The following is a 144179-nucleotide window of genomic DNA, read 5'->3' on the forward strand; positions in this document are numbered from 1 at the left end:
GCTCTTACTGAAAAGTAAGAGAGATCCAGTGTCAAATCCCTGCTCTGAATCAGGCCAAATCCTCAGAGAGTGCCCTCTCCAGTGGGATCTCTCTCTGGCCAGAAGTGCCACCCAAGAAACATTCCCAAATAATTTAATAGAAACTCATACATTTCCATTAAAAGTTTTGGTTTCAACAAATTGGAGATAGCCCACTGAAACAGCCCCTCAACCTGAGCCTCTTGAACCTAAGTCAGCTGGCACAGGCCAGCCACAGGTTTTTCCTTTGCTGTGCTGTGTTTCAGAAAAATTTCACCCAAAATAAACTGGCTACACAGTTTGAAGAGGGGTAGGGCTACAGCGGTTGGCTGGCAGTTGCTTGCTGGATTTCTTGTACTCTTAAACAACTTGCAGGAGCAAATCTGTTCAGGTCCAAGTTTATATTAATGTGAACATCTCCTTCCACACTGTGGGATTTCTACCTCTTAAGTGTTCTGGGACACCAGAACACAGAAAAGCTCCTAATTGGATCCAGGGTCTTGGGAGAACCTTACACCTATTCCCTGGGAGGAAGGAACAGAGATTCTACTCCTTGTCTTTGTGCAATTACAAGTTTAATTCTTTAATTACTTCAATGGTCCATGGATATACAAGGTGTGGGGCATCTGTGAGGGATGCAGGGAATAAAATGTATCTGAGAGAAACAGTGAGTTAAAAAATTTAAAGAAAAATCTTTCATTTGGATGTGAGAGTACTTATAACTGCCAAATTTCTACAAAAGCAACATACCATAGCAAGAACGAAGTTCCATCTCATGTAAATTGCCTGCCTCTAGTTCTCAAGAACTATTTTGTTTCTATCATTTTAATCTGTTCAATTAAGGTGGCTATCTCAATGATTATAGTATGCAGGTATGTATCATTGCAAGGATGTTCTAAAATGCAATGGGAATACACATTAATATGTATATTAGAGTTGGTTGGAAATACTTTGATAGATCCACTTTCCTCTGAAATAGAAATGCTTTGCATGTTGATTATCACAGAAATTTTGTTTTGGAAAGATGTTACCATCACGTTAAAATGGGATGATGTTTTGATTTTTTGTTTTGAAATGACTTTTCATTTTGAAAACATAAAATAAAGTTGAAATTGATCCAAATCGATTTTTTTCCTGAATTTTATTTTGCAGAGAACTCAGAAATGTTTGTGTTTGTTCTGATTCTAATGTGATAAATTGCCTCTTCTCTTCCTAGAGATAGAGATTACAAAATACTGGCTTGTATTATTGTTACACTTGTTTCTTCCTACTATGTCCCTGGACTGTATTACTGTTCTTTGAAATTTTATTGCATGTCCGATAGGTCTTCCAAACCAAGGGAATAAATCCTCCAGAACTGTCTCAAATTGTCTAACTTTTTAAAGTGCTAAAATATTTTAAATAGTTTTCTATATCCTGTGCCCCACCATTTTTATTTTATATCTGTGTCTGGTGCTAATTCTGACCTTCCCCCTCTTTCTTCACATTTGTAGATTTCACATTTAAAGTCTCCCTCTCTCTCCAAGACCTTTCTTTGTTCCATAATTATTGATTTTAATGTTATTCAGATTAATTTGACTACATACCTTTTTCCCCTTCTAGCAGAGGCCTGCGTTTTTTCTTAGCAAGACTATGAACGGATACTAGTTTAAATTTAGACAGACATTTGCTTTATTTGCTTGGCCCATAAATGTTGTTTTAAGATGTATTTCAATTATAGCTTCCTTTTTGGAGCACTTTTTTCTTCAAATATTTATGAACATAACTTCATTTTGAGGAACAAAATGTGCTCAAGAAACCTGGTCACGACTGGCTTCTTTTAAATAAAATCCTTTAAGTTGTCTATATTTTTCTAATATAACATTTCAATGAAAGTGCAGTTAGGAACGTATTTTAGTTATTGTATATGAAAGAAATTAAAAGTGAACAGCATGAAAAGTTAACAAAACATCCCTTGACAATGCATTTCTTTGAAGGAATTCAGGACACTAACAATTTTGCTTCACCTAATTAACATTCCAGAGAATGCCCTTGTACATGACAGACGTATAAAGAAGCAATGTCCATTGAACAATCCTTCTCTACTGTTATGCTGACTTAATGTACTCCATCCAGTATATCATTGCTTTTTTTTTTTCTATGATGCAGGATCCACAAAGGGCTACTGTCCACAGAAGCCCTGCTCCTTTGGCAAAAGCTACACAAACATGAAAATATACAGTGGCATGCAGCTGACAGCACACATTGGATGTGTACTCAAAATGTACCACAAACAAGTCAATTCTCTGAATGAACAAATGTCAATGTGTTCGAAACTAAGAAAACCCCCTCATCATTCCCCATGAGGATTTTTTTTTAAAACCCATGTCTTGTAAATAAATGATGCTTCAATACATGATCGCTGCTTGAGCGCTTTGACTTTGCATTGTTTTTGACACCCAAACCAAAATAGTGGGATCTTCCAGCTCCTCTACCATCTCCCTGCCCCATAGCAGGAATTCTGATGGTTGGGGGAACAAAGATCCATATGATTAAAACAGATTCTTAGAAATAAAAAGAAGGATTAAATTGTAACAAAAAACCAAACAGCATATTATTTATTTATTTTAGAGTGTTCTTCATTCTTGTGCTTGAAAACCTGTCTGGATATTTATCTTGGTTCAAATTCTTCTTTACACTGTCTAGTACAGGTTGGCTGACTAACGGTCTGTAGCTCTGCCTCTTACAAGAGCTATACTCTAACTAGGGCAGTGGAAAGATGCTTAAGAATATTTTGTGTTAAAAAGCTTCATTCAGTCCTTCATTCAATTTGCTTATGTTACTTAAATAGTTTTAGGGCCCAGGAGATCAAAGCTGCTAATGTGTTGTGTTTCTGAGTGACAAATAGAACACACCAAAAACAGCATTACGCTGTTTTTCTAAGAAAGTTTTAGGGAAATTCATGCTGTTCTAAGTGAAACTCTACCCTGCCTTCTAGCCATTCAAGTATTTCCCTCCTTGTACTGAGAGCTGAATGATTCATTGTACCTGAGATTTCTGTTGACTAGTAGGTATGAAGTTGACTGACTACAGAAAGCAGAGCCAGCAAACAGGAGCACTTCTTAGACTCTGAGAATCTGAGACACCCAGCACTGAGTCATGGAAAGGAAACATTCCTTCTGGTAATTTATCAGTAATATGAGGGCTCAAGTGCTGCCAGAAGTCATACCCATTTCTCTTAGCAAGGTGTCCTACCAGTGTTGTTCTAGTCTGAGAGTATAGCCAAGGAACTTCTACCAGGAGCTACACAATGAAAATAGATATGAAAGGTGACAGAAAATGCAAACAATTGCATGAAGCCTAGGTCAGAGAAATGATTGTTTTTTAAAGTGCTAATTCAGTTGAAAATTAGGATACTGAACAGAAAAGCTTGTTTCTTCCACCCGACGGCTATGTGCAAAGCTGACTGAAAGTATATTCTGGGTCTGTTCCTCAGCTGGCATAAATCAGAGCAACTCCATTGAAGTCAGTGATTTACACCTGTTGAGGACTTGTCCCATTGTCTCCATCTCTTCAATATGTTTTCTCTTTTACCCACTCCAGCTGCAGTTCATTCTATAGCTTCTTCTTTTATAAATAGAAAAGAATTCATAACACTTTCTCCAGCTATTCCAACACATAGAACATGCCAACATGCCACAAAGAATGACCACAAAAATAAGTGTAAGGATAAGCTTATTTCTTTGCTGGTCACTGTATCAAAGTCTGACTAATTAAAGAAAATTTTAAAAAGCTTTAATTTTTTTAAATTTTTAAGTTTTTAAACTTTAAACTCAGTACAACAAAAGCAAAAATCTACATCAAAAGAAGACTTTAGCATGGTATTATTAGAAAATAAAAAATAACAAACTAGCTGGATTATTAAGTGTTCACTTGACCTTCATGCAGTACTTATATATCAATATACAGATGGTCCTCTGAGTCAGAGCATCAGTTTACATAACAAAAAATAAGGCCATTTGGTGATCAGACACTTTCACTACCACGAAAGCTCATGCTCCAATATGTCTGTTAGTCTATAAGGTGCCACAGTACTCTTTGCTGCTTTTACAGATCCAGATTAACATGGCTACCCCTCTGATACTTTGACTATAAAATTAATTTCCCCAGAGGAATTTCTGCTACATGTCAGGCTCAAATGTATTAGTGTTGAAATAGTTCACCATTGCAGGTGAGGTTTAGTTTTCAAAGATGTAATGAAATAATGATTCCATAATATTCTGGATACAGGTGGTCCAGGTTGATAACCTAGCTCCATAGAAGTCAATGGGATCAGGATTTCACTCCATGTATTAATATTGTATCAGTTTTCAACAAGTGTCCCTGAATTTAAATAGCCATTTTTGGAAACTCCACTGTCTAGGTTCTTGTCTTTTCTGAAGTGATTGGTCAGCATTGAGGGTGGCCAGGTGATTTTAAGAAAACATAATAATGGGCCTGATTTTCCTAATTTACACCAGTTTTACTCCAGGGAAACTATAATGATTTTAATAGCTTTACCCCAATTTACAGCAGTGTTAAGTGACAATAGAATCAGGTTCAGCTCTATTTATAAAGCATCCTTCCATCACGGTGCAGTATAGAATAAATAAAAACAAAAGAAATATTAACATAAGAAGTAAAGTCAACCCGCTAAATCATAGAAAGTCATAATTAGGACTCACCATCTTAACATTCAAATGGATAAAAGCAAAAAGGCCATTGAACACTGTCATGGGTTGTTCTACTCACCACTGGTGGTGCCTCCTTCTGGAGATCCTGGGGATTAGCTCGACCCAGTACAGCACCCTCTTTCTTCTCTTGCACCATAGCAGCTCTCCTCCACTCACAAAGTCACAGTATGGCTGCTTCGTGACTCAGTCCTCCAGCCAGGTCACACTGCAGTTCCCCTTCTTGGGGAGTCTTTCAAAGTTTGTCTGCACAAGCAGTGGGTCCTCATACCCACTGCCCTATGTCACTCCCACAGTGACTCAGACAGTCTTCTCATTCATTGCTACAAGCAATATCCCTCTACAATGGATGGTGGGGAACTCAGGCCTGCTCTCAACTCTGGGTTCCAGTGTAAGGCTCTAAAGAGAGCAGTTAAGTCTGGGTCTTTGCCAGTCTTAGTGATCTCTTTCCTGGACTACGTCCTATGGTGCTTCTTTAAGCTTCTCCTTCACCAGCATTCCTAGTCAGACCCCTCTCTCTTAGGCCTACTAGATAAACCCTTCTCCATGGGTTCCTAGTCATTTCCCCAGGGGTTCCTATTTCTCCTCTTCCTTCTCCTTTACCTAGAGAGAGCTTGAAGGCTGTTATCTCGCCACCTCCCAAACTGTTGGCTTTATGGAAGCCAGGGCCAGGTCCAGCTTTTTTGCTACCCCAAGCGGCAAAGCGGGAAAAACAAACAAACAAACAAAAAGATAAACCTGATCGGTGGCAGCTCAATTGCGCCGCTTCATTCTTTGGTAGTAATTCAGTAGCGAGTCCTTCGCTGCCTCTCTTCCTCTTCAGTGGCACTTTGGCGACAGCTCAAAAAGGAAGAAAGGGACTGAGAGACCTGCTGCCAAAGACCCAGAAGTGCCGCCCTTTTCCATTGTTCGCTCCAAGCACTTGCTTCCTTCACTGGCACCTGGAGCTGGTCCTGATGGAAGCCCTATCTGTTCTCTCATAGGTGAGCTTCCTTCTAATTAGCACCCTCTACACAGCCTAAATCATCCCCATTTTCAGCTTAATTGGCTGATTGGGCCCACTTGGCCTAATTCAATTTGTCCAGGGCCAGTGTGGAAAGTACTACATGTCACAAATACATGAAAGGGGGACATGGGAAAAGGAGAAGAGAGCAGCCTACATCAGAATGTCCAAGCCTCTGAGCAACTGGAGACAGAAGAGTAGGATCAGAAGGAACAGAAAAAAGCATGTCCTGGGATCCACCCTGCTTCCCCATTGTAAACATGCTCTTGTGGCTTCAGATAATGCAGTGAGCAGTCTCATGAAAGCCACATACTCATGTGGTAATCCTTAGTGGAGCTGACCCCCCAAGAACCTGTGTATCAGAATACTGAGAACACAAGTTGAGGCAGTAGCTCATGCGGCCTGACTCCATATAGCCATCAAGAGATGCTCTCACCCATTTCAGTCAGAAAGAACAGCACATAGCCACCAGACCTCCATCCATTACCACCAACTGCTCCATTTTCTAGGTCTGAGTGAAACCATTGGAAGGCAATTCCAGACACCTCAGCAATATAACTTAACTGGAAAAGAAATAACCAAGGGTAATTTATATCAAATGTTTTGCAGCCCCAATTGACCAAAACAGCTACCAGTACTGATCTAAAACCATTTCTGGGCCTGAGAGGTATCAAAATACAGATGAAAGAGAAGAAAAGAAATTGGGAAAGCAGAGCAAAAAAATATCTATCTTTGGCTAAGGAAAGCTTAAATAATTATGATCTTCTGATATTTTTCATTCTTTAAATCTTCTTTTGAAGAGGTGTCAACACTGTTAACATAATTTTTACAAGTAACTTTGCACCAGAACATTCAAATGCACATTTCAGGTGATTACTAAATTCCCATAAGTTGATTTTTGCCTCATAAATTAACTGGACATTTTCACATAAATGGTCTAAAAGGGCTTAAAATGGAAGAACTGTGAAGGCGGCACTCCTAAGTGAGGGACAGAGCTCTGGTACCATTCCCTGCTCCTGATGTACCTTTTTCCTCTCTTCTCATCACCCTCTGCTGGATTTTCTGGTACCCTGATCAATCAGCATCAAAAGAAAGGGCAATATTTAATCCTGATATTTACCCCTTTTTCCCAGCAGCAATGTCAACTCCTGCAAGAACCCCCAGGAATCAGATTCTCCCCCCCCCCCCCCCCCAACCACTGCATGACTGGAGATCCAGTATGTTCTAAATATTTGTAACATACTCATCACAGCATTAATTAATCACCTAATAAAATCAAACTTACATTAAATGAGGTATCTATCTCTGTCCCTATTGATAGCTGTAGGACTGTCTCATTTAAGCAGAGGCTGCCCCTGAAATGGAGGCTGACACTCCAGAAAATAGCACAAGTTGCTGTGGTGGAGAAAGAGAGAGTCCGCTGAGAAAAAATTTCTTCCTGACTGAAAAACACGTGAATCAGCATTGAAATATGTGCTGCAAAGGCACAGCCACTAAAATTTCAATAGATGAGGTACCATTTGGGTTAGTTTGGGGGTTTGTGTAAAGCATCTATTATTTAAATTAGAGGTCCATGAATATCCTCAGGGGAAAGAGACTTTCCTTTAACCATATCACAGACCAACAGAGAATATATTGTTTTCAAATCAGAAGTTCAACAAATTATTACAAAGATTAGCAGTATCAGCTGAGGGAAAAGCTGTGTCTAGTTTCTCTAACATGGGACATGGCTCTGACCCTTTCCTGAAGTTGAATGTTAGCATTGTAGGATATGAGAAATTATTTCAAACCATTCAGCTTTGGCTTTTCTCAGTAAGCCACTGGCATATTCCTCTGAGGCAATCTAAGCAGGGTATAAAAGCCACCTTTTTTTAAGCATGTCTAAATAATCTCTTTTTTACTATAATCCTTTTAATAAGATCAGTTGACAACCATGTTGTCACTACAATGTAGCTATTTGGCCAAAATGCAAAGTTTCATAATCCTTAAAAAAGAAAAAGCTAAATTTAGCTCACTATTAGTGAAGGCCCAATTTAGGAAAGGTTAATAACTAAGTGTCTAGTTGGCAAGTCCTCAAACAGCCAATTTGTAGACCTCACTAAAAGGTTTAAATTTACATGTCAAGTGTATAAGAAATACAATACTTTAATGTTAATAATTGCTTAGAAGGGCATAACTATTTGGGATGACAACATTCAGGTTAGTTGAAAAACAGTTGGGTTTGATTCACCACTGTGTTACTCTAGTTTTGTGTTATTGTAAACAGGGAAATAAGATAAAGTACTGAATAAAACAAAATATTAAGAATAAGAAACATAACTAAAATAATAAAAGTAATAATATTTAGCACTAATATCTTATGTTTACATAAAGCCAAATCCTGCATTAATAGGACTTTTGCCTAAGTAAGGTAATAAATATTTGAGGCCCTGTTTCAGGAAAGCAGCTGAGCACATGCTTAATTTTAAGTATTTGAAATGATTGTGATCAGCATGATAAGCAATGGTCATAGCACACCTGCTGCCTAGGCAACTATAGCCAGGCTTTCAACATTATAACAAATGGCAAGTTCTATGTTCAACAAACCATGCTGATGCATTTTATTTTCTGTGGTATTGCAGACTGGATGCCTGGATAAGCAGATTTGGGTTTAGTGAGTTATTCCCATCTTTAATATTATAAATTAAGGTGCAATTAACTTTAGAAAGAATGGTTAGACATCCACACATTTTATCTCTCAAAGTTAATCTGGATGGCAAAGTATTTTTTCTTATATTTGGTAATAGGTGTTGTTACATATTTGTATGCTCTACTCCCTTAGCACTGGTTTAAAGGGTTCCTCGTTAAATGCCATTTTAAAATAAATTAATCAGTTCAAGCACTATTAAATATTGTCCAGTTTTCTTAGTGAAAAATGCTACATCTATTTCATAAAAGACAGAGATAGAAAAAAGAAAGAAGTCAAATATTACCAACAATAAGGTTTACAATGAGAGCCTGCAAGACCTCAGTACTTCCAACCATTTTAGTATGGATCCAGACACAAACAAATACATATTTTTTAAAAAAAATGCAGCCTGAAAAAGAAATGAAGCAAGGAGGAGGAATAGATATCCTATATACGGAACACTATTTGCTCAAGGAACATTTTAGAACAATACCAGTAAATTGGGTATATTATTAGTATTAGAATGCACAATATGCAAGAAAAATCAATATAATATTTTTCCCCTTTTGTTGGAGCAATAAAATATTATTACAAAGCGGGATTAAAACTTTTGGCTACTTCAGTTACTATATACCATACAAACGGCCTAATTCTTATCACTTACATCAAAAGACAGATGTAGACCCTTTTGTTGAATGCACAGCATTACTGGTTTGGCTCTGTATGCTTTGTTATGATCTACCTCGTAAATTTTACCTTGAAGTATGAAAATGGCAAGAAGCTTAATTAACAAAAATAAAATAAGTAATATGCACAGATTTATTATATTCCTCAGGAAATCACCACTCCGGTGACGTTAACCAAACAATTGCCTATCACTAGAAGCATGCAGCCTCCAAAGCAGTGCCTGTATTGCATTTCTGACGTCTATTGTAAGGAATATTCTGATTAGTCCTGGAAATTATGGGTGGCTTGTCTAAAATATGTGTCACCAGCTCTATCATGTGACACATAAGGGATTAAGTTGTAATAATATAGTCTGATACTTCCCTCCCCAAAGGAATAACCCAAGTAGACTGAGTGTGCAGTGGTGTGAGTTTACACCCATGGAATGTTCTCCTGATACTTCTGTCTGAGGGAGAGGTCCATTTCACACATCTGCAGCCCCTCTGAATCTATCAGGCACAAAGAGTTTCTGTACAGGCACCAACTGCCTCTGCACTGCCACCTGTGTCTTACTCCCTGCCATCTATGGAGGGAATGGTTCCTGCAACAATTAAAGTTGCCAGTAGCAATCCCAACCTGTGGCTTCTCCCAGAAGCCCCCTGTCAGCAATAACTTATGCTGGTTTCCCTCTGGGTTTGCAATGGAAAGACTCTGGTACAGACAAGCCAGATTACCAACGCCCGCCATTTCCCAAACATGCATATCTGGAACCCTGATGAGCTGCCCCAGAGGTTTAATTTTATTCATTATTCAAATTAGTAATTATCTCAACAATCTATGGGATAGATAATGCCACTGATTATCAAGGACTTTCACATGCTTCTTGAAGAGCAAATAATTAGCACTTTCCATTGAAATCTTCTTCTGCAGGTAAATATTAGTCTTCTAACTTTACATATAGTTACACTGAGATACAAAGAGGAAAGCTCCAAAGACCTCAAAGAATCTACTCATTTTGGGTACCTCAGTTTTTAGTTGCCCAATCTGAGGCAACTTGGGATTGATTTTCAGAAGTCCTCAGCAACCACAATTCTAATCCAAGTCAGTGGAAGTTGCAGATGCTCTGCACCTCTGGAGACAAGGCCTTAGTTGTATTATATTGGGCACCCAAAAAGTTAGGCATGTCAACTACTGGACATTTATGAAAATTTAACTTAAGCAAGTTGCTTAAGTCACACAATAAATCCACAAAAAGTCATAGCCAAGATATGAACCCAAAGGATTTAGTCCCTTCCAGTTATATCACCTAGGGGTGGAGGGGGAAAAAGCATTGACGGATTAGCTCTGTAGTAATTCATTTCTTGTGCAGGACAGATGCACAAGAAATGAAAATTCAGCAAATATCTACAAAGAGCAAACAGTTTATTAACACAGGGTTGAATCAGACTAGATAGTACAAACATACACACTTATTTTACAACACTGATGCTCTCCCTTCCATTTTCATAAGCAGGATCCTTATTTTGGAATCATTTAAGAGACTAATAACTTGTTTTGTCAGGTCTATAATTATTTCCAGAATTGACATAAGCCTCAATTTTAAGAAGTACTAACCAGGTACTCCCTTATATGCTCTGAACAATAGGTATCTTCTCTGAATCTTAAAACCCACCTAAGGTTCCACTTAAACTGATACATATTTTTCAACATATTAAACTTAAAGTCAGCTTATAAATAGAACCTCATTTTGGAAAGAAATGGCTAGTAACTTACTGCATCAATATGTAGAGACTTGTTCTAAAGAACAAAAAAAAAAGAGGGTTGATTCAAGATTAATAATAATCATCATCAAACTTTCCCTTAATTTTTTCTGCAGAATTCATGCTTTTCTGTATTTCTATATTTTGCAGGTTTTCACTTGCATTTGCTAGCTAGCTAAGAATTATTTTACAATTGTTCCCAAGGGTAAAAGCACCAAAACAAATATGGATACTATGGGCCTTCTTCTCCTCTCACTTTAACTGGTGAAAATCTAAATGAAGTCCACTATGTCAATGAAATTACACCAGTGTAAAATATGTGTAAGTGAGAGAAGAATCAGGTCTCTCCTTCAGAACTTTTTTTTTTTTACTTCAAAGGATTAAATATTGTACTGCATCTGGAATAGCTGGAGGTCTAATGGCATTAATGTGTATAAATTAAATACTAGTATGGAGGACTGCCAGCATTGCTACTACTTTGTAGTTTCTAGCACTGTACATAGGTTTGATTTTATTTATTGTTCAGATTAGTAATTCTCTCATCAATCTAGGGGACAGATAATGCTACTGATATCAAGCAGGATTTCTTTATGTTTTCTGTGAGGAGTCTTTGGTATTATTAGTCCTTAAGAAAAGTAAATTTCAGTGCAAACATTAGCTTCCTACAATGGATAAAAAAACCTCAAACCACACAATATGGAAAACACATTGGGACAGATTTTCAAAGGATTTAAGTAGCAAAGATGCACCTAGGTGGGATTTTCAAGATCACCTCAGTAGGTCAGGCACCCAACTCCTATTAATGGTGATTCACAACCACTATCCAACCAAGGAGTACTGTATGGAACTCTCTTTGGAAGTGATCAGCAAAAGTCTTTAACCACTGTTGAAACATTTCATACCTCTGCCAGCCCGGGGAACATGAGACCTTGACCATGAATGGAACTCATGCCTACCTTATGGTTGTGCCAAACTATGACAGGAAGTAATCAAAGCCAGGCAAAACATCTGCCTTGACTTCTTGATATTTTTGTGATAAACTGAAAATAAAATCATAGAATTCAACAACCTTTATGACTTTTTTTGCAGTGCAAGTTTTCCTCTTGTTTTACTCAAACCAGATCCACCAGAATTTTATACCTGTTTTTTGTTAACTTTTCCACTTTCAAAGTGAAAATGCTTATCCTTCCTTTCAAAGAGAGCAGAAAACTTTGATGCTGCATCAGCAAAGATAATTTTGGTCCATCATTGTGCAAAACCAGTAGGAAAACTTCGAGGTCTGTTTACACTAGCACTGCAAAGCATGTCCTATATTTATTTTCTTAAATGTCTTTGTTCAATATTTTTCTCTATAACTTTCACATAGGTGTGGCTTAATATTTTTAATGCTCTTTGTTCCTTAGCATATCTGCATAATTCCTGGCATTCCTCTAGATGACTACAAATTAAAATATAGTAGCATGAGCTGTTTGTTTCAAGCTGTATTGCTTTGCTTCTAGGGGAGTGAAATTGTGCTTCCTTTTTTTTAAAAGAAAACTGCAGAAGTAAAATGGGAACTCTGGCATTTATGACACCTGCCTCACCTGACACGATTTTACAGATTACAATGGAAACAGTGCAGAGATCATAAAATTGTAGTTGAGGTAAAATAGACTAGAAAGGCAGGAGAGATTGTAGATCTAGTGTTCAGCTGCCAAATATCTTCATTAAAATAATTTATTATCCATCATTCTTATAATTATGACCTTCCATGGGGATTTTCAGCAGAGTATATCCTACTTCCTGGCGTATTGCTCTCCCTACATGGAATTAATAATACAGAGATCTGCAGAACTAAAACCAACATTGAATTCAAAAGGCTGGGCTTGTCTACACAGTGCATTAGTCTGCACCAGAAGGGTGTACATTTAGCATGCGCCAGTGAGTCATTCACTAACTGGTCCACGTGGACCCTGCTGATGTGGATTAAAGGTTCGAGTCTGCGTCAATGTAGTCTGGTCTCAACACGTACTACGGAACTTTCATGTGCTCCAGCAGGGTCCCACATGAGCCAGTTAGTGTGTGATGCACTAGTGATCACCAGAATTTATACCCCTCTGCTACAGATTAATTCACTGTGTAGACAAGTTCTATGGTGGGTATTATAGGAGTGCTCTAAATCTATATATATGTAAACAGCTAAATAACAGAAAATGTGCTAGCTGATAGAACTCAAGAATAAGCAGCATTGTTTATTTGAGTTGTGCAGGAAGCAGAAATTCTGTTCCACAGAAAATTTCACATTTTCTGAATTGGAACAAAAAGTCAGGAATGCTAAATTTTCCATGGAACAGAAATTTATGAAAATTTCAATTTTGGAGGAACAGAAATGGAATTTTTCAAAAATTCTGGGCAGGGAGCCACCATCCAGCATGGGAAGTCTGTCTGCCAAACCAGGCAGTAAGTCATCTGTCTCCCTTGGGAGCTGTACAACTCAGTTAGCTGAGGACCAAAGCAGCCCATGAGCCTGGGAGCTAATAAAACTGACCAGCCCATCAGGCTGGCTGCCAGATCTCCATCAAAAGTTTTGAGACTCAAAATTCCTGTGGAACATTTTCATTCCATCGACTCTTCCCCTGAAAATTTTCAACCAATTCTATTGTTTATGCTTTTTGTAGGACCAATGAAGCTTGTGGGTTTCAGGAATCAGGACCTGCAACAAAGTCAGTATCCAGGCAACCAAGCAAGAGCAGCTGGCCTACAGTAAGATGCATGACTGACTACACCATCTGGTTGGTGGGAAGAGTCAGACCACCAGCTTTTAAGCCAGCAGCAGTAGTTGGGGTGACTTTGAGTTGGGCTGACCTTTAGCTTTCATTGTCAGTCTCTGACAGTGTTTGTGCACTGCAAATAGCTTTCTTCATACATAGCAGAAGTATGTATCTTGTAGGCAGCCTCAACTGATACAGGGCCTGTGGAGCCAGAGCTACAATTTAAAGATTCTCAGAGAATTTAGCAGTGAATGAACTAGTAGCATTATATAGAAAGTGAATAGGGCTATATAGACATTACTGTAAAACATATAATTTAAAAGAAAATATTATCCTTTTAATAGGTTCTTTTAAACTATCATGTAGCTTTCTACCATAAGGATTTAACTTTTTAATGAAGTCTGTAGAACAGACCAAGAACCATATGGGAAAGATTATTTTCCATTAAAGTTTTATAGAACTTTTCCATAATGGAAGTTCCAACACATCTAAGAGCCCCACATTGGGAACCTCTGTTTCTTCAGCTGGGTTCTGTTCCTCTTTTCAACTTCTTGTATTTCCTCTTCCTTCTCCTCCTATACCATCAACATCATTTTATTATATATCATACTGCAGCACTTTTCAGTTTAGCATCTTTACACCAGTGGTGGGCAACCTGCAGCCCATCAGTGTAATCTGGTGGTGTGCTGCCAGACAGTTTATTTACATTTGCACAGCCACTCGCAGCTCCCAGTGGCCACGGTTCGCTGTTTCTGGCCAATGGGAGCTGCGGGAAGCGGCGTTGGCCACAGGGACATGCTGGCTGCCGATTCCCACAACTCCCATTGGCAGGGAATGGCGAACCACAGCCACTGGGAGCTGCCATCCTCTGTGCAAATGTAAACAAACTGTCTGATGGCTTGCCAGTGGATTACCCTGACAGGCCGTGTGTGGCCTGCAGACTGCAGGTTGCCCACCACTGCTCTGGGGAGATATTAAAATTACCTGGAAAATGAGATTTATTTTATTGCTAAAGAGAAATATTGATTGAAGTTATTTGATGAGGAAGGTACACATGCAATAATTCCGCACTGTTTCCGTAGGGAGGAGATAGAATAGCATTTGCTTCTGGTCTGCAATTTCATGGCATTTTGAATATTCTGCCTAAGAATCTTGACATATATGACCCTTTTTACAGGTGCATATGAGAAAGGAGTGGAAAATCCTGACCACAACTCTTCTCCTTCTTTCTGATGTCTTTGCAGAAGTGCTAGTGTGCTGCAGGATATACTAGCTCCTCAAAGCTATGCCTTGTGTTGAACATGGTAAACCTAGGACATACCAGAAAAATACATAATTTTCCGTGTCAGTAAATAATTAAAAAAAAACAGCATTAGTCTGCTCCAGTCTAAACACTATTTAAATTCTTAAACTCAGCCTTAATTATGGACTCTGAACCATTGCCTTCATAATATAGAGAATGTGACATTCTTTATAGCAGGAGTTCTCAATCTTTTTCTTCCTGAGGCACATCCTAATAGGCTATGAAAACTCCATGGACAACCTATGCCACAACAACTGGTTTTCTGCATATAAAAGACAGGGCTGGTATTAAGGGGTACCAAGCAGGGCAATTGCCTGAGGCCTCCAATTGTCACAGAGGCCTCCATGAAGTATGTTACTCGGACTTCAGCTTCAGCCTTGTGTGGTGGGGTTCAGGGCCATGAGCTTCAGCCCCGTGTGATGGGGCTTTGGCTTTCTGCCCTGGGCCCCAGTGAGTCTAATGCTGGCTCTGCTTGGCGGACCCCATTAAACTAGATTGTGGCCCCCAGGGGTCCCCGGACCCTGGTTGAGAATCGCTCTGCTTTATAGTATTGAACACAATTGATAGGCTTTATAGTGATCATTTACCTATCTGTAGTTAAAAGCAGTGACTGTGAATGCTCCTTTAACTGTGTTAGGAATAGGCTGAAAAGTGAAAAAGAATTTTGTCCTGTGAAAAGCAATATGTGATCATGTAATTAAAGACTGCGTCATAAGGCATACACACAATGGGGACTGAATTCAGGTTGTACAAGCAGCTTTATTGCTGGCATAGCCTAACTTTTGCGTGCTTAGCTTTGCAACCTTAATGTTTTTCTTAATGTAGTCTAGAGCTAATGCATTGTGGAGAGCAAGACTTAACAGTATTTGATGTGGAGACTGCAGCAAAATGAGGACAGGCACATGAATGGAATTAAGCAGCAGGCCACCACTTTTATTAAACTTTTAACACAAGGAAGAGGTACTACCTGCCCATCACCCACACTCTGCTATACCAGGCATTTAATTGGTTCCAATGAGGAGGTTACAGAGCTCCTTACCATATAAACCTGTAACTGGAACCAGGGTTGCAAGACTCCTCACCATATAACCCATAGCGTGCGATAGGTTCTCCTCAGCCTATCCTCCCCCCAGGACTCAGCTCTCTCTGAGTCTTAGAACCCTCCGGCCCCATGAGAGAAACAGAGGGTGCAGCACGGTGGGGATCTTGGCCTGCAAAAGCCACAGGGTCTTACCCTATCCCATGAGCCCATGGCCCACCACCTAAATCCCAGGTCTCTTACCTCTGGGAACCATTATTTTATTCTCTTAACGGCACTGTAAGTCAGCTGCAAGTTGTGCTGAATAAGCAGCATCACCCCATCACCTCAGTTAGGTATCATGTACATTCCTAATAAAGCCACTGTGGAATTCAGATACAGCAGGGAAGGAAAAATCTCCCTGGTCCTCTGCCAATGTGGCCCAAGGGAGGAAAAAAAATTCTTTCCTGAATCCCAAACCGGAGGTCAGCTATACCCTCAGCATCTTTCAGGCCAGGTTCCCATTTCTAGTTTGGGTGGATAAGGTGGGGTGTCTGGAGCAGAGTCAAAATCTGTCCCCTGAGCTGGGCTAAATCCTGGGAGCCAGGAAATGCTGGCCAAAAAGCACCCCTGTCCTCTAGCTAGCCAATGGGTGCTAGAGACTCTCATGGGAGGAACTTTATCCCTTGTCACATGCCTCACTTCCTCATTACTGGGACTGTCGTCCTTTCACTGTTGACCCCATCAATTTCCCTCACCCATTAAAGTGGGTGGGTGTCACTTCTATCACTTTATTAAGCATAGCGCTAGGCTACAGGGACTCTGCCCTCAGTATATTAAAAATCCACATTGTTTTTTACTGCACCATTTTTTTTTGATTCCCAGGTGCAAAGCTTAACTACTGATGCAACTACACTTTTCCAGGGCAGAGCACACTCTCCTAGCTGACTGACTGACCATATGTCTGAATGACAGGGAAGATTGTGTCAGGGAACTCACATCTTGCTAGGCTGCAGAACCATTTCAGTGCACCGTGCCTCTGTGTTCATGTAGATGTTAAGCATAATTATATTTTTTGATACAATGGGGCTTCCTGCAGTAGCAATTAATATTACACTCCTGATCTGTGAGACGTGGTATGCACGTTACACAGAACTTTTGCTTATAGCAGGGAGCAACAGCTAACAGATGTATTATATATCCATAATGTTGCTAGGCATTCTCATATTATTTTGAGAGGCTCAGGCCATTAACATGTGTCACTCTCACGTTAATTAATCTTTTGCAAAAACATATTTTGTCTGCATTTTCAATTTGTCCTCAGCTAAGCCAATAGGAGGTTTTTGACTGAGATTTTCATGTCTTGTAGGGATTGAGAGCTTATTTTTTATCATTGTTTTATCCATTTCATCATTTAAAAATCTTTAATGGCATTATGTACTACAAGCTCATAGCAGATACAGAGCCAAATATTTTCCATTGTTAGAAAGAAACAAACAAGGAGTTTGGTAGGGAAATAAATCTCAGGCTCCAGGGTATAACCCAACCTTTAAATATTGGGGGTTGAGAGGAAGCTTCTCGGGGATCCATTTATACCATAACTGCCTCCAGCAGGGTTCCTTGCTCCTTTCTTTGAAGTCTTTGGTCCTGGCCATGGTTGTATACTAGACTATCTGGACCTTATCAGCTGGACTGATCCAGCATGTCAATCCTCGTGATTACTTTTTTCTTCCCCTTTGTTGGTTAAAGTTTGTCTGCATGGGCTACAAAGGGGAGTCATCTTCAAATCTCTAGACCATGAGAGAGAAGGAAATATGGTGGATAACTGCTCTAGTTGAATCTACATTTATTGTGTTGATCTTTTATTTTTATGTAAATGGTGATTTTTTTGATTTTTTTTCAAGCCTGCACCATTTTGCAGTTTTCTATATTTGTATCCTTTCATTTGAGTAAGATTTGTAAAGGTATGTAGGTATTACCGTGCTCAGCATTGCAACACTACCTGATTTAGCAGGCTAAATCTCATTTTCAAAAGGGATTTAGGCACTTAGGAGCATTTTCAAAATGAGACTTAGGCCAGCTGTAAACTACAGACCTATATCAGTATAACTCCAGCACTCAGAGGTGTGAAAAATCCACACCTGGGAGCGACATAGTTATACCAACCTTAGTCCTCATGTAGACAGTGCTCTGACAATAGGCGAGCTTCTCCTGCCAACACAGCTACCGCCTCTTGGGGAGGTGAATTAACTATGCTGATGGGAGAAACTGGCCCATTGGTGCAGTTGTGTCTTCACGAAATCACTACAGTAGCACAGCTACACCACTGCAGCTGATCCGCTGTAGCACGGTACATGAAGAGAAGTCCTTAGGCTCCTAAATCAGTTAGGCAGTTCAATGCTGAGTTCAGCAATGCCTAGATACCTTAGACTAGCCTTTCTCTATAAATTTTCCCTTTGTATTTCCTTACCCTTACCTTGTGCTTTATATTAAATGGCTAGAGTAATTCAGAGAGAGACAGATTTTAAGGTCAGTAGGGTCCATTAAGGACATCTAGTCTGAACTCCATAACACAATTTGGTGGCACTACATATTGAAGTTACTTTTGAACATTGTATCTTTGTGTCTTAAATTAGAACATAAGTTCTTCAAGGCAGGGTCTATGGCTTCCTCTATATTTGTATACCGCTTAGCACAATGGGACCCAGTTCTCATTGTAGCTTTAGGCCATTAGTACAGTACAAATAATACAAATACTGACTTGTCATAATGCAGTAACAAATCTGAGAAGCATTTTTCCAAACAATTTCTTTTTACCATAAGAGTGTGTGTGTGTGTATGTATACTGACCAATTTGAGCTGTGAAATAGGATTCTCATTGCAATCATGAAAATTTGCTATGAGCAGACATTTAACAACAAAGATCTAAACCAAGATGCACATTATTAAAAAGTAAAACAGAAGTCAATGGAAGTCAAGTGAGTGCATTCAACTCCAATGGCTTTGACTACCTGTGTACCAGTGCACAGAGCTCAGGTGGGGACAAGACTAGAGAATTTGCTGTTATGAGGATTCCACTCTTCCAGGTAGAGGGGACATATAAGAATTATGGAACTATTGGAAACGTGGCTGCAGCAAAAACCACAGAGCACCCCTGTAGCTGTTCAGTGGCCTAGGAGAAGAGGAAAAGATTATTTCCCTTCTCTCCCAGATCTTCTCCTTAGCAGCCTGGTTATTTGGTTTGAGCTCTTTGGGTTGGATTTGGGCCTAATTGCCAAACATGAGCTACTACTTACAGTTCCTAAACTTTAGAGAGATTAGTCACTCAAGCAACATTTTACTTGTCTTTACGTTCAGCTTGACTCAACTAAAGTAAATCTGTAATGGCTAGCAGGCCAAGCAGTAGAATTTGTGTTGCTGCTGGGACACAGGAACCACAGAAAATCAGGATAGTTCTGGGAATATCAAAACAGGGAGTAAATAATGGTGAACCTAGAGTCAGACTTGCCACTCACAACAGAGGAAAAGATATTGCCTGATTGCAGGACAGTTTCCATCTCCAGGTGAAAAGCTAGTTCAGTTACAGCTCTGCATTGTACTTAACAAGGCTGAGCTCCGGTCTGTGAAAATAATTGCTTTGATCATGTATATTTTTCCAAGCAGTTTTTTTTCTTGCATAAAATGCAGAAAACCTGAACAATAAGTTCAATAGCTTCCTTTTCATTAAAGCTTTTATACCTTGTGCACATTTTGTTAATTAACCATTGTTCTCCTAAGGGGAATGTATGTTAAAATGGAAGCAGAGGCAGCTGACAGATGTGTGCCCTACTTAAGAGCAAATCATAGCTGTGAAAGTAAAGTACCTCAATAATATTCAACAATGTCACTGCATAACTTTATGCAGTTCTTACTTGCAAGCTGCCAATTTAAATATGATTTGAAATTAACCATACTGTAGAATTGAAAAGTGCATTTGCTTTTCCTCATTGTAATATACATACTTTGTCTTAGAAATTAGAAAGTCTATTTAAATATTCTGCAGGTTTTAATTATGCACATTTTCAATGCCACAAAGCCTGCTATTTGAAACCTCACAGAAAACCTGTGGTCTCACAGACTTTAAGGCCAGAAGGTACCATTATAATCATCTAAGGGACCATCATGATTGTCTAAACTTATGACTTCTGCAAATACAGCCAGCCACATCATGGATTGGGTTTGGACATGAGAAACAAAGAATTACTCCTTGTTTTGATAAAACCAATCCCTACTTCGGACAGAAGTTAGAAAACTCCCTGCAAGAACAAGATGGTCACCCTGGTCAATTGCTCCAAATTATTCACTGTACCAAAACTTACAGCATTGTCCTCCCAACTAAAAGGGAGGCATGTGGAAGAAGCAGCATCACTGCTGGAGCTGGGCAAAGCTTTTCATCAAAAGTTTTTTTTTTTCCAGTGAAAATTAGCTTTTTTGATGCAAGTGTACTTCCAGTTTCTTGAGAAATGATAGAAACAAAAAGGAACAAAAAAGTTGATAAAAATGTTTGGATTTTGATAATGTTCATTTTTTGAAACAGAAAATTTTTACTGGACACTGAAAACATTTACCAAAAATGGGTTTAAAAATTGAAAGGTTTCAATTCTGTTTTCTGTTTCTCACTGTAAAACCTGAAAAGTTTTATGTAATTAAAAATAATGTTTGGGGAGGAAACTGCCATTTTTTTGACCAACTCTAATTACATCAGCTCTTCAGTAACTGTGGGCACGAGTACACTGCCCTGCAGTTCAGACTACGGCTGTGAAGAGTAGTGTGCACCAAAGTGCTGCACGGTAACTTCCCCCTCTGTGGATGCTGCAGCCATGAATTTAAAGGCCCCAAGTTTGCACTAATGGAATCCTCTTCAGAGACTCCTCTGGACTAAACTCAGGACCTTTTAGTTCTTGCCCATAGTATCTACACTAGGGAGTCACAGTGCAGCACTTTGCAGCACTCTCCTATTCACAACTCTTTAGTCTAACCTCGGGGGTAAGGCAGACTGGGGGGTAGGTGTGATGATTAACAGAATGGCACCAGGGTACACTCTCCTACCTAAGGCCCACATAAATCTATCTGTTTAGGTATTTACATGGCTCCCATCCTGTAATATCTGGAACTCTCAGAGACATTGATTAATTTCTCTTCAACATCTCTGTGAGGTAGGGGAGTATTTCATTATTATTATCCTGCTTTCACAGATAGAGAACTGAGGCTCAGGGAGATAAAAGAAGTCTGGCAGATTTGAATACTGAACTCAGTCCCCCTGAGTCCTGCTGACAGGACTTTACCACAGGACCAATAGCTGTGTAATAGATAAAAGAAAGGAAAGGACAAAATGTGGGCTGATGCTGATGGAAAACAAAGTTTGGTACAGACAGACTCCATCATGAGACATTTTTAAAAACCTTTGCCACTGCCATGAAGGAAGCAAAGAGAGCTCATGTCTCTTCTGCATAGGGGTAACCAAGTTATGTCCCATTGAACTTTTCCAAACTGTATATTGTTTCATAAGCCAGAAATGCCTCCAAGCTACCTGGTGTTTCCCACTACGGGGAATTATCTTGTTACTTTACAGAAAAAGTCTCTCACATCTGGTGGTAGGCCCATGATACCAAGAACAAGAAGTTGAGAGCAAGATAAAAAATATTATGCCCTCTTCCCAAGAATTTGAACAAGAAGCTAAGAACCCTGAAAGCAATAACAGTGGTCTCAGGGCCACAACCTGTGTCTCTGACCATGGTGTTTCCTGGTTGGTAAAAGTAGAGAACATCCATATCCCTACAAACATGGACTGTCAACACTCCTTTGAAAGGCAATTCTATTTCTCACTCTGAAGCACACAGGGTCTGGCCAATGCTAAAGTAGCCTCATTCAGTGCTAGTGACCTCACCAGTTACCACTTCATGCCACATCTTCCTTTTGTAAGTAAGCTAATTGAAACGCTAGGGAAAAACTGCAAAATGTAGTAAGCCTTTCCATCAACCTGGGCTAAATTCTGAGTTTGTAATGGAGTCGAATACTGATATTGGGGTTAATGTATAGAATAGATCACAAAGACTGCAAAGAAAGTGGCCTTGTGCTACCAGCCATGTATGTGAAGATAAAAAAAATTAAGATAGAAAACAGAAGATAAAAAATGTTGATTCCCCTCATTGTACTGACTCTTGACTCTTACTTCATTTTCAAAGGGGTTAGGTAAGATCAGGGATTGTATACACCAATCAGGGTTTGTTCCTTGTAAGAAATGTAAGCGCAAGTGTGAGGTGGTGGTAGTGGTGTTGTTTTAAGCACATCCTGCTCTCCCAGTCTTTGTGCATTCATGCTGAAGTTGGCCAGGATGTGTACTATAATAAAAAATATTCCAGGTGCATCCAAGAAACATAATCCTCCTAAATAACCCGACAAATAATGTTTAAATTAATTAACCAGATACTGGCCAATTTTTTTTCCTCATATTTACATCATAGCATTCAGCTTCCCCTCCAGACTGATAGCACTGATAACAAGAGGGTTCTCATGTGGATCTTAGAAGGCAAACATGTCCATTTGTAAAAAAAACTGTTGTCAAGGTAGATGATCATAAATTCACTCACTTATTGTTCCCCTCCTCCCTTCTAAGCCGTAAATTGTCTACATACACAGTCCTCAGAAAGTACAAACTACCTTCCACTCTATCAAACCAGTGCACATTGTTGCTAAGAGCCAGCTATGCAGTGCTGAATGAAAATGTCTCATTTAATGGGCTTGGACTTCAGACTGTAGAATTTATTCTAATGTACTTTATAATCCCAAACCGGCATTGCTATTTATAAACAAAGGACAAATTGCATTCCTTCATGGTCTGCAGTGGGTTTGCATCAGGGATTAATTTGACCCAGGTTTCTTAAACACTTTATAGAAGGCTGATGGACTAGATCAGAGTAGAAAAATAAGTATTTGTTTTCTCTTATTTTATTTAATATTACAACAAGTATTTTTCAATCTTTAGCACACTATGTATCTGAAAAAAAGATAATCCAGTTTTTTATAACAATAGCCTACATTTGCACACTTTAATGCACTTGGTAAAATGCACAGTACCTCTGTAACTACATAGAACAGGGGTCAGCAACCTTTCAGAAGTGGTGTGCTGAGTCTTCATTTATTCACTCTGATTTAAGGTTTCGTGTGCCAGTAATACATTTTAACATTTTCAGAAGGTCTTTTTTTTATAAATCTATAATATAGAACTAAACTATGGTTGTAAAGTAAAGTATATAAAGTAAATAAGGTTTTAAAAATGTTTAAGAAGCTTCATTTAAAATTAAATTAAAATGCAGAGTCCCCTGGACCAGTGGCCAGGACACGGGCAGTGTGAGTGCCACTGAAAATCAGCTCAAGTGCTGCCTTTGGCACGTGTGCCATAGGTTGCCTACCCCTGACATAGAATGTGCTTAGACTTCTTTTTTTTTTTTAAATACTAAATGTCACCTTTTTAAAATGCTCTTGGGAAAGAAGACAAAGGATGCCAGATGACAAATGCTAAGTGCTCACAGCTTAGCAAACATCCTGAGCAAATGTCACAAACCTGAAAAGCCATTAGGTGCAAGAACTCCACCCCCAGAAATCTGGAGGAAGAAGACAAATATAAAAGCTGGCATTACAATAATGTTAATAGAGTTTAATGCAACCAAACATGCCACTATTGAATGAGAGAGGAGTTTTTTGTAGTTAGACACCACATTACATTAGTATTTTAACTGTTGTGTTTCAAGTTTAATATGTCTCAAAGAGACTGAATGGAGATGATGCAGAATTTGAACAAGAATATATTTCCTAGAAATGCACTGTTGATCTACTGGGAAAACCAACACTTTCTCATAAAAAAGTCTCCTCTTATTTGTTCACTTTGCTCTTTACAACTAAAGTATTAGCAGTACATTCAAATAAGTGAATTAATTATCCTGTATTTTACTCAACCACTTTACAATGCCATAGGACAAGGTCAGTTAACATTGACAGCATTGTCTCCCCATACCTCTTAGTTCAGCAGCCTTTTCAAGATGTAAACAGAATGCAAGGCCACAAAGGTATGTGGAGGTTAAGAGGTAAAGACAGGATGTGCGTGTCTGGCCTTCTGCCAAAACAGATGAAGCAGACAAATCTGCTGAAGCTGAAGCATCTGACGTAATAAAGAATCAGGATGTATGCCAAGGAGTCTTGTCTTGAAGGTGGAAACTAGAAAGTAACTTTTCCCAGTAGCTCAATACTTTAAAATGATCTTAGGGACACCATGGGTATGTTTTATTTCAACATAAAACAAGCTACACCTTGTAGCAAATTTACTAGTCTTTACAAAGTGACAGGGTTTATTGACTTGATCAATAAATAGTCCCACAGGGAATCTATTGTGGAGGGTGCAATCTCATCAAGTTTGGTTTGTAAGGATATCACATCATCCAGCAAGGGGCTGGTTCCTGGTCAGTCTTAAAGCACCTAATTTGAACTCAGTTGTAGCACCTTTTAGAGACATAACAAAAATACTTTTTGTATTTCTTCAGGAAAACTTGCTCTGATATTCCAAGAGTTTGATAAAAAATAATATTCTGGCCTCCAGTTCCTTTGGGCATGGTTCATAGTGAATGAGAAATCCTGGATCTTCTGACTCAGAGAAAAGTCTGAGAACATGCCAACTATCTAATGAAGTGCACCAATAAAGCCATAAAACTACCCTGGAAAAGGGAAGCAGTGTACATGGGCCTTTTAGATTGGAGGTTATAAACAGCCAAAAGCAACCTCAATAGAGAACATAATCCCCACATCTTCTTAGGATATGTCCCAGTTGTACAAAAAAGTCACTGGAGAAGAGATTGTGATGGTGTGGCAGGCAGCATAAATTTACCATTAAATTTTAAAGGACAAAGAACAAAATGTTCTTGTGGTTCTGGAACTTTATGTAAATCAGGGACAGAGGAGAGGAACACAATGCAGGAGAGGAGCGGTGGATTGGTCTCCACATGCTTCTCTCTCCAGTCACCATAATGTAGATGTGGTTTGAACCTACACCAAAAAAGAGCAAAGTTCCATCCATATCCAGTGAGGAGGAGGGAGACGGTGTTGAGGAGGTGTTTTGAGGGGTGACAGAGGGATGAATCTAACTGGGATCAGGAAGATACGAAAATCTGATCTGGTAGGGAGGTATCAGGGAGCTGAATGGAGAAGCTGCAGTGAGCAAGCATGGAATTCTAAGGCTGGGGCAGAGGCAAGAGCTGGTTCTGTCTCTCTTAAGTGGCCATGATCTGCAGCTAGAAGGGCACGGTGATCTGCTGTTACTCTGCTAGCACCTGATGCTGATAGATTTAAACTGGGAAGCCTACAGTGAGGGATAGGGACAGAGGAGACTCTAAGGTGATGGGGTTTTGCTGCAACTGGGCCTATGAGGAGAAGTGGAATTTGGAGGAGGCCAGCCCCCAAAAGAGTAACATGCTCCGAAGTGTAGCAAAAGCATGTTACCCCAGGCCAGTCCCCATCGCTACAACACAGCAGCCCCTTCTTTGGAGACATATTTGGCCAGATTTTCAAAGATGACTGGCCTCCCCAACAACAATGTTGGAGGCTGAGCCTTTTGAAAAATCTAGGCAACAGGTTACTACAATACAAGCCACTTCTCCCTACACCTTTCTCCTCAGAAAGGAAAGGAACTGAAGAATCTTTTGTCACTCTTTAGTGGTTACAAAACATTGCTTCCATTTGGGAAAATAGTTTCCAGAGACTGAGTGTATACTTTAGCATCTCTCCCCTCTTCCTCATCCCAAAACATCACAGGGAAACCCACTTAAACTAAAAGGAGCAATACTTACATCTAAAGGAGTCAAACACGCAAAGTGGACAATAAAATCACAGAAAATGATCATTTAACCCTGAGTGGCTCCAGTTCAGAGCACCTGTCTGTGGGCTAGATTCTGTCCTGAGGTTACTGTTACAAGTGGCATGGTATTTAACAGACTCCTCTCCAGCTCAGGAGGGAAAAACTGGGTACACAAACAAGCCCTCAGGGATTACACTTGCATATTCTTTGCTAATGTTTCATTCACAGTATGCACATAGTTCCTGTTCTGTCAAACAAAGCACATCTTTGGGCAAATCTGACATAAACCCCCAAAAAACAAAAACAAACAAGCAAACAAAAAGCCTCAGGGAAGTGTTTTAAGGTTTTGCTAATTCTGGTTCTGAAATTTGAGACTAAAATGATTATGCAGAGCCTAATTTTCAGATGTTTGCTCCTCAATAGGGCAACCCAAGCTTTGGATGCAGCTCAGCAGATTAGTGTATAAAATGAACAAGTTGCATACTCAGATTTATATTTGAGTATGTCCTGTTAATGAGCCCACATTCAAACATAGTGGTTTCAAAAGCTTGGCCTTCCATGTTCAAAGGAGTAGGAGATCCCAGCGTCCTGGCTAAATTCCACCTCAAGTAGCTACATATCCGCCTATCTAAATTTGTCACTCTAATGGTAGGCGGAAGTTATTCTTCACTGCTGCATTTGTTAAATATTAGAATTTGAAAGAGATCTTGAATTTTTAGACACAACATGGCTATCTCTACTGAGAAAAAGTCTGGTGAATTTTGTATGCATGGCTGCCGTGAATGTCCTGGAAAGTGTCTCTTATTTGTCATGGACGAGCTTGCAAAAGAATATTAAGAATTTTCATATTATTATAATATACTAGAACAGCCTCTTTGTTTAGTAGCAAATATTTCATTTAGCTTTTTTTAGCTCTCATTCCTCCTAATGGGAGTAAGTGGTAGAGGCTGTGTCTCAAATGCTCTGCTTGCTTATTTGAGCATGGACTGAGCAAAGAGAAAGAATAAACTTGGGTTAATTATCAATGCTAAAAAATAATAGTATAAGTTTATATTTTTAATTTGATCCAAACACTTGTAAATGAAATAAGAGGGAAAGGGGGAGACTTTTCTGGATGTAGCAGATATATCTGAAACAGATTTTTGAGGTAAAAATATGTTTAAGAATGTGGGAGGTTTGAGGACACTAGATTAGGGACTAGAGAAACTTAATCTATGTTCTGAAGTATTTTAACATTGATGTCTTAGTGTTTTGTTTTTCCCTAACTCATTAACCTGGCTTTGTTTCATGTACTCTTTGGATCTGAATTCTCTCTTTTTTCCTAGTTATACGAGGCATTTTCCATGACAAGGGTTAGATTACTCAGTTGACAATGCCATTCAGTATTCTCCAGGAGCAAGAGGCATTTATCCGTGAGTAACACCTTAGTGTTATGCTAAAATTAAAATGTCAGGGGGGAAAAATAGTCAACCATATGTTAGTTTACATCAGAATCCCTGTAGAAATGGCAGGCACGTTAACATTTACAGCAATCCACTGTATTACTATGGAAAGATTTGAATATAGAAAGAATTAAGAAGTTAGTAGGCATGTTCTATGTGGGAAAAATTCACATATGTCTATGGCAACCAGTAAGTAAATCTACTCGTTCTGTCATTGTTTTTGTAGTTTGTTGTTTCTTTGTAGCAGATCTAGATCAGAACTTTTCAGACTGCGTCCATTTCTGATCTTTCTCTCTCTCTGTATATTTAAATCACGTCAAGTTAAGGTCAATGCAGTGTTAAGATTGAAAAATCAAGCACAAAGAGACCAAGAAATTACAAAAGTTAAAGTTTATACTTCAATACTAATCTCCCTTATAGCACATCCTATATATTTTTAAACTCTTAGGCCACTGTTTTCAATTACGAATGCCTACATACGAGAGGTCTGATTTTCAACCTGTGTATACATTTTCAGAGATGGCCAAAGATTCCTATGTTCAGATCTGGTCTCAAATGCTACCAGTTTGAATTCAGTTTGGATTTTATCCAAACTTGGATTTGAATTCATATCAGATGGCAAAATCAAAATATCAGAAATCTCAAACCAGAACACAGCTGCTATGACACACCATGGATGTTACTTTTATCAGCTTTCTTTTTGTATCCCTGGCCACACAGGCCCTGCTTCCTTATCACCTCCATTAAAAATCTTCTGTGGTGGTAGGACCCTGCCTTCTGTTCCTGAGATCTTCAGGGGACATTGGCTGGCTACTTTTGCCACACATTGGCTTCAGGAGGGAGCCAGATCAGGCTACATCATCTATTGGATCTTCTAGGGGTTGGTAACAAGTCCATAATTCTCACTCATATGGCAGAAGGGAACAGTAGTGTCCATTCCCCACTACAGGCACTACTGCCACCAGCTGCACTGCAAATCCTAATCTTTGGAATGATTCTGTCGCTATCCAACAAAACTTGGGGAAAGGAACCTGACCTGGCAGATTGTCTGGAAGATACAGGGGCATAGCATTGCCAGGCGTTTTTGACTGGAACACCTGGTCGAAAAGGAATCCTGGCAGCTCTGGTCAGCACCGCTGACCGGGCCATTAAAAGTCCGGTTGGCGTCATGGCTCCCTTCCTGCCCTGGCTCTGTGCAGCTCCCAGAAGCATCTGACACGTTCAAGTGGCCTTTAGGTCCAGGGATGGCCAGGGAGTCCCCAAGCGCTGGCTCTTCAGCTCAAATTGGCTGGGAACCACAGCCAATGGGAACTGCGGGCTGACGGCAGTGGAAAAAGGCACATGCAGCGCCTTCCTGGCTGCCCTTGTGCATAGGGACCACATGGACATGCCAGACGCTTCTAGGAGCTGCCTGAGGTAAGTGCTGTCCAGAGCCCGCATCCCTCACCCCATCTTTCACCCCAACCCTTACCCCAGTCCCGAGCCCCTCTCGCACCCAAACTCCCTCCCAAGCCAGCACCCTGCACGCCAAACCCCTTGGCCTCAGCCTGGAGCTACCGCCCTACACCCCAATCACCTACCTCAGCCCTGAGACCCCTCCTGCATCGCAAAACACTCATCCCTGCCCTCATCTCAGAGCTTGCATCCCCAGCAGGAGCCCTTCCCCCCACACATCACAATCCCCTGCCCCAGCCTCGAGCCTCCTCTCACACACTGAACCTCTCATTTCTGGCTCCACTCTGGAGCCTGCACCTCCGGCTGGTGTCCTCCCACACCCCAACACCCTGCCCTAGCCCGGTGAAAATGAGCAAGAGAGCAAGGGTGGGGGAGAGCAAGCAATGGAGGGAGGAGGGATGGAGTGAGTGGGGGCGGGGTGGGGCAAGGATGTTCGGTTTTCTGCAATCAGAAAGTTGGCAACCCTACAATGGGAACTAAGTGGCCAAACACCATCCCAAACACAGAAAAGAAAAACTTCCATTTCGGTGAGCAAGTAGAATGATTAAAGGGAGAATAACAGAATGACAGGCCAAGCAAAGTGCTAACAGAGATAAATAATTTTATTTGAAGAGGCTACATTTGCTCACCTAAATGTTGGTGTGTCCTAGATCCTGCAATGGGTTTGTCTCTTTAAACATCCTAGGTGTCTCGTTGTCCTGCCAGGAAGCCATCTGCTTGAGGTTCTAATAAACTACAATTGATATCAGTGTTACCTGCAACCTCAAACATTTAACTTTAACATATGTGCATTAAGAAAGCTTGTAAGGACTTAAGGCAACTTCAGACTAACTCCATCTCAAGAAGAACACTGCCTGGAAAGATGCCACATGGCATCTCACTAGCACAGGAAGAAGTCAGGAACCTTTCAAATTAACAAGTTAAGGTAAAGTTGGTGGTGAAGAACATATTTTCAAGGTATTCAGGATTCAAAGCACTACTCTATAGGACTGATTTCCCACTGTCTTGAACCTTGTGTAGTTCATAAACCTGTGCAATGTGAGTATTATGTATTCCAGGGTGAAATCCAGACCAGAAAGGGTCTGTGTCACCCCTACCATGCAAACTCTGTGCCTCACAATGCTTTGCTGCTGTAGCTCCCACCTAGGCTGCTCACAAACAGCATCCCAGCATGCGGGTTACACCACAAATGTCTGTGTATAGTTGCAGCCTGCCAGCCACACATCAGTCATGCCACTTGCACGGTGACCCCATCACACTGCTAGTCCTAGATTTTCTCCAAAAAGCATGTGTTCTGCACTATCCAGCCCTCTCCTGGACAATCCAAATTATTAGGTCTGTTGCCGCTCCAAGGGGTCAATATACAACAATTTGCTAATGTAAATAGAGTTACCCACACTGTTCACAACACTGTTAGTTTTGATTAAAGAATAAAATAAGTTTATCTAACTATAAGGAGATTGTAAGGAGGTTTTAAGCGAGTACGAGTATAAGGCATTAAAATTAAAAACGGTTACAAGAGAAATAAAAATAGAACACTTTCTAGTGCTAAAACAACAAATTAGACTTGATTCAAAATAAGGTTCTTACCACATGCTCCCAGCAATAGGGCTCCCCAAGTTTCAGGTCCAAATCTGCTCCCAAAGTCCAACAACTGTTTCTTTTGTCTTCTTAGGTGAAAAAGAGAGAGATAGATAGGGAGATATAATTTGGAGTGGTTTTGCTGCTCACTTTAATAGTTCACTCATCCTTTAAAATGCTTTTTCCTGAGGTTTACCTCTAGATAAAGTTCAATATCACTGTGAGGTTGGAGTCATGGAGTCTCATGGTATAAAAAGTTCCATGCTGTTGTTTGCTAAGACGCAGATCTGTTTGTTCCTGCTCCTTTCCTTGCCAAATAATGGCCACTTGGATAGGTGTTTGGCCATCAGCTATGAGGACACTTGATTAGAGGCGTCACCTTGTCCTTTGTCTTTGAAAAACTGATTTATCCAGCCTTCTCTGGTAAACACATTTCAGACCTAATTTCAGCTTATGTTCATAATTTTACATATGTAAAATTACATTTCAGACATTTACCTACATTTCATTTACATTTACATATGTTTACATATATTTCACCATGATTTTATTGACTAGTGAGTTATTAGTTTTTAAATACCTCACAAGGTATAGTTTGTACAACGATTATTACAGTAGTGTGTGGGATGTGAGTACAGGGTGCACCCTATTTCTCCATGTGTAAATGACTACATAGTGTGCAAGTCAATGGAGAATTAAGCCCACTGTAATGCTGATGACATAATTTTAGATTTCAAGCTCTTTGGAGCAGGGACTATTAGTACCATGGCAAACACACCATTAAACCTAATTTTAACTTTTTTTATCCCAGATAAAGAAAAGAAGGAATAACAGTTCAAGTATTTGAAATGTAAAGTATTAAGATAGGCTCTCTTTTTAACAACTGCATATGCCTTTTCCCTTTATCTTGAGAGAGGTTTTAGAAGGAAAATCCCCTTATTTGACAGTCTCTTAGATTATATAAAAATGGTAATAATTGTCCTTTTTGGGGAAAAGAGAAGAAGTTAGTTGAGATGAGCTGGAGCTCATATAGTTGCTGTTGTTGCTAAAGTGTGATCCTGTTTCATCCGAGGTGGTGTTTGGGATTCAGCTGGAGTAAGCAGGGGTGGCCATGTCAGCTGGATACATCTCTCTTTGGCCCATGCTGGTCAGGACATCTTTTAGGATTAGAAGTAGAAGAAGGTCCAAGGACCCAGGAGATGGTGAGCATGGCAGCCATGATGGTGAAGCTTGCTCCAATAGCCAATTTTTCTCACCACAGTCTCTCTTTAAGGATCCAAAATAGGAATGGTGGGTGGAATAGTTCACCCTGTCTATATTTTGTCCACCAATTAAGTCTAGTTTCTGACACACCAATTTTGGTTCCCTGATTTCTAGTTCCACACTTTTCTTGTTTACCGAGCATGATCTTAACACAGCCCTTGAGTTATAGCAGTAGACCTTTGGGTTTGGATGAATTTCCTTTTGGACCTTTTCTCAACAATGTTTATTATTAAAGGTTATTGTGATATGAATATGAATTTACACTCACTTCTTACAGATAAGCTCACATTTAGGTTAAATGTGTAGTCCTGATTATCACACCAATACACAGAGTGATTTTAAGACACCAATTCATAATCAACAAAACAACAGGTTCAAACAGCTTGTACCAAAAATTCCTAGCAACATTAAGAATCACTTATTAAGAAGACTTTGTGGGTTAATTCTGTTTCCAATGCTTATGAGTCAACCTAAAATCCCTGATTTATTAAATGAACTGTATAATTCATGGTATAGTTTCTGTCCTATGAAAATAAAACTTTAGTGTTGCACACAGTATGGGATGACTCATTCAGTTTATCGGGATGTAAATCAAAGGGACAATACAAAATTGTCTCAGCTTCAGGTTTCTTACTGAACAGATCATCTTTACTTGACCAATGCGTATGATATTTTATTTCCAACCTGCATTTCTTCTAATGCAGACAACTTTCAAAGTAGAAAGCATTTTTTTAAAATTGAAAAATGGCAGCAGATTAACCTCTTCATCCTTGTGTACTTCAGTTCTAGGAAAAGTGCGAGAAACCTGTGTTATTTAAACAGGAGAATCTTCCTCTTCAGTGTTATATTTCCTATTAATATTGCCCTAAAACGTATTTCCGTAGGTGCAGTTTGCAAGAAAAGAGGGAACACTTATGAATAAAATCAAGAATCTTTCTGGTCAACAGGCCATTTTGCTACATTAGCAGTGCCATAAATGTGGTTATGTAAAACAAACAAACAAAAAACCCTTAAAAACTCCATTATCTTCTTACAATTGCAGGCCTACTGTTGTTTTAGTAATGGAAATAGCAGTGCTTTTTGACCACAGTATTGCAATCTGTGATACAGCATGGCCAGAGGGCAGCAGGAGAGTGTTAGCAGGGAGCCTTATTCCCTGCAAGGGAGGAAGGTTTGCTATAGATTAACTAGAGCACCTGAAGCCAATTAGAGCATGTGATAAAAAACCCCTGCTTCAGTTAGACAGTGTGGGAGTTGGAGCAGGAAGGTTTGGTTGGAGCAGAGAGCAGTTTGAAAGAGAAGAGAAGAGGAAAGTTTGGAGGAGTGCTGCGGTGGGCTGAGAAATCCAAAAGAAACCCTAGGTAAGGGGCACCTGGCTTGTGTAGAAGGAGGGCAAGAAGCCCCTTCACAAGCTGAAGGGCAGGAGAGGGAAATAACCCAGGGAAAGGAACCGCTAGTTCAAATGGTTCACCACAAACCTCAGGGTCCCTGGGCTGGGACCTGGAGAAGAGGGTGGACCCAGGTCCCTCCCTCTCCACTCCCCTCCTCAAGGACACTAGTGGGGTAATTAAAATACTGATTCAGAGGCAAGCAATGGCGCCCTGAACCTTCCCCAAAGAAGAGAAAGCGCGAGAGACCCAGCATAACAGGACCGGCAATTTGCCACAAATCACATACACACGTAAATAACTTTACTCACATGAGCAACCTAATTGACATGACTACTATTTAAATCTCAACATAAAAGTATTTTGAGCAAAATCCAGTCAGCTAAATTTCATTTATGGCAGAGTGAAAGAAAAACATATTCATCTAAGATTAAGGATGAAATTCTATGTTTGCATAACTTAAAAATGACCAAGCTAAATATTTCAAACTGGGCTTGTTTCATACTCTTAACTGACACATGTGCAATTAGGTCCATCAATGACTGTTAGCCAAGATGGGCAGGGACAGTATCCCTAGTCTCTGTTTGCCAGAAGCTGGGAATGGGTGATAGGGATGGATCACTTGATGATTACCTATCCCATTCATTCCCTCTGGGCACCTGGCATTGGCTACTGCCAGAAGACAAGATACTGGGCTAGATGGACCTTTGGTCTGACTCAGCAGGGCCTGCTTTAGCAACTGCGGGGCCTGATTCGTCGAACTTGTACTCACCGGGCGGCATTCTGACTCTTTGGCGGCACTTCAGATTGCTGCGCTCTGACCGGTGAAGCGGGACCGCGGGGCTTGCCACGCTTTGTCCAGAAGAACAGGGCCGCAGGGACTGCCGCACTTGGGCCAGTGCTCAAGTTGCAGGCTTGCCGCGCTCTGGCTGGGTGTGGGGCCCTCTTAGGCACAAGGCCCGATTCGAGTGAATCTGGAGAAATTGGCCTAAAGCTGGCCCTGTGACCCAGTATGGCCATTTTTATGTTCTTATTAAAACTGTCTTAAGGAAAACCATTGAAGTATTTAAGTTTGAAGAAAATTATCATCCTTTTTGAAGTGACTGCTACACTCATGAGTAAAATGCCATTATTATAGAATGTAATGATGTACCACACAGCTGTTGCATGTTTGCAGCCAACAGGCTAGTTCTCCATGACTTAGGGCTTGTCTACAATGGCGCTTTACAGCACCGCAACTTTCTTGCTCGGGTGTGGAAAAACACCCCCCTGAGCGATGCAAGTTTCAGCACTGTAAAGAACCAGTGTAAACAGTTCACCAGCGCTGGTAGCTATTCTCCTCATGGAAGTGTTTTTTTTACAGTGCTGAGAGAGCTCTGTCCCAGTGCTGGTGCCATGATTACACAGCACGTTAAACCGTGCCGGCGGCAGTGCTTTAACATTGCTAGTGAAGACATGCCCTTAGATTTCTCCCCATCTAACAAGTTATAACCACATTTGCTGTCAAATGATCAAACCTTACACAGCTCATTTGTACTATATTTTGAAACCTTGTATTAAAAACAATCTAATGATTGTCTTCATTCAAGTACTGGTAGAGCTGAGGTGGTGACAGCAACATTTTATTATTATGCCACTAATCATCTTCACAAGCTCCAGTGCCCTTACTTTTGTTAAACTTTGATTACAGAAAAAGCACAGATTTACATAATCATCAGAATTTCATATGAAGAAGTGAATCTTGTTTGGTGCTGCAGATTCTGGAAAAAAAAAATTATCTTATCCTGGGGCAGATTAAGTAAATCTTTTACTTGACCACCAGAGCAATAGGTGAATGACATCATTTCAAAAGACTTTTGCTTCTCATTGTGCACTCTTGCTGAAGGATTTTCCTCTCACAGCAAAGACAACCCTTAGGGAAACAGCAGGCTGTCAAGCTACTTTCTACCCATACTAATCACCCCTGACTTATATCAGATGAAAACAGGAAAAGCACTGCACAGATGCAGTCTGCCAATTTAACTGATAGCTAGATGTATTGATATTCATGTTCTTTATTAAGTACACAGATTAAGGAGGACTTCTTCTGGGAGTACATTCGAGACAAAGTGCAGATCAGCACAAATTGATAAACAAACTAAATTATCACTAAAAGCTGACAATGTTAGTATGCTTGCACTTTACTGAAGGCTTGGATCAGACCCACAGTGTATATGGATTGGTTATTTTGCTTGTCACTAGTGATTTCCCCTTGTGTTTGCTGTTTTTGTAGCGCCAGCAAGAGATGTACTCGGGCCTGGGTGTTCTGATTACTCTGAAGAGCACTGTCAGCCTGGGTAACAATAAGAGCTTGTACTTAATGTTTAGTCATAAGAAGCAGACTTTTCCACAGTGGTATTTAAGTGAAGCATCTTTTATGGCATAACAGGGAAGCTGACAGAGTGAGGAAGTATCAGACAGAAATTGTGGTTATTTATTAATAATGCCATCATGTTGCTCCATGGATCTATTTTCAGACCATAGTTTTGAGCTTCTAGAGTAGGATGGGCTGGATCTCCTCTTAGTGTCTTAGAATATTTGCTCTTCATTATGGTCTAATGTTTGCTTGACTACAGTTAAGTACAGAGACTCCTTCCTCACCCAGAGTTTTAGGGAAAATATGTAAAAGCTGTACAAATTATATCTTTAAACCTACTACATAAAACTTTGTCGAGTACAGTGTGTATAAAAAATAACTTTGACTAGCATAGATTAGTGTTTAAAATGTACACTTTTTTATACCTTTCAAGGGTGTTTTTAAATACAGAGCTGTATTTTGCACTTTATAATAATTGTGCCTTTCTTTTTGTATCTATTTGGGGTATGTAGCCACGGAAAAGGTCACTTATGCACAAGTTTTGTATAGAAGGAATAATAAAAGCTTACACTATACTGCTAACGGCTGCTGTAAAAGCCTCCTGTTGGCCAACACTTGGTGTAAAAGCTTAGAAATCTACTTTCACAGTTAGCTTTATTTATGTTTTTTTCATTGTTAACACTAGGAATAATCTCATGCCTGATAAATGAGGGTGATCTGGACTAATGGTTCTGAGGCATTAAAGCTACAAAGACAGGAGGAATAGATAGTGGATCTCTGGCGTATGCAAGGATTTGGAACCGTGCCAACGATCTTCTCAATGCAAGTCAGTTTGGGTTTACAATTTAGGACCCATTTTCAGCAAGTCCTTTTCTCAATCTTCTTGTCTGCATTTGCGGGGCAAGCCTTTTTCCCCCCCCTGGAACTCATTTACATCATTATATGGGGCCCTCCCTTTCAGAATCCATACACACCATGGGAAAGACAGGAGGTTAATATTAACTTAATTCGCTAAGCTTAATATTGCTTAACAAAACATTAGGCTCCCTGATGGTTTTACAGCACTGGGTTTTGATATTGTACATACACTATCCAATTTGCTGCCTTTTATTTTTTTTTAGAACTGAAGTGTTCTGGAACCAGTTGATAGAGAAACACATTTTGCAAGGCCTAGTGAATAAAAAAGCTGATTGAAGAGTCCTGAGGCTGTTCTTACCCCAAATATACTTTATGCCTCAGACTAAATGTTACCTTAACACTGATTTTATATGGGTTTAATTTACTTTTTACTGTTATAACTTGCATTAAAACAGGTTCTCCATCAGCATCTTCCATCACAAAGTCAGTGCTCTTTAACTGACATTGGAATGACTATAGTACAACAACTTCCGCCTGTTTTTGCAAATCCAAGAGGGAGATATTAGAGATGTGGGGAGACTTAGTGTCACTGAGTCCATCCCTTGTCAATTAAACTTTAACTATAAATAAAATGTTTACTACTTCATCTGGTATTAAACTACTTCATCCAGTAACATTTTACAAAAAGTTTCAATGTGAATTTTGCAGTGTCAACAGATTTCCATAATATTTTGCAAATTTTCTTTTTGTTTTTCATAAAATGCCATGAATTTTTATACTTTTATCAAAATATCCAAAAAGCAATGTCGATATAACACAAAGGGTGTTTTTACTCTTTGACCAATACATCTAAATCTATGAAACCATGTAACCTGCACATACTAATCATGACTGCCATTTTGTACTGACTCTTTAGATAAAGCAAAGAGGACCCATGAACTATGTTAATCAGACACGCTGATTTTTAAACACTGAAAAGCATGCCAAGATTCACTTCAGCTGGCAATGAATTCAAAATACCATTTGGAAAATTAGGGCTCATAGAGGACTCTACAAAATTAACTGTAATTTGTTTCATGGGTTCACTACACCTTTCAAAGGACAGTACTATACAGCTTTAGGGGCTGATATTGCATTCTTATCAGGTTTGTCCCAGGCCTCCCTGACTTCACTGGGGCTCACTGAAAGCATAAGGGGTCATCTGAATGGGTCAGATTGCAGGATCAGGGTCTTAAACAGCTTTGGTGTTAAGTATGGAAGGGCAACCTGGATTAGAGGAAATAATGTTTGTTTGCCCAAAGTTCAAAATAAACTCAAACCTTTCTGGAGATTCAAAAACATTTAGGGGAAGGGTAAAGTTTTCAAAAGTGCCTAGATAGCCCACAGCCCAGATTTTTAAGGGTACCTACTGGAATTTTCAAAAGTATCTAGGCACCTCTCTCCCATTGATTTCAATGCGTGCTACGCACACAGATGCCTTTGACAATCCTAGTTGAAAATCTCTTTAAAAATCTGGCCCTAAATCCATCTTCAAGAGCAATTTAGGCCCAGATTTTTAAAGGTATTTAGGTGTTTCTGCACTAAAAGTTGCAATGCCTAAGTCCCGTTTTCAAAAGAAATGTAGGTCCTTAGGAGCCTAAATCCCATTGACTCACGTGATTTAGGCCTTCCAAGTGCCTTATTCACTTTTGAAAATGGGACTTATGTGTTGCAAGACTGAGCACAGAAATCATAGACTTTAAGGTCAGAATGGACCATTATGATAGTCTAGTCTGATCTCCTGCATAACGCAAGACACAGAATCTCACCCACTCGCTCCTGTAATAAATGCTTTATCCTATGTCTGAGCTACTGAAGTCCTCAAATCACTGCAGAGGAAGGTGAAAACCCCCCAGGGCCTCTGCCAATCTGCCCTGGAGGAAAATTCCTTCCTGACCCCAAATATGGTGATCAGCTAAACCTTGAGACATGGGCAAGACTCACCAGCCAGACACCCAGGAAAGAATTCTCTGTAGTAACTCAGATTCTACCCCATCTAACATCCCATCACAGACCATGGGGCATATTTACCCCTAATAGTCAAAGATCAATTAATTGCCAAATCAGGCTATCCCATCCCCTCCATAAACTTATCAAGCTTAGTCTTGAAGCCAGATATGTCTTTTGCCCCCGCTGCTCTCCTTGGAAGGCTGTTCCAGAACTTCACTCCTCTGATGGTTAGAAACCTTCGTCTAATTTCAAGTCTAAACTTCCTGATGGCCAGTTTATATCCATTTGTTCTTGTGTCCACATTGGTACTAAGCTTAAATAATTCCTCTCCCTCCCTGGTATTTATCCCTCTGATATATTTATAGAGAGCAATCATATCTCCCCTCAGCCTTCTTTTGGTTAGGCTAAACAAGCCAAGCTCTTTGAGTCTCCTTTCATAAGACAGGTTTTCCATTCCTCGGATCATCCTAGTAGTCCTTCTCTGTACCTGTTCCAGTTTGAATTCATCCTTTTAAAACATGGGAGATCAGAATTGCACACAGTATTCCATATGAGGTCTCACTAGTGCCTTATATAATGGAACTAACACCTTCTTATCTCTACTGGAAATACCTTGCCTGATGCATCCCAAGACCACATTAGCTTTTTTCACAGCAATATCACATTGGCGGCTCATAGTCATCCTGTGATCAACCAATACTCTGAGGTCCTTCTCCTCCTCTGGAGAAATCCCCAAATATCTTTTAAAATCTGGGTCTTAGGTACTTAAGTCACTGAGGCATTTTGAAAATTTTACCCTAAATATTTTCATATGCCCATTCACGATTCTGAGGTATTTCCTCTGGGCTAAAATAAGGAAGCACCTGTTGAATTTTCTTGAGAAAACCTAATCACTTGACATTTTCAGCACAATTTCTCTACCAAGAAAGTTCAGATAAGCTCTGGATAATCCCTGCTGTATAGTATTTATAGTGCAGTAGGCTGCAATATAAACTCCCCTACCCATAATTTGAATGTAAAAATAAATGTCATAGATGTCATATTTATTTACTGCAAATATTGCAGTGATGAGCCTGGCACCTTCACAGATATCATGCTGGCTTAAATATGAGTGTATATGTTAGAGGGAGAAGATGAGCACGGGAAAGGAGAGGATGACGAAGGGGAAACAACTAGACCCAAAAGTGCAGAGCTTCTATTAAGTTATTTGAGCCATAACCGCACAGTTTATAAAATGTACATGTTCCATATTTGTGGAGATTGTGAAATAGCATGTTTTAGGCCTTGATTCAGCAAGCTGCTTACGCATGCATCTACTTTCAAGCAGATGTGTATTTGTAAGTACCTCGCTGAATAAGGGCTCCATACTCCATGGGTGCAGATCCTCACCACCCTCCTGCATGTTGGGCTAGTGCAGTGTAAAAGCCCTGTATCCAGATGGGTGAGGATTCCCCCAGAACAGACAATGTGGAAGACTGTCAAAAGGTTCCCTTCAGAGTACACCTCGAAGCCTTCTTGGCATAGGGTGCATGCCAGGGACAAGGCTAGGAGGGAGGGATAGGTTGGGGGCTTCAGCAAATAGCGCTGCAGGAATTTCAAGTAGTACTGTTGCCCAAAGGGCAGCCCAGAGATGCTACTATATCTTAGATGGGCCTCCAAAGATGTCTACATTATGATGGGGGCAACTCCAGCCCCCAGAGTGGCTCAGAATTAGAACAGTCAGAGGTAGCTTAAAACCACCAAAGCTCGTACTCTCCCTGGACTGCAATATGTGTGCTGCCTTTGTTAGAGACATAGCATAGACTCTCACCCCATGAATGAGATTGACATCTTCCTAGTAATGATGGCTCCCTCTTGTCATGCTCTCTACTTTGATCATTCCCCCAAACTGGGCCTGAATTTTTTACCTAGAAGACCCTAGTTTAAATACGTGTGCAAACTTGTCAAAATTTCCTTTTCCTGAAATGTTAAAGGTGTTATTTAGTTTTACTTCAGGATGATGTCTCAAGGTGACAAACACTCTTCATTCCTATTGTCTTCAATGGGAACTGAGAACCCACATGAGCACCCAGGATCTGGAGTTTAAAGGAAAAGAGCACTCTGTTAAAGAGACACTCTTTTTAGGCGTCTTTCCAAGTAGGAAATGACCTTTAAAAACAATCTTTAATAAACTCTGCTCATGCACTGCTAACTTAAACAAACACTGTAGCTGTAGTTAAATCAAAGAGGACAGTTCTTTCCTACTGAATTTATACCCATTTTGTGGTCTAACAGAGGGGAAGTCAAAGGTCTTCACAGGAAAAAAGTCAGATGGTCAAACTTCCATACAAACGGACTTCACTAAAATAAGACAGGACATGTACATTACTCACTTCACCTCTCTACAAAGGAAAAAGGACTGAAAGCTGTCTAAACTCCTACCTGGCACATGGGGCCACAACCGTGGTACCCCTAACCCACCCAGCATATCGTCAATCTATCCAACTACACACTCAGCCCAGAAGAAAAGTCTTTCCTATCTCGGGGACTCTCTTTCTGCCCTGCCACTTCCACCAACATGATACAGTTCTGCAGCGATCTGGAAGTCTACTTTCACCATCTCTGACTCAAAGAATACTTTCAGGACAACACTGAACAGCACACGGATACATAGGTACCCTCCCACCAACAGCACAAGAAGAAGAATTCCACATGGACTCCTCCTGAGGGTCAAAATGACAGTCTGGACCTATAGATTGAATGCTTCTGCCGACGTGCACAGGCAGAAATTGTGGAAAAACAAGATTGCTTGCCTCATAACCTAAGTCGTGCAGAACGCCAATGCCTCACGCCCCCAAACCCTGACTTATCATCAAAGGGCTATAAAGGGTGCTGTTGTCCATCTGAACAGGTCTGACTACCAAAAGGACTGCCAGACAACTTCCCAATACCAAATTCTATAGGCACTTCCTCAGGTCCCACTGAGGAATACACTAAGAAACTGGACCATCTACTCAGGACACTCCCTACCCTCACCAGAACAATCAACATACCTAAACCCAACCAGGTTTTCTGTCTACTACCCAAGCTCACAAACCAGAAATCCTGGACGCCCCATCATCCCGAGGATGTCTGGATATGTGGACTCTCTACTCAGACTATGCCACCAGCACTCCAGCTATCCGTGACACCATGATTCTGAGAAACTAAATGCATGGTGACCTTCCAGAAACATCATCCTAGGCATCATGGATGTAGAGGCCTCTACACAAACATCCCACACACAAAGACAAGCTGTCAGGAACAGCATCCCTGATGGCCACAGCACAACTGGCTGCTGAAACTCTGTGCTTATCCTCACACCACTATTTCAAATTTGATGATAATATATCTCCAGTCAGTGGCACCGCTGGGCACCCGCATGGCCCCACAAATCCAATTTTTATGGCGCGACCTGGAAAACCTTCCTCGCTCTCGTCCACTCACGTCCCTTCTCTACCACATACATTGATGACATCTTCACATCTGGACATGGGAGGGATTCTGGAAAAATCCACCATGATTTCACAGCTTCCACCCCCATCACCTCAGCGACATCTACCGGGAGTCCACTCCAGACACCACGTGCAATAGTGATGGTCACTTAACACCACCCTATTCAAACACCTACCTACCACTAGCTACATTCATGCTCTAGCTTCCACCGGCACATCACACGATCCATTGTCTCAGCAAGCAGCTGAGGTACAACGCTCGTGAGGTCATTGCCTCTGGCCTCTCTCCTGATTGCACTGCCAGTTGAATTGGCGACATCCCAAGGAGAGTACGCAGTAGCATTAGTTTTACCACCAGATCAACTTTATTCACATGCACAACTGGAAAGGATGAGATGTGAAAAACAGCAGATCCTGTGGAAATATTGGAATAGTAATAGTAAGGGTAATGAGTGTGTGGGTGCATCCTCTACATGACTGGAAAGCTCCAGGAGTGAGAAATTTCTATCTTGGAGCTCCCACATAGGTGGTGAGACCCTGATCCTCCTCAGTATGAAGCCACAACTGAGCCGATGTCCAATCTCTACTCTCTCCTATGTCACAAAAAGTGCACTTATTGGTATCGTGTTAGGCTCATCCAATAGACTGCTATTGGGTTTTGGGACATTATTCTAGCTTCTCACCGCTTTAATAGTTGGACTGTTCGCTAAACATATCAAATCTTTTCTTTGTGCAGTAGAATGTTGAGACCTAGGGTTACAGTGGTGAGAAACGGATATGGTCACAATTTGCCTTGTTGCCAAGAAGGTTAAAGGCTGTATAAGTAGGGGCATTGCCAGCAAATGAGGGTGTGATCATTCCCTCCATTGGCATTGGTGAGCCTCTTGGTAGTGTGTCCGTTTGGGCCACAACACAGAAGGATGTGGAAAAATCGGAAAGAGTCCAGCAGAGCGCAACAAAAATGTTAGGGGCTGGAGCATGCACTTATGAGGAGAGGCTGAGGAACTGAATTGTTTAGTCTCGCCAGAGATACGAAGCGTAGGGGATTTGATAGCTGCTTTCAACTACCTGAAAGGGGGTTCCAAAGAGGATGGATCTAGACTGTTCTCAGTGGTACTAGATGACAGAACAAGGACTAACAGTCTCAAGTTGCAGTGGGGGAGGTTTAGGTTGGATATTAGGGAAAACTTTTTCACTAAGAGGATGGTAAAGCACTGGAATGGGTTATTTAGGGAGCTGAAGGAATCGCCTTCCTTACAGGTTTTTAAGGTCAGGCTTGATGAAGCCTTCGCTGGGATGATTTAGTTGGTCCTGCTTTGAGCAGGTGGTTGGACTAGATGAATTCTTGAGGTCCCTTCCAAGCCTGATATTCTATGATTCTATGATTGATGGTCCTTAGAGACAGTGTTGAATTAATGTTCTATCATGTATTTCAACTATCAATGCAACTAACATCCCTTAACTTACAGTATTTAGTACCCTATGTTTGCCTGTGGAAATGGGAGAATATCTACTTAACTTTGATTTTTACATATTATGTCAATATTGCTACACATAGTCTATACTATGGCACATTGCTTGTAGAAAGGTAATTGAAGAGTTGAAATGGGGTTGGAGAGGCATGCATTAAGGTACAGATTTTTGTTGACAAAGTTTAATGATAGTATTCTATACTTTTAAATGTTTCTAGCCTGGTACATACAACTTACTGAATAAAATGAGTCAAGAAATCATAGATGGAACAATTTTAAATTGAACAATGCAGTTCATAGAAATCAGCATTTTTACAGGAATGTGTTAAGTTCAATGGAATTTTGGGGGGGGAAATGTTTAACCAAATTATTTTGATTTTATCATTTCAATAATCCCAAGATATTTCATTTTATAAAGTAAAAACATTTTCCTTTTGACTATCATTTTGATTCATTGCATTTTAAAGCTTATAGTATAATATTTTAATATCTGATATATATTTAACATTATAATGTTTTAACATTAGCTAAAGGTTTTTACCTCATAGAAATGTTTTGATTTTTCCAAGCCATTATTTTAAGCATTTCTGTTCCAAAATAAATTTTGAATTTTTTAAATTTTTGTTCTAATTCAGTATGAAAACAAATTATGAAATTTCAGAATTTCCCATGGGATGGAAATCCCATTTTATGACCAGCTCTGCTAATGACATATGACAATACTTTACTAGAGAAATTACACTGAAAGGCTGATCCTGTGGCCCTGACAAGTTTCCATGGATGCCTCTTGTATAAAAGTTAATGGAATCCCCACTTGATTTGGAATAGTTGTGCAGTGCATTCACCTCCTCAGATGAGGGCCAAAATATAAGTTCAAAATAGCAAAGGAGCTGCTCTCATACTGACATTTAATATTTCCTCAGCTATTAATACTCAACAGGGGCTCAGACTTGCAAAGTGGAGAACCTTGCATGAAGCAGAATTCCCACTAATGTTCAGCTACAACTCCCATTTAAATAAAAAAGGAGTCTTTCCATTAAAGTCAATGGGAAGTGGACTGGGCCCTACACCTTGCAGATAAAGATGAGCTTTGCAGAATGAGCCTTCCACAAATTTCCTTGACTGGCTGCTGCAAAAACCTTTTAATCTGCTCAGTTTATATAGTATGAAAAGTGTTTTTAGGTTGCAGTTAGTCTCTTCCTCACCTGCTCACACCAGAACTTTAATTCCTAAGGAGATATGACAAAGACTGGGGCAACACAAGGTTCATCAGTTTGAACTTGTACACCACATATTTAAGTGACTTTTCATATCTAATGAGTGTTGCCCAAAAGACATTCTATTTTTTTCTCATATTGAAATGCAAGAAAAATGAAAACAGATTCATTGGTTCAGAATATTTTTGATTGGTATTCTGTGTGTTTCTTCCATATCTCATCCTTTTCCAGTTGTTTATATGAATGAAGTTGATCATGGTGATAAATTTCAACCTACAAATCAAGTCACAGCGAGAAAAATCCTATTGTTTGGCTGTCTGAAACAGCCAGAAACCCATTTCAGAGAGCTCAATGCCTGGTGGACAAGCTGCAGAACATCATTTAAAAATCCAGTGTGCACTGTCTGACTGTCAGATCAGGATGAAAATGAAAACTGGCCTCCATTCTTCATTCCAATGTAAATGCCGCTGCATGGCAGAAAAACAAAGTGGATGATTTGCCTGTCCAGTCCATTACTTTGATAAACTGTCTCTCTGGTTCTATGTAGTCAATTGCATCCCATACTGCATGTTGCAAAGAATACACTTGGGTAACTACATGTGAGTATGTGTGAAATTAGTTCAACCATGTTCTACTGTCAGAGCAAATCAGGTCCTTTCTGTCTTCTGACATATCATCTACATTTGTTCCTCTCCAGCAATCAACCAGTGTAATTTTCACTCTGACCTTCAGCTCCCCGTTGACGCTTTAACATACAACTTACATCTTTTTCTGCATTTTTAAAATTCCAGCCATGTTTTAACACAGTAAGTCCAACATGGCTCCTCTTTACAGCCCACCAAACTCCTGCATTCAGTTGTCTCACTGGAGTGTACAAGGTCAACCAAGCTCAGCAAAACATGGTTCCCTGCTGTTAGAGCAAAGGGCTGATTCATGCTTACTCACAACACATACTGAACACAACAGATTACCTATATTAACAACATAACTATTTTTAACATCAGCCTGGGGGGAAGTGGGAGCTGCTGTTGTTGACACTTGATGTCAAACCAAGCAGCACATTGTAGTTTCTTGGCATACAATGAAAATACTTTTCCAGACATTCATTTTGCAGCCATGACACTTCAACAGCAGGTTTCCTGAGCACTTCTACAATGTACTGAGGCAATGGAATTCTCCAGCTCACCACGCATATCTCTCTATGAGCGTCTGGACTGGCAAAGAAAGAGAGCTTTTAATTCTGTATCCTTACCTCTTACATTACCACAGATAAATCATGCAGTTTCTAATATGGAGTTCAGCCTTGCTTATCCTATAACAAATCCGGGTTCCCAATTCTTTCTCTCCATACAGGAAGTTGTAAAAAGCCAAATTTCACTGATTCACAGAAGACAGAGATAGAAAAGATGCATTATGTTATATCTGGTGTATCTCCCTGTCTGTGCAAAAGGGTCCTGGCCACCGGTCCGGGGGGCTCTGCATTTTAATTGAATTTTAAATGAAGCTTCTTATACATTTTAAAAACCTTATTTACTTTACGTACAACAATATGTGACAAAGTTCCTTCTCTACCTTGGTGGGTCCTGCACTTATTGGCAGATTTGCTCACCTGAGTGATCTTCCCCATGGTCTGGATCAACTCCTCCTGTGTCTGATCAGGAGTTGGGAGGTTTGAGGGGAACCCGGGCCCAGCCTCTACTTCGGGTTCCAGCCCAGGGCCCTGTGGATTGCAGCTGTCTATAGTGCCTCTTGTAACAGCTGCATGACAGCTACAACTCCCTGGGCTACTTCCCCATGGCCTCCTCCAAACACCTTCTTTATCCTCACCACAGGACCTTCCTCCTGGTGTCTGATAATGCTTGTCCTCCTCAATCCTCCAGCAGTACAGTCTCTCACTCCAGCTCCTTGTGCCTCTTCTCCAGCTCCCCACGCACTTCCTTTTCTCTGGCTCTCCTCACCTGACTGGAGTGAGCTCCTTTTTAAACTCAGGTGCCCTGATTAGCCTGCCTTGATTGGCTGCAGGTGATCTAATCAGCCTGTCTGTCTTAATTGGTTCTAGCAGGTTCCTGATTACTCTAGTGAAGCCCTTGCTCTGGTCACTCAGGGAACAGAAAACTACTCATCCAGTGACCAGTATATTTGCCCTCTACCAGACTCCTGTACCCCACTGGTCTGGGTCTGTCACAAATAGTTTAGTTATATATTATAGACTTACAGAAAGAGACCTTCTAAAAACATTAAAATATATTACTGGCACGTGAAACATTAAATTAGAGTGAATAAATGAAGACTCTGCACACCACTTCTGAAAGGTTGCCAACCCCTGGTGTAGCTTTTATTCCTTATATTCTATCCTGTTGATTTCATTCTGCCTCGTCCCAATGTTAGGTTGTTCTCTCTTGCTGTAATCATTTCATCATATCCTCTGCTTTTGTCACTGATGAGTACATCCTCCTGGTAACATGTTGTCTCATCCTTACCGTTGGTGACGCTGTCCTCTGTTGATTCGCCTACCACCTCTCTGGCCACAGCTTGAGCATCTGTCTTGGTGAGTCTTGCTCCTTCTCTCTCCCACCCTTGGTGTGGGTGCCACAGAGCGCTGCCCTTGACCTATCCATTTCTCTATCCAACCCATTTCTCTAACTGATCACATCTGCTGTCATGGGTTTAACTGCTATCTCTATTCAATGTCCCCTACAAATGATTCATTGCCTCCCCTCCCCCAGCTTCTAATTACAGTTCTTCATTCTTTACATACATATCTTTAGGGACTGTCTTTGTGGGGAGCTTGAGAGAATGGCAGCAGAGACAAGTGGTGGGGGAGGTGGAGAGAGCATGCAGGGACAGGCTCTATGGGGAAAGGAAAGGGGCAGGGAAAGGAAGCAACACTCAACATTAAATGTCAGGGTAGCACCAAAATGAAGAAGGAATCCACTGGCTGGGGGCAGCACATGCTACTAGGAGTGAGAGATCCTAGAAGAAGCCTCCAAGGACAGCGGGTGACCGGAAGATTGGGGAGAATGGGAGCAAAGGAAGCACCAGTCTGGAACAGAATTGTCTCTTTTGGAGTGGGGTAGAGGAAACCTTGCTCAGAGGCAGCCCTGGAAAGGGGTTGAGAGAAAACCTCTTGAAATCAAGGGAGTAGAGGAAACAACAACAGTCAGAACAGGGAGGAACTGGTAGGAAGTAGGGATTCAGATAAAGTCCTGATGAAGGGCAGACATTTATCTTTATGGGAGGAGTAGCAGCAGAGGCCAATCAGAGAAAGCAAATCTGTGGGAGGGAGTGGGACTCTTTGACGACCCCCATGGGTGCGGGAGGGGCTGGAGCTCCTCTGGGTGGTGACCAGTTAAAGGCGTTGGTTAGCTGTTAGGTAGGGCTGCAGCAGAAAATGGTCCCAGGCAGGGACAGCTACAGAAGCATAACATAAGTCAACTTGGAGGCAAAAGCCAGGAAAGAATAATAATTCCCACCCACCCCCTTTCTACTAAGCTATCTCGCTTGTACTTATGTGTCACCACTTCTGGGAAGCAGGGAAGAGAGAAAGAAAGGGCAGTTTTTCCACTGTGCTAGTGGTCAAGCCTAGAGGGCTCTGGAGCCACAAAATGAGGAGAGAAGCTCAGAGTCACCTATTCACACACTCACTCCTGATATAAAGTGTGGAGGAGCAAGAAGCTTGCTCTCTGACTGATATCCCTCCAGTTGCAGGTTCTGCAGCCTGTCACAACCAGTCCTGTGTTGATGACTCACAAATCTACCTATCCAGACACGGTCCATCTCTCTCCTTCCAAATCCTCATTGTAACCTGTCTCTCTGATATCTCATCCTAGATGTTTCATCATTAATTTAAAGTTAATATGGCCAGAGCCAAACTCCTTATTTTTTCTCTGAAATCCTCCTGTCATCACGGCATTCTGTTGACAACACCACTATGCTCCCTGTTATTCTGGCCTACAATCTGGGAGACATCTTTGCTCCACCTAGGAGATGTTCAAATCTTTCCTTCACACTTCTAAGATCAGACATTTCCGCTCAGTCCACACTACTAAAACTCTCCTGCTGGTTCCTCAGCCTTCTTACCTCTTAATATTCAAACTTCTATTCCTCACTTTCAAGGTCATGCAGAACTTGGCCCTTCCCAACCTATTTGACCTTGTCTCTTACCACATAGTGTCCTGCCCTCTCCACTCTCCCAGTGATGCCAGTATCTATGCCTTGTTTGTGTCCTCCCATTCTGGTCTCCAGTTTTTTCCCCCCCATTGTTCTCTATGCTGTCCCTGAACTAGTACCCAGGTCATTGTCTCCCTCTCCCCATGACCCACCCGTGATGTGATGCCTAAAAGAAATGAGTGAATAGATATTTTATTTCAGCTACTACTAAAAAAAAAATCTGCTCCATCATGCTGTGCATTTGTTTTGCTGCTAACAGTGTAATTTCATTGCTGAGATCCCTGTTTACCCTCTTCCAGCCTCTTCCAGCTATTTTGTTTGTAGTATTATGTCAAACTACAATATAAGATTATTTAAACAAGAGCATGTAATCTTATTTGAGCACTGAGGCACACAATACTTTGGGGCACATAATCATTTTCATTTTTACCTCAATTCAGCCTTAATAGTTTGTCCTATTGGGTAACTCTTATTTTCTTTATTAAGTATTATTATTATTATAGGTCAATTCTGTTACAATTCATTTTGGCTTGACACGTTTTTCTTTTTGCAGTGTCAAACTTCAAATATTCTAGGACCATTAAGCACTGAACAATTTCTAACTGATGAGATTACTCAGCTACAGCTTAAATATTCGCACCACTGATTTTGAAAGGAGATATTCCCTTGTACAAAATAACAGCTTTGTTCATGAAAGACTCTTTGAAATCCATGACTAAAGAATATGCATGTGATTGTGTAAACATTTAATAAACATTTGTATTTATTGCTAAGCTGTGTGTGTGCCTATGCATTATATAAGAAACAAAGAACGGATTTTACCATCTTTTAGCTCAGCAGAATTCTCTGTAAGGCCATGTCCTAATACAAAATGAGACACTGGATCCTACATTAATATTTTCAGATAAAAGCTATGTTAAGATAGAGTCAAGGTTGAGAATATATATATCAGTAGATTAGGATAAAATACATTACAAATTTGTGACATACTGTACCTCAAAGTAGAAATTTGCAGCCCCCCGTTCACCACTGTCATATGATTATGATGTGTTTTGTACAGTACATGCCTTGTGAGGTATCATTTTAAAAATCTTGATCTGCTGAACATTAATTTCCTGTTGGATTGTATGTGTTATCACTGTATGTAAATTTACGAAGTATTGCTATGTGTGTTACTGAAATATGTTGAGAGGTTGGGAACACTCATAGCCGGCTTTTCATTTGCAACAAAGGAGCAGCCATCACAGACCAGACAGGTGTTAATAGCCCATCAAGAAGAATTAGGGTGACCAGATGACCACATTAAAATATCGGGACACATTGGGATGCCATCAGCCCTACCCACAGTCGACCCCCACTCCTCCCAGGCTCCACTCACACTCTGGCCCAGGTCCCGCCCCCTCCCTGCGTGCCCTCGGCCCCCCCACACCCTTCCTCATCCCCCGGCCTTCCATTGGCTTGCTGTGTCCCTCCTCAGTCCCCCCACCCACCACTTGCCTCCCAGCCCACTTGCTCACCCTCCCGCCCACCACTCACCCCTATGGTGCCAACTTCCCCTCTGTTGGGTGGGTGCTCACACACCCTCTGCCTCTTCCCGCCCCTGCACTGCTCTCGCTCCACTCTCATTCCACCCCCTTCCCCCAAGTCCCTGCCCTGCCTCTTTTCCGCCTCCTCCCCTAAGCGCACCATGTACCCGCTCCTCCCAATCCTTCTTGGAAAGTGCTAAGTGCCACCAAACATCTGCTAGGCAGTGGGAAGCGCTGGGGGGGGGGGAGGAGTGGGGGATGCAGTGTGCTGGGGAGAGGCGGGGAAGAAGGAGGCAAGGAGCTGAGAGCTTGTCTGCAATTTTTCCCCATGGGTGCTCCAGCCTCTGAGCACCCACAGGGTCAGTGCCTCCCTCCCGCTCGCCTCCTTACCTGAATATTGGGACAAATGGCATCAATGTATGATCAGGACTTGGGACAAAGGGTTAAATATTGGGACAGTCCTGATTTTATTGGGACATCTGGTCACCCTAAGAAGAATCCACCTACCCAGAGGCTTCTCAGAGAAAGCATTTAAGCAATTGGGATGCCTAACCCATATCACAGCAAGGATGTTTCTAGCATCTGGAAGAAAGTTTAAAAGAGGGACAGTTACAAAATTATTTGGTCTTTCTCCCCCACCATTCCAACATCTTGAAGATTGTCTGGAAGACAGAGACTTTGAACTCGGGAGATTGGTCCCAAGCTGGAAAGGAGTTCAGTTTGATTACTGAGAACTAAAAGTGCCTGTGACACGTAAAGTCTGAGCAAAATCAATAAGGTCATTATGTTTGCCAGATAAGATCCTTCTACCTGAATACACATATTAAATCCTCAGTGCTACAAATGACTGTTCAGTGAGCTTCACTGGGGTTCATCTGCACTGAGTCACTTGCAAGGTTGGGGGCCAATATATGATTCAGAGAATCAGTTTGTACTGGAATAAAGTTCTATAAGAGATTCGGTTGAGCAAAGTACAGTATAACATGTACTTCTCTCTCTTTTTCGTGTAGCACAGAGTTAACAGGACTACTCATAGGAATAAAGTTACTGTCCTGTGCATTTGCAGTAGTAAGCCCTTAGACTTTATATTCCTTTGATCACTGTTTGAAAGCATTTTATCCTCAGTCACTGCAGCTGACAAGCATTCCCAGCTACTGTCAATTCTGAATATATTGCATTTGCAGACCTATCCTTTGTCACAAGCAGTAACAGATGAATACCAATATAAAATACTGCGTTATAAAATGCCAACTTGTAACATTAAAATGATTTGTTTATGATCAGATTTTCAAAAGAATTCAAATATGAATATATAGCTACAGTCAAATGCCTTTTCATCCACACTTTCCAGCAATATATAATTCTGAAGATATTTTGCAAAAAGCAATAATCCACATTTCAGCTTTCATCCTTTGTGCGTTTGGAGCTGAAATTTCAAAGTATTGATTGGCCAGAAATAACAATACCCTTTTTATGTACCAAAATGTAATTTGATGTACTTTCCTTTTATGCTTTAATTGATTTCATACATTTGTATTGTTTCCGTGCTATTTCACACATTAACCATATTGCATATTGTTACTGGAGAAGTATGCCACATCAGGCTGACATGCAATGTATGCTCTATTAGTATTCAGAATGCAAACAAAATTCTTCATGTGGAGAGACCGAAATGCAGACTTTCTTGTTTTTACTTTCCCAGTCCTTAATGAAAATTCCAATCAATATTTGTACTAAAATGTTAATGAATTGTACCACCTCATTAGAACTTTCACAATTTCCCCATATCCTTATTTTCACTCTCTAAGGCATCGTTAAATATTATGCCTATGGCAAGCTTAATCAATTTCCTCTCTCTAAATAGATTTTCTTCCTTTTTTAATAAAAAACCTTTACAGAAAGGAAACCAACAGTCTGATCTTTCTTCTGATTCTGCTAAAAGTCACATTTGTGAATTATAACTTTCCTTTCACATACCATTTCTTTACTTTTCTGTGAATCCTACTGTAATCCTCTTTATCACCATGATGGGGATGTATGGCAAGTCTTTTGTTCAATAGGTATAGGGCAAGCTAATGAAACATTGTTCTACTTATTATTTTTGTTTCTAGTCTTTGAATTTAGCCCATTCTTTCTGGCTACAAGAGGAGGACAGACTGATAGCATGAAAGGTAACTTGATCTAGAGGAGGGATCGGCAACCCTTGGCATGCAGCCCACCAGGGTAAGCATTTTAGTGGGCCAGCCCGGTTTGTTTACCTGCCGCATCTGCAGGTTCGGCCAATCACGGCTCTCACTGGCCGTGGTTTGCTGCTCCAGGCCAATGGGGGCTGCGGGAAGTGGTGTGAGCCGAAGGATGTGCTGGCTGCAGCTTCCCACCACCCCCATTGGCCTGGAGCAGTGAACAGCAGCCAGTAGGAGCTGCGATTGGCTGAACCTGTGGACGCGGCAAGTAAACAAACCAGCCCAGCCCATCAGGGGCTTACCCTGGCGGGCTGCATGCCAAAGGTTACCAATCCCTGATCTAGAGACTGAAAGCATGGGTTTGAAATCAAGAATCATCCGTTCTCTAATCCAGGTTCAGATGCTCACTACTGTGGCCTTAATCTTCCTCCATTTAGTTAACCATTTTGCCTTATGTTTCCTCACCTGTAAATTAAGAATAATACTTACCTACCTCTCAGGAAGTTTTGATTATTCATTATTTAAGGATTGCAAAGCACTGTATAAATAGAGCTGTGTGAATAATAGATTTTTGGTTTGCTGCCAGTTCTGAAATTTAAAAAAAATTCATTTTGGTTTGACTCAGAACAAAAATTTTGGTGAACCAAACACACACACAAAAAAATTATTTCAGTTTTGAGATTTTTTTAAGTGGATTTTTTTTTATTTTTTAAAAAAACACAAATGCAGGAAAATTCAAAACAAAGAATTGAAACATTTCATTTAAAAATGTCAAAATAAAAAGTTTCAGTTTTGTCAGATTTTTTTTATTTGTTCTTCAAAATAATTCAGTAAAATTGACATGAATTTATGAAATGTTTCAGTCAACTTAAATCTGTATTTTTTGCTGGAAAATAATTTCACTCAGCTCTCTCTGTCTAACATTGTGCCTCCTGGTTACACTGTCTTCCAGTGCTTGGAGACCTGGCAACTTCAAATTCCAAGCTTATTGAAACAAATATCCTAGGACAACACTTGTAAATATCTATCACAAAGGTATAGGTCTCATCAACAATGATGAAAGAGTTGGAAAGAAAGTTACTGGGTTTTTTTAATTTGGTTTTCTTAGGTGGCTGGCTGGCAGAGTTCCTGTCTGAATGATTATTTTAATACTGCTGGGGTTATGTTGTAATATTAAATAACTGTAAGGGCACCGTTATATTATTTAAATCAAAATAAATAAAGTAAATAAAAACAATTTATTTTCACTTATGTAACAGGAAGCTGTTGCTAACCTGACAATTCCACTTCTCTGCAAATTTCTACATTAAGTGAACTTGAGGGTGTCCCATTTAAACATCTCAAAATCTTCTCTAAAATCCCCACCAGGTCTGTGTATAAGAACAGCCAAGCTGGATCAGACCAATGGCCCATGTAGTCCAGTATCCTATCTTCCAATAGTGGCTAGTGCTAGATATTTCAGAGGCAATGAACAGAACAGTACAGTTATCAAGTGATTTATACTGTTGTCCAGTCCCAGCTTCTGGCAGTTGGACGTTTAGGGACACCCAGAGCATGAGGTTGCATCCCTGACAATCTTGACTAATTGCCATTAATGGACCTATCCTCCATGAACTTATCTAATTATTTTTTGAACCCACTAAAGTTTTGGCCATCACAACATCCCCTGGCAATGAGTTCCACCTGTTGACTCTGCGTTGTGTAAAGAAATATTTCCTTTTGCTTGTTTTAAATCTGCTGGCTATTAATGTCATTGGGCAATCCCTGGTTCTTGTACTATATGAAGGCTAAACAACACTTCTCTGGTCACTTTCTCCAAACCATTCATGATTTTATAGATCTCTACCGTATCCTTTCCCCACAGTCATCTCTTTTCTGAGCTGAACCGTCCCAGTCTTATCAATCTCTCTCTGCATATGGAAGCTGTTCCACACCCCTAAACACTTTTGTTTACCTTCTCTGTACCTTGTCTAATTCTAATATACCATTTTTGAGATGAGGCAACCAGAACTGTATGCAGTATTCAAGGTGTTGGTATACCACGGATTTATACAGTGACATTATGATATTTTCTGTCATATTATTTATCCCATTCCCAATAGTTCCTAGAATTCCGTTAACTTTTTTGATTGCCTCTATATATTGAACAGATGTTTTCAGAGAACTATCCATGATGACATCAAGATCTCTTTCTTGAGTAGTAACAACTAGTTTAGAACAATTTGTACGTACACTTGGGATAATGTTTTCCAATGTGCAATCTTTGCATTTACCAACACTGAATTTCATCTGCTGTTTTGTTGCCCAATCACACAGTTTTGTAAGATCCCTTTTTTAATTCTTCATAGTCAGCTTTGGACTTAACTACCTTGAATAATTTTGAATTATCTGCAAACTTTTTCATTTCACTGTTCACCCCTTTTTCCAGCTCACTTATGAATGTGTTGAACAGCACAATACACATCCTTGGGGGGCCCTGCTATTTACTTCTTTCCATTGTGAAAACTGACCACTTATTCATAATCTCTGTTTCCTATCTTCTATCCAGTTACTGATGAGAGGACCTTCCTTCTTCTCCCATCACCGCTTACTTTGTTTAAGAGCTTTTGATGTGGGACCTTATCAAAGATTTTCTGAAAGTCCATAATCTGCAATGAAGATTGATGTCAACAATTAATTTAGCTTGTTCTCAATGGCCTTTTTCTTCTATGAATGTTCCTTTAGCTCCGTAGTGACCCCACTGATTGTTTGGAAGGCTTCCTGCTTCTGTTGTACTTAAAATATGCTGTTAGTTTTTGTGTCTTTAGCTAGTTGCTCTTCAAATTCTTTTTTGGTCTGCCTAATTATACTTTTAACTTGACTTGTCAGAGTATATGCTCCTTTCTATTTTCCACAGTCACATCTGACCTCTAAGTTTTAAAGGATGTCTTTTTGTCTCTAACTGCCTCTTCTACTCTGCTTAACTATGCCGCTATTTTTTTGGTCCTCCAATTGTTTTTCGTGGTTTTTTTTTTGGGGGGGGTATCCTTCAACTGTTTTTTTTAATTATTATTATTATTTTAAATCTGGAACGTGCATTTAGTTTGAGCCTCTTATGGTGTTTTGAAAAAGTTTCCATGCAGCTTGCAGGCATTTCACTCTTGTTCCACTTAATTTCCATTTAACTAGCTTCCTCATTGTTGTGTAGTTCCCCTTTTTAAAGTTAAATACAAACTGTGATGGGTTTCTCTGTTATTTTTCCCAATACAAGGATGTTAAATTAAATTACATTAAGGTTGCTATTACCGAGCAGCTCAGCTATATTCACCTCTTGAACCAGATCTTGTGCTCCATTTAGGTTTAAAGCGAGAATTGCCTCTCCAGTTGTGGGTTCCAGGATGAACTGCTTCAAGAAGCAGTTAATGGTGTCTAAAACCTTCATCTCTGCATTCCATCCTGGGGTAACATGTGCCCAGTCAATATAGGGATAATTTATATCCCCCCTTATTATTGGGTTTTCTGTTTTCATAGCCTCGCTAATCTCCCTGAACATTTCAGAATCACCGTCACCATTTTGGTTAGGAAATCAATAGTATATTCTTACTGCTATAGTCTTTTAATTCAAGCATGGAAATTCTATCTCTGGAGAGTCTATAGTTCCATTTGATTCATTTAAGATTTTTACTAACTTGATGTGGTGACAACAGACAAAAATTAATTACAATTGGGGAGGTGGGGCATAACAGTTATGTAGGCCTACACAAAAATTCCAAGGTGGAATTTGGACACATCATGTCCCCACTATTTCATGTACGATGTGATGGGTAATAACATGAAGTGGCTCCATGTTTTTTAAGACTGAACTGGCTCTTTTTTGAGATACCTATTTACAGAGGAGCTGCAATTTCAGCTAGCATTCCTGCTATGTGCACACACACTGGCTTCCTGCTTTTTCCACCAAACTCTTCTCTTCTGCAGTCGGTGCTCCTCTCTCAAAGTTTCATGCAGGTTGTTAAACTCACCTCCAAGTCTCCCACTTTACTGGTCTAAACAGAGTGCTACATCTTGGGATGTAGACACATTACCCTACTACCCTGCACTGCCTGCTTGGGCACCAGGAATCATGTGCTAACTGATTACTGTGGTTCATGCATATCCCCAGCAGAGGGGCTGGGTCTATCCAGAAGGGCAGATGCTGAAAATACCTGATGTTGGTATGGCAGGGAATGAGCTCATCATTGCTGGACTCAGCTCATTCATTTTTGCCAACTTTTAAGTGATTCATGAATTGCTTACTTTATTGCAGTTGGAAAAAAATGTTGAATAAGTGAAGACTGTCTATTCTCCGACCCCATTCCAGAGTATGCTTTCAGGAGTTTAGAATCTTCTCATTTTAGTAAGTTTGTTATATTTCTTTGGCTTGCTGGATAAAGCTGCTATTGTTACGGGCTAACTTGACAGAAACAACTTTATACTTTCAATGTTAGGGATTTCCATTTGAAATCAGAATTAATATTTTCCTTATTAATATTTCTGGGTAAGCCACAATTTCCCCCTTGAAGCAATGTGCAAAACTTATATATACATTATTTCTTTTAATATAGTTTGTTCCAAATGTTACTGCTCAGACACACTGCTTTTATGTTACAACCCGTCCCTTTGCTTTATCTGGATTTTGTCTATTTAAATGGTAAGCTCTTCAGGGCATTGTTTTCTTGTCCTCCAGTTTCAAGATATAAATAACAAATATACTTCTGAAAAAATTTCACTGCTGCCCTGCTTTCCATTTTCAAATATAGAGAGGGAAAGTGATTGATGACAGTTATATACAATGTATTGCGCCATCACTACAGTAAAAATACCCTAATAAGTATCATATGTTATAAATAGGGCCCTACCAAATTCATGGCCATGAAAAACATGTCACGTGAAATCTGGTCTCCCGCCATGAAATCTGGTCTTTGGTGTGCTTTTACTCTACACTATACAGATTTCACAGGGGAGACCAGAGTTTCTCAAATTGGGAATCCTGACCCAAAAGGGAGCTGGGCAGCCAGAGATGGGCAGCTGCTTACCAAGAGACCAGGCCTGCAGGTAGTAATGCAGAAGTAAGGATGATAATACTATATCATGCCATCTTTACTTCTGCACTGCTGCTGGTGGCAGCTCTGCCTTCAGAGCTGGGCTCCTGGCCAGCAGCCTCCGCTCTCCAGCTGGCGAACTCTGAAGGCAGCGCCGCCGCCAGCAGCAGTGCAGAGATAAGGATAGCAGTACCGCAACCTCCCCTAAAATAACATTGCAACACTCCTCCCGCCCCCCACCTCCCCCAATTCCTTTTTGGGTCAGGACCTCTACAATTACAACATTGAAATTTCAGTTTTAAATAGCGAAAATCATGAAGTTTACAATTTTTAAAATGCTGGGACTGTGAAATTGAACAAAATGGACCGTGAATTTGGCAGGGCCCTAGTTATAAAGGGCTTAGGCCTCAGTTGTGTTAACAAGTACAGTGCCTTGATTAGTCCCAGCTGACTTCAATGGAACTATTTATAGTAGTAACCAATGTGCTTGCAAGTAAGTTCATGCAGGATCAGGCCTTTAACAAGCCCAGAGGAGCCCAAGCAATTGCCCAAGGAAGAATTACAGAGCAGGACATTTCAGGGACTTTGTCTAGTCAATGGTTTAATTGCACATCTAGATTCAAATGCTACTGTTTCCCTCAAGCCCAGTCACAAAAATAGCAGTTAATACATCTGAATTGGTGTTTAGCAACTATAGTTTTGCACTCTGCAACCTTTTGTTCATGTTAGACTATTTCCCTGATCTATTCGGTATGGTTCCAAGCTACAAAAATGAGATTTGGATCTGGGTTTCTCCCAAGTCTGGACATGTTTGGATTTGGATACTAGGATCTACTTTTATGGCCAAATTTCAAACAAAATTTGATTCCAATTTCTGATTCTGAAGCCCTGAAGTTTGACTGATGGCAGGTCATTGTCAGGACCCATCTCAAAAGCTGTTGTCTCCTAAATGATTCAGACTCAGCCTCTAGTGGTGGTGATTTGTTTTAAAGCTTTGCACAACTTCCATCTTCAAAACAATTTTTGGAAGAAAAGTAATTATCCTGCCAGCACAATTTATCTGAGAATCAGCATGCTGCTTGAACTGACATATTTCCATTTGTGCTAAGATATCACTTAAGGGCCCAGTCCTGCTCCCATTTAAGTTAATGGTAAAACATGATGCACTCAGGGGGAGGAAGGATAGCTCAGTGGTTTGAGCATTGGCCTGCTAAACCCAGGGTTGTGAGCTCAATCTTTGAGGGGGCCACTTAGGGATCTGGGGCAAAAATTGGTCCTGCTAGTGAAGGCAGGGGACTAGACTCAATGAACTTTCAAGGTCCCTTCTAGTTCTAGGAGATTGGTATAGCTCCAATTATTTATTTATGTCTACACTGAACTTTTTCTTTAAAATGTCCATTGTTAGAAGCAACAATTGGAGATCTAAAGTAGACAAGCCACAGCCACTGGCATTTTAACCATGCAACCTTCTTTAGAGAGCGAGCTGGTGTACAAAACCAAGTTTTTGCATTAGTTTCACCAATCAGGAAACTCATTTAGTTATATTAACGCACAAATTTTGTGCAGACAAATGTGTCTTTGAACAGTGGAATTCCTATTGTTGTTACTGCCAGCAGAGCTCTACCTGTAATCGGGCAAGCATGGCAAACTTTAAGAAAAACCTCAGTGCACACACGACAGCACTGACTTCAACAGATTCGAGTTCAAGCCATAAGAGGACTATAAATTGCAATAGACCTAAAAAATATAACACAGCTGATCTGGCTCAGACTAAAAGCCTTAAAATGTAACACCTTGCAATATAAAATGTTCTGCAAATATTTGAACAAACAAGTCCTACATGCTCACGTGTTCTTTTAAATAGTTTAATTAAAACATGAACTGCTGCACAATGGACTCTGTTCTTCCCTAAATGTTCCCACAAAACTCTCATTAAGATTATGCATGTGTATGCAGAAGTAACTGAGACAACAAGCTCTGAAGAATTTAGACAACTATTTTCAATGATCAACTAATTCCTTTTTCTTCCACCTCTCTGTATTGTGGACACTCCTTCCCCCCTCCGCCTCAATTCTCCTCAACCCAGGATGAGGATCAGTGGCAGCAGAAAAGAGAAGAACAAAGGGAATGAAGGAGGGACTGGGGCAGAGTGAGGAGGGAGAAGTGCATAGATATACAGGACTCTGCGCTCCAGAGTCCGATGGCTGTGGGAGAACAGCAGATTCTATGGGGCAAATGCGCAGAGCTCAATGGACTGGCAAACTTCTCCTCTCCTGCCCCAAGAGAATGATCAGTCAAACTCCAAGAATCCACCACAGGATCAGCACTTATGCAGAAAAGACAGCCAATAAAAGAGCACTGAGACATATTTTAAGCAATAAGTGTGAAAAGCTCAGAGATACAAAGCAGCTGCATGTGCAAGCAATGAGATACACCAAGATCAGAGCTACTGCGTAAGAAAGTGAAATTTACAAGAAAATAAAGAAACAGGCAGACAAGACATAAGAACAAAATAACACTATGGCAGGGTAAAGAAAATGATGATTTGAGCAGCTTTCCTTCTGAAAAAAGAAAGCTTTGCCTTGGAGAGAGCCATGAGCAAGTAAAGTACAAGAAATATGCCAGTACATTTTTATAAAAATTGAAAGCATATGTGTTGCATTCAAACCTACAATTCAAACAAAATGTAGTTTATAGGGATCTTTTCATTGCAGAGGAACTGTGGGGTGGATTGTGCCTTGGAAGGACAACCTATGGCAAGCAGCCGTGGGGAGCCGCACCATCCCAAGAGGGAGCACTGGAAGGCATCCGAGCAACAGAATGCTTCCTGGAGCTTCTCAACACACAAGGGCAGTGCACTCACTACTGCAGTCCTTAATGGGGAGCAGATTGCTACCCTCCCTGGTGGGGGAGGCAGAGTCATGGCTCCACCTCCTCACTGTCCCCTTTGGGGTGCTGGGAAGCACAGAGGAGTAAGCAAGGAGCACTGCCCACTCTCTTTGATTGCGAGGGCTGCAGTTCTTCCTAGCCCCTACTCTTTTTAACAACCTGTCACGTCTCAAAACGCTGTTCTTGTGCTCCTCCTCAGCCATCTCTCTTCTAGATGGAACAAGCCCAATTATTCCAACTGTTCTTCACTGTGCTTTCCAAACCTCTGATCACTGCTCTCCTCTGGTCTATCTCCAATTTTTAAACTGTGATGGCCAAGACTGGCCTCAGTCTTCCAGTTGAGCCATTCTCACAGGATTAGACTCCCACTTCCCAGCACTTTACCCCTCTGGAAAAGCTAGGTAGAATCTGGCCTGATTTGATTGGTCTCCAATTGTCCGGATGAAATCATCACACAGCCCAATAGACAAGATTGCTGTAATACATGTTAAATGGGTTCGTTTTCCTTTTTAAATATGTTTAAACATGTACCAAAGGAAAACTAAAACTAGGGGTTTTGCACAATGGGATATTAACTACGGTACTGATTTCTAAAATATTGACATTGTCACCTGCACTATTGTGGGATCACAGAAAAGGATTTGCTTCTCATGTACTCCATATGAGCAAGTACAACTTGTTGAAAATGTCAATACTTTGATATATAGCTATTTGAAAGCCTATTCAGTACAGAAGCCAAACAATTGTGGGGATACAGTATGCAGCACTAGAATAGCACCTGCTCAGGATTCTCCATCTCTGACTTTTGAAGGTTTAAATATTTTTTCCCCAAATGCAACTCAAATGTGCCCTCAGCCTAGCAAGATAATATAGTCTTATAAGCACAGCACTGGCCAAAATTATGTCTAGCCTTTAAATTTCCACTGGCTTCAGACCCAAGCCATCATGTGTCTCTGTTACTTCAGTATTTATGGTATCCAAAGCTGGATGGCTCAAAGCCGCTGAATGTTCAGTTCTATTCCAGTAAAAATGAGAGCCCCTCCTTTGGAAAAAAAAACTAAACTAAACTAAAATCACTCAGCTTGTCAGCCATTTCTTGCACCTTCCAACTCAAATGGTGAACACCATATTACTACCAAAGAAGTTAATCATTTTTAATTCCTACTTAAATTTTTGAATTAGCCCTGAATCAGGCAGCAACAGACCTTTTTTTTTTTTTTTTTTTTTTTTTTTTTTACCATGTGGAAAAGATCTGCAGCCTGAAATGGTTTCCTTTCCCTGCTGACACTAGCCTGGTAATGTTCCTGTATTTGTCACTTCACACATTGACTATTATGCTTATTGTAACATCCTACCATTTGGCCTCTCAGATAAAGTGACCAGCTGTCCCGATTTTATAGGGACAGTCCCGATTTTGGGGTCTTTTTCTTATATAGGCTCCTATTACCCCCCACCCCCCTTCCTGATTTTTCACATTTGCTGTCTGGTTACCTTACTCAGAATAGGCAGGCAGAAGACTTCAGCTGACTAAACCTACCACAGCATTCTGAATCAGTAGCTCAAAAATGTTTTTCTTCATTCATGCTGTTGGTTCCCGCCCCTGCTCTTTTAAAATTTATTTAACAAACCTGGTAATCTACAATACAAAATCATTGTCTCTTGATAGTCTGACCTGTGCATTATGTTCCCTGGTAGAAAACTATATAGAATCTCCCCAACAGAGACAGCAGATGTCAGCAACCTGATATGTTGACAATAGGTTAAAGTCTTTCATGATCTTGAAAGCATGCTAATGAATGTAAGTATGTTCCATAGCCTTTGCTTATTCTAATTATTTGATTGTATGTTGTACAGAACCCCTAGATGCAAGCTAGAATAAGAACTAGAGAAGCGTAGTGTGTCCAGTAAGACTTTGCTTCTGCAGAACTACGTCACCCAACAATCATTATTTTAATACTTTAAACAAATGTGTGCTGGTGATTTTCAGTACAGAAAGAAAAAGGAGGCCTTTCCTCTGAGTGTTACAATAGTTACAAACAGGTGGGAAGGGGAGGAAGGATCAGGGATGCTGTGATAAGATGGTGGGTGCTCACTCAGTTTAGCTGTCAGCACATCTTGAGGATGTCACTAACAGGGTTTTATTTGCTTGTTTATTTTAATAATGAACACTAGACTTCAATTTAAGTTTCAGCTCCTCGGAGAGGGGACTTTGATTCTTGAGTGGCTGGAAAGTTCCTAGCACACAGTGGGCACTACCATAATAATAATTTATTGTTATTATTATTTAGTATCTGTCAGTTCCTCCCTCTTGTTGTTGTGGGATGTTATTTTTTCAGTGCAGCACAGCACTGTCTTTAATTTTCATGCACCAAGCAGGGCTTTTTCATTTCACAGATCATTACTAATTTGATAAAGTGATTCTCCAAAGACACAACCATATCCTGCCACATCCTCTACCTAGAGGGTAGGTTCAGGTGGTTTTCTTTTTGTTATCTCTGCCATTGGGTTCATAACGTGGAGTGGAACATTCTGTGTGGGCTCTTCTATAAGGTTAAAATTCAGTATTGTTTGTTCTCACTAACCAGAGAGTCAATTATTTTGGAGTCAAGTATCAGAGGGGTAGCCGTGTTAGTCTGGATCTGTGAAAGCAGCAGAGAATCCTGTGGCACCTTATAGGTTAGTCTATAAGGTGCCACAGGATTCTCTGCTGCTTTCAATTATTTTGGAATGGCGTAACTAGTTATGCTGTACAATAGACTCTTACATTATTTTAGTAGGGAATCTTATTTTATCTTATAATAGTTATAAGAAGGTTACGTTTATTACTATTTAACTTCTCATTCATTTCAGCAAAGAATTAATTTAAAAGTTGATCTAGGACCATTTAAAATCTTACATTATTAAGAAGCTTTGGAATAACTCAGGCACCTGGAAACCAAAACGCAACTATCTTTCATGATTTAATTGAAAAATCTCTACCCAGCATTTGCCTACAATAGATCCCTTTCCCTATCTGCTGCTCTAGCAGGATTTAGCTGCTTTATAGTCACTGATGGAAAGAAATTAGGAGTTTTCTGGATATTGGCATTATTTCCACATCAGCAACATGATATTATATCTTCCCTACACAGAATGGGCAAATAGCTCTTAAGAGTATTTGTGAAAGCAGTTTTTGATATATGGTAGTAAGATTACAAATTATATACAGGATACTTTGGTACATATTCACAGGGTTCAAAGTATATCCGGCACTTTTAAGAGTTAAAGGAGCTGAAAGGAATTTTTATTTGAATAAAAAATGTCCCTCTGTATCTAATTATTCTGGACCCCATAAACCCAAAGAAATGTTTCGGTTTAATCAGTCTACAGATTTTCATACTGTGGTAAAAGATATTCCCCTCAGCATTAATACATTTATGATATTCAACCAGAAAAGGGACCAAAACTGATAGATATAAAAACTTGGTCCACCTATTCGTGGAATGCTCACTAATGTCAGTTGGAGCAGGACTTCAGGTTCAAAGGCATTATACAACACTTGCCTCAGCATAACTTCTTCAAGTGGCTCGTTTATCACTGTGTTTGGGGCTAGGATATACATTTTCTCTGCTTGTACAAGAAAAGCAAACCCTTCACCTTCAAATAGATTCTCTGATGCTGCTCTGAGTGGTTGGCTTTCCAGGTTGCCTTTGTTTAACTGAAGGTAACATGGGCAGGAAAGTAGTTACTGTGACACTAGACCCCATATTCTTCAGTGGTATGATTATGATATGATTAGGACATAATTATCATGCAATTTATATAAGATGAGTGATGTAAGATGTCATGGGGAAAATTATGATTTGCTGGATATGATTATCCTATTTACGGGCATGCATCATTTTTGTATCTGAAGTTATGAATATTGACTATGTATCTTTATTTCAAATGTGCTTACTCTGGAAAACATCCACAGCTAGCCTTTCTGGTACAAAAATGAAGAAGCCAGACAGTGCTAATAGCTCATCAGCAAAGGTAATGCACTGTGAAAATTTTAGCCTTCCTGTAAACGTTTCAGCCGGCCTGTAAATAATGGCTGCTATGACTCAGCAAGGGCATGTGACCAGGCCATATGATACTGAACTCCATTTTGCGTACCTGTATTTTTACACAAACTGGGGAGGGAAATGTTTTGGAACAAAGGGTTCCCGCCATATACGAAAGCTACATAAGGTGTGGCGTAACATCATCTACAGGCCTCACTCTCCACACAAGTACACTCTTGGAAACATCTGAGAAACAAAGACGGCAATAGGGGAAATGTTGGTCCCAGGCTACAGGGATTTCTAGCCTGTGTATGGAAACCTGGTGGACTGCTTGTATCATCAGCCAGGGTGAGAAATTACTAATTCATATCCAATCTTTTTAGCATTTTAGGCTTAGTTGTGGTTTTGTTTATCTACTAGGCAATCTGCTTTGGTCTTTTTGCTATCACTTATAATCAGTTAAAATCTATCTTTTGTTTTTTGCTTTATGTAAACCAGTGTGCCTTTAAGTGAAGAGTCTGGGGAAAAAAATCTTATCTTGGTTAACACAAGTTTGTTGTATATTCCTCTTCACATTGAGGGAGAGGCAAACTGAGTAATACATTCATACTGGTCAGGGTTTCAACCAGGGCAGGACAGTTCGGCTCTGAGGTCTTAGGCTGGGGATGTGGGGGTTATTTAGGCTGTAACCTCTCTATTGTTGGTTCATGCAGTGGCTGGCTGCAGCCTGAATGCAACTGCAGCTGGGTGTTCCTGCCTGTGTGAATGCTTGTGGGAGTGTAGGACTGGGAGCAGGTCTTCAGCTTGTCATCACAGCACAGTGACGAGAGGGAGCCCAGGCTGGTCAGTCAGAATGCTCAGTGATATCCCAGTTCCAGGTGGCATCCCAGGGGAACCCATCACAGTCTCCATACCCCAGGGCTAGAGATTTACAACTACCCACTAAAGAGGTCTGGCTAACAGCCATTTATCTGGAGCTCACAGTAAAAATGTATATTTCTTAGAATTCTCTCTTTTACCTGAAAATCTTTGTTTGTGCAGCATCTGTACCTTATTTCAGAACAATATCTTGTGGGTGAAATATTTAGCTTGGGTAAATGGGCATAACTGCTGCAGTCAATGGAATCTGTCTTCAGCAACAGAAGATCTGTCACAGTATCTTCTGTTAATATGCTAATTCATTTTTAGATGTATGAGGTGTAAGGAGTGGTCTGGAACTGTGGAAAACAATATACCCCCATACTGCTACCAGGACTGGAGGGGATGAGGGATTGAAAACTATATGGTTGGCCTTCATTAAACCAAAATGAGTTTATGCTCACAGACAAATTCTTACTCCGACCCTTTCGATATTCAAAGTTGCACCAAATGTTACTCAAGGTGTGACTTTAAGCCACAGCAAAACTCAGTATGGCCATTCTAAATTTGATCTAAAACTGGTTAATATTGATTTATTTTAGCTCAGGTTAATCTAAATCAATACCCACTGGCATAATGGATGGGGGAAGCAATATGCATTATACATCTAGAGTTTAGTAAGGCTTTTGACACAGTCCCACATGATATTCTCATAAGGAAACTAGGAAAATATGGTCTAGATGAAGTTACTATAAGGTGGGTGCACAACTGGTTGAAAGTCCATACTCAAAGATAATAGTCCATTATCAAACTGGGAGGACATATCAAGGGTCAGTCCTGGGTCCGATACTATTCAATATTTTCATTAACTTTGATAAAGGAGAGTATGCTTATAACATTTGCAGATGACACCAAGGTGGGAGGGGCTGTAATCACTTTGGAAGACAGGATTAGAATTCTAAATGACCTTTGATAAATTGGAGAATTGGCCTGAATTCAACAAAATGAAGTTCAGTGAAGATGAATGCAAAGTACTACACTTGAGAGAAAAATGAAATACACAACTATAACATTGGGAATAACTTGCTAGGTGATAGCACTGCTGAAAAGGATGTGGGGGTTATAGTGCATCACAGATTGAATATGAATCAACAATGTGATGCAGTTGCAAAAAGGGCTAATATTCTGGGATGTATTAATGGAAGCATTGTATGTAATATGCTGAAGGTTAATTGTCTTGCTCTAGTCAGCACTGGGTGCGGGCCGAACTAGAGTATCATGTCTAGCTCTGGGTGTCACACATTAGCAGAGAGATAGACAAATTGGAGAGAGTCCAAAGGTGAGCAATAAAAATCATAAAATGTTTAGAAAACCTGACCTGTGAGGAAAGGTTAAAAAACTGGGCATGTTTAGTCTTGAGAAAAGAAGGCTGAAGCGGGACTTGGTAAGTATTCAGATATCTTAAGGACTGTTATATGGACAACAGTGATCAATTTTTCTCCATGTCTACCAAAGGTTGAACAAGTGATAGGCTTAATCTTCAGCAAGTGAGATTTAGGTTAGATATTAGGAAAAACTTTCTTACCATAATGTTAGTGTTAAGCTCTGGAGTAGCCTTCCATGGGAGGCTGTGGAATCCCCATCATTTAAGTTTAAAAAAAAAACAAAAAAAAAACAACAGATTGGACAAACACCTATCAGGGATGGTCAAGGTTTATTTCATCCTGTCTCCATGTGGGGGCTGGACTTGATGGTCTCTCGAGGTCCTTGTCAGCCCTCCATCCTATAATTCTATGATTCTGTAAACCAGGTTACAATGAAATTTAGAACATTCACATAGGGTTTTGTACCAATTTAACTAAATTAGGTTTTAAATCAGAATAAAGTTAAACTGGTGCAACTTAAAATATAGGCAAAGTGTAAACAGGTGCAACTCCACTGCTTCAATGGGCCTGCACACATCATGTCTGAATTTGTCATCAGTTAGGCTCTCAATACATTTTATTTTAAATAAGAATTAACTCTTTCCTATTGCAATCACAGATCACATCAGTCAGTTTGTCATCCTAAAATTGATAGCACAAGATCCAGATGTTCTACACCGAGGTGGCCAAGCTGGGGCTCCGGAGCCCTATGCGGCTCTTCAGAAGTTAATATGCGGCTCCTTGTATAGGCACCAACTCCGGGCTTCCAGCTACAGATGCCAATTTTCCAGTGTGCCAGGGTATGCTCACTGCTCAACCCATGGCTCTGTCACAGGCACTCCCCCCACTCCACCCCTTCCCGCCCTCTCCCCTGAGCCTGCTGTGCCCTTGCTCCTCCCCATCTCCCACAGAGCCTCCTGCATGCCACAAAACAGCTGATCAGGAGGTGCAGGGAGGTACTGATTGGCGGGGCTGCCGGTGGGCAGGAGGCGCTGGGAGGGAAGCTGATGGTGGGGGAGCGGGCTGCTGACATATTACTGTGACTCTTTGACAAGGTACATTGGTAAATGTTGGCTCCTTCTCAATCTCAGGTTGGCCACCCCTGTTCTACATTTTTAGGCTAACTTCAGATCTGATGTAAGTGGGTTCAACTGCAATATCTTTAATGGAATTGTAACCAGTTAGTTAGGCCCTTTGCTTTTAGCTAATTTTGTTTCTTGGTTTATCTCTTCAGGTGCAATGGAAGGAGTGCAAGAAATTTAGAATTGATGTTGTATGTTCCACTTCTTGAATGAGACTAGAAAAGTGGTCAGTTTAACTAATTCGTGCCATATTTTTGTCACATGCATTTCCAAGACACTCATTACTGAAGTATCTGTGATTATTCAAACTATAATTTTGTGGCTTTCCATGCATGCCATGTCTACACGCTCAAATGAAGAACAGAAGGAAAACAATAATTGTCAGACCACCGTGGAAAGAAATTCAGCGTTTATGTCACCAATGCAGTCCGTGTCATATTCAAAACCACTATCATCCTAAGATACCAGCTACCAGTGCTAGCCTAACACACTATATGGGCCTAATAACTCTTTGTAACAATTAACAGTAACCTCTGAGCTGGGAGACTATACGAGAACACATGAAAGTAATGTAGAAAAGCAACATTAACTGGCAAACAATAAAAGGCCACTTCCCCCACCCCTACAAAAAACCTTCTTCAGCTATCTATATAAAACCAGGCAAGGCTTCAAAGACTTTGAGTGCTTTATGCAGCTATGATAATACCCTCATTTTCAAATTAGCTATCTCTGCTTTAAAATAACTGATAGGAAAAGGTCAGTTTGTGCCCTAGTCTTATCTTTTTCACAGCACTGAAAGTCCCATTCTTTTGTTAATAAAGCCACTGAGAAACATTACTCACCAAAACTGCAGTCATGTAAGTAAGATTCTTATGTTAACAGATGTTCAAGAATCATGAAGTTCACCCTTCCTCACACCATGCCTGAGAATGGTATCCTTTCGCCCATTTGAAATCAAGGTCAGTCATAAGGGTGCAAGTCACATTTTATTCTAGTGTAGGGCATCTACAGTTAAAGGTGAGATTCTGTGCTGCACACCTAAAAACTCGCAACCAAGGACAAAGGAGGGGTGAGGCTAAAGTTGCTGCAAGCCATCTTTGCACCCTCCCAGTCCTGGGCAGCTCCAGGGCCTGGAGAGTCCTTTGACAGAACTTACACATTATGTTATGGCAGCCTCCTCAGGCTGCCCTGTGGGCTGCAGCTCTGTCTGGCATCTCTACAGAGCAGCATGCTGCAACCCTGCCTTCAGCATGTCCTGGAGAGTGACTGCATTAAGGAGAAAATATGTATTTGATTATGAACTGAAAATATTCTCCCTGAGCCACACCTTGAGATTTTTAAACTGAGGAATCCAAGCCAACTCATCGTTAGAGGGAGAGCAGGACAGGAGAATGACTGGCTCTTCCTGAGCCAAGAGGCGCAAAGGATGGCTACTTTCCCCCTCAGAACCACTCTTGGCATCCCAGGAGAGGAGAAAACAAACCTAGCGCAAAAGGTTTAGTGCTATGAGAGAAATAAATCACAAGAAATGATGGAGGGCAGAGTCTGATACTAAGGCCTGGTCTACCCTGGGGTGGTGGGAGGAATCGACCTAAGATATGCAACTTCAGCTACGAGAATAGCGTAGCTGAAGTCAACGTATCTTAGTTCAACTTACCTCGCATCCTCATGGCGTGGGGTCAATTGCCGCAGCTCCCCTGTCGACTTTGCTTCCGCCTCTCACTGAGCTGGAATTCAGCAGTCGATGGGAGAGCGCAACCGGGTATCAATTTATCGCATCTACATTACATGCGATAAATCAATCCCCGATACATAGATTGTTACCCACCAAACTGGTGGGTAGTGTAGACGTACCCTGAGAAAGACCCAGGTGTATTGACCTTTTACCACCTCAAAGTCCAAACAACACTGAGTCATCAATTTAAGACCAACTAAAGACAACCATATTAAAGGATGACAGACTAGAGTAATAGGTTTCCACAAATCCTAAAATGAAAGCAAATAACCCCCAAAGGAACCTTCCAATCCACATTTGATTCTATTTCTGCTCTTCTGCAGCCTTCATAAGACCTGTAGGAGAAGAAAAGTAAAGACTGAAAAAAAGATCTTGTAGATAATTTCCCTTTTGGACTGATTTAAAAGACCAGATTCTATGCTGTTACACTGGTCTAAAACTGCAAGTTACTGCAGATTTATAGGCTATAACAAAGAACATAATTTGGCCCTGAGTATACCTTTCATGTATAGGACAGCATAATTTTTTTTTTAAAAGGCCAGATGGTGTCTCCCCTCCATGGTTCTGTAAACTGTGGGAGGGGGCATCTGCATGGAAATTTCCTCAAGGATTCTCCAGAGATGGGGCTTGCCTTCCTTCAGAAAAGGCCTGGGGCCTACCCCTAAACTTAATGGTTCCCAGGAAGCCAGGGATATCCAAGTGGAAAACCTGTAAATGTTGTGAGCATAGGAGGGTGAAGAGAAGTATGACCCCTGCCCATCTACTCCTCCTTTTCTTCTGCCTCTTCTTTTATTCTGCTTCCCACGTGGAAGCCAAACCTCATGGAGAAGTCTCCTCGGAGGCTTGGGGGAATGATGGTACACTCACGAGAGGTCTTCTGCATGGAGGAGCTGAGGGGTGCCCTTCCAAGCTAAGCTGTGTCCAGAGGACACAATCTGCTCCAAAAAATCTTTGAACTGCATCTGTAACTGTGGCCTAAAGGTTCACTGACTTGAGAGTTCTTTCCACCAGCGACAGAGAGATTAATATGCATTAAGGATTGACAGTGACTTGGGCAATGTACAAGTTTGTTGATGCTCATGGTAGACTGCAAAGCCCATCTTTTCATGTGATCACTGGGGAGAGACTGATGCTTGAAAGATAATATTTGGGGAAGGCAGGGGCTTTTTTTTCTGGGCTAACAAAAATTACAGTAATTGAGAGAGGTTGCTGGTCAATTTCTGCTTATATTTTGATCTGTGCCATTAAATAATTGGCAATGGTGCCTACAGCTTGGGATTTGATGCTGTTGCAAATCTAAAATATATATATTGTGTCCTGTATCTTCAAGTCAGGCAATATAACTCAATGAAACTGGCCTGGGGGATGTCCCAAAATATCCGAGGCTCATTGTGCCTGTAGATTAAACACTTTCTCTGATTGTTCTCTGATAAAAATCAGTGTGTTATCTAATAAAAACAAAAATGAAGTCTCTATGTATTAAAATAAAAGACTCAGTGTCACAACTCAGTCATGAATGAATGATGTGCTGGAGATTTGAACAGACACTTACAAAATGTAATTACGTTATCAGTTTGCTTCTGACTGTACATTTAGATAGCAGATTCTCTAAAAGAATTGTGTATGTGCAGAAAAAGATAAAACATGCATTTCTAACTGTAAAAGGACACTGTTAACTTGAAATCTAGTCAATTAAAATTTAAGATTAATGTATTTTCAGGTTCTATAGTTATGCCATAACCCCATCAATCTTACAATGGTAATATTACCATTTCTTTACTTTTTAAAAAAATCTCTCCCTTATTTCTCTGTCAGAGACCAAATGGCAACAGGGGAGAGTAAAGATGTCCGTTGTCACAAATGCTGTAAAACGCACAAAGTAAGCAAGCAGAAAAGTCAAAATCAGTTAAAATTACACTTCTAATGTTAGCATAAATTCACACTTTTTGTTCAAATTATTTTGAAAATTGGGAGCGAGGCTGGATTCTACCATTGTGAAGAAGACAGCAGCCAGCCAGTGTGGTTTAGGTATGTTGCCTTAGAATATGCCTAATTATTCTCTCTGGATGAAAATATTTCCCCTCCCTCCCTTTGCAAAATCTCTTAACTTGGTTAATTGTGGGGACCTCCACAAGGGCTGTGGGTGGAACAAACTCCTTAACCAACCCAGAGGTGGACAAAAATCATGGAGACGACAGCTCTCTGATGTCTGTGCCAGGGTTTTGGATTACTGGATTTGGTAAGTATGGCTCATGTGGGCCATCCACCAGACTCCCTCCAAAGGCATCTTCCAGACCAGCTTATCTGTGTCCAATAAATCTCATTTCTCCTTTGTGAAGAGGAGGTGCACAGCAGCTTCATCTCCACACCATCTCTCTTAGTGCTGCTACTCTGCCTACACTCTCCACTTCGTCTATTGCACAGATCAATTGAAGGAATTGAAGTGATGCACAGGGCTTTGCACTGGCCACCTGCACTTGGTCGAACATGATCCTTTATACTTATACACTTTTCCAATAGCTTTAAACCACAGCAGATTAAAGATGGGGGGAAAGAGAGAACTCTCACAGGGTTCCAGTCAAATACAGAAATAAAAACTGATATTACGTTTTGATACCAATCTGGAAGAATAGCCAGAAGTACTGCATATATTTACCTTTAGCTTCCTTACCCAAATGCGAACATCTGAATGCTTTTGTGTTTTAAAGACCCCAACATTTTCACTCTGTGTATTGTATCTTCATATTTTATAGCCTAAACTACAATATTATACATTAGTAACTTCTTTTATTCATATCTGACTTATATGCACCAAATCCTGTCCTGGGCCAAGATGGGAAGCAGAAACTCTGGCAGGTGTATTTTCTACTCCACAAATCTTGCCCAGGCCAAATTCCATGGGGAGGGAGGCAAGGCATGGCCAACCTCACACTGTTGCTCTTTTGAGAAGGAGCAGCATGCACTTTTAGCTACCACATCAACAACAAGGCTGGCCATGCTCAGTAGCCAGCAGATGATCCTCTCTTGAGACTGCATGTGTTAGCTAGCATAAGAGTGTCTGCCTCCCTAGTACCTCAAACCAAAGGAATGGTATCTTGAAATCAATGTGTGCTGCTGAATTGTGCAGTGAGGAGGAGGAGGGAATTACCTATACCCTTTTTCCTCCTACTAGCGCACCTGCATAGCATCCATCAGGCTCTGACTGAACTAGGACTGAGCTAAGAACAGTCACTTTATAACATTTTAACAAATAGAAAAATTACAGAGCTAAATAAGGTTGGCTTTCAAGTAAGACGACAATGAACACTGGAGACACAGTTGATGAGAAAGTAGCTAATGATAATACATCTTCCAGGAATTGCAAGAGCTCGAAATTACCTTCCTTGTGCCACCAGTGCTGCAGTGAGCAGCAAGAGCTTTTAATCATCATTTCAAGAAAAGTTGCTCTCTGGGTTTATGAGTCATGGGGGACCTTATCCAAAGGCAATGGGAAAATCTTCAATCAGGAAAAAAAGTAATGGCTTGATGTCATCAAATAGTGAATGGCTGACTTGGTAAATGAAGAAAGACATAACTAGCATAGTAATGTTTTTGAAAGTGTTTTATAGGGCCTAATACAAACCCCAGATTCAGAACCACCCTTAAGGTTAGCATAAGCTCCAGATAACAGACAGAAGTTTGTATATTATAGAAACAATTGAATAAAAACATTTTAAAAAGTGACAAACTGGATCCCACAAGAGAGAAATTAATGAAACCCTGTCAGAAAAGGGTATGAAAGATTTATTACACGTTACAGGTATTTCAAGGACTGCCCCATGAGATCTGCAGAAAACTCCAGGAGAATTATCTTGCAGTGAGACATACTACCTATGACAAATGGTCACTACAAAATGCAATCTTACTTGGTTGTTGGTATCATGGGCCTCACATTACAGAGGATTCAAGTAACCAGACAGTCTCCTCCCCCTGCACCCACACACCATTAGCTGCATATCCAGTGTGTGCACCCAAATGTAGATGAAAATACTGCAGAGACACTGCCTGGGATTCTTACAATCCACAGGCAGCAGCTAAGCATGTGTGAATGAGGTCAGGTAAAATGAGAAATATCTGAACCATCTGCCAGTTTTAGACCCAAACTCAAACCAAACCCTCTCTATAGTGTTTAGATAAGAAATTCCCCTTTGCTGGATGCTAGGAGCCTCATGAGGATGTTAGGTCTTATGAGATTTCCCGCTCAAAATGCAAACTCATGCTGATTGCAAAAGGCAGATAAGCTCCCCATCTGACTTCTGCCAACATTTTATCCTCCTGGTTATCTTCACACCTTCCGGGCTGCTGCTTATACTGGGAACAGACTCCCTCCTCCTGTGAGTCAAAAGAATATCCTTTCCTCTTTCCCTATATCGTTCCCTATATCCATTCTTGCATCACAAAGCTCATCAGTCCTACTTCCCCACTGAAAGATCATTCATTTTTACTAAAAATACAGATGAAAAAAACCACACAACATTTCCATAGTTCTAAAGTGAAAACTCTCGCTTTCCCCCCCCCAAGTAGCGTACATTTATGGTTGTGTTTGGATCTCTTTCAAGATGAGGGCACACTATGGAACAGTGTTCCTACAGTTGGATCCACACATGTGGATACTTGTGCTCTTGCAGAGCCCCAGGTCCACATTAACAGTGACAGAGGTATAGCATTACATACTAAGGGAGGCTGGGCCTGTTAAATCAAGTAAATTGCAACATATTCTGAAGAAATACACACTTTGACTAGGTACATGGTAACTATACAGTAAGCAGGTGATACTCCAACCCTGTTCCTAATATAGTGTGTACACACACACACACACTTTTCATCCTGTCTAAACGTATCTTCTTCCTGTGTAGATGCCACAGACCAATGTCAACTGTGCCTGTCAAGCCTGGCAAAGGGAAAGCACATCTTTTCTTGTCCCTTAGCGATGTCACAAAAGGGTGAGGACTCCATTTAGGCTGCTAAATTCTCAGCAGATGCCTGCTGAGCTTGCTGAGAACTGGCTTTTTGAAGGCGTATAACATTTTAAATCTCCCCATCTATCAAAGGCACTTCCCCTCATTAAGGCTATTTACATGCAAAGTTTTAAGCTGCAGATGCTTTTTCACAATACCATCAAAAATGTGCAGAGAGAATTTTCAGAAATGGGAAAAATGTATTTCCTATTTGTACTTGGCACTACATTACTGAAAATCTCTTCTGGTAAAAATCAAATTGAAGTTAATGGAGTGGCACTGTTATAACTGACATCAGAATTTGGCTCAGTACTGAATCTTTAATTATATTAGTATGTTTCAGAATTCTTTTATGAACTAAAGAATGGCCACCCTCTTTTGTTTAATGCTAACTAAAGAAAAAAAGGACCTCGCCTATGTCATCTGTCTTCCAACTCTTTGTGCTTCTTACTAAGTAAATATGTTTCTGTAACACTGCAAAGTTGAGGTTCATTTTTAAGATCCAAGACCTTTTTTTCATTGAAAGAACAGTTCATATTCTTTATGTGAAGGTCAACTATATTTTCCTATTGTGATAATTGATAACACGAGGAAAAATCACTTAACCTAATGTCACACTTTCTAAAAGATGGAGTTTACCCTGACTGGCCTGACAAAGCAATAAGCACATACAGAGGCTGAAGGCAGACAGAAACTATTTGTTTTGTTGACAAGCATTAAACATTCTTGTTGTAAAATGGGCATTTGTTATCTGCCAGAAAGATAACACCATCTGAAAGAGAGAGGAACTTGGCACATCACTGGACACACAGAAAGAAGAATCAAATTAAAAAAAAAGAAAGAATTTTCTTTTACCCAGCATTTGAAACAGCATTAAACTCTTGAAGGAGAAGCCCTGTGGTCTAGTAGACACAGCACTAGATTTGGACTGAGGTGAAGTGAGTTCTATTCCCCATCTGTAAAATGGGTAGAATGATACTGAACTCTTTTTTAGAGCGATTTGAGATCTACAGATGAAAAGCTGTACGAGCCAGGTATTATTATTAAATTAATGTGAGTATACTAATCCAAATGTGGGGACAGATTCTCTGGTCTGGCCAAAAGTGTCAATGGAAAAGGACTGGGGAGCAGAGAGCTTAATAGATTCACAGAGTGCAAGGCTAGAAGGGAACATAGTGATCAGTTAATCTGACCTCGAGTACAACACAGGCACTAGAACTCCTCCCCCACCAAATTCTTCTAGCATATATTTTAGAAAATATCCAGTCTGGATTTAAAAATTGTCAGTGATGGAGAATCCACCACAATAAATTAAAAATGTATGCCTTCATTCCAGTCTGAGTGTCTCTAGCTTCCGTTTCCAGCCATTTCCAGCCATTTGCTCGCTCAGTTGAAGAGCCCATTATTAAATATTTGTTCCCCACATAGGTACTCACAGACTGTACTTAAATCACTCCCTAACCTTTGCTTTGTTAAATTAAATAGATTGAGTTACTCCTTATGTCTATATCTCTAAGGCATGTTTTCTAGTCCTTTAATCATTCTCATGGCTCTTCTCTGAACCCTCTCCAATTTATCCACATCCTTCTTTAATTCTGAATATCAGAACTGGATGCTGTATTCCAGCAGAGGTTGCAGCAGCACCAAATACAGAGCTAAAATAACCTCTCTACTTCCTCTTAGGATTCCCTTGTTTATGCATTCAAGGACTGCATTAGTCCTTTTGTCCACAACTTTTTATTGGGAATGCACAGTCAGTGAACTATCCACCATGACTCCGAAATCTTTTTCAGAATTGCTGCTTCTCAGGATAGAGTCACCCATCCTATAAGTATGGCCTACATTCTTTGTTCCTAGAAGCATACATTTACATTTAGCTATATTAAAACACACCTTGTTTACTTGCTCCCAGTATACCAGCTGACCCAGATTGCTCTGTATCAGATTGCTGTTCATTAGTTACCACTCCCCCAACTTTTGCCATCTGCAAGTTTTATCACTGATGATGTTGTATTTTCTTCCAAGAACTGATTCCTGCAGGACCCCACTAAACACACACCCAATTGATGATGATTCACTATTTATAATTACTTTGAGAGCTCTCAGGCAGGCAGCTTTTATTCCATTTGTGCTCCATGATAATTTTATATAATTATAGCTTTTAATCAAAATGCCATGCCTTACAGAAGTCTATATTATATCAACACTATTACCTTTACCAACCAAATATGTAATCTCATTAAAAGAAAATATCACATTAGTTTGCCTTTTCTATAAGATTACAAGTTTTGGATGATAAAAATAATAATGTTGATGTAACATTCTTAGACTTCTGTAAAGCATTTAACCTAGTAACACATGAGATTTTTATTAAAAACTATAATGATATAAAATTAAGTTGGCCTAAGGGCTGCGTGGAAGATGGCTTTAAGCTTCAGGAAAGGAAGGATATTCCAATGATGAAGACACTTGCCTTGAATTTGGGAGGCTCATGTTGAATTCCTTTCTTTGCCACAGATTTCGTGTGGTATCTTGGGCAAGTCATTGAGGTTCTCTGTGTCTACTTCTTCCCTACTACATAGTGAGGACAAATGTATAAAAGATTGTGAGGTGGTTAGCTATTACAACAAAAGGAAGGGCCATGTAAGTCTCAAAGATAGGAAGTATACAGAGCATCATTCTGATGTTACACCAGTGTTACTAACCTGACTTTAGCAGAGTTGTCCCTTATTAAAACTGATGTTAAAGAAGGATGATGCCGAGAGTTTATTCTAAGGCAAACAATCAAGTGCATGTTATTTTTCATGGCTTTCTGCAGCTTCTCGTTTTCCCTGTTTTTGTTAAATTCCTCAGTATCTACAATTGAAGAGTGCCTGAAAGTTATGTTGTTCTCATAGTATAACATCCAGCATATTACACCAGACATCCAAAAACATGTATCACTCCAATATTGCAATTCCACACAAGCATAAAGATAACAGAGAAGTGCACCTAGAAACACAAAGAGATGGTGGTTCCTTTTAGTGTTAACATCAAGTAAATGGCAATGCCAGCTGGAGAGTCCTGGCACAAGCTACAATTTAATTGCAAAAATGCTTTCCGGGTGCAATATTGATATAGTGCCTGTACTTTGCATTTTTCCTTTTTTAAGAAATTTGTCACGTCAAAAATAAAGGGGTAAGCTAATTCCAATTTTATTTTATTTTTAAAAGAAGTTTTGGCACCAGTCTTGACAAGATGAGTTCTCATGGAAAGTGTAATTTAAAATGCAGGCAGTGTACCAAGAATGGACTCTGAAACACGGTTATTTATGACATTGGACACAAACAGATATATAGTACTTTGTTATTTAAAAATATATGTTTTCCAAGAAAAGACAAGTAGATGTTAATGTGTCTAATGGGAAAAAAGCTTTCCATATATACTGCAAATTACCAGAACACTTAGGTTGCAAACAATATAGTTTACCAATAATAAACTGCAGGAAGACCACAACATAGGAAGATGTAAATTTAAAATAAAATTTTTCAGTATCTCCAGCTGTAAGGCAGTAAGTACCTGACTATGAGATAATTGTGCTGGTATGAAGAGAACCAGAGTAGAGAAGGTGATCTTGCTACATCTTTGTTTGACCCAATCACAGAAATGGAATCATTAAAAGCGCTAAGGGATGTAAGCAGCAGGTAAGGGAAGTGAAAACCTCCCTTAGAAGGGCTATCTTATCCGTCATTCTAAAGTATACAATACTCCAGCCATTTCACGAGAACATTTCACTTAATATCAATGATCTCACCAACTCCAACATCCCTTTCCCTAAAAGATGGTGACTGGAAAACTCTACCAAGGCATGATCTCCAAGAAGATTTTAGACATCTCACAATCAGGTATTAGACTGATTTACAAACAGCTCTTTGTACACTGATGGACAATCTTCTGATGAAAAGAGGAGATATGTCTATAGCTATATTACTATAGTAGCCTTTGATATGATTGATCACAAGTTGTTGCTGACTTGCATATCAGACTTAGCAGGAGTGGAGGGTGAGGTATTTGAACTGGCTTTGCTCATTAATTTCAGCCAGATCCCAGGCAGTCAGGTTGAGTAACTTCTCCTGTTACTTAAAAACACTGATGAATAGCATCTCTTCATGTTTAGTGGATATTATGAGATATAGTCTCATGGTAAAAAGATGCTAACAGCCATCCCCACATACATATATACAGACTTACCTCCATCAGCAGCCACAGTGAGCACCATCAAGCAAATGTGTCAGAGCCTGACAAAAATAAATCTATGCGCAAAAAAATGTTAGTTCAAGTTCAAGCCTGATGAGAACGAGGTGATGCTGGGAAAGGGAAACGGTTTGAGAAGCTGGCTCTCTACTGAAGAAATCTACCTTCTCATTGTCAAGGTAGTGTCTGGCCTTGAGTTCTTGTTAAAGATCATTATTGAGGCTGTGTGTCTGTCATGGAGGTCACGGAAAGTCACCCATGCCCCCGTGCCATCCCTCCCCCTAGGAGCTGTAGGGACATGCTGATCAGAGCCAGGCAGGGAACCTGCCAGTCCCACCAACCCTCCTCCCTCCAAGCCCCAATGGGTGTCCTGGGCCATGCACCATCACCCTCCTTTTTCCAGCACCAGCAGAGGTCACAGGCCACACACCCCCAAGCACTGTTGGCCCCCGGGCCCAAGTTTTAGTTAGGGGTATATAGTAAAAGTCATGGACAGGTTACGGGCCATTAATTTTTGTTTACTGACTTTTACTAAAAATTCCCGTGATTAAAATATAGCCTTAATCATTATGAAGCAGAGCAATAAATTGTGTCTGAAACTTTTTTCCCACCCCAGAAAACAAAAAAATGATTTGTGTCAAACAAAACATTTCGCCAATCTGTGCTGATTTTGGCAAATTGCTTTTGATCAATAAATAAAAAGAAATAAAGAAAAAAATTGGAACTATCCAAACAAAATGTTTTGCTATTTTGGGCTAGACTCACAAAAGGACCTAGCACTGTTCACAGAACGGAGGAGGACGTCATTGTCTTATACCTCACATCCCAGTGGTTTGATACTCAGATGGGATATGACCATGCGATTGGCTATTCTGGGGAGGATCTCTCTCCATCGCTTGTGCTCCTCTCTGTGTTCCCTACCTCCTAGGTAAGAGCTCTGAACACCAGGTTCTAGAGTCATTTCCTTTCTCTCTCTGGCCTAGTGACTGGACTGGCGCTAGGGTTTCTCGTGCCTTAGGCGGACGGCCATTTCGCCGCCCCCCGCGCTGATCCAGCGGCTCCGGTGGAGCTGCCGCAGTCGTTCCTGCGGAGGGTCCGTTGGTCTGTGGCTTCAGTGGAGCTGCCGCAGTCATGCCTGTGGGAGGTCCACCGGAACTGCACGAGCAGCTGACCATCCGCAGGCATGACTGCGGCAGCTTCACCAGAGCCATGGACCAACGGAGCCTCCATAGGCATGCCTGCGACAGGTCAACCGGAGCCGCCTGCCACCCCCCCGGCAAAATGCCGCCCCCCGAAAAATCCTGGTGCCCTAGGCAATTGCCTAGGCTGCCTAAACGGTAGCACTGGCCCTGCCTAGTGAACCCTTAATTATTTATACAAAGTGGAGTAGCTTCAGCAGGCAAGATTGAGAGACACCCACTGCAGAATAGTCAATAGCCTAGCAGCTAAGGTATAGTTAAACTTTATATATTCTAGCACCCTGTGCCTGGGATATTCTGGATGAAATCCTGGCCAATGACTTAAATGAGGCCAGGATTGTCTTGTCTCACTGCAATGCACACAGCCAGGATTCTGCAGTAGCCATAGGGTCACCCACACCGAACATCTCAGGCACTAGAGGCTGGGTAACAAAGAACAATATTACAGTCCCCAAGAGAGCACAATGTGGGCCTCCTCTACAACAGACTGCATCTCAGCTAACTAGGGTGACCAGATAGCAAGTGTGAAAAATCAGGACAAGGTGGAAGGTAATAGGCATCTATATAAGACAAATTCCCAAATATCGGGAAAGTCCCTGTAAAATCAGGACTTCTGGTCACCTTACAACTAACCCCACAAACTCCATCTTCCTCCTGCAGACTTATCAAAATGTAAAGTTGCAGCCCACAAGAAGACAAACCATGACATATATTCTAACTTGGATCTTTACACAGCATCTCTCTCTTGGTTGTATCTGAATGCTGCATGCAATATGTACTGTAGTCTGCATCCCATATATGGCAGGAAAGAGGGGAGCTCATATTGGTGTTAAAACTGGAAGTCAGGAGATCGTGACTCTTTTCTAATCTTTAACACACACTTACTGGTGACCCAATTAAAGTTCATCATATCATTCCATTGTATGGCTCACTTTTTCCATCTGATAAAATGGGATAACAGTAGTTTCCTGTCACAAAGGGACATAGTTGATAATGGCTGATATTTACAACAGTCCAGAGGGCCTTCTCAAAAGCTCTGTACACCACTTAAGCCCTCCGCACAAGGCTATACGTGGACTTCAGTGGTATACAGTGGCTGCACCATGCATAGGAGTAAATTTGTATTTGTTGAGCACTTTTGAGATGGATGATGATAAAGAACGGCACAGTATTAGATAGGTTCTGATTCTGAAACACAGGTGCCACAGACATGCACACAAAAACCTGTGATTATTTGCTCTGATGGGCATTTATACATGACAATCAGATATTATGGGGTGTTACTGCCAGATTCATATGTGCATATGGATGTTTGTGTCTGACGAAGTGGGTATTCACCCACGAAAGCTCACAATCCAAAACGTCTGTTAGTCTATAAGGTGCCACAGGATTCTCTGCTGCTTTTACAGATCCAGACTAACATGGCTACCCCTCTGATACTTGACAAAAATAAATATATTTGCACCATCCAGGAATACAAATACCTTTTACACCCATGTCCATTGCATCCATGTGAAAGTTTTGCTTATAAAATGAAACTAATGAGCAAAGACTTTCCCTCTAGTTTTGTGAGCAAAATTTTTTTTTTGTCTTAGACCTCTTCACAAACTCCAAATGTCACTAAAAGCAGCAACTAAAAACAAAAACAAAAAACCAAACACAATAGCACTCCAGAGGGAAACTGCAAACATTGCTTCACAAATATTTCATGCAATTCAACTAAGTTTGCATTTGTCATTTCTTTAGGAATTGTATTACATCTATTGCAGTCAAAGGCAAAGCAGTGGCAGTTGGATTGGGATTTTAGGGCTTGATCCTATGCTCATTGAAGTCAGTGGTGAAGTTCCCATTGACTTTCATGGTGCAGTATCTAGCCTTTGACTGTACTCTTTGTGGTAGCATGTATCTTCATTTTTGTCTTTAGTACAACAACACTAAACATATTGCACACGCTTCAGAAATAATAATCATAACAATTAAGTGATAATTTTGCACGTTTTTCTAGTTTTGCAGTAAGAAGTTTGGAAAATGAAACATAAATTTTCTATTTCCCTAACAAGGCCAAATTCTTAGATATGCTGAGCATCCACAATTCCCATAAAAATCATTAAGTCAGTGTGCCTAGCATCTCTCAGGGTTAGGTTGTGAATCTCTGTTACCAGCTTACTGCATGAAAGAGTCTCGTCCGTCAACTATGCTGCCGCTGGCAGCACAGACCCTCCACTCCAGGCTCTGAGAGCCCCTCTCTTTGCTTCTGCAAGCTAACATTTAGCATGTACCTCACCTTGTTATAACTGGGTGCTCACTCTCTTGTCTTCTGGACACCTGCAACGTATATCGATCCTCTGTCTCAGTGGAAGCAGCGCACCCTGGTTCACCAGCCTCCTTTCATTAAACACCCTTTAGTGCAAGGCACTTGGTCATGTCTATGTGAAAGCAAATATAGGTTTATTTAGCAGAGCTTAAGAAAGAGATCCAAAATAGATGCAAGTAAAAGGCTTGGAAACATCAGGTAACAGATAAAATAAAAAATATAAAATGTAATCTAGGACTTATAGGTTCATAGATTCATAGACTCTAGGACTGGAAGGGACCTCAAGAGGTCATCGAGTCCAGTCCCCTGCCCTCATGGCAGGACCAAATACTGTCACATCAAATGGCTGACACCGGACATTACATTTATCTAATTACCTAAATCTCCAGAGATGGAGATCCCAACTTCCACAAGGCAATTTCTTCCGGTGTTAAACTACCCACAACTTAGGAACTTATTCCTACCACCCAAACAAACTGTGAGTTTAATCCATGCTTCCTTGTAAATAATTAAGCTAGTGGAACAGTTTCCTCCTCCCTTCATGACACCCTTCTGAATATGAAGATGCAATCTGTCCCCTTCATCTTCTACTTCCAATCAAATAACCCATTCTTTTTCAGCCTCCTTCACTTATAGTCCATGTTCTACAAGACCTTTAAATCTTGGTCTCGTTGCTCCTTCTCTGGACCCTCTCCAATTTCTCCATATTTTCGATTGAAATGCCTGGTCCCGCAGAAACTCGGACACACAATCCATGGGTTCCACAAACCGCGCAGATGTTATCTTTTAAAATGTATAGTTCTGGAGCCGGTGATGAAAGTCTTCTTCGAGGTTCTTGATATTTACAACATTGAAACCTTAGTATATGGACATCCCAGGAATGGCTTTATAGGTTGCTTTTTTGAGCAACTGATTGCTGTCATTGTTTCATTATCTTCCTAACTGATGAGTAATGACACTGATTGGATCATATTTATGAGCTTGTGTCTACCTGTTGACCTCAGGAATCTCTTTTTCTGTCCATACTCCTTTCGTTATACGTCTCTCCCATTCGAGTATGTGTTTCGCTTCTAGAGTTTGGAGCACGTTTTGCCATTTGTCTTTTCACTTGAAACTTTCATTCATGTTTTCACTACTCCAGGTCCATATATCTCCTTGTCCAGATTTCCATTTTGAATTTGACCCTGTCCTTGAAAGCAGTTGCGCAGTTACGAACCCTTCCCAGCATTTGGTTCATTGTACTGCAAAATCTTGATAATAAGGGCGAACTTTCCACCGCGCCACATCTAGTCGTGCAGTCAGTCGACAGATATACATTGAACAGGAAGGACAACTTCGGCCCAAAACAGACCCCTGCGGAACCCCAGGCCACTTGTTATAACCTTTCCAGCGGATTGGTAGCCATTAATAACTCTCTCTGAAAGTATAACGTAGAGTTAAATCAGTACCCGTTTGCCACCACTCCTAGTATGTTAGACTCCCCCAAATCTAATTGCTTTTATTTTGTCCTCGTTTATCGATAAAGCATATCTATGTTATAAAAATGAGGATACCGGTGTATCAGAATATGCCTTTCTAAAGTCTAGGTATATCACATCCACCGCTTCTCCCTTATCCACAAGACTCGTTATCCTATCAAAGAAAGCTATCAGATTGGTTTGACATGATTGGTTTGGAACTTAACAAGTACCTTTCCAGTCTAATAAGGTACTTCTCACCCAGTGTTCAGACCATACAGTGCTTGTGCAGTCCAGAGCGCTGGGAACCACTTTATAGGCTGTCACCTCCATAATGGACAACATCTTGTACCCTTTCTTCTTCTCTTACACATTCCCAGATTTTTTGTCTCTTTTCATAATCAGGACATTTCACTAACTTCAGCTCAGCCCTGAGGGTCCCATATTGAGAGTCTTTTCTTGGGGTTCTTTTGTCTTTGTAAATGCTCAGGCCTTCATCTGGTCCAGGCTGTAAATGCAAGGGTCAAGAGATGTTGATTGTTCTTAGCTTTTGATTGAGTTAGCTCTGAGATCTATCCTGCCCTAGCTGACATGGTTCATCTCCAACAGTTTTGGAACATAATATTCTACATATCTGAAAATATTTCCTGCACAAACATCTTGTAATAACCATGATGATTAGCTAGGTCTTAGCTTTTGGAAAGACAACCACAACCACACCCCACCCCTCACCCCACAGTTTGGTGAACTATTGAGAAGCTGGTCAGACAGAAGTGTAATATGCCTGCCTGGGAATGCCTGTATCACCTGGGTCCACAGATGGCCATAGAGTAGAAGAAGCTGTTGTATACCCTTTTCCCACATTGGTGTGCTGAAAAATAGAACTAGCTACTATTTCTTAGTTTGCTATTTCTGTGAACTGCAGAGGGTTTTCTCATCTTTTAGGGGGGAAACTCCCAGGACTTGAATACAAAGGGACACTGTTGTAGAAATTAGACTCTCTGGAAGCCTCTGTAAAATTTTTAATCTTCAGTAAATAGATGTATGAATGTTTTCAGCAAAGTGCCTTCTTGCTGCTTCACAAAGAATCATCCAAGATTAAACCAAGAAAATGTCTCTTTTTGAAGAGACAAAGTTGAAGAAAAAAGTTTGACGTCTGTATGCAGTACCAAAAGGAACCTCAAAGAATGGACATCATGAAGAGAAGGGATCTAGGGAGACTTAAGTGGGCATCTGTGAAAGCATAAAACCTTCACAAGAAAAAGAATGTAGCTGCCACAGCCAGCAGCTCAGAGTCAGCTAGCCAGTAAACTGTCTGAAGGAACCAATCAATAGCATAAAGGAAGTTTCCAGGGTCTGCATCTCTGATAAGTGTACCTACTGTATTTCCGGGAAGTGGGCAGGTGGAAGCCCGCCCACTGCTAAAGGATTCCACCCCCAGCCTAAGGGGAGGATTTACAGGACCTCAAAAACCCAAGTGAGTTCAGGGGATAACTAATAAAAGAACAGGGACAGGAGTGCGGTCAAAGGGTCATAAGAAGGGAGCCTGACGGGGACACTGAGCAGAGAACCCCGGACAGCACCCACCACTTCTCGAAGGCGTCAAGGGAGCCGCCCAGAGGAACTCTGCCCAGATACATGAATGGATAGAGGATTGGAAACAAGCCCCACAGTCACAGGAGTCTCCATTGGCCAACCTCCTCTCCCTGGTTGTGTAGACGGCCATTTTAGCCATGGTGAGGAGGAGGTTGACCAGTTTTGGTAAGTGTAGTGGGGTGACCACCCACTCCAGCCTGGAAGGGGTTGGAAAAGCCCTGCAGAGGGCAAAGTAAAACCCTGGCTGATTGGGGGAAGTGGCTGCAGCTGGGGCCACACCCCAAACTGAGCAACAGGGCCTTATAAGAAGGCCAGGGATGCCAGAAGCAAACAGTCTCCCTCTGCCTGTAGAGGGAGAAGGGCCTGGCTGCAGGGACCTAGAGACAGAGTACCTGAGTGAAGCAGGGCTGGGGACAGGCTAAGGAGCTAGGGAGCTCTAGCCTGGAAAGCCCCAGGCTGCGGCCTAGCAGAAGGCCAAGGGGTACTAGGGGTTGCAGAGGGCAGCCCAGGGGTAGGCAAAGGCAGCAGGTCCAAACCCAACCTTGCTAGCGATGAGTAGGCTGATACTGCAGTCTGCCCCAGAGCATGGGGCTAGATGATGACTGGCAGTAGCCTGATACTGAGGCAAGGTGGGGATAGTGGGTTGGGGTTTCCCAGGGAGGGAAGACCCTGAGAGAAAGGAGTTACTGCCAGGGGACAGCACCCTAGCTAATAGGGCACCGGAGTCCTGGGAGAGACACTTGGCTAGAGGACAGGCGGGTCACCAGCCTGCAGAGGGTGCTCTGGAGCTGAATTGAGCTAATTCCCTGAGAGACCAGCAGGAGGTGCCTCAGAGATGAGTCCGCACATCTACAGTAAGTATTTTTGCAGCAGTTGTATAATGTTTTTAATGTGCATTGTTACAGTTTAGTAGTCTATTATAAAAGTGATGATGCCTCATGGAGAACTTTGAACAACATTTTATTTATGAAAAAATCAGGGATAGATCATATTTTGGTATGCTGTATTTTTAATTTCCTTTCTGTTTATTACTTGGGAGATCTGCATAAAAACAATATCAGTGTTTTTAAGAGTTCATCTTCTCAAGCAAGTAATTCTCCACCTGAAGTGCCTTGCATACTTTTGATGGTATACAAATGATATCACAAAAAGGATAATGTGGTTATCATAGAAAATGATTAACACATACAGTACAACTACATGATTTTAGAGTTAGGCTAAGAAGAGAAAAATAGTTCTTGTAAAAACAGGCTATTTCTTCCCCTTGGAGTGAAGAAAGACCAAACATAATTATATAAAATACAACATATTCTGTTGTTGGTGTGCACACCAACAATCACATATTTCTAAAACTGAATGTTTAACAAATGTTTTTTCTTGTTTTTTAAATGAAGGATCAGATAATCTTTAAAATATAACAGTTCACTTTAAAGGGAGTGGATGGGTCATTACAAAAACTAATTTCACTATACTAATTTTCCCCTACTGTTACTCACACCTTTTTGTCAACTGTTTGAAATGAGCAACTCTCATTACCACTACAAAAGTGATTTTTCCTCCCTTGGTATTTATTGTTAATTGAATTGTCTCGTTAGACTGATTCCCCACTTGGTAAGTCAACTCCCATCTTTTCATGTACTATGTATACATACCTGCTACTGTATTTTCCATTCCATGCATCTGATGAAGTGGGTTCTAGCCCATGAAAGTTTATGCCCAAATACATTTGTTAGTCTCAAAGTGCCACAAGAACTCCTCATTGACTAACATGGCTACCACTCTGAAATCTTTAAAGACCTTGAATTTCTGAGGTAAAAATATCAAAGCTGCAGCCCTGGAAGCTTCCTCTTCTCAGTTGAATGGCTGCTGCAGAAAATTTACTGTCAAACTGACTCAGAGCTCCTGGATGTGGCACCAACAGTCTTCTCAGATAAGGACAGACATCATAACACAAAATTTAAAAACCAGCAGTGGAGGCCTGCTGGCTCCTGATACTATTCCTCCACATCTGCCTATGGGAGAATTGGGAATGCCTTTCCTCCTTCCTCCAGCATACTAGTGTATGGTGTCAGAAAAATGCTCTGTGCAGGGCAAAAATATCCACCAGATAAGTCAAAAGGAAGAGTTTGACTCATTGTCAGATGAGAGTTCTAAGACAAATATATTTTTTCATTACATTTCATTCATTAATCCAACAAAGTGCTGAACACTCCTGTAAGGTGCTGAGTGCCCTCAGCTCCTATTAAAGTTATTCAGTTCCTTATAGGGGTGCTCAACAATGTATAGGATTGATCTATATACTTCCCTTGATCTGTGCAGGCGATGCTCATTGACATCAATGGAGGAGCTGCCATGGATTGAAAACCACACATGACCATTAGGGTCCAAATCCAAATTGATTTGTATATTCTACAAAGTCAATTTTCAATTAATTTAAAATAATTCCACATGTGACTCACTCATGCTGGATAATTCAAGCAAAAATATTATTTATCAATGTGGATTAAACTCTGTATTTCAGGACTCTGCCAGTAGTTTTTAAGAATGTTTGAGTCCAAATGGGTTAGGAGGAGGGATTGGTAATGGAATGTGAAGGTTTTTAATTCTTAGTCACCAGTTTAAATCTGGCCCAAGGTCACCAGTGAATGAAAATATGTTGTTACCATTTGACAGATGTTTGGTTGTCATAGTGAAATGAGTTGCTGTTCTCAGTCCAATTCGTAGTGTGTAGGTGTCCATATGCCAAAATCCATCATTATAATCGGAATGAATGATGTTGCCTGTCTCAGGGAGGCCAAAAACTGAATGGTCACAGAGAACATGGAAATAGGACTGAGGTACACTGCTGCTATTCCACTTTGGATAAACAAAAACATCCAAGGCTGTAAATCTAATGCTATTAGCTAACACTACCTTTTAGTGGACCAATTTCTGTTGAGCTTACACAGTGGTGTTCTTCATATCTCAAGCTCGAAAGCTTGTCTCTCTCACCGATGGAAGCTGATTCAATAAAAGATATTACCTCACTCACCTTGTCTCTCTAATACCCTGGAATCAACACGGCATTAGCTAACACTAACATTCAATGTTTTTTTAAGTCTAAGGTATGTCAGAAGATATAATTTACAAAGCACAGACATCCAGAGAACCTTCTGATGACCCACAGATGACTGTTAACTGGGACCCCAACATTTGCTAAATATTCTTCTCTTTGGATAATATAATATTGTTACCCCTTGGTACAAGCATTTACCCAGTTTTCAAGGCCTTGCTCGGCTGTTTCCATTGAGAGAAATTGAAGGTATAAGACAAATATTTCTTGGTCTAATGCTGTGTATTTACAAAGAACCCAATGTCCAATTTCCTGAACACAGTATGAACAAACAGCAGGAGGCAGATTCCTTACTCAGAAACCCAAGCCAGCTAACACTCTGCCCAAAAAGGAGCTCTCTTTTGGCTGCCTCCCAGGACCATACTCACCAGTGCTTGCCTGGTTTTGTTTTTTTTCTGGCTTTCTGCACTCACACATACAGACACACACAGCTCCACCAATCAATACTGTAGTCCCTCCACTTGCATTTCTTACTCAGACTTTCTGATGTGGTCTAGTATCTTGTGCAGGGGCTTCTATTGTTTTAGCTATCACTACACAAAGGGACATTTAATTGCTCCCTCATTTAACCTGAATGAAAGGTGGCTAGCAGGTTCAATGAGGTTTGTCATGGCCCATAGATCAAAACACACTTGCTAGCAGCCACCAATATCCCCAGCATAACAAACACTGTTTCTTGTAGCTTTCAGTTGACATTTTCACTTTTGATCAATGCATAACTCAAATATGGACAATAAAAACCTGGAGATTCAGTTTTTCAGAGATGGTCTGTTACCAGTAGAATCAACATCTGTTGAGAATCCAGTACCAGTCCTCTAAACACTTGAGATGAAATGTTGGACCAAATGAAGACAATAGAGATTTTGCTATAGACTTCAGTGGGGCCAGGATTTCACCTTTCATTATCTACTAGTAGTTCTGATGATTTGCTATTGAAATATGGTTGCAACTGCTGTGAAGATTGTAACTTTTAATTCCCAAGTTGGGTGCAAATAAGATATCAACCTTAACATATATTAATAGAGATTTTCTATTTAATGCCCTTCATGTTAAAAGAAAAAAAGAGAAAAGTGAAAGTGTATTTCTTGGAATGTCATATCATCTGATGTAGCAATCAGACTTCCAGATGAAACAATGGTGCCTCATGTGGATATTCTTTTTTTTTCATGCCAATGCCATTCAAATTATAATGTGCTTCCCAATAGTTTCATAGCAATGTTAGTGGTAAAGATGATTATAACAACATAACAATTTCTAGAACCTTTCTACAGGTATGGCTTAGAACAGGAGAGGGAAAACTACAGCCCATGGGCTGGATCTGGCTGATCAGGGCATTCAATCTGGCCCACGGGATTGCCAGCCCTGTGGTGCAGTGGGGCTCAGGGCAGGCTTCCTGCCTGCCCTGGCCCTGTGCCACCCCTAGAAGCAGCTGGCACCATGTCACTGTGGCCCCTGGGGTGGGGGAGGGGCAGAGGGCTCCGCGCCCTGTCCTCACCTCCAGGCACCACTCTCTGCTGCTTACATTAGCCAGGAATAGGGAACCACAGCCAGTGGGAGCTTCTGAGGTGGTACCCACAGGCAAGGGCAGCGTGCAGGGGCACTGCCTGCCCCAAGCCATCCCAAGGAGCCTGCCTTAGCCCTGCTGCGTGCCACTCCCATCCTGGAAACACTTGAGCAAAGTGGCACCATGGTGGAGCCCACACTCCAAACCCTTCCTGCACCCTACACACCAACCTTCTTCCCTGAGCCCCCTCCTTTGCTCCACACTCCTTCCTGCACCACAACCTCCTGCTCTGAGCCCCATGCTGCACTCCGCACCCCAACCTCCTGCCCTGAGATTCCTCCCATACTCCACATCCCCTCTCACACCCTGCAGTCCCTCCCGCATCCTAACCCCCTGCCCCAGCCCTACATTCATAGCCCTGCATACAATTTCCCCACCCAGATGTGGCCCTCAAGCCAAAAAGTGTTCCCACCCCATTTAGAAAGTAGATGTTTAATTACAATACTTAAGGATCTACTAGAAAGGTATTCAAATGACCTCATTACTAGAAAAATAGTCGTGTCCTAACAAGAGTTGTCTTTTACTGTAGGAAACAAAATTGCCAAAATAGATTAAGTCAATGATAAATATTTTTAAAGCCAATCAGCATGGTTTGGAACACTTATCCACTTACCACCTGCAAAGTACTATCTCAAATGATCTTTAATATATTTTATCTTGCAGATGGAACAATTTTCAAAATACTGCCTCCCATATATTTATATTGGCTCCCTTTGTAGACTATTAATTTATCCTTCTAAGTATCTATATGGCCTTCATTATCATATTCATAATCAGCATTAATGAATATACCCTCATCAAAAACACTCATAAAATAGGGAAGCAGTATCCTCATTTTACAATTGGCACAGTGAGGCACAAAGAAATTGACTTCCCTGTGGTCACACAGGAAACTTGTGGCAGACCCAGCAACTGGATCCCAATTTCCTGTGTCCTAGTCCAGTCTGCTTTAACCACAAGGCTGTCCCTCCTCCTATAGACAATCCTCTGAATTTCTGACAATACAGTCACATCCATGTTTACAGGTTGAGATCATGAACAAAGGAGGTTAATTTCTAATCATGATTATGCAAAACAAAAGGCACGTGAGTGGAAAAACTTTCTTCTAACAAAAGATCACCAATAGCACTAAAGAAAAACCGTTCCCCTTTCTTCCATTCTCCAAGTGTGGAACTCTCATTTTGGTATTGGCAGTGCAACCAGTAATACTTAATGATTCCTGAAGCACGTATGGTATTTTTTTTTTGATTACAGATATTATTTCATTTTGTCAATATAATTAGTACTAGTCACAGTTACAATACAAATCAATTTTTGAAAAGTTTTTGGAGAACATCTTAAACCTTCTGGGTTTCAAATCAAAAGGCGTGCAAGCCAACTGTGGAATGGTCTCACATTGGTTACCCAATCAACTGAATGGCTGAAGAGCTGCCAGGCTTCTGCCTAGCATTATTAACTGAAGAGGAGCATTACTGAATCTCAGTTAACTGAGAGGTTCAGTTACCTGGGGTTCAGCTGAGGAAAGTTAGATTGCAATTAATAGATTTTCTTTGTATTTCTAGTGGATATGAACTGGAGAAACCTCCAGGTCCTTGAAATTCTGCTATTTAAAATAAATATCTATTACAGGCCTCTGAAAGCGGGGACATATTATTTAGCCCACATTTTCTCATGAAACACTTTAAAAGTCTGTCAATCATTCAAAAATTTAGCAGTGACAGAAATTGAGTCAGTTGAAATGACTTGTTTAGATTTCATGAGCTCATAATAATGGATCTTCTTTGCTGGGTGCATTATGGTTATATCTAAATTTTGCTGTCTAAGCCATCTTTCATGAGGATCTACTGTATCCTACTGTTGACTCTCTACTACAGGTGAGCATGGGAACAACTCACCTAGTAAAAGAATGACCTGTCTTCAAAAAATGTGTGTTCACGTTTACAGTTCATCAATTTCAGCTTGAGAGAGAATTTTATACTGGGGAGAGAGAAACAAACAATTAATGCACTAAGAAAGAAGATACTGTCCCTACCCATCTAAGTAAAGCAGCTGGAATGCAGCACATTGTACAGTTGGATCACCAGTAGCTCACAAACTGTAGAGCTGTGCATATCTGACAAACAGATGTTGGGTTTTAGGCATGTGGATTAGCCAGACCAATGCTGGAATGGGGAGAAAGGAACTGCCCATGTTGATTGCACAATATTTCAGTCTTTTTTAGCAATGCCCTTTATGTAGTTTGTTCGTGTGCCAAAAGACATGATGCATTTATAACGAGTCTGGATTATTTGTTCCATTGTTTAAGGAGATGGGGCTATATCTAATCTGACTACACAGACAGCTTCACTGACATATATCTTGAGTAATTCTTCGCTAACTTTTGACCAGATCTTTCTGAATAGTGATGGATATATATTCATATAAATACTTCATATTTAATAAGTGACATCTAAGTATCATGCAGTGGGCCAAAATTTATTCTCATTTACACTGGCACAATCCCATTGAAGTTTACTGAGAGGAGAGTTGGGTTCAGCATGCTTATTCTGTTTATAAGAACAGAGTTGTCCGAATTCTGCTCAGTTAGATTGGTGCCACTCCACTGACTTCAGTAGGGTTGTATCATTGTACTGAATAGCAGAACATGACCCACTGAGAATCAATTATAAAAGCATCTCCGATTGGAAACATCCAATTGCTTTGTAATGAATAGGTATGGGCAAACTGTCCAGATAGTTCAAGTAACCAAAATTTGAATGCTTATCCCAACATCTTTGGGCTACAAAAACTAGGATGCACACTTTGAGAACAGTGTGTCATGAAAGATTTCTGCCTGGAAGGCTAGAATTACTAGAAAGTTGTCTCTCATGTGGTCTCAGCACTTCCACTTTTAAGTTATGTTTTCTCTCTCAATTTTTTCATAAAAATTTTATACTGCACAAATGAAATGTTTAACATCCACTAACTGTAGAAACACTTTGGTTCTATAACTCATTCAGACCTGAACTTGTCCAAGGGTACAAGACATGCACACTTCATTCAAACTGCAGTGCCAGTAATTACTTATCTTCAGAATAATATTACTTTATGAAACAACCGTGAATCATTTGTCAAGAAAACAAATTGAGAATTTTCTAGAGTTAATTTAATATCCAGCCGCCACTAATGCCACATGCCAACCCATTCCATGAGCAGCCAGAATATACATCTGTATTTGAAGCCTTACAGGTAAAGTGTGTCTAGTTCTACAATGCAGCACCATATACTGACACTCCAGTGAAACAAAACTTTCCAAACAGATAATGTATCTAGATGTATAAACATCAGGTCTTTCATTGGATTTCTGGTGGTGCTCTATCTGCTTCATGTCCAGGCAGTGAATCACCACAGACAGTTTTCCAGCCAAATCATCCAGAACTACCCCATAGGTGTATATGGTTTTGTGCAGAAGTAACAAGGGAGCATTTGGCCCTTCAGTATTTTGTCATATTCTCCCTCTCTTTTTGGGGGGTTGAGGTGGGTGGGCAAATGAATTCGAATGAATCAGCTAGAGAAGATCAATTTAACTGGCAAAAATAAAAGCCAGCTTACTAATTTCTACAACACTATATGCATTTATATATAATCGGACCATAAAACCTGATAAAATACAATGTGGATTCTAAATATAGATGAATTCAGCTTTTAGTCATAGCTTTTCAAACCACACGTCAAACAATGAAAAAGGGCCATAGCCTGAACTGCTGAGGATCATGTAACTATTGATTTCAGCTACACTGGTTTACACCAAATGAAGATCTGGCCCAAAGGATATAGAAAAAAATCACAATTAAATGTAATGAGTATTTGTCACATTCTGGGTTCAGTCCAGACCAATGAGGGGCTGTGTCACCACCTGCTCTGCAACCTGAGGTTCCTTACAATGCTTTGCTGCTGTAGCTCCCAATCTGGACCGCTCACAAAGAGCCATACAGCATGCAGGTCACACCCTGTTGGCAACAGACCTGTCACACTTTGGCTTCCACCAGTCTTGGTTACCACTTTCAAGGTGACCACAACACACTCCCAATATGAATTTTCCCCAAAATGTATGTTCTACACTGTCCAGCCTTCTCCTGGACAGTTCAGATATTATAGGTTTGTTGTCTCTGTAAAAGGTCAATATACAGCAGTTTGCTTTTTAACTGAAGCTATCCAAACTGTTCAGTTTTGAATTAGTTTTGATTAAAGAATAAAAAAATGTATTTACCTACAAACAGAGAAATTTTAAGTGAATTCAAGGATAAGGCATTAAAGTCAAAAATGGCTACAAGAGACAAAAACAAAACACTTTCCAGTAACTAAAACTTAATAAGCTAGACTTGGTTCACGGTAAAATCCCTACCACGTGTTCCCAGCTACAGGGCTGACCAAATTCTCGGGGCAGAACTCCCCCAAAAGTCCAAAGGCTGGTTCTGTTGTCTTCTTACGTGTCCCTAGCCTCTGTTTTCCAGAAGCTGGGAATGGGCAAGAAGGGATGGATAACTCAATGATTGCCTGTTTTGTTCATTCCCTCTAAAGCACCTGGCATTGGCCACTGTTGTATGACAGGATACTGGCTAGATGGACCATTGGTCTGATCCAGTATGGCCATTCTTATGTTCTTAAGAGAGCACGAGAGAGATAGTTTAGCTAATATATATTTAATTGACTTAGTGTTTATCTAGTGAGAAATTCTGAACATTAAAATAAATTATTGCTGGGAAAGACTGGGAGTCCTTCTTCCACATCCTCCTGACACTAAGCAGCACTACCTCCCTTCAAGGGAAGCATAATCAGTGATAAAACCTGATGATCTTGCATATCTTCCAATAAGCACATTTGGAAAATTAAGGGAATAAAAAATTATGACAAGTATGAGTCCTTTGAAAAATGAATAAAGAATATTTCTACTTCATAACAAAGATAGCTGGGTACTGTGATCCTGGCATTTTCCCTCTCCTGTAGGGTCATGCTAGAGACTTCTGAAAAAGATTTAGGCAAAATCAAGGTTTAGATATGGCAGGAGACAAAAAAGAAAATCTCAAATCAAATATCTGTTCTGGAAGAAAAACCTGTATGGTAATTTCGGACTTTTTGGAAGCAGGTGGGATTGGGAGGCAAGAGAGAGGTGATTCTGGTGAAAGATGCAGAGCAGATCTAATTGTAAATGCTTTTCATACAATCTGTTAAAAGCAGCTTACAAATTTTACTAGAGTCAGCCTTATAAAGTTTGCTCGTTATTTTGCTATATTATAGTGCGCTATAGGCCTAAAAGTTAAATTATAACTTTAAAGCTAGATTCTGACACCTTTTATTCACACTGAATAGCAGCTTACTCCATGAATAGTAGCACTGAAATCTACAAGACTATGTGTGGAGTAAGGCGCTACTCAACATAAATCTGAGCCTAAATACGAAAAACAGAATTAAGGTCCTAAATGTGAAAAACAGGTTATAAGTGCTAAGTTGAAACACTATATGTGCAGTATGAGCAAAAGGAAATTTAGCATCTCATGAAATATATTTATAAATACATCATAATTGACTAGCTAGATACTGTAAAAGCTTTGTTATCCATCATGTTGGGAAAATTGGGGGTGTGGTATATTAAAAATTCTAGTTAACTAAGAGGGAGGGAGTTTGGGCACAGGAGGGGATGCGGTGTATCAGATCCAGGCAGCGCTCACCTCGGGCGGCTCCCCGCAAGCGGCGACATGTCTCTGCTGCTCCTAGATGGAGGTGTGGACAGGTGGCTCTGCACATTGTGTCTGCCCACAGGCACTGCCCTGCAGCTCCTATTGGCCATGGTTCCCGGCCAATGGGAGCTGCATAAACAGCACTCAGGGCAGGATGGGGACAGCACATGGAGCCCCTGTAGCTGTTCCTAAGCCTAGGATCATTGACCACAGCCAAGTTCTGTACTTAACTTTAGCTCAGCAATAAATTCTCTTAGGTATAATCCATATTTTTGGCAAAACTGTACCTATCTCACAAATCAAGCCTCTATTTGTGGCATAATCATCCAAGTCCTCAAGTATCCACCCAAATCTCAGGAACAACATTAATGGTTTCAGTTACAGAATTATGGAAATTTAAGATTAGAAGGACCCATTAGGTTGTCTAGTCTACCTCCCTGCCAATGCAAAATTGAACTCTCCCGTCTGTCAGTATCTTTCTGGCAAAATGATGCCCAAGAATGAATGGAATATTCTCGGTATAGTCACATTACAACAACTGAACCTTACTTCTGTTCTCCATGACATGATATATTTGTAGCCAAATATTTTTTCCTGCCTTATCTCAAACTCATACCTAATTTTGCTAATTTTCTGTTTAACCGTAAAAGGTCTCTTTCAGCATTAAAGTAAATGGTGGATTCTCTGTAACCTGAAGCCTTAAATAATGATTTGAGGACTTCAGTAACTCAGCCAGAGGTTATGGGTCTGTTACAGGGGTGGGTGGGTGAGGATCTGTGGCTTGCAATGTGCAGGAGGTCAGACTAGATCAGGGATCAGCAACCTTTGGCATGTGGCCCATCAGGGAAATCCACTGACGGGCCAGGATGGTTTGTTTACCTGAGAATGGGGGTTAAGGAAAGCAGCATGATGTGCTGGCCACCGCTTCCCGCAGCCCCCATTGGCCTGGAATGGCAAACTGCGGCCAGTGGAACTGTGATCGGCCGAACCTGCGGACGCTGCAGGTAAACAAACCGTCCCAACCTGCCAGCAGATTTCCCTGACAGACCGCATGCCAAAAGTTGCTGATCCCTGGACTACATGATCACAATAGTCCCTTCTGGCCTTAAAGTCTATGAGCATTACTGGTTTCTGGGTTTCTTCATATCAACAAATATCTGAATTTAACTTATTTTTCCCAGCTGTAGTAGTTTGCATATTTCCCACTTGAATCCCATGTTGTTTTCAACTCAGTTTATTATCTTAGCACTAATCCCTGGGATATCCCTACTATAAACTTTCCAGAAGTTGTCTACACAGCTGGGAGACTAGGGGAGTTAGCCAGCTGATGAGTATCTGTGAGCCCTTCTGTTTTATTGCTAATGATTAACTCTGGGGATGAGTGGGGGCAAAAGAGGAGCACGTTCTGTGCTGGGAAGTTGCCATTGAGTTTTGTAATCTGGGCTAGGTTGCTCACTATTTGGGCTAGCGTGCCATGCAGTTAGGTGAATTGGTACCTGCTTTCGGGCAGGGCTCTTTGAAGTCAGTATGGTTCCTGATTGGATAGGCCAGTGACTAGAAGCAGCTGAGTGAAAGGTGGTGGAGTCGCCCATTCCAGCTGTGTTTGGGACCCAGATTTTAAAGAGCACGCAGGCTTCGAAGCACTGGTAAAATGAAGGCAGCTGGGAGATTAAGGGATTTAGCAAACTGACTAAGGTTTGGAGTTAGGGTTGTGTGTTTTGTTTTTCTTTTCCTTAACTTGCAGATACTTTAAAAGGAATAACTTGCACTAGGAAGAAATTGCATGATACCAACACCACTATTAGCTCTTCCTTTGCCTGCACCTGTGGAGGCTCCCACTAGACAGACACTAACTCTGGAGGTTTCTGCTCAGGCCCTGGTCTTGACTTGTTGGGAATGCAGTTGCAGGGAGGAGTTCTGGAAGGAAGAGATGGGGTGTTCCTGTCCAAGAATGGGGAGAGAATCTTTGTGCACTGCCTCACCAATCTAGCGAGGAGAGCTTTCAACTAGGCTCAAAGAGGACAAGTGACAAAAGTTCACAGGTACATACAAAAGAGTAACCTTAACAGAGGGCTAGATGATGGCGTGGGGGAGGGAACCTGGAAAATTACAATAGGGTCACAGAAGCAAGAAGAAGGAAATCAGTAGGGGGAATTTTAGATATTTATACAAAAATGCAAGGAGTATGAGGAATAAACAGGAAAAACTGAGAGTATTAGTACATAAGCTAAATTATGACTTAATTAGCATCCCAGAGACTTGGTAGGATAAGTGTCATGACTGGATTATTAGTATAGACCAGTATATCTTATTCAGGAAGAACAGATAGGATAAAAAGAAAAGGAGTGTTTCAATAGTTATCAGAATGTCTACACTAGTTCTGAGGTCCAGAAGGAGATCAGAGGCAGACCAGTTGAAAGGCTCCTGGTAAAGATAAAGGGGACAAAATATAGGGATGACGTCAAGGTAGGGGGTCTATTAGAGACCACTAAATCAGGAAGTGGAGATGGGTGAAGAATTTCTAGAACAAACAACAAATATCAAAAACACAAGACCTGGTAGTAATGAGTGACGTTAGCTATCCAGACAGCTGTTGGAAAAGTGATATGGCAAAACATAACATTTCCAATCTTGGAAGGTACTGGGGACCAATTGGTAATGAATCTGAAGGTGAATTTTGGAGAAAGTGATCATGAAATGACGACTTCATGGTTCTAAGGAAAGGAAGTAAGTAGAGAAGCTGAATAAGGACAATTGTCTGAGTTTTAGTTTTAAGTCTAACTCAGAACTAGCAGGTAAGGTCTCTGGGAAGAAAATCTAAGGAAAGGTGTCTCGGATAGTAGGTAGTTTCTCAAGGAGATAATATTAAATGCAGAACTACAAACTATCCTGATATGAAGGAAATAAAGGAAGAATAGTAGGAGGTCAATATGGCTCTATCACGAGACCTTTAAAGGCCAGAAAATCAAACAGAAATCTTACAAAAAGTGGAAACATGAACTAAGGAGGGATACAAAAGAATAGTAGAAGGGTGTAGGGAGAAAATCAGAATGGCTAAAGCACAAAATGAGTTATACTTAGCAAGGACATAAGAGGTAATAAGAAGCACAGGCAGTGTATGACTATCGTTTGGAGAGGCTTATGCAAGCGCTGAAAGTTCCCTAGAAGTGTGAGGAGCCATGGGTTCCCGGACCAAGGTCCCACCCGCTTGCCCACCCCGAAAGTGCTGTCCCTGCTCAGCCTCTTCCCCTAAAACACCTCTCTGCCCACCACTGGCTCCTTTTCTCCCTCTACCCCCGCCCCCAGCTCTCTCTCTTGGCAGGAAAATAGGGAAGGACATAGCCTTCCCACTTTTAAAAGTCATGAGGCCATGACCCCTGGCTCCCCCTGGGCTGGTGCTCCTTAGCACAGCAGCTCCAGTATCAATATGCACAGAAGGAGGAGGAGTCCCACAGCTGGACTATGGGTGTTGATGCCGGTGCAGCTCAGCTGAAGGGTGCCGGAACGGGGAGGGGAGAATCAGGGGATCATGGCCCCATTACTTTTTTCCTCCTTTCAGGGCAAGTGATGATGGGGGTCACAGGAGAAGAGGCAGAGCAAAGGGGGAGCCACAGTCTGGGTGCCAGTGCCCCCCCCCCACACTTCTAGGGAGCTTCTGCTGGCAGAGCTCCAAAAGCTGGCACACTTTCAAAGGAAGGTGACCCTGCTGCATCCAGCATTTCTTGTCGTCTGCATGGCCAGCCTTTTCTGAGGAGGCTTAGCCTCCCCAAGCCTCTTACATGCACCAGGCATGACAAGAAGAGATACTTTAAATACACTGGGAACAAAAGAAAGATGAAGGAAAATATAGGTCCTCTACTTAGTGGGGAAGGAGAGCTGATAACTGATGGATCAAGAAGATTGAAGTCTTTAATACCTATTTTGCTTCAGTCTTCACTAAAAAGGCAATGCTAACCAGATACTCAACACAGTTAATATAACAACAAGGGGGAAAAGCACACATCAGCGTAGGGAAAGAACAGGTTAAAGAATATTTACATAAGTTAAACATACTGAAGTCAGCAGGCGATGAAATTCACCCTAGGATACTAAGGAACTAGCTGGATTTTCAACTAGTTGTGTACCAACCACTTAGTCATTTCATCCAGACCACATTTTCCTCTAGGTGTTTCCAAATTAGGAAATTATGGTTACAAAGAATACCCAGCATGGCATTGTCAAGAATAAAACAATGCCAGACCAGTCTAATTTCCTTCTCCAACAGGGTTGCAGGCCTAGAGGACAGAGAGGAAGCAGTAGACATGATATCTTGATTTTTGTATGGCTTTTGACACAGTCCCATGGGACATTCTCACAAGCAAACTAGGGAAATGCAGACTAGATTAAATTACTATACAGTGAGTGCACAATTGTGAGTACAGTCTTTCAACCAGAGTAGTTATCAATGGTTCACTGTTAAACTGCGAGGGCTTATCTAGTAGTGTCCTGCAGGGGGTCAGTCCTGCATCTGAGACTAGTCAATATTTTCATTAAAGACTTCGATAATGAAGTGGAGAGTATGCTTATAAAATTTGCAGATGACACCAAGCTGGGACAGGTTGCAAGCACTTTGGAAGACAGGATAAGAATTGACCTTGATCAATTGGAGAATCGGTCTAAATTGAACAAGATAATATTCAATAAAGATAAGTGCAAAGTACTTCACTTAGTGGGGAAAAAATCAAATGCACATCTACAAAATGGGGAATAACTCTGCTACCGGGTAGTAGTACTGCTGAAAGGGATCTGGATGTTATGGTGGATCAGAAATTGAATATGAGTCAACAATATGATGCAGCTGGAAAAAAGGCTAATATCATTCTAGGGTATATTAACAAAAGTCTCATATGTAAGACACAGGCTATAACTGTCCCAGTTTTACTCAGCACTGGTGAGGCCTCAGATGGAGTACTCTCTCCAGTTATGGGCACCAGACTTTTTGAAAGATGTGCACAAAATGGAGAGAGTCCAGAGGACAGTATGAAAAATAAGAGGTTTAAAAAACCTGACCTATGAGGAAAGGTAAAAAAAAAATAGGCATGTTTTAGTCTTGAGCAAAGAATGCTGAGAGAGGAGCTGATCATTTTCCAATATGTTAAAGGCTGTTATAAAGAGAATGGAGATCAATTGTTCTCCATGTCCACTGAAGGTAGGACAAGAAGTAATGGGCTTAATCTGCAGCAAGGGAGATTTAGGTTAAATATTGGGAAAAGCTTTCTAACTATTAAGGATAGTTAAGTTCTGGAATGGGCTTCCAAGGGAGGCTGTGGAATCCCCATCACTAGAGGTTTTTAAGAACATGTTGGACAAACACTTGTCAGTGATGGACTAGGTTTACTTGGACCTGCTTCAGCACCCACCCAGCTTTCCCATCCTTCTTGAAGAACTTCATTAGTTTAACTGTAACATTCTTTGTCCTGGCAGCAAAATATCCTATTTTATTATAGTTAGTTAGTTCATTCATTTTCTGGGTCATATATGCCTCTGGTGGGATTCCTCCAGAGAGTTACCTATCAAGAATATTTGACAGAATTACTACTCTTTCCCAGGCACCAGAGAGTTCTATAATACCTATAACCACCCAGAAACATCACTTATATTCCAGCCTTTCGTCAAGCTACCCCTCAATTCCACAGGTGGAGCACTAGTGGGGTAGGGTCAAACTATTCTAGGAGTTCATGTTAGTTTGTCATAATAGGATTTTGCAAGATGACAACTCTTGCGTGACAGTGATGTTTCCAGGTTCCTTTTTCGTTATTGGTTGGTACTTCCCTCCAATTTAAATGGGATAAGTTAACAATTGTCCACCTTCCAATGCAGTTTTGATAAACAAGTATAAAATTGCAGGTCTTATCATTCACGTTCCCATTTGCTTACTGTTTTGTGCCCTGTATTCTTAAAAGCCTAATTCATATGACAAGAGGTTGTAGTGAAAGTTGTTAAAAAAACAAAAACAAATCACTTTTCATCTCTGAATCCCTGCTATGAGCTTTCCACATATGGAAAAACTGGTAACAGGACATTTATTTACCTGACATAAATTACTTAGCTCTCACATAGAACTTGTCATTCAGAAATTTCAAGACACCTTAGAAAGAAAGTTAAGTATCTTCATCTCAGCTTTAAAGATGGATTGACCAAGATACAGTGAGGCAAGATGATTTATCTAAAGCCACACAATAGGCCAGTGAAAAAGTACTCAGATGTCCAGACTCTATCCCTTAGCGGTGGTTCTCAAACTTTAGTAACCCGAGGACCCCCATTTTGATTTAAAATTTTGCCATGGGCCTCCAACTCTCCCCCCCCCACACACACACACCCCTCAGCCCCAGGTCCTGTCCCCACTCCACCACTTCCGCCAAGGCCACACCCCACCTCTTCCCATCTCTGATCCACCCCTGCTCCTCCTCTTCCCACACCTCCCGCAAGTACCCACATCCCCCCTCTCTCCCAGCATCTCCTGCACATCAGGGAACAGCTGTTCCACAGCATGCAGGAGACACTTGGAAGGAGGGGGAGTAGTTGATCAGCAGGGCCAGTGGCCCCAGACATGATTCTTCCTCCTCCCCGGCATGTCCCACCCCCACTCCTCCCTCTCCTTCCCAGCACGGATCCCAGTCTTCCCCTCCCTCCTGGTCCGTGGACCCCAGTTTGAGAAACACTGCCTCCCTTTCCATAGTATCACTAATATGTTTATTAAATTAGAAGATTCAATACATTTACATATGCTAATTGAATGAGCTCATACATATTAAAACTTAAATTATGCAGGATTGTCCAAGTGGAAACAACTTGAACAATGAATAACGTGATAGGTCAAATAAGGGAAAAACAGCTGGCAAAAGCAGAAAAAGTACACTAAAACACATGCTTTCATTTGTGCAAATATACAAACATAAAAATACATGCTAATAATTCACTTTTACTGCAGCTGCTTCCATTCTCTGTTTCTGCCAGCTCCAGCTATACCTTTATTGCACAGATTCAGTTTGTATTCCCATTCCCAGTTTGCTTTGCCTATGCATTTACTTAAGGCCTGAACTTGTCCCACTGAAGTCAACAGGAGTTTGCTAATGGTCTTAACGGGAGTAGAATTAGACTACAGCTGGGCGAAATTTTCAGACTAACAGTTTATTGAACAAAAAACTGTTTTGATAGACCCCAAGCTATTCATGAATTTGACATAAATAATTTAAGCCATTTACAAACCCACCACAGCAGGAAGAGTAAGAGATGGAACTACTAACCTACTCCCTGCCACCACCCACTTTAGCCCAATGATTAGAGGAGATGCAAGTTTGAATTCCCACCCAGAAACAAGGCTTTTCTTTTCTGCATACCTCTGCATTTTCAGAGGCCTCTACATTCTTGCAATCTATCTGTTGACAAGCTTTTCCTTCCATCTTGTAGATTTGTTTCTAAATAGTTTAAATAAACATATGACATACGCTCTCTCTAGGGCTCCTGTCCATGCCTGACACAGCTCTAATGAAATTAGAGTGTATACTCACTGCCAGCTCTGTAACTCTGCAATGCAGGAGGGAAGAAGGTAAAATTCTAGTTTTTGTTTTAGTCGAGTCTACACTTTTTAGGCAGTAAAAATGAACTTTGTTCAGGCTTGGTTTAGCATGACAGGATTCACTTTGCCTAAGCAGTTTCCAATAGGTTAATCTAAAAAAACATGCATTGTCTGCAAACATAATTTTTTTTTTTTTACTCTCTATGGGTTCCCTTTTCTATATTTAACCTGCATTTGTCATCAGTTTTCCATTTTGTGTGTCAAAGGAATATTGCTGAATGATGTGTATTAGTTGTTTGTGGGCACTTGGTGGTGAAATCAAAGAAAGTGGTAGCTTTAGATGAACTACAATTAAATATCCACTAATTCAGTAGGAAATGTCTTACATATATTGCAGTTCTTTGCCATTATGAAAACATAGTGTTAAAACCTGAAATCCGGAAAACTGGGAAAATGTCTGTAGTGCTATTTTCATCAGTGTGCATATGATAAATAACTGATGTGACCCAAGTTTGGAGAACGCAGCAACAAGCCACAAATATTATTTGGTACAGTTGTCACATTATCTTTCATTATTGCTTAGGAGCTACCGTTGGGTTTTTTAAAATACAATTATGGCCAGAAAATGGACTATGTAAATGGCACCTCCTTACTCAAAAAAACCTGCTTCCTATTTGTATACAAATCCCTATCTTCTTGCTTTCATTACATAAGTTTATATTTGTGACGATGTGGTTCTGGCGGGACCCAACTGAGAGTGCCAAATCAGGATCAATTGCTCAAACAGGGCAGTCACAGCCCAAGGCTGGGGTTTTTCCACCTCTAAGGCAAACCAAACCAGCCAGACAAAAGATTTTGGTGTCACCCACTGGCTAAACTCAAGTCACACCAGCAATTTCCTTAGACACTCCAGTCTCCCAGTATCACCACCAGTCCCACACGTCCTGGGGATAAATGGTTATAAAAACCAACACCCCAGTAAAAGAAAAAGGTTCTCTCGATCCCAAAGGACCAAGCTCCAGACCCAGGTCAATTCAATATGTTTATTAGAGAATATTTAAATAAGGATGATACACAGAGTTTGGCATGTCAGTCATTAGTCATCGGGGGCAACACACAGAGTATGGGGGGACGCTGGTATTTGGTTATGGGTTAGCATATAGTACATACAGTCTGTAATGTCCCCAATGCGGGGTGTTACGGTGGGTGGGGTCAAAGTATAGTAGGGAGCAGTGAGGGTACATCGCTCATCTAATGGTTACCATAGTCATGATTAGAGCAAGCAGGCCGGTAATGGGACAGGGTGACCCTCACGAGGTGGAATCCAGATCGGTGGTTCAGGACTCAGGGGATGTGTTTAGTAGGGGGTGTAAGGGTTTTCCCCTCCCCCCCGTGGTGCGTGGAGCCACATCGGCTCACTCCTAGTACTGGCGGTGGCCGGTGATGTGTTCGGTGTAGATGTCCCTGGACCACCGGATAGTGTCCGAGACCATCAAACGTCTCATGAGTCGTGCATAAATGACAGCCCACCCACAGGCCCATACACATCAGATCTTACCCACAAATCACGCTGTTGCCAATCCTTTAGAATCTAAAATCTAAAGGTTTTTCATAAAAGGAAAAAGATTCATAAAATCTAAAGGTTTATTCATAAAAGGAAAAAGAGGTGAGAGCTAGAATTGGTTAAACTGAATCAATTACATACAGTATGGCAAAGTCCTTAGTTTAGGCTTGTAGCAGAGATGAAGTAAACTGCAGGTTTAAATTGAGTCTCTGGAGAACATCCCCTGCTGGGATGGGTCATTCAGTCCCTTGTGTAGAGCTTCAGCTGTAGCAAAGTCCCTCAGAGGTAAGAAGCAGGATTGAAGACAAAATGGAGATGAGGCCTTCGCTTATATAGAGTTTTCCAGGTGTAAGAACACCTCTTTGTTCCTACTGTGGAAAGTTACAGCAAAATGGAGTTTGCAGTCACATGGGCCAGTTTCTGCATACTCCGCTGAGTCACAGGGTGTATCGCCTTCTCTCGATGGGTCAATTGTGTAGGTGATGGTCCTTAATGGGCCTTCAAGCAGGCTAAGCTGAGCTGACACCAACTAGTCTGGGGTGTCACCCAGAACTGCAGCACCAATTTATAATACAGACAGTACACAGCCAATATTCATAACTTCAACTACGGAAAGATACAGACATACAGACAGCATAATCATAACCAGTAACCCGTAACCTGGTCTTAGACACCTTATATGACCCCCTTTACATAGGATTTGGTGCCACTACAAAACCTTGGTTGCAACCCATGTTCTATATGGTCCCAGTTTATATCAATAACGTCACAATATTATTTTTATCTCGTTGGCAATAGAAAACCAACATAACTTGGGAAGAGGGAACTGGATTCTTTTCTGGCTCACACATCACCAACAGAATTGTTAGCTAAATTCCAGTTGCAGAATCTTCATTACTGGAGGTGAGGTGTGAGCCAGAAAGAACATGGGATGGACTTTCAAACCCCAGAGTGAGCTTGAAAGGCTGTCAGTTAGAAAAGCTATTGCTTTACTTGTAAAATGAGCACAGTGTGTGTTGACACCTTTGAGAAACAGATGTGGAACTGGACATTGCCATTTATATGTCGCTTTTCAGAAGATTTAGCTGCATTTTTAAAAAAGGCAATGCCTACAAGAATGCTTTCATCTCAACGGTGCTCATACTTTCTTGCTACAGCTTTATCAAACCCATATTACCTTGCCAGCTATCCATGCAGACATAGCAGTTACTTCTTCTAACCTTAGCAACTTCAAATATTTTTCAGTAAAAATCAGAAATGTTGTTTTAGGAAAACCCAGGATTCACCAGTTGTCTTTTTCTTAACATAGAGTAGAGCAAGTCTAAATTTGTCCAAGCCGAACACTACACAATATGAAAGCTACCATTAAGTAGGTGCAGCAAAATTGAAGAACTCATCTTGATTTTAACCAAAAACCAAGGGCATGTTGCTCTAACATGGCAGCTCTTCAGGCCTCCCAGCAATCTTTCTATCAGGAGTGTGCAGGTATTACACACATATACAGGAGACGAGCAGGCACACAAGTGTTGTAGGGTCCATGAGAGTAGCCAAGAGGACCACTGAGATAACCCAGGCCAAAGAAGGTAAGGAAAGGGCAGAAAAATGTTAGCTAGAAAAATGGCAGAGCGAGAACATATGCCAGATGTTCTGAGCACACTTATGATATAATTTACAGCAACGCAAGTCAGGAGTGACTCCAATAAAGTCAACAGAAAAACATGAATAGAGGCAGATGAGACTAAGGCCCAGACTGTTCTAAGCTGATTTGAAAACAAGTGAGAGTGGTAAAATAGTGACACTTTTATGGACATGGCATTGATTGGGGGTACAAAATGAGCTCGATAAACTTGCCAAGAGAGTGGAAGGGGGTGTAACAAGAAAAAAGAGTTAACATGAGGGAGTAAGAGGCAGGTAGAGAGTTTGTGAGGTGCTGGTACTTCATGTTAGTTGAGGATGTTGTGAAGGCTAAGACTATAAGATGGTTCAAAAAAGAACCAGATATGTTCATGGAGGATAGGTCTATCAATGGCTATTAGCTTGGATGGTCAGGGATGGTATCCCTAGCCTCAGTTTTGCCAGAAGCTGGGAATGAGTGACAGGGATGGATCACTTGATCATTACCTGTCCCGTTCATTCCCTCTGGGGCACCTGGGCTAGATGGACCTTTGGTCTGATCCAGTATGCCCAATCTTATGTTGTCATGTTCAAACAAGAAGCTCCCTCCTTTCTTTTGAGAGTTTTTAAAGGGATAGTGTTCTCTGTAGTACCTGAAGTCACTGGTCACAATTTATTAAAGGCCCAATCCTGATCCTACTGAAGTCAATAGCAGAACTCCATTGATTTCAAAGAAGAGAATAGGATCCTTAATATTAACTCCTCATGAGAAACTAAGGACCGAATTGTGACTGTTCTTGGCACAGCTGCCTGGACTTGTGGGGAGGTGATAAGGAGATGAACCCCCCCCTCTTCCTTGAATTCTTGCCAGTTACAGAAACTGTGGACCCTGCACTGACCTGAGTAGAACAAATGTTCTCTCATTACTACCTTTGCAGGCCAATGCTTAATTTGTAATGAAAGAGGTGCTGCGGCTCTAGAAATTTTTTCTTTCATAATTGATGTGGCAAGCCCAGAGGTGCCGGGCCTATGAACTGCCAAGTCTAGAGGTGGCAGGGCTCAGCCCTGGCAAGCTCTGGCACAAACTAAGCACTGTAGCATACTAAACTATTCCATAGCATGCAAGAGGCACTGGGAAGGAGGAGGAGTATGGCTCATGCTTGCCAGATATGAGTGAGCCCTATACATCAAGGCAGGATATCATTAATGCAGAGTTTGCCCTACAGAAGAACCATCATCAGGAGTAGAACAAGAGGGTCACAGAAATTAATAAAAGCATGTGAAATTACGAGACCTGTGTTTTACAACTAAACTGAAATCTAGAATTCATTAAGAAATAAGTAAACAGAGTGGAATGAGGGTCTTGTCATAGGAAAAAGCTAAGCATAGCGGTCACCCTTAAAAACTTGCCAACTGCCTGAAGGAACTAAAGAATGTTTCTTCGGCATTTGCCCTATTCCCTAGGTATTCTCTATGGGAAGAATAGGCAACCATATCTGTTTATCTAATGCAAAACTGACAAGTTTTTAAGGGCAACTTTGCCAAAAGTTTTTTTAGCCAGAAAAATGACAGAGTGAGAACATATGCCAGGCTTTCCGAGCACGATTGTGATATTATTTACAACAACGCAATTTAGAAGTTACTCCAGTAAAGTCAACAGAAATACATCAATAGAGTCAGATGAGAATAAGGTCCAGAGTGTTCTAAGCTGAGCTGAAAACAAGTGAGTGGTAAAATAGTGACACTTTTGCAGACCTGGCATTGATTGGGGGGTACAAAAAGAGCAAGATAAACTTGCCAATGGAGTAGAAGGGAGTGTAACGGGGGGAAAAGTTGCCATGAGGGATTAAGAAGAAGGTACAGAGTTTGTGAGGTGCTGGCACTTCATCTTAGTAGAAAAGATGCAGGAAAAACAATCTGGCCCTCAACCAGATTAATTTAGTAGGATCCATGTGTTCAGCAGACCATGTTTTCACTTCTATAACTTCTGAGAACTAGGCTTCAGAACTGAATGACACAATATAGATACTGACATTATGTGCTTGGCTGAAACCGTCAATTGAATATTTATTATTTCATACTTTGGACTTAAAGCTGTAACAATGAGTTTAAAAATTACTTAATCCCCATCTACTCTCATTCCCCAACCTCTTCTTTTTTTATGAATGATGAAGATTCACACTGGTGATTTTCCATTAGATATTAACAGAACAGTATAGGTTAAATAAATCTCAGCCAAGAGGAATTAAATGAAATGTATTTGCATATGAGAAACATAAAATTGCAATCACAAGAATTCCTTCCCTCCTTCCCTTGTCCCTGTGTTCCACTTCCTGAGGTTACAGGTTCCATCAGATGATAACGTAGGATGAACTGCAATATGCAACCTTTTCCCAGTAATCACTGAAGCACAGGGGCAAAAGGAAAGATCTAAAATTCTGGCTCACAACATTTGCTAACTCCTCAAAAAACTTCAAACTCAGCCGTGCTTCCAATTACGAAGAATGTTCAAGCCTATTTTCCAGCTTCACTTGCTTCTCAGATTGCTTTCTCCCTTAACTGTTACCCCTTTCCACTATCACTGAGCAATGCAAATGATTATTTTTTTCTTTAATGACAAGAAGTTTAACCTCTTTGTTTCCAGACATTTAAATGTAACAATGTGAGCGGCATATCTAAGTGATACATCTTTAGTATACATTGGGCAATGTCACCTGGTACATGATAGTGCATAACCCACATTAAATTCCTGCTTAAAATACATTAGTTTAGAAATGTTTGTTAGACATTAACTACTGATGTGGTACTACAGCCACTGGATTATGTCTCTCCCCTTCGCTTTTAATTGCAACTCAAAGTACTATTAGAACTGTGGCATCACTAGAGCTTGTTGCAAAGTTTTCAACTGAACAAATTTCTGTCAGAATACACAGTTACATCAAAATCAAAGCCTTTTGGAGAAACATGATGATTTTAATGATATTTGACAGAACAATATCTAAACTAATCATTTCAATGTTCTCATTTCAACTTCCATGATAGTAAAATTTATTTTAATATTTGTTTAATCATATTTGTTTAATATTTACTAAATTTAATATTTTCTCTTATAATGTTTAACCTTATTGAAATAAAACACCTCAATGTTTCCAAATCAGAATTTTTCAGAACTACCATTCTCTAAAAACATTTTGAGCAAACACAAATATCAGAATTTTAAATATCAGAATTTCCTCAGTCCCTTTTACAGATGGATAGGGTGGAAATTCCATTTTCTGAACAGCTCTTGGTATCCCCTCTCAGTTTGGTGAAAAGTCTAACATCAGAAAGACTGTGTTATAATATACAAAAATCCTCTAATTGAAGTGACCTGCGAAAGTTTTTGGTACTCATGAAAATGAATTGAAAAGGAAAAGATATTTTTCCTTTATCAAGATTTCAGAATGACCAGGAACAAAGACCGTAAATTTGATATAAACAACAAAGGGCTGAATATTTGCTGAAAGAACCCAGTGTTTGAGAGAGTGTGATTAACAAAGAGCTGGGGAGGTAGAACGGTGACTAATCTACCTATCCCAGGGTTTTCTATAGCACCATTGTTATGGTCTCTAAAACAGAAATAGTCCAGGGGGTTATTCTTCTCGTTTATCTTGGGACATTGGCTCAGTTTCTTCTTGCCATGGAATTTGAACTTAATTTTGAGTAGGATGGATCAGAATTTCAACTAATTTGAACCACCAGTGGTGTCACGGAGACCAGCCCAAATACTGTCTGGAACAACTTGCCTTGGAACAAGGCCTACAACCTATTCAAGAGGTTGTTTAAAATTCTTGGTCAAAGAGAATCCTCATCACAGTGTTCAGTTTCCCTCTCCACCATTCTTTATATCTTTCCTAATACTTCTGTCTCTTTAGATTTGGGATTGATCACTTTGGATCTTTGCTATTTCAGTGCTCCTGAGAGTTAAACTGAAGACATACCCCACTAGAAATAGAGAGGAAATCAAGAAGACTAAAATCTTTCCTTTGACTAGGAGAAGGTGATCAGAGACAGATGGCTATCTGCAGCTGCAATGCTTCAACAGCTATAGTAAGACAGAATAAAGAGAGAGGTGGACATCTTGGTTCCATTGACTTCAGGATTTCACCCTCAGTTTTCTTCTCTTTCTTTCCTACAATGCGTGGGTGCTTTTCTGTGACCAAGGGCAGTAACTTTGTACAATTAACATTTAATAAAAAAGAACATGCACTAAATTATTACCAACAGAATTTTTGGCAACGACTTTCTAAGTAAAAGGGAAGCTCTTAAATGAAAACATGTTGCAAAAGGAAGAGAGGGAAAAGGAATTCCTAAAAATGAGTGTGTTTTTTTTTTTTAATTTTTAGTTAGCATAATCTTAACCTCATTCCCTACCAAATTTTCTAAATTAAATCAATTGCAAAATATATTTTATTTGTTTTCTTTCAGGTCAATAAGCATAGAAATAACTTGAAAATTAACCCACAGTGCCAGATCCTCGGCTGATGTAAACTGGCATAGTAGTATTGAAGTCTATGGAGCAATGTCAATTTTTAAGAATTTATCAGCTGGCCCTAAATGTAGTTGCAGTAAATTTGGATTATAAATTCAGATTGTCCTAAACCACTCAGTCCCTACTACAGAGCACATCTCATCTCTGTAAACTGTGATTTGTCTGACTGGTCTCTTCCCCTCACTTTTTTAAAAAAAAAATAAAAGCAGATTTTAGATCAATTCCTGCCCCAAGTAACCCTCATGCTGCCCCGCTTAATTCAGAATCTGGTTCTGCATCAGACTTAGTTTGAAAAAAGACTTGATAAAGGGAACAGAAAAATAGAGTTTAGCCAGACCTCACACATCACTTAAAAAAAGCCACTAAGAATTATTTCAATAACCTTTCCATTTACAGACAGAAATTGATAGAAAATTGTACAATTGTGATTTGAGAGGTAGATGTTTAAATGCTGCAATAATTCCTTAGGGTCTTGCACTCCCTCAGACGAGGACAAGACTTTGAAGATAAAGGTATCCTAAATCAAGATTGTTGCAATGTTGATATTTCATGGGAAATTGTTGCATGCTCTTGAAAGAAGTCAGTGTGCGGTATTTTAAATGCATTAGACCTACGGATAGTATGATAATAAATGACAGATGAGCACAAGTTAAACTGATTACTAGAGATATATTTCTAGAAAGGAAAAACAATATGCTTCCAACAACAAAAAAGTAGCACACCCTTATATAACAACTAGACAGGAATAGATGAACTATAACCATGTCTGTATATTTAGCAGAGCTGGGTGAAAAGTTTTAGCCAAAGCTTTTTTAATGCTGAAAAATGCAGATTCGGGTCAACTGAAGCTAGGGCTGTCAAACAATTTTAAAAATTGCAATTAATTGTGAGACCAAAAAAAAGTTGTGAGTAATAACCGTGGTAAATGCACTGTTAAACAGTTACAGAATACAAATTTAAATTCATCATGGAAGCAACTCCTCTGGAATGGTGGTCAAAGCATGAAGGGGCATACAGCTATTTAGCATGTCTGGCACATAAACCACTTGCAATGCCGCCTAAAACAATGCCTTGTGAACACCTATTCTCACTTTCAGGTAACAGTGTAAATAAGAAGCAGGAAGTATTATCCTGAGTAAATGTAAACAAACTACTTTGTCTTAGTGATTGGCTGAAGAAGAAGTAGGACTGAGTAGACTTGTGGGCTCCAAAGTTTTACATTGTTTTGGTATTGAGTACAGTTATGTAAAAAAAAAATTCTACATTTTGTGCACTTTCACGATCAAGTGATTGCACTACAGTAGTTGTATGAGGTAAATTGAAAAATATATTTCTTATTTATCTTTTTATAGTGCAAATATTTGTAATAAAAAATAATATAAAGCACTGTACACTTTGTATTCCATGTGGTAATTGAAATCTATACATTTGAAAATGCAGAAAAACATCCAAAAATATTTAAAATTAATTTAAATTAGTATTCTATTGTCGTTTAACAGTGTGATTAAAACTGCAATTAATCGCACCTATTTTTTATTCTAGTTCATTTGTTTTGCATTAATTGACAGCCCGACCTGAAACATTTCATGAGTTCATATTATTTTCAGACAACTATTTCAGGCAAAACAAAACAAAAAGTAAACAATTTGGAAATGTCAAAATGGTTTATTTCAATATTAACCAAAGGCCTCGTTTCCATTTTTCAGGCTAGATTCATTCACCAATACATCGGAGGAGGAAGGATATTTGAATAATCATCACCACCACAACTGATATTTTGTGAATCTAGCCTTTCACTTCCTTTGCTTTTTATTAAAAATGCCTGAAACAATTTTTTTTCAGTTTTTTAGAACTGCCAGTTAACTGAAGAATCAGTTATTCATCCATCTCTATTCTCTTAGATGAATCATGACCAGCTTTGAACTATTAAGGAACAATTCTTGCTTCTTGCAGGTAAGCTGCCTCACTACTGATTCAGCTTCAAGTAAAAAAGGGGGTTGGGTTATATTTTATCAGGCACTGGGCCAGCACTCTGGAGACTTCAGAAAACTTAGCTATCTAATAGAATCAGGACTGGAGTGGACAAACTTTCTCACAGGACTCTCCCAACATACTTCTAACCTGCCTATAATTAAGCCTCTACTATTTTCAGCACAAGGCCTGTTCTAAGCAGAGGCTGTCAGCTCAATCCAAGTTTTCTGAAGAGAAATGTGTACCAGGATGAAGACTTCAATTCCATTTCCCTTGTCATCTCCCTAGATATCAAGGTAAACATTTGGCACAATAACCTGTTGCATCACTGCCCCACTCCACACCACAACAGAAGTGTGTGTCTTTAAAACAAACCTGATTAATTTGCCATCAGCGAGAAAGCCTTCTAGTGTACCTATGAAAGCGACAGATGGCACTTACAAGGTATTTCTATACACTGTGTGTGTGGAATGGAAAAAAGGTAGCCTAAAGACAACTGAATCTAGAGTCTGGGGGAAAGATAGTTTAAATGATTCTGCCCAGACATGAATAAAATTCTTAATTTTTCAGTTTCAGTTCTGAAAATCCAGAAACAACCATTCTGTTTATTGAGCTCCTGTTTGGGCATTGCCATCAATTTACAGTCTTTCCCAAATGATGTAAGTTGTTATAAAATTAGGTAATACATTGTAGAATGTCTAAACAATGACGTTTTTATTCAAAAACTTGTATTAAAAACATATCTGAGCTTGCCAGGAATTCTCAGGCTCTAAGCACCTACATTCTCCTGCACTTTTTGCAGGATGAGGACCATAACTTTGCAAAAATCATCATAGGGAAATATTTCAAAGTGAAGACATCACAGATGGAAAATCCCAAGGAAGGCAAATGTTTGATGAGTGAGGGTTTATCCCATAACTGTAGAGCTTCTGTTTATATCTGAGAGTTCGGTTGTGTAATTTAAAATAGAAAAAAAAATCTATATTTCCTACTTGTTTGCCCCAGAAAGAAAGCACAGTGAAACTAAAGTAACAATGACTCACTGACCTATGCATCACTCTACTGCTGGGAAATAAATAAGAGTTCAGTTTTACTTGGAAGTACTATTGACTTTCCTGTATATTATACTGTATAATGGTTCTTTGATACCGTGAGACAGATTCTCATCTACCCAATTGCCCCTTTGTGCCACTTTGTCACCACAAAACTGGTATAGCCTCTCTGGGGATTCCCCATGGAACATTAGCTGTGTGCCAACCCCTCTTGCAACACTACAACATACCGAGTATGTCCAAGGACAGGGGGCATAGCTTAAGAACGTTTGTGCTCTTGTATTGTTATGTTCATGGCATACAAACAAAAAATGGATAAAAACTAAATAGTCTTGCTGGAAGGTTGCAAAGTAACACTACTTTGTTTTGTAGAATTCAGAACAATACCACACAAGAATCCAAAAATCAGAGAGAGAGAGAGAGAGAGAGAGAGAGAGCAGGCTGCTCCCTAAACAGCGAGGCACATCTCACTCTCACCTGACTCTGGGTTTCCTCTCTGCAGACTGACTGTTGCAAGGTCCAGATGACAGATTTCCTTACAGAGCACATTTACCTGCAAGCAGGGCCAGGAAACAACCTTGAAACTTAAAGTCAGAGTTTACAATTTTCCTACAGTTATCCATATACCACATATTCCTAGCTGCTGGAACAGCCTCCTGGGGCCACAAACAACAAGATACAGGTAAGAGAAGCCTTAAAGCTGCTCTAAGGCCTGACCTACACTAGGGGGCGGGGTCGATGTAAGATATGCAACTTCAGCTATGTAAATAGCCTAGCCAAAGTCGAAGTATCTTATTTCAACTTACCTCCCATCCTAACGGCGCAGGATCGACGGCTGTGGCTCCCCCTGTCGACTCCGCTACCGCCGCTCACTCTGGTGGAGTTCCGGAGTCGACGGGAGCATGTTCGGGGATCAATGTATCGCGTCTAGATAAGACGCGATATATCGATCTCCGATAAACCGATCGCTACCCGCCGATCCGGTGGGTAGTGTAGACATACCCTACGTTAAGTTAGTAGCCAGCAACAAAATCAAGGAGCCACCAATATGGCATCATTAAGCCACCTTTACCCCTGTTTGGGTCTTGCTCTAAGGTCAGCTTGGCTGGGCCCAAGATTTGGGGCCAGTTAGCACACAACAAAATCACATGCAAAATGTAATTACAATAACTACAGGTTATGGGGTAAACAAAATGGATCAAGGTTATACCCCAGTTAAGGTAGAAATGTGTACAACATTCTTCAATGCCTTGGCATTTCAGGGAAAATTAAGGAAGTCATTTAGGCTATGTCTACACTATGAGTTAGGGGTGTGATTCCCCTGCTCATGTGTACATATCTGTGCTCGCCCTCATCTAGGTAGCACCAACATAAATAGCAGTGTAGCCATGGTAACATAGGTAGCAGCATTGGAGGCATGGCTAAGTTGCGCTCAGTACATTTTCCCTGGTTTCAGGTAGCCTATGTTAATGACTCATTTTGTGTAATGTGTTAGGGTTTACTGTTTTCTGCTGCATTTGTTTAAATGTAAGATCAGAGTTTTCTTTGAGTTTTTTTTTAAAGTTTCAATTTCATTCATTGGGACCACAGCCGGTCCCCATCAAGAGGTTTGCATGTATTCACAATGGATTTTAGTGCACGTCTAGGGGTACCCTCAGATGCCTTTCTTTTTTTCAAGCTCGCTCTTTTCTTCGCAAAGTACATTAGACTGCAGCTACGAATGCCAGTTATGGAGCTGCCCTGTGTAGATAAACAGCTGTTCTGAAAACACTGATTTTCTCGGAGACGTCACACATCAAGCATTTTCTATGCACATTTTGATTACATTTCACAGGATTTATTCCTATAGTGCCCCAAACTTTGGCTGAGCCCTTCCAAAAGTATAAATCCTATTGAATATAATCAGTATCAGTAGTGGGTGGGATTGGCTCTGCATTTGTTTTCTCCCTTGGAATTGTCATTCCATTTGGTCAAGACTAATGAATCCAGCTGTATTAGGATTAGTGTCTATCTCTGAGAGCACCCTCATTTTATCAGGATTTCTTTTGATTTCTAGTTTTTGAAAGAAACTTTGGATTTGTTTGACAAATAAAAAGTATGGAAAACAAATTCTATTGAAGAGAAAAAGCCACCTATCAAATTCCCAGTTGTGTTAAAATAATATTTTATGCCATAAGCTCCTGAAAACAGAAGTGTGAAAATTGGGCATTCCAATGCATGAACATGTGAACAATGTCTCAAGTGGGAAGAGCTTTATTGGTGGGAAAAGTTGGAAGAATACCACTGTTTGTTTTTCCTTCACCCACTGTGTGTGTGCACATGTGGGTGGGTGTGAGAGAGCGCGATAGAAAGTAGAGAATGCCTAAAGTCTAATTAATAACGCATTCTTTTGTGAGCTTTTCTAAACTAAAAAACCCAGGTCAGCAATATATGATGGACACATAAATGCTATTGGCATGAAGAAACAGATATTTTAAGTTTAAGAAAAATATACTGATTAAGTAAAGATAGAAAACCTTCAAAGACTCACATGATTAAAAGGGGGATTTCTCCAAATGATTGGCTTGCCTACTATAGAGAACTTTAATTAATGCAACACATCAAGTGCCAGAGCTTTTATATGTAATCTGCTACTGTCTTTTGAAGGTAATCGAAAATCAGAAGTTATTCATTTGAACTTGGAATTTTCTCCAAAGATAAACAAGATTCTTTGTGTGCTATGCATGAGATTGAAGGATTGAAATCCAGCGTCTCTACATTTTCAGTTGCAGTCACTCCAAGGGCTTGTCTTCACTACCACGCTAAATCAGCGCCACTGTCATTGATGCAGCAGCGTCAATTTAGCAGGTCTGGTGACGACACACTAAGTCAATGGGAGAGTGCTTTCCTGTCTACTTCAGCACTCCATCTCAACAAGAGGCAGAAGCTATGTCGATGGAAGAGTGTCTCCCGTCGATATAGCATCATTTAGACACTGCTTTAAGTCTATATAAGTTACGTTGATTTAAGTTTTCATAACTTATGTCACTTAACTAATGTAACTTAGATCGACTTACAGCATTAGTGTAGACAAGGCCTGACAGAATTTCACCTCACAAGAAAAGAGAAAAAGGAGAGTGAACCTTTTCCGAAGCTTGCACATGGCCAGATTCTATTTGTTCCTGCACCAGGTGCTTGGTGCTATAGGTGGGGGTGGTTAGTGGGAGGAGGGGAGATTCTCGGATATCCAGTTACAACTTTATGATTCTCAGATTGTCCCAACCCCAGACTACCCTAGAATCCATCCTATGGGGCCTTACTCTAGTTGAAAATTCCCCTAATGGGTGGCAGCCAGAATACATTCCCTTTGCTTAGGTGGCACAAAGGAAATAGAACTGGGACTGGGAATCTAGTGCACTGTGTCTAGCTGGACTCAACACTAGTGTGTAGCCACTGTATTAGGACACTGTGCTTTGGTGCTACTTATTAATAGTTCTGGAATCTGTTTAAATCAAACTTGGGGTTATTTAAAGGCTATATCATTACTTCCTCACTGATATGATTTAGTGTGCTATCATTTCAGAGGTGAAGAAAAGTACTTCAGTACATAAGTTACAGTTGTGAAAAGGAATGTATCATCAGAACATTCAGAATTAAATTATGATTAGTAACTTACCAGATGCTGGAATATAACTTCCTAGACATTTAAGTGGCTGGAAGCAGTTGTTTTCTTCTTCTTAGTGAAAATTAAAGAAAGCAACAACTGGAGACAGGCCATCTGGCAGTCTGCTTCGTTTCATAAAGCCATTTTTTATCCTCATCAGAGAAGACAAAATAACTTTGAATAGGCAGACAAAAAATTCTATACATTATATACTAATACAGATAGACAAAAATCATATTGCTTAATTTTAATACCGTCCCCAGGGTGCTGTATTTCATCCATAGACAGTAAGATTATATGTAAACTACTAAATGTGGTCACTGAATTTACTGGACTTTAATTTGCCCTTTTACGAATGTGGTCTGAGCATAATACATCCATGCAATCATTACTAAATTGTTTGTGTCTGTGACTGGAGACATTTGTTCAAGCCATTTCCATCCACTCCAGTCATTGACATAATCAACACAGTAGTTTTTGCATAAATGTTTTCTGCACTTTCTTCACTTGAAAGAGCAGCGAACCCTCTAACAGCCTGGATGTCAAAGACAGAGCTGGATGAATAGTGAGTATATTACTCAGGGCCAAACTGTGAGCACGGTTGGTAGTGAAAAAAATGGGCATCAGTCTAACTATACTACAGTAAGACATTTTGGAAAGTAAAGACGTTGGCATGAATGTTATATGGTACCATATGTTGTCACTTTACAACTATTTCCAAAAGCCATTATGTGAAGAATCTTCAACATACTCCAAAGGATTTGGGTTGTTACCTCTACAGGATCCAAAATAAAAGGTCTGGTATGTGTGGGTGTGGTGGGATGGGAAGGGAAGGGAGAGGGGGAGGGGGAATTGTGAAGGAAAAGGTAGGAAATCTGTGTTGCATACCATAGAATCATGGGACTGGAAAGGACCTTGAGAGGTCATCTAGTCCAGTCTCCTGCATGCATAACAGTGCTAAGTATTATCTAGAGCATTCCTAACAGGTGTTTGTCTAACTTGCTCTTAAAAATCTCCAATGACAGTAATTCCACAACCTCCCCAGGCAATTTATTGAAGTGCTTAACCATCCTCACAGGAAATTTTTCCTAATGTCCAACCTAAACTGCCCTTTCTGCAATTTAAGCTCATTGCTTTTTGTCCTATCCTCAGAGATTAAGGATGACAATTTACCTCCCTCCTCTTTGTAATAACCCTTTATATACTTGAAAACTGTTTTCATGTCCCCTCTCAATCTTCTCTGTCTTCTCTTCTCCAGACTAAACAAACCCATTTTTTTCAATCTTCCCTCATCGATCATGTTTGCTAGACCTTTAATCATTCTTGTTGCTCTTCTCTGAACTTTTTCTAATTTGTCCACATCTTTCCTGAAATGTGATAGCCAGAACTAGACACAATACTCAAGTTGAAGCCTAATCAGCACAGAATAGAGTGGAAGAATTACTTTTTGTGTCTTGCTTACAACATTCCTGCTAATACATCCCAGATGGACATTTGCTTTTTTTTTTTTTTGCAGTGTTATACTGTTGACTTATATTTAGCTTTCAGAGTAGCAGCCGTGTTAGTCTGTATCTGCAAAAAGAACAGGAGTACTTGTGACACCTTAGAGACTAACACATTTATTTGAGCATAAGCTTTCGTGGGAGAAGTGGGCTGTAGCCCACGAAAGCTTATGCTCAAATAAATGTGTTAGTCTCTAAGGTGCCACAAGTACTCCTGTTCATATTTAGCGTGTGATCCTCTATGAATCCCAGATCCCTTTCCTCAGTACTGCTTCCTAGGCAGTCATTTCCCATTTTGTATGTGTGTAACTGATTGATACTTCATAAGTGTAGTACTTTGTATTCATCCTTATTGAATTTCATTCTATTTACTTCAGACCACTTCTCCAGTTTGTCCAGACCATATAAGATCCCGAGTCAGCAATCATAGAATCACAGAAATGTAGGACTGGAAAAGACTTCAAGAAATCATCAAGTCCAGCCCCCTGCACTGAGACAGGACCAAGTAAACCTAGAGCATCTGTGACAGGTGTTTGTTCAGCATGTTCTTAAAAGGCTCCAGAGATGCAGATCTGCAACCACCCTTGGAAGCATATTCCAGACCTTACCTACCCTTACAGTTGGAAAGATTTTCCTAATATCTAACCTAAAACGATCTTGCTGCAGATTAAGCTCATTACTTCTTGTCCTACATTCAGTGGACATGGAGAACAATAGCTCACCATTCTCTTTATAAACAACCCTTAATGTATCTGAAGATTTATCGAGTCCCACCCTCCAAAAGCATCTTTTCTCAAGACTAAACATGCCCAGTTTTTAACCTTTTCTTATAAGTTAGGTTTTCTTACTCCCCTCCTCTCTGGACTCTCTCCAATTTATCCATGTCTTTCCTAAAGTGTGGTGCCCAGAACTAGACACAGTACTGTAGCTGAGGCCTCACCAGTGCTGAATAGAGGGACAATTACCTCCTGCATCTTATATACAACAGTCCTGTAAATACAGAACAGAATGATATTAACCTTTTACACAACTGCATCACACTGTTAATTCATATTCAATTTGTGATCCATGATAAGCCCCAGATCCTTTTCAGCAGTACTACCATTTTGTAGATGTACATTTGAATTTTCCTTCCAAAGTGAAGTACTTTGCACTTATTTTTACTGAATTTCATCTTGTTGACTTCAGACCAATTTTCTAATTTGTCGAGGTTGTTTTGAATTCTCTTTCTGTCCTCCAAAGTGCTTTCAATTCTGCCCACCCTGGTTTCATCTGAAAATTATATAAGCAAACTCTCCACTCTATTACCCAAGTCAATAATGCATGTGAGCACATGCGCAAGTGCTTTTCTGAATCAGGGCCTAGTTTGCTGACTTAAGTTAACAGTGGTATCTGTGACTAACATACTAAATCTTCAGCACAAAATTACATTCATCACTCCAGTTCTAACCCTTTAGTTCACAGTAGCCATGAGATAATGGTAACATGAATAAATAAAAATGCTAATGTCTTAGCCTGTCCGGGAATGGAGTAAATGAATCTTTAAAGTATACAAGTTATCCGTATATTTTCCAATCTCCTACAAGTCCCTACTCTGGGTACTTGCATTCTCTCCTTTTACACTGTTTCAAAAGAATAATAAAAGGTTATTAAAAATGACATTAATGAAACAACAGGAGCAAAATGAAACAGAGATTGTCCAAGTGTAGAGAAAATGCAATTAAAAGTCACCTTCAGTGCCAGCAGAGAAGACAGGACCTTTCTGTCCTTTCCTTCTGCTTGGAATTGAATGAGACGGAGCTTAACATGCTGTCTCACTTTCACAAATTACCAGGAGGAGGTGGGAGGATGCCTCTTCAGCAAGCTCACTTCCATAAGAGCCAAGGGTCACTCCTCACTCCTTTTCCTCTCACAGTACATTTACTAAATAGGGTGTTTGTTCACTAAGTCCTGACTGATTTTCAGTAAAAAGTCTATTGCTCCTACAAACGACGCCACTAATTAAAACAGCAGAAATAGATTCCAACTTTCATTTTCAGAAAAAAAAGTCAATAAAAATAACAAATTTCAAAGTATTTAGTTCCTGCATATGCTTCGATATCCACACTAATTTTTTACTTTTTCCCCTAGAAGTGTGCAATTTTTATAATAGACTTTAACAAATCTTTGACTCTTTGCTGAATAATTTTAGCTTGTGTCATCCTGCTCCCATATACAAGCCCTTACTTGTGTCACTTAAGTTCTCTGTGAGAAAGCCAAAGTAAGCTCAAATTACCAGTCATACTAAATGTGTGCTCCCTTCTGTGAATTTAGGGCTTTGGGGCTTTTTTCAGCCCATCAGACAAAGATCACTGAGGGAAACTTATCTGATGTCTGAGCAAACCAAGCATTAACATAACTTTAGAGTTCTCAGTATACACTAGCTGTAGCATGAATAAGGTATTATTTTCATCTCTCTGGATTTTGATTAGTAGCAATGAAAAATGTAGGGCTTTTTCCCCTCACCCCCTATATTGAAAGGCAGTTTCTGCAGGTGTGACTGATCTATGATCTTAGCAGACATTCCACTTTCCATTTCTGAACCTCACAAGAAGCAGACTTCCACATGGAAACTCCTCCAGCGCTAATACAAGTCAAACTTATTTACAAACAGTGGCTGAGACCATATCTTATGCCCTAAAAGATGTTGCGCCCTCCTTGTCCCTGCCTTGTGCACAAGTGTCCTTATCGCATCTTATGGGGACTGACACTGCCTTTCCTTCACCTTGGAGCTTATGATCACACCGTTATCTTCTCTCTATCTCAGCAGCAGAGTTCAGGCACCGTTTCTCATGTTTGCCTGTGTTTGTCCCCACTAAATCACCAATTTAATAGTTAGGAGCAAACTAAAGAGAAAACCACCTGGGCCCACACAGACTGAAGCCAGCCCCTGCATGGATGAGCAAAGACTGAGAACATGGTGTTGCTTTTCAACACCAGTAAGTAGAGCTGACTGGGCCCAGTGGGAATAGCAGATTGCAGCCTTGCTAAGCTTCCCTAATTGCTGCCCTGGTCTTGTGCATGACTCTGGAGCCCTGAGGATGAATTATGGCTAAGTCAGTGCAGCTCCACCACAGTTTTGCCAGTTTACATGAGGGAAGGTCACAGTCTAATCCTACCAAACCAGAAGTTATCTAGAATATAAATTAATCTACCAAAATGCAGATGGAAACACTGTAATACTTGTGCCTAGCTAGGCCTAACCTCTTTGTCTTTCAGCCTCTCTCCTTGGAAGTCTGTGTAACTTGACCTACCAAGATATGGACAGGGAAAAAGTGTTTCTCTATGTAACCAAAGACCCTCTGTTTATAACCCTCTGCAGCTTTGTGAGCCCAGACAGCCTTCATTAGCATGTTGTGCACTCCCTAGGCCATTGATTCAGATGTAAATGCTCAGCTATAAATATTATTTCTAAGTTACAACATATTTGCTTAAGCTCATTAATTCTTTTTAAAGCCCTTCTGCTTTGCATGGGTGAATTTCAAATATCTTTTGTCTGTTGCAAAAATATCTTTGATGTTGTGAAAGGGTTTAGAGTCTTTTACATGTTCTACACAAACCCTCAGCATCAAAGACAACTCGGGATCATACTATTTTCCTAATATGATCTTGGTAACTTTCAGATGCTACGCCCTCTCTCTGGTGCTGCATAAGCATAAACAAAGGGAGAATCCCTGGCCCTATTAAAGACAATAAAAAAACTCAAATACTTCTTAACAGCAATGTGGCAATTACTTCTTTGTGGCCAGCATATCACCCGAAGTGTCTCATTAGAATTAAGACTAAGATAGAGGACTCTCAGTTTCTTGACTGATTTGTCAGATGATACAAACACAAAATTAAGCTTTTGATTACTTCTGATCCTGACTTCACTGTGAGTTTTACTTGATTAAGAAACACAGAATTAGGCTGACAGCAAAATAGTTGTTATTCTGAGACAAAGGTGCCAGCTATCTGGTGAATCTCCTCCCCACACTTTTTTACTGGGGAAAAATAACATCGTTTAAAAAATTGCAAAATCATCTTTGCAGTGAACATTTTTGCAAAGCAAAGATTGACCATTTCACACCTTTTTAATTACGGTACATAGGATGAACAAAAGAGTAAAAGAAGAAAGAGGATGTTTTACCAGAGATAAAAAGAAAGCAATGTATAGGAATGATTATAGAGAAAACAGTGAATCCTTGTTACTCATGGGAAAGGGGTAAAGAGGACTACTGCATATACAGTTTCTTAGGGTATTTACCAGCATATGTACACCTGTATGTCTAAATACTAGGGTTGAAGAACTGTATCCCCAAAGGATTTGTCCACTCATCTCGAAACATCCACCAATATGAACAGAAAGTGAAAATGCAACTGCTTCTTCATATACACTGCATGACATGGCTAAGTAGCATGCCCGTATAGTCAAATCTTGTAGCACCAGGTGGAAGTTAAGAGGACTTTGACAATAGAAAGTAATAAACATCACATTTTTCCATATTCCTCTAGCACCATCAATTCCAAAAGAGATCCATTATTCCATCTATTTAATGGTAAGAAAGTAAGATGATATTCAGTGGCACAAGCATATGTTAAATATCTGTCATGCTACAAAGATTGTGGTTGTATTGAAACTAGCACGGAATCCATTCCAATGGATTATCTGGAAAAAAAAACTAAACCACCCTTATAAAACAGGCAGTTTTTTTAGTTACTAGTAGGGGTGTCAATCGCAGTTAACTCATGCGATTAACTCAAAAAAATTAATCACGATTAATCACAGTTTTACTTGCACTGTTAAAGCATAGAATACCAATTGAAATTTATTAAATATTTTTATTTTTCTACATTTACAAATATATTGATTTCAATTACAACACAGAATACAAAGTGTACAGTGCTCACTTTATATTATTATTTTATTGCAAATATTTGCACTGTAAAAATGATAAACAAAAGAAATAGTATTTTTCAATTCGTCTCATACAAGTACTGTAGTGCAATCTACAAATATAGGGTTTTTTTTTGTTACATAACTACACTCCAGTTCAAAACAATGTAAAACTTTAGCACCTACAAATCCACTCAGTCCTACTTCTTATTCAACCAATTGCTAAAAAACCAAGTTGTTGTTTACATTTACAGGAGATAATCTGCCTGCTCCTTGTGATGCTGTACCCCATAAAGCTTTATGGAAATATGCTTAGGAATAGATATGACATAACTGGAATATGTTCTATGCTGCATATGCCATGTAACATATCTATGTGAAGGTTATGATCCACTGAGTTTATTAATCCTATCTGTATGTATGTATAATTTTTGTATTTGAAGTTATAAATATTGGCTGTGTACTGGCTTGATTTCTAAATATCCTTAGTAAAGCATTTGGTCAGTTCCTGGAGAAAGGAATGTTAAAATTAAGTACCTAATCAAGAAATACTTAAAGGACAATAAATTTTGGAATGCTCCAATCCACATAAGAAGTCTACTTGAGGACGTTCAAGGTAGCATGTGACCCATGGCTGCTACCTGGTAAGAAACTGTGAGTCATGCATGGACATATGACTTGCCCAGGTGACTCCAGAACTCCATCTTGGAGATGGACTTTGCAGAGGAGTGAGGAGGGGGTCTCCATCCACAAGAGAGAATCTATTTAAGCCTGCGAGAGACTCCTCCATTTGGTCTTCAGCTGCCTAAAGAGAGAGCCTCTCCACCACCCAGGATACCTAAAAGAAACTGAAACAAAGGACGGTGACTGCAAGGGGTTTGAGTGATTGCTGGGCCCAGGCTAAAAGGAGATTAGTCTGTAAAAGGGAGCATTCTGGAACTGGTGAGGATCTTATCTGTATTCAGTTTGATTAGACATAGATTTGCATATTTTATTTTATTTTGCTTGGTGTCTTACTTTGTTCTGTCTGTTACTACTTGGAACCACTTAAATCCTACTTTCTCTATTTAATAAAATCACTTTTTACTTATTAATTAACTCAGAGTTTATGTTAATACCTGGGTGGGCAAACAGCTGTGCATACCTCTCTATCAGTGTTACAGAGGGTGAACAATTCATGAGTTTACCCTGTATAACCTTTATACAGGATAAAACTAATTTATTTGGGTTTAGACCCCATTGGGAGTTGGGCATATGAGTGTTAAAGACAACTGAAAGCAGCTTACAGAAGTGTTCTTAAGTCTGCAGCTTTGGGGCAAGTAATTCAGACCCTGGGTCTTTGTTGGTATAGACGGAAGTGTCTGGCTCAGCAAGACAAGGTGCTGGAGTCCTGAACTGGCAGGGAAAGCAGGGGCAGAAGTAGTCTTGGCACATCAGGTGGCAGATTCCAGGGGCTTTCTGTGATCCAACCAGTCACAGTCCTTATGTACAATGTCACCTGAAAGGGAGAACAGGCATTTGTGTGGCAATTTTGTAGCCGGCATTCCAAGGTATTTCTGTGCCAGATATGCTAATCAGTTATATGCCCCTTCATGCTTCGGCCATCATTCCAGAGGACATGCTTCCATGCTGATGACACTTTAAAAAAAATGCATTAATTAAACATTAGACTGAACTCCTTGGGGGAGAATTGTACGTGTCCAGCTCCGTTTTACCCACATTCTGCCATATATTTCATGTTAAAGCAGTCTTGGATGATAACCCAGCACATGTTGTTCACTTTAAGAATACTTTCACTGCAGATTTGACAAAACGCAAAGAAGGTACCAATGTGAGATTTTTAAAGATAGCTCCAGCACTTGATCCAAGGTTTAAGAATCTGAAGTGCCTTCCAAAAACAGAGAGGGACGAGGTGTGGAGCATGCTTTCAGAAGTCTTAAAAGAGCAACACTCCATTTTGGAAACTACAGAACTCAAACCACCAAAAAAAAAAATCAATCTTCTGCTGGTGGCATCTGACTCACATGATGAAAATGAACATGCATCTGTCTGCAGTGTTTTGGATTGTTATCGAGGAAAACCCATCATCAGCATGGATGCATGTCTTTTGGAATGCTGGTTGAAGCATGAAGGGATATATGAATCGTTAGCACATCTGGCATGTAAATATCTTGTGACGCCGGCTACAACAGTGCTACACAAACGTCTGTTCTCACTTTCAGGTGATATTGTAAACGAGAAGCAGGCAACATTATCTCCTGCAAACATAAACGAACTTGTTTGTCTAAGCGACTTGCTAAACAAGAGATAGGACTGAGTGGACTCATAGGCTCTAAAGTTTTCCATTGTTTTATTTTTGAATGTAATTATTTTTTGTACATAGCTCTACAGTTGTAAGTTCAGCTTTGACGATACAGATTGCACTACAGTACGTGTATTACGTGAATTGAAAAATACTATTTCTTGTTTTTTACCACATAAATATTTATAATAAAAAATAAAAATAAAGTGAGCACTGTACTCTTTGTATTCTGTGTTGTAATTGAGATCAATATATTTGAAAATGCAGAAAACATCCAAAATATTTAAATAAATGGCATTCTATTATTGTTTAACAGCACGATTAATCACAATTAATTTTTTTAATTGCTTGACAGCCCTAGTTACAAGGTAGGAAGCAAAGAAACAATAAAATTTCAGGAAAATGAGACGTGGTCAGTCATATTCGGTTACAGATGTTTCTAATGAAGTTCATATTTTCTCATTAGCAGATGGCTTAAACACTGGTAAGGGAATATTACACCCAGCTTGACATCACAGCAGTGTAGTTCAAGAGTTTAGAGATTCGCTTGCTGTAGCTTCAGGACTGGTGACTAGAAGGGAATAAAATAAATGTTTGTCACACATGATTGGCAAGATAGAAGAACAGTTCTGAGAAAAAGCTTCATAAAATCTCTCTCTCTCCTGGAAGGCTAGGGCTGAATGATTTGAGCAACTCGGGATATTTCTTGGCCAACATACAGGTGACAGATGTCTTCTGAATGGGTCAGCCAAGCACAACAGAGGATAAACTATTTGTGCATGAAGGAAAGAAAGGAGAGAATTATAGCTAGGCCCATCATCCACTCTGTGCCTTTCCCATATAACTGTACTATAGAGCTGGGGCATATCCTTTCTTACAGTCTTATACCAATGTCTGTCAGAAACCACATTCAGAAGTAATCTGACAAGAAATTTTTCCTTGATTTCTTACTTAAACAACATATTTATACTGCTGCACAACTCTGGTTGCTGCAGCTATCAATGGTGCAGGTGTTCTGTTCTTCAGAACTTGTGCAACACAGCAGATCATTTAGACAGAGAATACAGAAGACTTTGCTTATATTCTTCAAGACAACTGTAAGGAACCCAGTTATTCTGGCTTTACTTAGTAGCATTCCTTCATTTGTTCACTGATGAACTTAAATACGTCCAGTAAGAACTCTAGATAATGTACAGATTTGATTATAAAAATCTGGCTCATTACTTTTGCTTTTTTCTACTGTTGATACTAGCTGCACTAGAAGACAAACACTGCTTGTGCTTGCTCTTTCCCTTCTCTCGCTGGAGGACTCTGACAGCAGCATGCTGTGCAGCTTGAGACACACTTTGGGAAGTGTTTCCTCCTCTTTCCTGTTTTATTTTTGACAATACAATATATTCTACAGGTCACTGAAGTTAAGAAGAATTTACACACTGATTATTCTGTTTAGTGTAGTCCTCTGCCAGTCAAGACTAATATACAAGCACCAGTCTGCCCAGAGAGACTTGTAGGGCAAAGTGATGAATCAGCCCAGAGGGAGAAAAATTTACTGTCATGGTGGGTGGCTGGCTGGCAGGCAGGCAGAGAAGCCAAATCTCATTCTGGGAGAAAGAGCTGAGCCTCCAGCCATACAGGAGGGTTGGGGGAGTTGATGCTGAGCACGTCTTAGCTGAGAAAAGCCTCAGAGGAAGGTAAGGTAACTAGGGTGGAATTTTCCTGTGGTTCCAAGGAGGCTCATCTCCTGTCTCATCAGACACCCCCTTGTAGCTGCAAGGTGGAGATGTCCATGAAAGGAATTTTCCATGCTGTCCCTGCTCCTCCCCTCCTTTTTTATTGTCCATATTTCTTAGTCTCTCCTAATTGCTTTTTTTTCTTCCTTCCTTCTTATGAAGAGGAGCTGGACGAAAAAGAAGAGGTTGGAGAAAAGACAGAATTTGAGACAATGTCTGAGATATGAATATTCATTTCATGTTTCCAGTTCAGAGGGCAGAGAGATTTAGAAAGGAAGTGGTGCTTATAAACTAGCCTTGATTGACAAACCTTTTGCCTTCTTGAATCTGAGTAGGTGAGGGGTCATAATGTTGTCTGTAATTGGTGGAGCAGATGATAGAAGGAGGACAGACAATAATGAACAGATGGCCAACTGGAAGCAAGTGCCAGAATATGGTTTGGAGTTAAAGAGCCTGCTCCTTCTTCTACATCAGACAGTGTAAGTGTTAATATCTCAAATACTAAATTTAGTTTTATTGTTAATACCCATTACAGTTGATGCAGGTAATTATGTATCTATAAAGCTCAATACTTTGTCTTCTGAGGTAACTGTTCTATCTCACACAGGGAACTTTAAAATAAAATGTTCTTGCTTTTCAGTTTAACAATTTAAAGTTAGTTGGAAGTGAAAAAAAATCAGCTCTTAAGAGAGCTGTTGTGTTTCCTCCAGAGTCTGAGAGGAGGATAGTTCCCTTTTAAAAATTATTCTTCATCACTTCAGAGCTCTAAATAGGCACCCTCACCATCTCTCTGCTCCACAATGAGACATGCACAGACTGGCATTTCAACAGCAGGATGAAAACAGGAGGTGCATGGATATGTAGGTCATCCCCACCTCCACATGATATTACAGGCTAAAAGGACATTTGTGGGATACCTGAAATCCAGCCCTAATAATTTCAGTTGAATTGCCCTCGCATAGATGAAGTAAGTCTGGGATGAGTCAAAGCACAAAACGGTAAGAGTGACAGTATCATTCTGATACAAGGATTTGGTATTGAAATTTGATAGTGCTGCTGCTAATTGACATGTCTCAAAGAAAATAATCTGCGTGATATTAAAACATCACGTGTCAGGAATTGATGTGCCTTCAAGTCCAAAGAGATCTATAGACCAGAATAAAGGTTCTCTTTCCCAAATGCTCAGTATCAAACATTTCTGTTACTCCTGAAAAGTCAAAAGCTAGTGACTGTCCTCTGCTGAAAATAAAATATGTATCAGTTGCACATTCATATGGCTTCAGACCAGTAAAAAATTACATGGAGTGGGGAATGTACAGACCATCTAACATATGTAATGTAATAACTGAGTTGATATGAGCAAGCATTGATTTTTCAGATTCTAGAAAGAAATCCTTGGGAAAGAATGCTGCTCACTCTGTCACTGTATGATATCTTGCTCACAGCCAATGATTTATCTAGTCAAGGTTCTTCTTATGAAGCCTCCAGGCTCCTTACATCTATTCTCATGATGAAAAGGCTCGATAAACCTGATTGTGAACTAATTTACACAGGTATAACTCTATAGATTTCAGCAGTTACTCTTGATTAACACTAGTGAATCTGAGATCAGAATCAGGCCCAATGAATCTAAATTGTGTATGGAAATTCTGTTTTATCCACTTGGATAAAATGACTGGGAGCTTCTATTCACAATTGAATTAGTGGATGAGACTTGGAGAGAAGATTATTACAAAATAATCCAGGTAACTTCAATGCACCTCAGCCCTAAGGTAAGAAATGTAATTGACAGTGCAAAATCTGATATGACATTAATGAAAGGCAGGAAATGACAAGCGCGCTCTACCAAAAACAGAATTTATCCCCTCCAGAAGAACTTGATCCAGTTACTGTTTTAGATGCAATAACATGTTAATGTTTAAGGATTTAATGAAACCACTAGATTTTTTTTTAATGTTGGGTTTTTTAAGTTATTGTCATCTTCCACAAAATGTTTTTCCAAGAGAAGAAAAAGTTCTTCCCTAAGTCAGTACCAGCATGAGTTATGCAAAGAATAAGTATTCCTGCTTGGAAAAAATTCCTGCTCTATTTATAAGAATACCAGTGAATAAGATAAGGTCTGAAAAAATATTCAGCGGCCCCAAACTTGCATTCTCAATTACCAAAAGGAATTCAAACCTCACAACTTTTCAATTCTGTTCCGAATCTAGAAACAGTGGCTCAGATTCTGTCAAGCAGACAGCCACCCGGGGCAACCGGGACAGTCTGAGAGGGGAAGCTGATTAAATTTGGATCACTGGCTATGTACCCTAGAGGTATTTATAGCCACTGAGAATTGGCAGCGGAGGTCTGTGGTCTACACTGTGCCCACATGTCCCTTCCTCTATTCAACATGCTCCCTCTATACCATGGGCATTTGGCATTGGGGACAGCTCCGCCACCTTCATGCTAGGATGATTCTGAGCTCCTTTGCACCTCTTGGGAAACACAGAGGGGCCAAAGCCAGAGGACAGAATCTGGCCCACGGTTTTGCCTGGTTTCTAAATGCCTCAAAAAGTTCTCCCAACCTTGCAGTTGATACTGCAGCTCTGAAATTGCTGGGAATTCCAGCAATTATAACTCTGAAAGTCAGTAAAAGACAATAGGCTAGATTCTGCTATTAAAGTCAACGGGGTTACTTTGGATTTATGCCAATGTAACAGGTAACAGAATTTGTTCCTACAATTCAAATGTTTCACTCTAACCTGCAGAACCTGCAGAAATCAGCTCAAGTTCTAACCTGCAGAACTATCAGGGAAATGAATATCAGGAGGTTAATATTGTTGAAATAGATTTGCTCTTTAACAGCATGTTTGTTCTTATATATTTTGTGAATTATGAGCATCTTGGAAGTCCCTGGAACCTTTATGAAATAAAAACATTTCAACTTGTTAATTAACTCTGGATGTGTGACCTCTGCATACGTTCTCGATCAGAATATCAATCTTAAAACGTTAAAAAAACAAGCTGACTTTCTTATGAACTTGGTATAAGTGGAATTTATTACCAGGTCGCCAGTGGAATGTATTTGCACAACTCATTTATCCTCTCCTAGGGGTAGCATGGCTAGACATTGAAGCATTATCTACCGTGCTTCTAAAATTACTTCCAGGATATTTTACCCTCGAAGGGGCAGACTTTAGTATTCTACAGGAAAACACTTATGTTTAACTTTGACTATCGATAGTTTACTATCAGGATTATCGATTTATAGACCATTTCCATGGTAAAAGATATAGGTCATGGAAATAATGACAGTGCACCTTTTAGTCTTACTTTGGTGAACACTTATTCACAAGTAGTCCATTTACTCCAACGGTGTGAGGAAGGGTTACACACTTGGACCTTATGGAGTATTTTACATATTCAATATGCTGTCTGGACACTCATTAATTATACCTCACAGCACCTCTCTGTTGTAGGTAGCTATTTTGCACCTGGAGGAACTGATACACAGAGCTTAAGTAACTTGCCCCAGACCATGCAGTAAGTAGATGGCACAGGTTAGAATTCAAGTATTCTTGGCTTTCAGCCTGTGCTCAGTCCATTAGGTCATGTTGTCTAGAGTGATAGTAATGGCGATTATTTCTATCTGGAAGACATCCAAGTATAATAATGGGAAACTTTCAGAAATAGAGGAGTATTGCTTGCCATCTGTGCATATTGCACAGACCTTTCCACCATTTAGATACACGTACCGTTCAGTTGCTGACAACCTAGCTGAAGAAAGGATCCCGTGTCCACCTAATCCCTTACCCTTAGTATTATTCTAGACTTTTCTTGTGTTGCCTGCCCACCACAAGACTTTCCAAACCCACCCTCCAATGCTGGCTCCCCTTTGGAAGGGGCATCTCTGTTTCCTGATCACTTGTCTGCATTAATCATCTTCAGTTCTCAAATGCATCTCAGAATCCTTTTTTCCTGACTTCAGCAGTGCTTCAAAGGAGGCACTAAAAGAGCCATCATGATGGGATTCTGAAGCACATCACATCACTCTATGGGACACAGTGAAAATAGTTGAACCTGAAAGTATGTAAAGCCTACATAAGCATTAACATATCATATATTCACCTTTGACTCTTTGCCCAGCACAAACAGTTAGGTATTGGGTATCAATTTCTTGTGCAAGACAGATTTGTTACATGAACAAACTAACTGCATGAAAAATACCTTGTAAATATATGTACATGTTTCTGCAAGACACTAGTTAAAGTAGATCAAAGAGTTTTTCCTATGCAGCTGTAGTGTTAAAGGGATAAGTCTCTAGCTTAGAAGATCAGAAAAAAATATTTATCGACTCTCATTGTTCAGTACCTACCATATTATGAATTCGCAATCATGGCTCTTGGAGACCATCAATTACCACATAACTCAATCATTACATCTAAACAATCCTGGTAGGACTCATTGTTTAGGCCTCACAGTTCCCTCATAACATGGAGGCAGATTCTGATATCCTTACTTACTGTTAGTGCCACTTTCCCCTACACATTAGTCCCAGTGGAATCAATTATTCATGGAGTAAGGTTTAATTCAACACAGTAAGGGTGACAGAATCTGACCCTAAAGCACAGTTCTGTGTTTGTTCTAAAATTCTAAGATTTCTAAAAACTATAATTATTTGATTAGTGATACAGAGAGGTGTATAATTTTCTAGTCCCGCTCACTTTACCTTCTTTTATTAAGTTAAATTGCCTGTGTGGTAAAGATATTAAAAATTAAGAAAGTGAGAAAGGATTTTGTGGTTCCCTGAGACAACCTGTTGATAAAAAGCTACAAATTGCAGTTTCATTATATGAGAAATGAATTACCATTTGTGCTGACAAAGCACAGACAGGAGCTATTGGGGTCTAACTACATAAAGTGAGAGAGCTTTTGTCTGGACTAATTGAAGTGAATTAGATTACAAGATATCTGCCTGTGGAATGTCTACAGCCAGACATGCTAACAGAAATACTATTTAGAGAATAGCAGTTGTGTGGTACATACCACTGGCAAAGACATGAGATCCCTAGGGTGCTAGTTTGTGATGGCTGATTTTAAAAAAGATACACTTTATTTTGCTTCAGTGTGCATATTGTCCAAGAATGTAGTGAATGAAGAGTATACCAAAAAAAGGAGCTAAAATGTTTATCTCCAAGCCCAAAAAAACCATGGGCCAAGTTCTACTCTCCATCATACTTGAATTTAATGCAATTTTTACATGTATCACTAACATCAGAATTTGCTCCCTTGAATAGCATCTACACCTCATAACAAAAGTGAACCCAAGAAGAATCTTTTGCCAGTGGGCAGGCTCAAATAGTGTAGCTTACAGAATGTTTTATTAATAAAATTTTATAAAATGTTTTTAAAAGCCCAACTTGAATAGGAATATTCCTTTCTTAAAATTCAATACAAAAAGTATTTTGGGATTTAATCTCCACTTACACTCCACATTCGGCTAATGCATAAGAACTAAATGGACATTAAACAAATCAGACTAAATATATACACAAACTTCACATTTAACAGTGTTATTAGTATACTAATACCTTGCTGAATATGACCTATATCGTATCTAAGCGCATGCCTAACTTTCAGTGCAGGAGTAGTCTCACTGTCTTCAGTTTAGACACATGCTTAAATATCTTGCCAACCTGGCACCAGACTGTGCCTCACTCATGATTTTCAGTTGGGTTTAAGAATTGTATTTGGGCAATCCCTATTCTGATGTAAAGTGCCTGAAGAACATTCCTGGCCTGGCACAGTTCTCAGCATACTGGTGGATGCTTCCTGGGCACTGCAAAACCCATTGGGCACCTCCATCGGCATGAACAAGTGTCTCAGCGATACCAAATTAAGCTGAATAATCTAACTGCATTTGAACGGGATGGCACTCCTGGCTCCTGCTCCCCAAGTCTTTTCAGTATAGTCCCAGATTTCCTCACCCTGGGAGGGGTTAAGGCTAGTGATACTGACCACACAATGGCTCACCTTGGAGCTTGCCAAACTTATCTTGCCCAGCCACTATACTGGAGTCTGCTGTCTTCTTCTAGGATCGGTGTGTTACCTTCATGAGGGCAGTTGCCCTAAAGTTTTCCAGAGTCCCTCTTGGGAAAAGTAGAGTTGCTCTCTGCTCTCTCCTACAACTACCCAGCAACTGTCTGGACTGGAATTTCCTGTTTTTAAACCCTTGTTCCATCCGAAATGACTAACAGGGCCACAGAGGTGAGCCCAGCCCTGCCCAGAGCAACTCTTTAACCCCTTTGTCACTGGTGTGGGATTTATACACCTCATCACATGATCATACGGAGATAATACATTACATCTTAAGGTCTCATCTGAAAGACCCTTACCCAGTAACCTGTTTGGTACTCAGCACTCAGTTACTATGATGATGAGCACAGTATAGGACCTTTTTAGTACAGAATAGAATTAAATACTCAAACTACCTTGGAAGCATAAAAGGGTTCCCCTTCGCTGAGATCTGAAGGAAGCCTGTCAAGAAGGGGAGAAATTCTGGTTCCACTTAAGACAAATGGGAGTTTTAAGACTGACTTCAGTGGGGCTGGGATTTCACCTTAGATTTTTCAGACCCGAGGCTAAAGGTTTGTCTATGCGGAGACTTAGCGCAAACCAAACCGGGATGTGAATCTATAACACACCAAGTGACCATGTAAACCTTGCTGATGTGCACTAACAGTTCTGTAGTGCACTCTGATGTACTGCTTACAGCATGTCTTACACCACATCTGGGAACCTTTTACTTAAGCTACATCTATACTACAAGCCAGTGGTGGTGGCAGCATGTAGTGTACATGCCACAGTGAAAAGCCTGCTGCATCCGCACTGTGGTGTGTAGCTACACATGTCAGTGAAACGCACTGGCAGAAGGGAGTCTTTTGCTTCTCTCTCTGCCCACCTTCAGGAGTCTTTCCCTGTGGATGGGAAGGTTCCAATCGCAGGGAACTGCCAGAGCCTTTCCCTGCGGCCAGTCTTTTCCTGCCTCAGGGAAAGGCTCCAGTAACAGGGAGACAGAGGGATACTACACTGCTAGAAATTGCAGGCACGGAGGCAAGACTTGGGCAAGTAGAGAGCTATGTAGGGTAAATACTTGCAGACATACCCTTCAGGAGCTTCTTTACTCACCTAAGCCATTCCCCCCTGCAATTTATACCCCTGTTAAGGAGGCTACACATCTATGTACTCTATGCACCACCAAAAGGAGCATGCAGTGTAGACTCACCCTCATGATGGTGGCATGCAGCGCATGCCTTAGCGTGCAGAAGCTTGTGCGCTATGGAGTCACACCCTGGCTTGCCACGCACTAAATCTCCATCTAAATAGGTTTCATTTTCCAAGCTGAATAAAGTATAAAAATTAAATAGCGAGTTTATCTGGAAATGGAGTAAAGTCAATTAAAAGTGGAAAGTTTAACAGATCTAATCTATGTTATTTGCATCACAGGTAAGGTAAAGAATTTTTTAATGGAATTTTTACCTTGACATTGCCTTTTTCAACATACTTAGCTCTGAGCACGTGGCAGTTGAATAACTGTTGATACTGGCCCTTTTATGCAAGGCTAATATTTGAGGGTTTTTTATTTTTTCATAAACCAGAAATCAATTATGCAAAGATAGGATAACATTACTAGTAACAAATGAAATACAGTTATTGCTGTGCTCATTCAGCAGAGTTGGTTTTGGCATGTTAATTTCAGCTAAAGCTTGAATAAATGTATTTTATCTATTTTTGGAGGAGTTGTGCTATGAGCCAATTTTAAACCCTGGTTTAGCCTAAACCATGCTCATGGAATCTTAGAACACTCCTCACTTGTGGGACAGGTTCACACATAATCAATCTATTCAGGGTCAGTGAGCTTAGAGCAGAATAGCTGTTTCATAAAACGTCAGACTCTTAATAGAAATCTCAGTTGAGGCTCCTTAGTAATTGTTATCAAAAGCTGAAATCAGCTGGGAAAAATAAATGATAAAATAAGACTAATCACTTATTTTTCATCATAATTCCTCATTGTCAACCCAGGTGCAGTGACTGTGACTAAGTTTGAGTGGGGCAGAATGGCTGGGTCAAAGGCCAAGATGCAGTGCTACCAGTCCAGTCCACAGTCAAGATGCCTCCTCCCTGCTGCAAGCAGGCATCCACTTTCCAACTTCTTCACCACTTTCTCTCAGGTGAGTGGTAGTGATGGAAGTTGTGGCTGCTGGATGCGAGGGAGTAGTGCTAATTGTTAGGTGAAGGACCCATAGCTAAACTTTTCTGCCATGCTCACTGGTCCTGGATGAGGGCTTAGAATCTCATGATGCTAGTAAAAGCTACTAACAGAACACAAAAGCTTTGTAAAGAAAGGAGAAAAAAACCAAGCAAACAAAAATAACAAATCTCTCAATCCTAGCTTTGGAATCCCAGTGTCCCCCACACTGAAATCAAGTCTACAGGCAGTGTACATCTCATGAGCCTGCAAAAAAGATATAACTGAGTAGGTGCAGAGCCAGTCTTTGGGGTGGGTGGCCACCCAGGGTGCTGTGGTCAGAGGGCGCTGTGGTCAAGAGGCAAGCAGCGGGGTGGGCCTGGGGTGTGAGGCCATGAAAGGGAGCTTGGGGCAATGCAGGGGGCAGCAGGGCCTGGAGGCGATAGGGAGATGGAGGGGAGGCAGTGGGAGCCAGGGGCAATGGAGGGGAGGGAAGGCAGCGAGGGCCAGGAGCACCAGAATGCAAGTTTGTCCAGGTCACCATTTTCCTTAAGGCCAGCCCTGGGTAGGTGAAGGGAATAGCAACAGTTCCTAGTTCTTATGCCACGGGCCATAAATGGACAGATTATAGGAGTTGTGTATTTTTATCAATATTGTCCAATATTTAAACCAGAATCTAGAAACTATCTTGAGAGTAAGGGTGGTTTTCTGGTTGTGGTTCAGGTACTGAACTGGGACTCATTTCCCAACTCTGCCACGGGTTTCTTGTGTGCCCTTGGGCAACTCTCTCTTTCTCTCAGTTCCCCATATTGTAAAAAATGGAAATGCTTCATTTTTCCCAACCTAATTGCTTTGTCTCATTTAGAATGTAGACTCTTTGGGAAAGGGACTCTCTCTTACAATAAGGTTGTAGAGAGCTTGGCCCAGTGGGGATCTGATCTTAGCCATGGGATGCTGTTTTATAAATAAATAATCATTCAAACTTAAAGGACCACAAAGAAGAGCTAAGAAATGGCATAAAATGGAGAATGAAAAGCCTTCACCGGAGGAGGAAGTAGTCTAGAAGACATAAATAGATTGAGCTCCCTATTATATACTGCATATTAATTCCCTCAAAAACTAGTGAGAGAGACCTGGGTTCTGAAAACTCCAACACAGTATTAACAGTTAGATTGCCAGGAACAGCTCTTGTTAGACAGGAGTGTGTGCAAGTAGTAGGAATGTTCCATTATCATTAGTCTGTTGTTTTCATTAATATTTATACTGTGGTAATACCCAGAGAGCCCAATCAGAATTGGTGCCTTTTGTCCTAGGTGATATATAAACAGAAAGGCATAATCCCTTTTATAGCAGCTTCATGGCTTTGTAGGTACTCCACAATTGTCTCTATCCTGCATGCCATAGCTGTTTGGAACTTCACAGCGGCAATGGCAAAAGCACTACTGCTTGAGCTAAAGGAGATTTTATGTCAAATGTCAGCAGTATAGGGCTTATGTCACAAAGTCTAGCCATTCTTATTCTAGCCAAAAGAGAGTGATGTGGTATAGATATTAAAGTTCAATACAGTGTACACACACATACGCACAAGCCCTGCTTGAATTGTGGGGTGATTGTCAAATAATTGCAGCTGAGCTATGAACAAGAGATGGAAAATTGCAGAAAGGTAATAATGGACCTTTATTATTTGTGGTCATTTGGAAACGCTGGTCACCACAATTCCTGACGACACCTGAATTCAGCATCAAAACTGTGGTGGAAGCTTAATATTCCAGGATCCACAATTTTCGCAGTATCGCAAATTAAGTAGGGCCTTACACATACATACACACACACATCCCTACCTAGAGAGAGTTATTCCTCAGAATGCAACAGTGATTTTTCCTCATTAATTTTAATAAACGTATATCCTCCTACTGCTCTTGAAATGAAACCATAAAGTACTGCAAGGGATTTTGCACAGCATATCAACACCATTTCAAATGAAAAATGAGCGTAAGTGTTTCATCCTCTACTGATTCAATATTTCTTTACTTCCAGCACTTTAAATCTCGTAAAGCACTTCTTTTGAGCCTAATCCCCTAACCTGTTTCTTATTTTGAACTGTTGGCCCAAATCCTGAGAATCTGCAGTCTCCACCACATTTCAGTGGGAGTTGTAGGTACTCAGCACCTCTCAGGATTTGGCCCCTTGTCTGAATAGTCAAGTTTTTTTTATTACAGGCCACTTCACTCTTACTAACAGCCTGAGGTATGATTTAAATATTTCTGCAGAACTGAAATCTGGAGGATATTGCATCTGGAGTACCTAGAATTACATCTGATTCAAGTTGCACTTGTCTTTGTGCATAATCATTTTGAGTCATCCACAGAGATAAAACTTACTAACTTAGATATTTGAAAGGAGAGAGTCTTTTGCAATTATAAAGATTAAATTACTACCATTGGATTTTTCACATCCCAAATTCAAAGCTTGCAACTTTTTCTCATGAATATATGGAAACTTCATCACTGTTAAAAATGCAGGGCCAGATTATGTGCCTACTTGGGTGGTGCAAAAGGTTTGAATTTTGGCCACAGCTAGGAAGAAGGGGAGATTGTTAGAGCCAACTCCTGTGCCAGATGCCTTCACCCACCCCAGCGTAATTCATAGAGTTTAAGGCCAGAAGTTACCACCAGATCATCTAGTCTGACCTTTTGAATATCACAGTCCACTGTCACCCAACTAGCATCTGTACATTAAACCCAACAACCAAAATCAGACCAAAGCATTACAGCCCCCAAGAGTCTAAACTATTATGTGCTGCAGGCAAAGAATAGGAGGGACTGAGGTAAATAATATTTAAGAGGAGGAAGGGAACATCACTGGGGGGTCGGCAAAGAAATAACTCTACCAATTCACAGCTTACATATGGCTCGTTGGTGACCATATTCAACTGCTATAAGTCAAAGAAAGCTGTTCTGACTCAAGGAAGCTTGAAAATCCAGGAATCATAGTCAGCAGCCTGAGGGTCCCCCACCCCCTTCTGTACAAGATGGATCATGGCACAGGACAGAATCTATCCCACGGTGCCACTGTGATTTTCTGCTCACCATATACTGGACTTTGTTTCCCAGTGCTCCAGGTTCTGACAAAGAACCACAAAAACGTGTCCCACAGAACACGCCAGGAATTAGGAGGACTGTGCCCACTGCTTTCTCCCTTCAGGGGTGCAATATGCACTTCTCTTCAAAGCTGGCCTGTGCAGAAGCCAATGGATTAGGCCACAGCTCCATTTTCTCCTCACCTATTTCATGGGTGGTTTGGCACTGAGTCATAGGCACCAACTCCGTGGGTGCTCCAAGACTGGAGTACCCATTGAAAAAAATTAGTGGGTGCTTAGCACCCACCAGCAGCCAAGCTCCTCTTCCCCCCCCCACTCCCGCCCACCAGCAGTCCCTGCCAATCAACTTCTCTCCCTCCCTCCCTGCATGCCATGGAACAGGAGGCGCTGGGAGGGAGAGGAGGAGATGGGATGGGACGCACTCATGGGAAGTGGGCAGGAAAAGGCGGGGTCTGGGGCTGAGTGGGAGAAGCCAGCACCTGTACACTGTGTAGTCCCTATGTTCAGGAGAGCAGGATGAGTGCAATTGTGATGAGGTAGGGTAGAAGGGAGGTTATTTTCACCATCCACACACCCCACATTCAAGGGCCTTCAACAATCCCACTGGATACTTATACATATTCCAATGATAATATTTCTCTTTCCCTTTTTGCAATCATGTTCCCTCTGAACATCTATTACCCAAGCAACATATAAGGAGTTATTTTAAATCTCTTTTAACATCCGAGTTTTATTCCCGTTCGTGGTCCTGGAAATTGACTATTAAAAATGTCATCATCTTACTAAACAGATTTGCTTTCAATGTGTATTTAAAGACAGAACCAATTTATTTGTTACAAGTATGTTATATGACAAATTCAGCCCTTTTCTCCATTCATGAATAGTTTGCAGACTTATCTTGATTCGGTATTTAGTATTCACTGAATAATTATGCCAGCAAATTGCATTCTAGGTAGTGTCATGAATTGTTCACTTTGACTATTCAGTACACAGTATTCATGGTTTCTGATTGGCCTCCTCTGTCACATGATTTGTTTTGCCTCCCTGTTTGAATGACTGCAACTTTGCAAAGAAGAGAACAACAAATACTAAAAAGGACAAATTGCAAATAATGAATAGTAAATCCCCCTATTCATGGATGAATACCCTTGTCCTTTTGTGAATATGGCTATTTGCAGAAAGACCGGCTATTCCCCAAACATCTGGGGGAACAAGAATCTATTGGCATGAATGTTTGCAGATAGGAAATAATAAGGGGCGTGAATGTGATGGAACCAGATTACTGATTGGAACTGGCATGAATGTTTGAACACAGTTAGCCATATTTGCCCAGCTCTGCTTCGGTTATATCTGTTTAACATCTGTGGCAGATTTGTTTGTTTGTTTTCACACCTGCAGGGCCAAGACAACTCTGAGAGGGGGAATAGGATTGTATTTTGGCTGAGTCATTTATCAAAAATTGTTACCTAACCTCCAGATTATGCCCTCGGTTACACTTATACAACCCTACTAGAGAGACTTATTTATACTTGTGCAATCTAATTGAACTCGGTGTGGTTGCACAGGTGAGCAAGGTATTGCCTGCAGAATCTTTATTACTGGTGACAATGAGTGAAAAGGAAAGCCAGCTTGACTTTCAGATCCCAGGGGGAGTTTGCAGGACTGAAGGAAGCAACCCCCTCCCACATACACACTTTTAGCTTTTAAACTGTAAGTCTGAGCTGGAAATAACTGAGGTACAATGAAGATGGAACTCCAGGATGCTATTTTCACAGAATTTACAGAATACAACTACACTTTAATACACAGATTTCATTTTAAAGTAAAGTACACAAATTAGCTCACAGTAATTCTTCTGCCTAATATGCAGATAGAAATTCAATGTGTCTTTGTACCTGCAATGCAGCCAGTACTACAGCCTGTGGGTGGGACCTTCTGCATCTCCTCCTATTGGAGGTTTTGAGCCAGTGGCACAGATCCACCAGCATAATCCATCATTTCTCTAGACAGCCCACCAACCTTTATGTGCACTGCTCCACATCATGCATGATATTGGTTGTCAAGTCCCTCTGTTTGTCAGTCAGTAGTCTAGTCCCTCAGTGCAGCAAGAACACAATGGAGCCCTATGGCCCCTTTGTACCAGACACACCTGTGTAAATGGGCTAAAGGACAGGCATACGTTCCCTATCCTGGAGCATATCCCTTGCACAGGGAGCATTTCTGCCACCTCCCCATCAACAAGTGCACAGGGATCTGTGGCAGAACATAAGTAGAGTAGAGGCTGGAGGGATCATGGCCAGGGCAGAATTGCACACTGTGATTCTTCACCACATCAAAGCCCCACAGGGGCCACTAAAGCAGGGTTGAAACTTTAGGATATTGCCAAGCATGCGCCAGAGGCCACGCTGGCTCCCACATCCTTTATACAAGGAGAGAACAAGACACTTCCATTTCATCTCTGAACTGGCACCTACACCACCATAGAGATTAACATGTCTTAATATTTCTACTGTCTTTCTGGGCTTGCATGCCTGGTGAAAGGGTCACAATACATGATTGACTTGAAAGCACATTCTCATTCTGATTTTAGATAGGATTTTTTTAAATACCTTCAAATCATATAACTGTAGGACTGGAAGGGATCTTGAAAGGTCCTCTAGTCCAGTCCCCTGCTCTCATGGCAGGACTAAGTATTATCTAGAACATCCATGACAGGTGTTTGTCTAACCCGCTGTTTAAAATCTCCAATGATGGAGATTCCACAACTTCCCCAGGCAATTTATTCCAGTGCTTAACCAGCCTGACAGTTAGGAAGTTTTTCCTTATGTCCAGCCTAAACCTCCCTTGCTGCAATTTAAACCCATTGCTTCTTGTCCTGTTCTCAGAGGTCAAGGAGAACAATTTTCCCTCCCTCCTCCTTGTAACAACTTTTTATTTACTTGAAAACTGTTATCCTGTCCCCTCTCTGTCTTCTGTTTTCCAGATTTAAAAACCCAGGTTTTTTTCATTAGTTCCTTATAGATGATGTTTTCTAGATCTTCAATCATTTCTGTTGCTCTTCTCTGGACTTTCTTCAATTTTTCGACCTCTGAAATGTGGCACCCAGTACTGAACACAATACTCCAGTTGAGGCCTAATCAATGTGGAGTAGAGCAGAAAAATTCTTGTGTCTTCCTTACAAACACTCCTGCTAATACATCCCAGAATGATGCTTGCTTTTTTGCAGCAGTGTTACACTGTTGACTCATATTTGGCTTGTAATCCACTATGACCCCCAGATCCCTTTCCTCAATACTCCTTCCTAGACTCATTTCACATTTTGCATATGTGCAGCTGATTGTTCCTTTTTCAGTGGAGAACTTTGAGTTTATCCTTCTTGAATTTCATCCTATTTACTTCAGATCATTTTTCCAGTTTCCCCAGATCATTTTGAATTTTAATCCCATCCTCCAAAGCACTTGCAACTCCTCCCAGCTTGGTCTTATCCTCAAACTTGCAATTGTACTCTTTATGGTATTGCCTAAATCATTCATAAAGATATTGAACAGAGCCAGATCCAGAACTTATCCTTGGGGGATCCCACTTGATATGCCCAGGGCCGGCGCTAGGATTTCTGACGCCCTAGGCGCCAGGACATTTCGCCGCCCCCCGCGCGGGTCTCGCGGCTCTGGCGGAGCTGCCGCAGGCATGCCTGCGGCAGGTCCACTGGAGCCGTGGCTCCCTGACCCCGGGCGGGTGGGGGCGCCCCGGGCCGCTGGACCGCCGCGGTGGCTCCTGACCCGGGACACCCCGGGCCACCGGACCCCGCGGTGGCTCCCTGACCCGCCACAGCGGCTCCCTGACCCAGGAGCGCCCCGGGCTGCCGGACCGCCACGGTGGCTCCCTGACCCGGGGACGCCCTGGGTTGCCGGGCCGCTGCGGCGGGCTTCCTGACCAGGGGGCGCCCTAAGCTGCCGGGCTGCTGCGGCGGCTTCCTGACCCGGGGGCGCCCTAAGCTGCCGGCTGCGCGGCTGCACGCTAACCCGGGGGCGCCCTAAGCTGCCGGGCTGCAGGCAGCTGCTGCACCGGCAGCTCAGACGTGGCAGCGGCCGCTGCACCATTTAAAAATTTGGGGGGGGGCGCCGCTTTTTGGCGCCCCCAATCTTGGCGCCCTAGGCAACCGCCTATTCGCCTAAATGGTTGCACCAGCCCTGGATATGCCCTCCCAACTGAGCTGGTGGGGTGAATAGCTGAGTGTCTGTCTGTTGTGACCATTTGTTGACTGGTGCTAGTTGCAGGGTGTAGTGGGTGGGTACCCGCTCCTGCCTGAGGGGTTTAAAAAAAGCCCTGGAGAGGGCTGCAGCCTCTAAAAGCTGGGCTGATTGGGGAAGCAGTGCAGCTGGGCCACACCCCATCAGGCCACAGCGGCCTGTATAAAGAGGCTGGGAGCCAGGAGTTCAGCAGTCTCTCTCTGTCTGTAGAGGGAGATGGGCCTGGCTGCAGGGAGCTAGAGAAAGGGTACCTGAGTGGAGCAGAGCTGGGGAAAGGCAGAGGAGCTGGGGAGCTCCAGCCTGGAAAGCCCCAGGCTGCAGCCTAGCACAAGGCCAACAGGTACTGGGGGTTGCAGAGAGCAACCCAGGAGGCAGCAGGTCCAAACCCAACCTTGCCAGTGATGAGTAGGCTGATACTGCAGTCTGCCCCAGGGCATGGGGCGAGATGATGACAGGCAGTAGCCTTATACTGAGGTGAGGTGGGGATAGTGGGTGGGGGTTTCCCGGGGAGGAGAGACTGTGAGAGAAAGGGGTTACTGCCAGGGGGCAGCACCCCAGCAAACGGCACTGGAGTCCAGAGAGGGACATGGGGGCCAAGCGGTAGTAGATCACTGGCATGCAGAGGGAACTCCGGGCTGGAAATTGAGCTAATTCCCTGAAAGACCAGCAGGAGGCACCACAGGGGTGAGTCCGCACCCTTACACAGGGACTGTTGGACCATGTGTTCGTTTGTCTGAAAAGTGTGAATTTGGAGTGCTTTGTTCCAGATGGGCCTTGAGTGGGTGATTGGAGGGAAGGCTTTAA

The sequence above is a fragment of the Chelonoidis abingdonii genome, chromosome 3, assembly GCF_003597395.2.
Source record: "Chelonoidis abingdonii isolate Lonesome George chromosome 3, CheloAbing_2.0, whole genome shotgun sequence".
Taxonomy (NCBI): Eukaryota; Metazoa; Chordata; order Testudines; family Testudinidae; genus Chelonoidis; species Chelonoidis abingdonii.